This window comes from Xenopus laevis, chromosome 1L, assembly GCF_017654675.1.
Source record: "Xenopus laevis strain J_2021 chromosome 1L, Xenopus_laevis_v10.1, whole genome shotgun sequence".
Taxonomy (NCBI): domain Eukaryota; kingdom Metazoa; phylum Chordata; class Amphibia; order Anura; family Pipidae; genus Xenopus; species Xenopus laevis.
The window spans coordinates 13747196-13891374 of record NC_054371.1 but is presented as its reverse complement, the minus strand read 5'-3'; positions in this window follow the sequence as shown (position 1 = coordinate 13891374).

The window sequence follows — 144179 nt, the reverse complement described above, 5'->3', positions numbered from 1 at the left end:
AATATATTGGTCAATGCTTGCCATATTTACTTGTTCTTCCCAAAAGTCAATACCCCCCCAACTCTTTGATTCAAGAACTTTCAATCACCAGAATCAAGCTTGTTACCTAAATCTGGATATCACTCATTGATAAGGGGGGATGCAGAGGATCGCTTGGCTGCTTTGTTGTATCCCATAAAATTGAGGATAAATAAGGAAAAACATGTGTGGGTAATGTGCATAGTGTTTATTTATGTGAACACCAGTGTTTTCTCTCAGAGAAACGTAACATCTTATATTTCTGCTACTTCCCATTATCATCATGTGGAGCATTTCCCACAGTGAAAAAACATCATTTCAAGTTTTTGCAGAAGAAGCCAGAAGTCCCTTCCCCCGAGTTTATGGGATTAGAGCCAAGTCTACGTTTTACAGCCACATTATGATTTCAGGTTCAGCCGTTCATTTGTCAGAATTCTTTCATTTGTATGCAAGAATTTAATTGCTTTTCCTTCACTTTATGATCAGTCCTGCGCTTGTACTCCAATTTACTCAGTGAACTGTGGCTGCCGTTGACCGTGTTCCTTCTCGCGCCTCTAATGTTCTGTTTAATTTCTGTTACTCCGACAGTCCATGCAAGACTGAGCATGTGAATAAAGCTCTTCCCCAGTCACTTTGCCTGTTAGTGGAGCTTTGAGTCACAAGCAAACACCAAATGTCAGATAAAGAACCTATTGGAATATCCAGTATGTTCATTCCCTTAGTGTATGAAAGATCTCACAATCCATTAATATTTATCTTTCCCTAATTCAGAGAGGGACCGCGTGTTAGTTCTGTATAAGGCCTTATCTTAACTGCAAGGAGACAGCAAGCCAATAATGCAGCTAGAATTCTGTCTGCAGAAATCATACATTAAAGAGATGTAGCAGATACAATTTGCAGGGTAGAATTAAAACTACAAATAGCACTTTCTTCAGCAACTCCTTCCTGTAATGAGGAATATTGCCCCTTGGACGATTGATGAAAACTCCATTTGATCAGGAAGGTTGGCTGATATAGACCATACTGGACAGGTTCAATATGTACATCAGCTTGGTGCTCAGTTCCTGCAGTTCTGAGTGCTCAGGCTGTGAGCCATCAACGTGTATGACCAGTTGTATGATATGTATCCATTCAGTCCATGGACCACTTGTTTGGATGTTTGGTGTGCTCCCTAAATCTTACCCTAACTGACCTTCAAGCTGGGTCTTCAGGAGTATCAAGGAGAATTTTAAGAGTCATTTATGTCCACGCATAGGCGCAGAATCTAAAGAATCTTAAATTACTACTACAGAATTTATCCGCAGGTCACACAATATCAGATTTTAGCTGAGAATCCCACAGCCATTGCTTCAATCTCCCACTAGGGAAGGAAGCACCACAGTTGTGGAACCACTGCTCTAATATAAAAGGAAACAATGCAGCGTTACTATTTTACAGTTATAAGAGGTCATTTTGTGACATCTTTTTACATCTTGTAAGAATAGGGCACAGTATAAACAAGTAAATGGGTATTTGAGGCAAAGTGTTACAAAAGTATTAACAATTGGATAAATACATTTTAAGGAAAGAGCATGTCCAGGATATTTTATACCTTTTTTCGCTCCTCTGGGGGAAAATGTTCTCTCTCTCTCTCTCTCTCTCTCTCTCTCTCTCTCTCTCTTTCGCTACGGACGTAACTACGCAAATTCACTAACGCGCGCAGTGTACTGAACGCTTTTACGCTAGACTTCCTTCGCCACCTCAGACCAGGCGAAGCGCAATAGAGTAGATAGGGATTGCTTCAAAAAAAGTTCAAATTTTTTCTAAGCCCCAAAAAACGCTGGCGTTTTTTCTATATTATGGGTGATAGGCTGAAAAAGATCGAAACAATTTTTGGGGCTCCCCTCCTTCCCCCCTACATTTCCTAACTCATGGCAACTTAACTATACAGTGGGCACATGCGTAGGGCAAAAAAAAAAATGTATTTGATGTTTTGAAGGTTTCCCAGGCATTTGTAGTGATTCTACGTATTCCTCCATTGAAATTTGAATTTGGCGCCGTATGCAAATTAACCATCGCTAGTGTAACTTCGCTTCGCTTAGCGAATCAACGCTAGCGCAACTTCGCAACCTTACGCTACCCCTGTGCGCAACTTCGGATTTTAGTGAATTTGCGGAGCACTGGCGAAACTACGCCTGGCGAAGTGTGGCGAAGTGCGGCGAAGTGGGGCAACTACGAATCTTAGTGAATTTGCCCCTATCTCTCTATCGCTCTCTCTATCTCTCTATCTCTCTCTCTCTATATCTCTCTCTCTCTCTCTCTATATCTCTCTATCTCTCTCTATCTCTCTTTTTAAAATATCTTGTCCCTGTGTTACAGAGAGAGTTATTAGCAGCATCAGACAGGCAGCAAATACTTCTGCCAACTTTGGTCCTTTTTGGCCAACCATGGAATCAAGGGGATGAATCCTTGTTATCCTTGGCACTTCCCAGTGGCATAACCAGATGTTGCTGGGCCCCACAGCAAATTTATTTTAGGGCTCCCAAAATATCCAGAGTTTGTCCTGTTTTACCCATATATATTGAAATTGCTCATTAAGTAGGAACTCACGGTCCTCTCTTGCAGCCACAGGGTCTGCTTCCTCTGTTGTTACGCTCCTGGCACTTCTACTTTGTAAACTAGGCCTTCCCTCCAGAATAACCTATGAAAATATGTTTTACTTAACACTTGAAAACATTGCCTTTTTATACCTACCGTACCACCATCTTGGAATAAGCAGTCGGTATAAATATAGACAACATTTGTATTATAAATTCCTCTTTTCCCCTCTTTATTTCTGTGTCTTGGGCTTACAGATAAGGAAGAGTTCTGTGGTTTAACTGGGAACAACAATCTGATTAGATGCTGATTAAAGACACTGTCCATAACCTAAGGTTGACAAATATATACTGTGCACGTGTTATTTTTGTATTAAAGCAAGCAGTAGGCTAAAACCAATTCCAATTTATTGGGCTGATGAAAAAGAAAGACTTTGCCTCTCTATAGAGAACTGGAGCTGCACATTAAATTAATCTCAACTTGACAAGATAATACATGAACTATGTAGCCCACTTGAAACTCCATAGAATCAGTCCCTTAACCAAGTAGGCTGTAGGTAAGGGTAGACAAGACATGGGATGGGATGTAAGAAGTCAGTGCCATGTATTGTCGGTCAGGCACCATTGAATTGATAGCAATGTATTTAATATTTTTATTATGGTTTATTATGTACCACTTTTCTGTACACAAACACTCAACTGGTACAAGAAGTTATTCTTTATTCAAGTTCTTGCCTCGATATTCATATGCAAGAATATCATGGTGATCGTTGCCCTCTGGAGTAGTGCCTATTTATTTATTCAACTTAATTGGTAATTCTGAAAGCAATGGAGGAAAGAAGGGACAGATGAAGCACCCCAGGCTCCCCAATATCAGATACTGTATTTTCTGTTATTACATAACTTTGAAATGGGATATAAAAGCTTTTCTTTATACCCAAGCATGGCTTCAGAAGAAGCAACAGCTGCAAAACAACAACAATAAGCCCTGGTTGGGAAGGTTTACATATCAATAGTGATGGGCGAATTTATTCGCCAGGCGCGAATTCGCGCGATTCGCCGCCAGCGAATAAATTCGCGAAACGCCCGCGAAAATTTGCGGCAAAAAATTCGCCGGCGTCAAAATTTTTTTTCGAAAAACGGGCGCCGGGGTCAAAAAACGGGCGCCGGCGTCAAAAACGAGACGCAAATTCGCCCATCACTACATATCAATCACTTTCCTTGCAGACACCATCACACATTCTGAATGACAAATATTGCTCGGTATACATTATAGAGGTTTATTATCACGTTCAGACTTATATTTCATTACTGGAGCCACTGTTTCATCAGAAGTTGTACAGATAACAGTAAACTATACTGTGTTTGTTGCTGAATAGGTATTTAAGGGAGGATCTCTGTTAAGGAACGTAAGTTGAAGGCCCTTTTGGAGGTTTCATTTTTGTAACAAGCTTGATAATGGTGATTTCTAGTTCATAAAATAATCAAGCAACTCTTGAAGGAAAGAACTGGGAGAAACTGACTCTAGGGAAGGACTAGTAAAATATGGTGTAGAGGCTGCAAGCATTGATGGCCTTCAAGAGAGACAACATGAAGAGTTGATGACGCCAGTAATATCTTGGTCAAGGCTTGCCATATTTACTTGTTCTTCCCAAAAGTCAATGTCCCCCAACTCTTTCTTTCAAGAACTTCCAATCACCAGTATCAAGCTTGTTGAATATTTACATGTTTACTTATGGTTTACATATGAATCACTTTCCCTGCAGACACCATGCGAATTTCGCAAAACAGCAGAAATGCTCATTTTCATGGCCACGCCAATTCGCTGCAATTTTTATGCTTGTGTCAGTTTTAATGCCCGCATTAAAGTCAGAGGGCGTCCAAATAAACGACTATTCCAATGCGCATCCAAATGTTTTTCACTGCAGTTTCGTAAATTTATTCCTTGGCGGCAATATGCGGAAATTTGCCACAAATTCGTACCTGGTGAATTTATTCGGCCATCGGCAGATCACACTTTCTGAATGCCAAATATTGCTTGGTATACATTATATAGTGAATAAAGTACCCCCTCTTGTAAAATATAAGGATATTATAAGTTACTGAGGAGTTTCATGACCATATAAAAACACGAGGCCGAAGGCCGAGTGTTTTTTTACAGGTCATGGAACTCCGAGATAACTTCTAATATCCTCATATTTTACAACTGGGGTTACTTTATTTATTATAATACACAAGCTTCAGTGAGTCATGTGACAGAAATGACATCAGAACTCACCGTTTATAACTGATGACATCAGAACTCACCATTTATAAGGATATAATTTACAAGATATTCATAGCTTTTGTGTATTATAGAGGTTTATTATCACGTTCAGACTCATATTTCATTACTGGAGCCACTGTTTCATCAGAAGTTGTACAGATAACAGTGAACTATACTGTGTTTGTTGCTGAACGGGTAATGAAGGGGAGAATCTCTGTTAAGGAACATAAATTGAAGGACCACTTGAAGGTTTAATTTTTGTTCAGGGTCTCTCTTAGCTCATAATGAGGTTACAGTTATAACAAAACATGGATGAGTATGAGCCTTTCAGCCATAATTCCAAGAATATATAGAAGCGTAAATAAACATTTTCCCCAAGTCTTACCTTAAGTGACCTTTAAGCTTGGCTTTCAGGGGTATCATGGTCAGTAAACAAACACAAGTTTTCGGAGAAACATGGGAGGTTTTCTCTATAGTTTAACGTGTTTTAGAATACAACATATTTTCTTTTTAGAATACAACATATTTTCTCTATATCAATATGGATTTAGACAAGGGAAACATTTCTTCTAGTTGTCTTATGTGTTGCTATACAAAAGAATGGTTTAGTTACTTCATATAATATGAGGTCCCCCCAAGTTCAGTGTGTTACTTGACCCATCTATTTTAGAAAACTGAATAGCCCCCCCCTCCTAAAATAAGGGACCCATAGGGTTAATTTGCCCCTATGGCTTTAATTCCCTACACTTCCTGATCTTCCTAGTTGCTGGGCAGATGCCCATATAGCTAGATGTAATTTGCATATCCAAATTATTAGTCAAGAGGCTCTGTAACCACACCCTGTCACACTCTGGTATAGTGAGCAAGAAGGGGTGGATCTTCCTCTTTGGCTCCTGGTGTCTGACCCATCCATAATGTTCCGGGGAGCCTGAGTACAACAAGGCCCAGTAAAGCCATGTGCCCTAGAGGGACTAGTACCTCTAGAGATATAAGTAGGGGAGCAGGGACCCTGAGAATGAGGCCAGCTAGAGATAGATCACTATCTGTAATAGTACTCTCTAAGAGAGGAAGATAGGCAGGTTAAGTAGCCTTAAGTAGAAGCTTGGCTCCAACTAGGAGGAATAGCAGGGAGGTAGCTCTCCCCTCAGGCAAGACTGGCCTGTAGTATAGGGACACAGCCTAATAGAGATTAGGTCTAGTGATTTCCCTGATCAACCATGTGGGATCCAGGTCACGGTGCTGAGATCCTGAGGGTGAATCTGTCCAGGTGTTATGCTATCGCCTCAGGGAGTTCCAATGTGCTGTCTCTGAAGGGACATATTGTAGCCATGTCATGGTTGTCTAGTGAGGCCCCTGTGGCTTTGTAAGTACAACCCTGTGGATCATTTGTCTCTGACAAATAAAAGTTGTATTCTGTTTAATTGCAAGAACCTCCTGGCGCCCATTCTTTTCCGAAGGCCCTAGCCTGAAGTGTAAGAGTCACGTGTAACCCATGATCGAGTGCACTAGCTGGTGATTAACCCCGTTGGCCTGTATAGCCCAAAATAGTGTTACAATAACATAATAATAATAATAATAATAATAATGTCAATTCAGGTATACTTGGCCTGAGAAGGAGCTTGGTAACCAGGGACTGCATGATTTTAGTGTAGATGAGGAGAACTTTATTTGACCATATCAAACCTCAACATTGAACAGTCCCTTATGATTAAGGGTGGGACCACCCAAAACACGTCAGACACATGATCCTACTAGGACCAATGTGTGTTTATGTGAAAGTAAGATTATTTTTAATGATCCAAGAGTTGCCGTACCATCTGACCATACCGAGCCCAGGTGTTTTAACCTCTGCACTGACCAATTCCCTGGGTGCAATGTCTGTTCACCATTGTGCACTCTAATAAGAAGCAAGCATTTTGGGCTTGAAGCCTTTATTTGTCCTTATAATGGCTCCTATGCATTTTAAGTGCATTTCACAGTGGAAAATTACCAGATGGAATCAATAATAGGAGGTCAGGGCTCTCTGCAATATCCTTTCTATAGTTAAACTTAAAACTATAGACTGATTTCACCAGAGCTAATGGGAAACACTCTCAATTAAAAAATATAACTAGTTATAGAACAATGATGTTCTGGGCAACGAATGAATGAAAGCAAGGTCAGGACAGTGCACTTTAGCTGTGAGCAAAAGAAAGATGATGGGCCAAGAGAAGTCCAACAGGTTAGAGCAATGTTAGAAAATGACGTGAAAGCTCACAGAGCAAAGTGTCCATCAGAAGCCAAGCAAGGCATTAGAAATCCATTATGAATCTCAGCTGAAATTAAAATAACCTATTACTGAGGATAATTCACATTTGAATGCCATTCTATGTCACCCAGCTGATCATAATGGTAGAGGACTGCTGATGCCGCCATACGCACATCTAAACTTACTAACTTGACAGGATAAAATGAAGAAATGTCCCCATACATGTTAAAAAGGTCAAGAAACAATGATTTTATTGAGCACAAAATGAGCGATACAACCCCTGATTCTTTTGTACTGATGAACAACATTTTACTTAATGTGATAAGACAGCTTCTAGTCAACAGGGCACCCGCCATATTTACTGCTACTGTTTTTGTGTTTATTCCGTCATTGTGGAAGTGCCTAGAATCTTAGAGATCTATATGATCCGTGTGTCTGGCCACTGAATAGAAAATAAAAGTTTAGGAATCAAGAGAAGCAGCTAATGGGCATCTGTAATATAAATGGGTAAGGAACTGGAAGTAGTTACCTATAATTTCATTTTAACTTGATAAAATCCCCAACCAAATTGCTTGGGGCAAAGAAATTTGGGAACTGAAGTGGAAACTAAATTAGTCGAATTAGCAGAACGATTATAAACTAAAACGAGCCTAAAAATTGGTATTTTAACACAGGGATAGGACTTCAGAAGTTTATCAACACTTTAAATATGTGACCCAAGGTAAGAATGTTTCAGGGTCTATAGTTAATGTTTCCATTAAAGGAGAAATCTCATTTTATTCCTTGATTAGCTACAGCAATGTGCTGATTGCAGCATGCTAACCCTACTGCTGGTATACAGTATAAATCAGTATCAATCCTGCAGCAACGATTAAAGGACAAGGAAAGTCTGGTAATTGATTCATTGCCAGCAGATAGAGCAGATAGGGCTCCTAATTAGTAATGCATAGGATCTTACCATTGTATCCTATAGTGCATGTTTTCACCTATAGCTCATACTAATGCTCATATTTTTCAAATACTTGGGTAGCATTACTTTCACCAACCACTGGAACCCAATGACTTAGCGGTTTTTTAAAGTCCTAATGCCAAAAACTTGAAAAATTAAAAAAAATTAAAAAATGTAAAAAAAATTTAACTATAAAATATGAATTTTTAGTGGGAAAAAACCCTTGAATTTTTTGAGATTTACTATACCCAGAGGCTGCAAATCAGCCATATCAGACCTGTCGAGGTTGTATATAAGTCAGTGGGAGAGGTCCCTATCCTATTTGGAAGTTTTTGTGGTCTGCGCTGGAAGTAGCCTGAAAATCCAATTATTTCGGGATTTTCGGGCAAAAAAATTTAAAAAAATTGTGCTTTTTGTGAAAAAGCATGAACAACTTGAAAAAAGCCTGAAAAAATTGTACAATTTAGATTTTCGTTTGGTGTTATCGAGTTTTTCCCGAATCCAATAAAATCAAGCTGTTTTAATCATAAATAAGGTCAAATTGTGGATTCTAGTTTGGTCAGACTTTTTTTTTCAATAAAATAATCAGAAAAATTTGGATTTTGAAAAATAACCCCCTTAGAGTTGAATAAGAGGCCCATTTATTAAAGGTTGAGTTTTAGTTGTATTTGAGCTTTTTGAAACCATGATTAAACTCTATTCCTCTAAAATCATGAATGTCATGAAAGTTATTAAAAGGACTGAATATAAAAAGTACAAACGAAAAAAAGTGCTGAAGAATCCCACCTAAAAATTCATATCTGTAAAATCTCTAAAAATTCAAGTTTTTTGGACAAGCAAAAGAAAAATCTGAAAAACTCTAAAAGCCTGAATGGTTAGAAAAAAAGGTCCAATAGGATCAGTGTAGCTCCCATTGACTTCTATGGGACTTCAACTGTTTTTACTTGGAGAAGTTTTGTATTAGAGATTTTCGTGGTTTTTACACTTAATAAATCTTATATTTTATAGAGTTTTAGAGAAATTAAAAGAAACACTTTTTTTTTTCAGAAAAATCGTGATGCACGGTGGCAGTCATTAGGGCTTAAATGGTCATTACTTTCCAGCAGATGCAAGGTGGCAGTTGCTAAGGCTTAAATGGTCATTACTTTCCAAAAAGTTCTTACTGGCAAAATAAGGCATTTGCAGCAAAAAAAAACCCTAGCTATTCACAAGAGGGGAGGGATTGCAACAAATTGTCCAAATGAGGGGGGCATTACTTATCCTTTAACCAACTATTTCTCTAAAACAAAAACAAAAATCAAAAAAGGCAAAACAACCCTCCAAAATAAAAAAAAAAGGCAAAAACCAGCCTGCCCTACATATTAACATAATCTCTCCTTTATTAATAACTGGAAGAGAATAATGGACCAAAAGACTGCCATGTTCTTGTATGTTCTTGGCACTGCACGATGTGTAAGAGATGCACTATACAGTTACAATTCAGATTAAAGTACAGCACCGTGTTTGGGTGAACTAAACTTTTATCTTCGTCATTCAAGGCGATTGACATTCAACCAATCTGTTGGGAGATTGGGGTGTGTAAATTTCAAGATCACAATGTGACTTGTGTCTTCCTTTAATCTACTTGCCCCTTGAATGTTTAATTATTGACCAAGCCTTCATGGCACGGTTAAATGAGTATGGTAATATTTAATGCGCTGGGTTTCTGTCTGACAGACCTGCTAAAGTTCTTCTTAAGACCATATCTAGCTTTGCCTCTGCTTGGACTAGTAGAGGCAAAGCTAGATATGGTCTTAAGAAGAACTTTAGCAGTTCGGTCAGACAGAAACCCAGCGCATTCATTGATCCTTGGATTTTAATTCTTACAGCCTCCCTGATCTCGACCTGTTTACAGATTCCAAAGTGTGGAGCCATCTTTGACCTTCTGCCTGACATTGTCTAAGTTTTGTATTTGTCACTCATGTTTGCCTAAGGTAATTAGGATCCATGCTGGTATAGCTTCCCAATATCAAGGGCCCCAAAAAAGCCATTGATGAATACTGGCACAAGCAAAACTCTTGTTTCTGCTAGACATTGTTGGAGAACCAATACACACAGCCTCACACACTGGGTTATGTTGCCACTATGTTCCAGCACTGTAAACATTCCCATGAGCCCCATCAGTCCACGATAGCTAAGCCTACTGATTTTCAGGGGGTTATAAAAAAGGATATCAACAAACAAACTGGTACAGAAGATTATTTTTTTGCGCATTCAGTTTACCAGTTTATGGTTTACCAAACAAAATCAATACTGGAAGTCCTTCTCAACATTGATCTAACAGATGCTCTGTACTGATGAATATTTCAGGACCTAATTCTTAACCTTGAATGTGTTACACAGTAACATTTGAAAGTCAAAAGGGTCTTTGAATAAATCTGAATTTGAATTGTTGATTTTTTTGTCCATTGCTCAATTAAATCCCTGCGTCCTTGAGTATTACAGAATAACAAGGCAAAAAGCAAAAATAAATCAATGTAACATTGTTGTAACAGTTCCTAATGACTGTTCAGCCTAAAAAAGCAAAGTAATCCACAAGTTATTATTGACCCTTCACCCCTCAAGTTCCTTGAGAGCATCAGCCCGGTGAAATGTTTTTGTCTCTTTAAGCCTTTTTACCAATTGTAAATGCTTTATACAATAATCAGTCACCTAATGCCTACTAGTTTAGATACTGTATCTCAAACAACAGATTTATCTAAATATATTTTGATATGAAGCCAGGTCCTACAGATAAAACATAATTAACTATTGCCCACAATGGGGGGAACTGAGACCAGCTTTTGTGTTTATAGATTATATATCCATTGTATATGTCAATTAACTTTCCGTTTTGCATTGTAAGGGGTATATAGAACACCTGCCAAAAACTCATTAAAAGGAATAGCCTTTAGCAATGAGCACATTTTTTCGACAGCCATGGATATACGGCAAAATTCGGCATCTGCAAATTTTTCCGCAAAACTGCAGAAAAAATTTGCTGCTGAAAAATTTGCTGCGATAAAAAAAGTTACTGTGTCAAAAATGTTGCAGAGACATAAAGAAAACGCCCATTGACTTTAATGCATTTGGAGAGAGAAAAATTGTCAAAAAATGTTAAACCCATTGACTTTAATGTGTTTCATGAATTTTTAGCCGTTTCACAATTTTTTTTGCCATTTTGCTAATTTTTCAGGAAAGTGAAATGGACAGATTCACTCATCACTAATACTGTAACCTTGTTGTGTTGGAATCAACCACATAATCCCATCATTGTAAGGCAGCATTACTAACAATTGTACCCATTTGCTGCCTGTTTTCTTCCTTAGGTCCATTGATTGCTACCATTAAATAGGCTGTAGCTGACTCCTTCCAGCCCATACTTTTTCGATACAATAGATGATGTGCGTTTTGGATTCTCTCCGCCCCTTTTCAAGTCAGGCTGAACTTGGCTGAGTTTGAAAAGGGACTTGAAGCTGCCCACTCAGTTAATGAACTTGTGAGAGATGGTTCCAGGAACTCTATCCCACCAACGAAGGGGCCAGCTATAGGGAGCACAGTCACAGTATTCTATGGTTGGCAATAGAGACCTTCATCTGAAGTGGGCTCCACTGCCTGGAATAAAAAGTTGTTTGCAGTAATACTGCTGGAGTTCCTCTTCCTTCTCCTATACTTGGGCCCCGCAGTGAACTCTGGGATACTTTACCTAAAGACACATGGTATTATTCCATCTGTTTAATTGTCTGTTCCAAAGGAGCACAATTCTTCTGTCAATCATCTACAAAAAAGATTTTTGTTGCAGACAGATACTTTGTTGGGTTTTCACATACAGTACATCAATATCAAATGTTAAGCTCACCTTTATGAATATCATTGGAGATTAAGATGGTAAAAAAGTGCTGTGTTTCCAAACCTTTTAATAATGCAACAGTTATTTTCCAATATACTTTAAGGGAAAAAATTGCCACTGCCCCCATGTTTAATGATAAAAATGGATATCTACTTTGAAACCTTAGGCCAATCAGTAAGTCTAACTACAGTATTTTAACTTCGACTGAATTCGTAATCAACTTTCTGTAGGGAAGCTATGTACACTTGCCTCTCCTCTGTGTCTTTTGTGCAAGGAGTGGGAGGAGTAGGAGTCTCTGTCCCTGTGAGCTGACAGGAAGTGCTGGAAAAGGAAGTGCTGGAAAAGGAAGTGCTGCACAGGAAGTGCTGGAAGAGAGAAGCAGCAGAGTAAAAGCAAGGTGGTGCATGGTCCAGATTACAGGACATAGGGTATCACAGCCCAGTCTGTCCTGACCCTGAGTAGAGGCAGGTCAAATCATAGTGTACCTGCTCTCCCTGATACCAGAGACACAGGACTCCTGTAGCGACGCACTCAAGAAAATCTTGATCTCTCCCAGAAGCAGCAGAGGGCTACATTTCCATTAATAGTTAATTTCAATATGTTTCTCAATTTTCTACCTTGCTTCTTTACTACAATAGTTCTTTCTTCTCCTGTGCTCTCCTCTTACCCTTGTCTTTTTGACCGACCTTCCTCGTTAGTCCCAGTCTCTACATGTTATTCACTTTTTTCACCAACCTCTGACAGTCTTTATGACTTTACTTTTATCTTGTGAGTTTCTCAAACCTCAGAGGGACACTGGTTGATGGAAAAAATCTTTGGCAAAAGAACAAATTGCATATTTTTTTCTAGATATTTTTGATAATCCTGTCACATGTCAACCTTTTACTCCTCCAGCTGTTCTTTAGTTATCATTCACAGAATCCTGCTGTGGACATAGAGTAGACATCTGAAAGGCTTTTGGTGAGTTACTGGGAGATGTCATTGGGTAACATCCAGACTACAAAAGTTGGGCAGCCATTGCTTTGTATTTTTTCCTTTGTTTCTCTCATGTTCTTTCTGTTCCTATGTGCTTTCTCTCTTTCTCTGTTATCTTTTTTTATTCATTTGACTTTGTGCTGCTGAACATCATTAACATAATAAAATATATGACTGGCTACATTTAGTTTAATCTAGAATTGTAAGGCCTATGTATAAAGCTTTAAGAATAAAAATGGCAGAGCACTGTAGACACCCATAGGGTTAATTTATCCTTTGACTTGGAAATCCCCTACTAGTTAACTAATAGTTTTGAAATCAACCTGCTATGGCCAGCTAAGAGCTGGGCCTAATTTAGAGTTGGACGGGGGAGCTGTTTTCCATTCCAGATTTCCCATTGCACTGGCAGTTCTAGATTTCTAGATTTTCTAGTTCTAGGTGTTATCATTTTCTTACTCTTCATTAAGGGGCACTACATGTTCTTCCTCTTTGATTTGCACCAGCTGAGGAAGGTGGAGGTCTGCTGGATAAACTGAGAGTTAGGCCCCAGTTAAATAAAAGGCCGTAAAGGATTTAGTCCCTTGGAGAAGATGGGGAACAGGGCCTTGTGAATAAGGTTTGTAGATAGGTGAACTCCTGTCATGGTACATTCGAGAGTAAGTTAGATAGGTTGAGCTAGAAACAGCAGCTGGGCTTTAACATAGGAGGGTAGATTAGAGGTACCTCTCCTAGGTGATAATTCCTGTTAGTGTAGGGATCATAGTACATATGGAATCAAGTTCGAGAATGTCCCTGCGTTCACTAAAGGAAGTCACAGAGGTAAAGTGGGATTCCTGCCAAGTCTACTTCAAGGGAGTTTCAGTGTGTGATATACTCTAATATTGACTTTGCCTTAACCACTTACCTCATAGAATTCTGTACTGTGAGAACCTCATCACTGTTAATAAATTGTTATTTTGGATATGAAATCCTTGTGTCCAGCGATCCAGGTTTGAGCAGTTGAGAGGTACAGCATAGTTCTGCAACACCTCTCCCTTCCTTCAAACATTAATACAAGGGCTCAGCTAAGACTGAGGGTCTGAGGGTGCTCTACACTATTTCAGTGGAAGCTAGCCCTGGGTATGACATACGGTTTGCAGGATTAAAATGATTGTCTCATTACTTTCAACAGAAATTATTTTTTTTACTTTTCCCTATTCCTTAAGAACTTTTACAAATTGGAGGATGGCAAATGTTAGAAGGGCTCAGTGTAACAGGCTAACTCAACTCATAGGCCATATATAGTATATTAAACAGTCAAGGAAACTTAATAATTTTCAAGTCATTTTATACCACACAAAATACTGGTGCCATTTTAAAAACATAGGTTCAGCCCAGTTAGCATCAACAACTGGCAGGATATACCAAGACACAGATAGATTGCAATATAATACTCCTTGACTACAGGGTTACACAAATGGGACTGAGTGTTCCAACAGGGTCTACAGGGCATTCATGGAAGCAATATTGGTCTCAGGGAATCACAGTAGTGAAAGACGGCTCCCTTACCTTAAGTGCATTTGAAATTGCCTTGATGAGTTTTAGGTCCCATTGTGCTAGTTACTTGTCCTCTGCCCAAACACATCCAAACACATCTACTCCTTACTTTATCCAATGCCTACCATCCTCCTCCCCTCTAAAAATGCATGTTATTTTATCCCTATGTTCTGATCCCTACTTTTAGTTGTAGGGGGTATGGACAGGAATACTCATGGCAGGGGATGGAGCTTCCATATTGAAAGGTTCCAGTGCTCTAAAGAGCAAGATAACTAGGTAAAGGGATCCTGTCTTCAGAAAACAAGTTTTTTTCAAAACGCATCAGTTAATAGTGCTGCTCCAGCAGAATTCTGCACTGAAATCCATTTCTCAAAAGAGCAAACAGATTTTTTTATATTCAATTTTGAAATCTGACATGGGGCTAGACATTTTGTCAATTTCCCAGCTGCCCCATGTCATGTGACTTGTGCCTGCACTTTAGGAGAGAAATGCTTTCTAGCAGGCTGCTGTTTTTCCTTCTCAATGTAACTGAATGTGTCTCAGTGGGACATGGGTTTTTACTATTGAGTGTTGTTCTTAGATCTACCAGGCAGCTGTTATCTTGTGTTAGGGAGCTGCTATCTGGTTACCTACCCATTGTTCTTTTGTTTGGCTGCTGGGAGAGAAAAGGGAGGGGGTGATATCACTCCAACTTGCAGTACAGCAGTAAAGAGTGATTGAAGTTTATCAGAGCACAAGTCACATGACTTGGGGCAGCTGGGAAATTGACAATATGTCTAGCCCCATGTCGGATTTCAAAATTGAATATAAAAAAATCTGTTTGCTCTTTTGAGAAATGGATTTTAGTGCAGAATTCTGCTGGAGCAGCACTATTAACTGATTCATTTTGAAAAAAAAATGTTTTTCCCATGACAGTATCCCTTTAAACTGCAAACAAGTAGATATATAATACAAGATAAATGCAATAATAATAAAATGTTGCCTTATACTATGACAACAACTTCAACATCATTTCAACTTTTTGAATATTTCTAAGTCAATGTCAAACAGATAAACACTTTTCCTTTGATGCTTTATAAAATACCTTCCTATACTTTTGAGTCTACCAAGCAGTAAGTTGGTAATGTGTTGAAGGAACACGTAGCCTGGAGAGCAATCAAATTGTTCATCACTAGACGTAGCCAATGGGTTGGAACCCATTCAGTAATTCCGCAGAATTGGCTTTTCCTCTAAGATAGTAATTTCTCTTATTATCCCATTTAGAGTTTAGAAAAGTGACCAACCAAACACCATTTTATGAAGGTCATTCTCCAAGAACCTTTCGCATTCTAGGAAAACACAAACAATGCTTTCTTTTGTTCAATTTTCATAGAAGTACCCACAATTCTAAGGGCTGCTATCCTCTTGGTTTGAGTCAAACGTTAGGTTCTTATCAAGCTTTGAATGTACGTACAGTATACCAGTTTGTTTTAAAGAAGGTATTTTACTACAGAAAAAAAGATTGAACAACAGGAAACAAAGCGCACATCAGTCTTACTCATTCTCATTCGGCATCTGATGAAAAGAGACGTACAATTCAGTTTTTTCCCTCTAAGTGCTCGTTTTGTTCAATATTTTTTTTGTGTTGCTTTGCTACTTAATCTATTATGATTACAAAAACACTTGTCTTTTTGAAAACATACCTAGAGTTTGTCTATAGTCCTTTATCCTGAGATGTTTGAAACAGGGACACATGCAGTGTGCAGGTACAAGAGCGAAATTCGTTCCCAATTACCTTGTCAATAGTCTCCAGAGAGATGACTGAGTAAGTGCCTTTTCATGTAGCAATCTCGCTACCCTACCAGTCAATAAAGCATTTTCTCCCTGCTCATTATACTCTTTGGCAACATTAATTACATGCTGCTGTTTCTCTATCAGCCTATTGTGTTGTACAATCTTTAATTCCGTGCAAGAGGAAAGTGAGTTCACTGTAATTTGGCACTGGACAATATCAAGGAGATGTTACGTTAGAGGATATGAAAGTTCAGTTATGTATGGTGGCACCAACACTCACTTATTTCTAGTAAAGTTCTAGAAAAATATTTTATCTGACCTCCTAACATTGCAATGTAAAAAACCTGTTGGCAGCAGGCTCTAACACAGGAGACCTGTTGGATTCACAACATGGACTGAAAATGTCAACAAAGTCAGTGATATCTCTGAAAAGGTTTTGCTCTGGTCCTTCCAACAAATTATGGAAATGATTAAAATCAATAAAAATAATTGTCAAAAAAGAGTGTCCACTAGAGTCAGAGATGTGTTAAGTTGCCTACCATGAGCCACATTCAATTGTAAAAAGAGTTGGGGAACAACACAAAGATGTAAATAGTGACAGAGGGTGCCAAATAAGAGCTGTGATTGGCTATTTGGTAGCCCCTATGTGGCAGCCTACAGAAGGTTCTGTTTGACAGTACACCTGTTTCTTATGCAACTAAAACTTTTCTCCAAGCTAGGTATTCAAAAATAAGCACCTGCTTTGAGGCCACTGGAGCAACAGGGTTGGGGTTGGTGAGCAACATGTTGATTCCGAGCCAGCGGTTGGTAACATTGCTCTAAGATGTATTGTACCTACACCCTACTACTTACTTGAATGAAATAGGCAGTTGCCCCTATAGTCCCATTTGTCCCACCCACTCACTCAAATGCACAAAGGATTAGAACAAATACATAGTAAAATAGTAAGTTAGGTTCAAAAAAGGCACACGTCCATGAAGTTTTTAACTTTGAACTTTTTTAACTTTCCTAGCTACTAGTTGATCCAGAGGAAGGCAAAAGACCCCATCTGAAGCCTCTCCAAAAAATTCCTTCTTGACTCCAAAATGTCAATTGTACCAGTCCCTGGATCAACTTGTACTATGAGCTATTTCCCATAACCCTGTATTCCCTCACTTGCTAAAAAGCCATCCAACCCCTTCTTATACCTATCTAATGTATCAGCCTGTACCACTGATTCAGGTAGAGAATTACACTTCTTCACAGCTCTCACTGTAAAAAAAACCCCTGAACCTCCTTTATTCTAATCGGAATGGATGACACCTTGTCAGCTGGAAAGACCTACTTGTAAATAAAGCATTAGAGAGATTATTATATGATCCCCTTATATATTTATACACAGTTATCATATCACCCCTTAAGCGCCTCTTCTCCAGTGTGAACATCCCCAATTTGGCCAGTCTTTCCTCATAGCTAAGATTTTCCCTTTACCAGCTTAGTTGCCCTTCTCTGTCCCCTCTCTAATACAATAATGTCCTGTTTGAGTGATGGAGACCAAAACTGTACGGCATATTCTAGATGGGGCCTTACAAGTGCTCTATACAGTGGAAGAATGACCCCCTCCTCCCATGAATCAATGCTCCATTTAATACAACTCAAGACCGTATTTGCCCTTGATGCTGCTGACTGGCATTGCTTGCTACAGCCAAGTTTATCATCTACAAGGACTCCAAGGTCCTTTTCCATAATGGATTTGCCTAGTGCAGTCCCATTAAGGGTATAAGTGGATATTGTTACATCCCAGGTAGGGATGTAGCGAACCGCCGAGTATGTGTTCGCGAACGCCGTTCGCGAACACCGGCAAAAAATGCGAACAGTTCGCGAACAGTTCGCGAACTTCGAACATCCGAAAATCGTTCGAATCGAACGATTGAAGGATTTTTAATCGTTCGATCGAACGATTTTCGTTCGAATCGAACAAAAATCGTTCGATTTTAGCGACCGAATGGTCGAATGGTCGAACGATTTTGACGCGAACGCCTATTGGCGAACGTCGCGCGACGTTCGCGAACTTGCGGCGGACGCGAACAGCCGATGTTCGCGCGAACAAGTTCGCCGCAGAACAGTTCGCTACATCCCTAATCCCAGGTGCAGGACTTTACATTTATCAACATTGAATCTCATTTGCCACTTAGCTGCCCAGATTGCCAGTTTGTCAAGATCCTGTTGCAAGTGTCACATCCTGGATGGAATTAATTGGGCTGATAGTTTAGTGTCATCTGCAAACACTGATACATTACTTACAATACCCTCCCCTAAGTCATTAATGAACAAGTTAAATAAATGGGATTGGATCCATTATCCAGAAACTCATTATCCAGATAGCTCCAAATTACAAGATGGCCATCTCCCATAGACTCCATTTTACCTACGTAATCCAAATTTTAAAAAATGATTCCTTTTTTCTTTGTAATAATAAAACAGTCCCTTGTACTTGATCCCAACTAAGATCTAATTAATCCTTATTGGAAGCAAAACCAGCCTATTGGGTTTAATTAATAGTTACATGATTTTCTTGTAGATTTAGAATTATCAAATAATGCACAGATCAGTTATCTGGAAAACTGGATAACCAGTCCCATACATGTACTCATATCATAATTCTGTAATTCATGCATTCAACATTCATCATTCATCTAGGGCTGCTGTACTTTTTTGGAACTGAATCAATTAATAATAATGTTGAAGAAAAAATACTGATCTTTCCAAGCATAACCTCCCCTCTTTTACTTTTATAGGAACATACAACAGTGAAGAGTGGGACGCCTAGAGGAAACAAAATGACTTTGTACTGGATCAATTACTCTTCTGGACTGTTTTGACTTAATTAAAGGTATTATTCCTCGTGTAGATTGGACTTTGTTGTGGATTCTATAATGTTCTGAGCAAAAGCAACATCACTCCTAAGGGAATTCCATGACACTAAATCCACTTCAGCCCCCAAATAAATCACAATTAAAGTTAACAATGCTTCGAGGTTTAAAGATTAAACGTTTAGGTATTAAAATGAAAGGCTCCTGCAGGAAACTCCTGTCCAAGTTATTAACCTTCTTACCTGCCGACCATGATACCATGATACTGAGATAAGCGACTGTATGAAGAACATGGTCCATTTATTGATCCGAGCAAGCGGCTGGAGATATAGTATGAGGCACATCAGAGCGCTATTTCAGGCTCTCCCAGATAACAATGTATGAGGCTCTCTTCTAGGTGTAATTAAGGTAAAATGGTTCACGATCACAGCCATTCCTTTTGGGAATTCCACATCCGCATGGAGTGCAAGAAAGATGGATTATGTTTCAGGACTGCATAAAGTAGTGATTTTTTTTTTTTCTTTCCCGAGGCTGAACTTGAAATCCAGCGATTTACTGAATAATTGTCTCCATTTCTCGTTTGGTAATTCTTTCACTTGAAGGAACCGCTCTCTTAAATATCCTCGTGCTTTATAAATAATGAAACCCTGTTCAATGTTCAACACATCCAATATTCAAGGCTTAATTATCTTTCTTTTCTGCATTTCCTATTATGGTATATCACCCCTTTTTAATTATTCAGCCTTCTGTGTAAATCTGGTGGCTCTGCAGAAGTCTAATAAGCTCCGCACTACGGTTGTGCCCTCACCGCTATATACGGCAGTTGGGTTTTTTTGTTATAGAAGTAGATAAATCCTTCGACCTATAAAAATTACAGCTTCAAACATTCAATTCTGTAAAGCAAACAGCAGCTTTATGATATTGTGTGCATTAAGTCATGTGGATTACTACATCTACAGTGTATACAGTTTATAATTCTATTTACTTCTAGCCCATTGTCCTGCTGCATGAAGCAAGATTAGCATTGGCTCATAAATACAAGGACTGGTATCAAAACATTAACATTTCTCATACTGTAAGTGCGTGGATTGTGACTGTTGAGATTCATTTTTTTATTTCTCCTGAGATTCTTTCATCTCTAACCGTATCCGTCTTAGTAATTAGCCGTGCAGCACAGGGATTTTCTATGGATTTGTGGAATTCATTGACGACTCTATTTTTTTCTTAGATGTCAACACCCCCCTCTAACATATACATTGAGCCAATGTTGTTATGAATACTGAAAATATTCTCTGCAGAATGTAGTACAGGTATGGGACCTGGTATCCAGAATGCTCGGGACCTGGGGTCTTTTCATAATTTGGATCTTCATACTGGGCAGATTTATCAAAGGTCGAATTTTGAATTTATGTGAATTTGTTTTTTACTCAAAATATACTCACGACTCGAATGGGAGGTTATTTAACCCGACCCAAAATTCGAATTGATTTAGAATAAAAAACAAAAAACCTTGTATGTCAGGAAGGCAATTAACATATTCAAACGGACCTCTGTCCCTGACTTGTAAACCAACTCGGCGGGTTTTAGGTGGCGAGTATTCGAACTAGAACTGTTTCCAGGGTCGAGGGGTGATAAATCTCACATTCGAATTGGGGGATTAAAATTCAAATGTGTGACTTTTGATACCAAAAACAATTAGAAAATTTAAATTTGAATTTACTATTGGACCCTTAATAAATCTGCCCTGTCTACTAAAAATTCATTTAAACATTAAAGGGATACTGTCATTTCAAAATGAATCAGTTATTAGTGCTGCTCAAGCAGAATTCTGCACTGAAATCCATTTCTCAAAAGAGCAAACAGATTTTTTTATATTCAATTTTGAAATCTGACATGGGGCTAGACATATTGTCAATTTCCCAGCTGCCCCAAGTCATGTGACTTGTGCTCTGATAAACTTCAATCACTCTTTACTGCTGTACTACAAGTTGGAGTGATATCACCCCCTCCCTTCCCCCCCCAGCAGCCAAACAAAAGAACAATGGGAAGGTAACCAGATAGCAGCTCCCTAACACAAGATAACAGCTGCCTGGTAGATCTAAGAACAACACTCAATAGTAAAAACCCATGTCTCACTAAGACACATTCAGTTACATTGAGAAGGAAAAACAGCAGCCTGCCAGAAAGCATTTCTCTCCTAAAGTGCAGGCACAAGTCACATGACCAGGGGCAGCTGGGAAATTGACAAAATGTCTAGCCCCATGTCAGATTTCAAAATTAAATATAAAAAAATCTGTTTGCTCTTTTGAGAAATGGATTTCAGTGCAGAATTCTGCTGGAGTAGCTCTATTAACTGATGTGTTTTCCGATGACAGGATCCCTTTAAATAAACCCAATAGGCTGATCTTGCTTCCAATAAGGATTAATTATATCTTAGTTGGGATCAAGTACAAGCGACTGTTTTATTATTACACAGAAAAAGGAAATAATTTTTAAAAATAAGAATTATTATATTAAAATTAACTCTATGGGTGATGGCCTTCAAATAATCCAGAGCTTTCTGGATAACAGGTTTCTGGACCGAACCCATACCTGTACATTTCTTGAGTTTTAATGCAATTACTTTGAACTGGCTGACTTGTACAAGCAGCACTTCCTAATGGTAAGCACTAAAACCAGAGGATCTCACATTGTCACCCATTATCCAGAAAGATCCGAATTACAGGAAGACTATCTCTCATAGAATTCATTTTAACATCATCATTAATTTATTTTTAAATTATTTCCTTTTTCTCAGTAATAATAAAACAGTACCTTGTACTTGATCCCAACTAAGATATAATTAATCCTAATTGGAAGCAAAACCAGCCTATTGGGTTTATTTAATGTTTAATTGATTTTTTAGACGACTTAAAGTATGGAGATTCAAATTATAGAAAGATCCCTCATCTAAAAACCCCAGGTCCAGAGCATTCTTGATAACAGGTCCCATATCTGTAGATGAAGTTAATAGTTTTTTGGCTTATGGGTCAAAAATGATCCACGGCTCAATCAATATCTGATCTTGGTTGGTTCAGATATTGATCAAGCCAGGAATATAATCCTGTTGACCAAGACCTTGTGGCCCCTGGTGCTGGTTGCAGTAAATGACAGCAGATGTCTCATGATCTAACTGCTGATCCAGTTTCATGTACCACCCCCCTTGTAGGCAGCAATGGTAGGTGCTGTTAGTCCCGCATACCTATTTCTGTTTAATTATACAACTACTTCTTGTATAATTTTTTCCTCTTTCATCATCCAGGGCTACTTTAGAAAGATCTTCCTTTGAGCTGTGCGTGATCACCACTGAGAAATGAGGAGAAATCTGTCATCCAAAAGTAATTTATTGGCCTGTTTTCTAATTTATTTCTCTAACTAATGAACTATCCCACTGATAAATGGAAGTCAACTCTGAAACCTTTCCTAATTAATTGATTCCGAGGTCTGCTCAGTGCTGTGTCTCTTTTGCAAATCCACTCCAGGTGCCCAACATAATCTGAAGGCTTTAGAGCCCCGGGGATATTAAGCATCTTTGAATTTAATTAGGTTTGTTTTTCTGCCATAAAAATATAACCCTTTACAATTCATCGCTGTTGGTCAGACTTGGTGAGTCCAGAAACAATACAAGTGAGAAATGAACAGGTAGAACTGCTGCCTTCTACAAATAAGCAATGGCATTTTATCAAGGTTTGCAACTTCAGAAAATTTAGTAGGGTCATGGTTCCAACCTCAAGCAAACTTGAGGTTGCAAATTGGTATGCAGAAGTAAGTGCTGCAATCAAGACACTTCCCCTTTGCCCAAATTTCCTTGTCAAAATTACATTTTTTTCCCACTTTATTGCCCTTGTATATTTCATTGGGCTTTTTAGGTTGCAGCTCATTTCTCTTTCTCTTTTGGGCCACACTATTTCTGCATATTTTTTCTTTTGGGCCACACTATTTCTGCATATCAGTCCCTGTCCCATTGATCCTTCAACGGCTTCACTTGGCCTCAACCCTGACCTACCCAACCCTAGCCAAACTTAACCTCTGATCCACTCCATAACTGCCCGTGGAATTCTGGGCCATGAGAATACTTTTCCATCTAGAGATATGCAACCCCACTGTCCTGGTAAGTTGTTGGGCCTCCCTCTTACATGTGTTAGTGTTTCACAAAGCATGATGGGCATGACTAAAAAGGAGGCCTGTAATAGGCAAATAGAAGAGTGCAAATGAAATAGGCATGACAGTTTTAGTTAAAGGTAATATGATGTTAGTATAAAGTATTTAAGTCAATCTGCAAATTGTCTTGATTCTCATTCTTTAATATTTTTGTTTTCAAATTTAGTGATGGCGAATTTGTTCGCCAGATGCAAATTTGCCGCATTTTGCTGCCGGCGAATAAATTCATGAAAATTTTTAATTTCCGACACCGGAGACAATTAAAGGTGCCCATTAACTCAGGAGGAGCCCTCGGCTAATCGGATGCCGCCAGGTCTTATTAAGAGAGGTGCGAAGCGAGGGGTTCTGAACGAGCAAAGGGGCACGATGGTTAAACAAACCTTTTTGGGCAGACGGTCACGGTACAAGGCGTAGACAGATCAGGCCGGATCAGGGCAGGCAGAGTACAAACAGAGTCAGGCAGGCAAGGGTCAAACCAGGAGATCAATCAGAAGGAATAATCAGAGTCGGTTACCAGGTAAGGGTCAGGATACAGAAGCCAGAGTCATCCAAAAACAGGCAGGGGTCACAACAAGAATCAGATCACAGAAGCTATAAAGCACAGAGGCACCAGGAAACTCATGAGGAACAAATTCAATAACGGGCACTAAGAAATACAATCTGCCACTTTAAGTACCATTTGAACTTGGCGCCGTTGCACACTGGCGTCATCACGCCAGCACGCATTCGCCTATAAATATGGAGAATGCGCGCCATGCACGCCCTAAGTTGCCGGCAGAGAGGCAGAAGAGGAGCGGTGTGGCTGGTGTCCCCGCCGCACCACTAGACCACCAGGGTGAGTGCTGATTGTTACACTCTCCCTGAATCAGTGGTACAGGCTGATACATTAGATAGGTATAAGAAGGTGTTGGATGGTGTCTAGCAAGTGAAGGAATAGAGGGTTATGGATGATAGCTCACAGTACAAGTTGATCCACGGACTGGTCCCATTGCCATCCTGGAGCCAGGAATTGATTTTCCCCCCCTCTGAGGCAAATTGGAGAGGCTTCAGATGGTTTTTTTTTTATTTTTTTTTTGCCTTCCTCTGGATCAACTGGCAGTTAGGCAGGTAAAAAAAAGTTAAAAGGTTGAACTTGATGGACGTGTGTCTTTTTTCAACCTAACTTACTATATCCTGTATGCTGGATACCCATAAAAGTTGTAAAGTTCAATTTTTAAAGCGGGATTGCCTTCAGAAGTCCTAACTATTAAAGATTTTTGTGTTAAATTTTTTTCCGAACCATTTGAGGCAATGCCACATTTGTTTTAGGGTGGGCTCTTGTGTAGGGCATTGGAGGATCACTTTTGTCTTAATTTAGCTTCCTTGGACATTTGTAACAATAAGTGGCCACTTGAAGCAATTGCACCAACATCTCCAATAAAGCCGTTTATACGACCTATATGTATCCGCCCTATTCAAATTGACTTCAGCATAAGAGTACTAATGAAGTTTCACTAGGCAGAATTGAATGCTATCGAAAGATCGCTAAGAAATACTCGCACTGACGAATTAACACTAGTGAAACTTCGCCAGCGTTCGGATGCTGAGACACAACTTCGCATTTCAATGAATTTATATGTGACAAAGTGATGTGAAGCGTGGTGGAGCGATCACTGGCGAAAATTCACCCTTTAGTGAATTTGCCCCAATAACTGGAAGGAAAGTCCATGTAATTGGCTAGAGGTGAGACACAGATCCATTATCAGGCCAAAGGTCAGGGCAGGCAGCAAAGAATAAGTCCATAAAATAGGTCAGGTTCAAAACAAGACAATGAGTAGAAGCAGTAACCAGAAAGACAGGAGCTAAACTTGCTCATGGAAGTACAGGGTGTAAGGGAAGGGAACTCAGGAAGCAAGATCTCAGGAGGCAAGTCCTTAGAGGAAGGTTCAGTGATCAGTTATTCAGTGATGGCCTTGAGTTGGAGACCACGACAGTATCAAATACTTAGAACTTGGAATATTAGAAGCAGCAAGCTCCAGAGGCCTTCAGTGGCTTAACAGTGGTTCAAATCCTGACAAAATACTTACCAGATAGATGAAGAGGCGAGAAAAGCAGGTGATTTTCAGAATAGCTAGCATCTATTATGAGTAATTAAGAAGGTAAATGTCTGGAATATTTCAGGGAGTTAGAAAAAAATAAGCCAACCGGCAAAGGACTAGATTCAATTCAGTGAGAAAAAATGTTCTCCAGGTTTATCAAGTGAAAACTCATTCAATTTGAGGAGAAAAGAAAATTTTTTAATTCAGTTCTAGTTTTTTTCCCCATAGACTTCAATAGAGTATTCACATGATAAAGCTTGAGATACATTTTTTTGAATTTAATTGCATCTCAAATTGAATCTCATCTCGAGTTTTCACACGATAAAACGTTTTTTTTTCCCACTGAATTGAAATCTGGCCCAACTTTTCAAAATGGTCGATGGCAGAGCTTCTAGTAAATTATATGTAATGACTAGCGGATTTGCAAAATAGGTGGTGACCTTATCTGAACCTTGTTATAATCAACACTGTAATGATAGTTAATTAACAATTAACTGCATCAATATTTTCTATCGTAATCATTCAAAATCTTATAGGCTTTAATCACTGGAAAAATTCAATTCACTTTAGCCTCAGTCCCTCTCACAGTGCGTGATTACCCTGTCTCCGAGCACAGGCAGCGCAGCCATTCCCTCATCTGCAACCAACATCAGAGAAACCAGTTCTAAGCCTCGGAAAAGCATCTTCATTTGGATGTTTCTGAACCCAAGAAGATAAAGATCTTGTTTACTCTTTAGTAACCTGTGTTGATAACCCTATAAAGCTTAAGCACGAACACTCGAAGCCCTTATGTGCACTTTATGGGTGCTACATTATTTAGGATATTGTGAGTGGCTCTCGTTTTTCGAGTTTTCGCAGAGAAAATATAATTAAAAAGAAGTTTTTTTGGAGTGTCAATCCTACAATACGAATTAAAGCTCCATTTTGTCGCATCGTTTTATTGCTCCAATTTTTTTTGAGATAAATTAGTTCAATTTATGGAAGGGAGTTTGGTTGGCTTTGTTTTGGTAAAAAAATTTGATTAATTCTAGTTTTAGTAAATAAGTCCCCAGTTGTATCCCCCCCCCCAACATTTGCCTGGGAAACTTATAGGAAATATACTGTGCAGGACTGTGATGGAATCTCTGCTTCCCGCATTAGATGTATCCCCCATCAACATTCCCCAAATATAGGGACTTATGGGAAATGTACTGTGCAGGGCTGTGCTGGAATCTCTGCTCTGCTTTATTAAAAAAAAATAGATTTTTTTTAAAATCTAATTTCGACCTGCAAACTCGAATTGAATTAGAATCAAATTCAATTCAAGTTTTTTCACCAAAAAAAAATTTTGATTTTCAAAAGTCCACCTAATTACTCAAAATTTATTGTAGGAGGCCCCCCATAGGCTAAAACTGCATTTTGGCAGGTTTTAGATGGCGAATAGTCAAATTTGAATTATTAAAGAAACAGTACACGATAAATTTAAAAAATTCAAATTTCAAATTTTTTATAAATTAGAATCAAATTTGGACTATTTCCTAGTTACAAATTACACTAAAATAAACTTGTAATTCAAATTATAAATTTTTAATTTTCAATTCGACCCTTGATAAATCTGTCCCTCGGTGTATACCCCTATATAGGGACTTATGGGAAATGTACTGTGCAGGGCTGTGCTGTAATCTCTACTTCCCACATTAGGAGGTATTTATTAACAGGTAATTTTTTGTCAGTTTTCACGCCAAATACCCAAATAAGTTGATATTTTTTTTTTGCGATATATTATTAGTGATGGGCGAATTTTCACAAAAAAACTGCAAAAAAATTGCGAAATGTCATCCGTTTTCGACACCAGTGTCCATGTTTTTCCTATATTTTTTTGACGCCGGCCGAATTTTCGCGATTTTTTTCCGCTGGCAGCGAATCGCGCAAATTCGCCGCTAATTCGTGCCTGGCGAATAAATTCGCTCATCACTATATATTATGCCCCAAAGCTGTTCCAAGTCCGAATCCAAAACTACGCCATCTAAAACCTGCCAAATTCATGTAGAAGTCATTGGAAAATGTCCCCTTAACCATTTGAAGATGTTTTAACCCTCACGAAAGAGTTTTCTGGATTTGACGCTGGTTTTTCCGTGAAAACTCGAAATTTTTTGTGGTTTCTGGGTGTCAAATGAGAAGAATGAGGAGACAATGCGAAAAAGTTAGCGGTTTTCCTGATCCAGTTTTTTTTATTGATAGATAAGGGCAAATTGTGAATTTTAGTTTACAAAACATTTTACTCATCCCTACTCTGCACTAAATTGCTCCCAACATTCTTCTTTACAAAAGGGCATATACTGCTATACTGTGAAGGGCTGTGCAGGAATCTCTGTACCTTACATTTGGGGGGTTATTTATCAAAGTCGGAATTTATCTCAATATTTTCAGAAAAAAACTCCAAACTGATTTTTTAGGCTTATTTATTAATGCACTTTCCCGAAAATTTTGGAAAAATCTGGAAAAAAACAATTTTTTTTTTTAAAAAAAAATTTTGGTTTTGTGTCTGAAAACCCGAAAACTTTAGATTATTGCAAGAAACCCAGCGCAGATGAAAAAACCTTTGGGACTTCTCCCATTGACTTATATGCAACCTTGGCAGGTCTGAGATGCCTGATTTTCAGATTCAGAATTTTTCCATCCTCGGGGCATAATCAATTCCGAAAAATTTGTTGTTGTTTTTTTTGCCACAAAAAATTTGGATTATATGCTGAAAAAACATAATTTTTTTTGGATTTTTGGCATTCCGAGTTTAGTAAATAACCTCCCTGGTGTAACCCTCCCCCCTTTACATAGGGCCTTACAGAAAAGACAGTGTTCAGGGCTGTTCTGGAATCTTTGCAACCCACATTAAATATATTCCTCCTAATATTCCCCTTTAAATGGGTGTGCAAGCTGAATATATCTCTTGTTGATGATATTCATAGTCAAAATACATTGGATTCAAAATATTTAATTTTGAAAATGAAGTAGAAGGTTTGGACATACTTGTTCTCCAGAGGTTTTTTCATGGTTATTGGGCTGCCAAGAGACTGAATTAACTTGTCATACTAGTTAGTAAAGGTTCATAGCTCTATTACCGTATTTATCCTTGGGGTTCCACAAATAATCTACAAAACTTCTCTTTAGTGGAACTCGAGAGAATAATTCCAGGTGTAGCAAGCAGGAGATTAACTCTTCAGGGCTGTATATTTATCTGCTGTCTCTGGTATAGTGGAGAAGATTAGATCTGTCGCTCATTGCCCAAAGCTTCCAATAAATCCCCGAGGTTCATGTGAATAAGTTCCTCATTATTTACGATGCTGTTTTTATTATCTTTGCCGAGACATTATCCATGTTTGTTGTTCCTGTTAGATATACGGTTGAATCTGTATGCCAGCTGTCCATCTTCCCTCTCTATTGCTGGTTGTAAAGCCTGCTTTAAAGAGATGTTGCTTCCAGGGTGTCTTCTCCATGTTCCTCCTCCATACAACTGCCACAACTGGTTATGTTTAACCAATAACCAATTTGCACTCCTTTATGTCCCCACTTTGCACGTTGCTTCATTTGAGCCAATGGCATTCTTTAAGCAGTAGTATAAAGTGCTGTCAAGTATGATCTTGTGTTGGAGCTTTCAGATTATTTACACAAATGGTCTACTGTGTATGTTAAAATTTCAACTTGCCATTTTCATAATGGAAAATATTAGCAGGTTTTTACTATTAAATGGGTTTTTGGAACTGCAGTTCTTTTTGAGTGGCCCAGGGATAATTGAATATTCAGGAGGCATCTCCATAGAAACACCATTCTTCATATCACTGACCACCTTTTAGAGATGTTAGGTCTATACTGACAGTTGTAAAGAGGAGAGCTGCTTCCCTCTAGTCCAGAATCGCTTTTTCCCTTTTTTAGAGTTGTTGTATCGCTGACTAGAAGACAGTTATTATGGACTATTCTGGGCCTGAGGGGAGCAGCTCATTCCCTCTAGCTCTCATTGAGCAATACGCAGAGTGACATAAAATTAAGTCATGGTCCACCAACACAGAACTCCTCAAACAGATCCAATTTAGCAACATACTTTACATCAGGCGATATCTCTAAAAACACAAAAGAAAACAAAACTGAATTAAATTGTGGAAGTGTTCTGAAGAGCACGTTTTCTTGGATTTGCTGCTTTTGTTCTGCAAGAGAAAACGTTGCAGTTCATGGAAGTATGTTCAGAAGTTGGCATGACCTGATCATCTACAGTTCTAGTTTTCATTTGGCCATCTCTCAGAATTAATTAAATGTTGGACCTAAGTACGGCTTGGCTGCTCAGTTTAGGCCAGATCCCCGGTGCTGCTAAGATGTGGACATCCTGCAAATTGTCACTTGGGTGCCATCAAGCAACTCAGAGACTCTGATTATATCATTTCATGCTCAGAGCCCAGACATATTATTTTGGTTTCTCCTGGTTGGGCACAGTTTTCTTTGTGGCTTTATCATTCATTGGCTTTAGGCAAAGCTTTGCTAATTGCAATGTCTCATGATTTCCAGGATTTTTTGTTCCTGAGTTCTGCTAGGACTGGAAGTGAATAATAAATTGTATTTTATACATATATCCAGCATAATGTATTTCTACTGAATTCAATTAGAACCGGTGGAATTGCAATAGAAGTTTGACTGTAGTGGGAAAACATTTGAGAAAAAATGTCACAAGGAAAACAATGTTGTCTAATATTAGTCAATTTGAACCTAAACATGAATCTAAAAATTCTTGTGAGACTAAGGGGCCAATTCACTAACTTCGAGTGAAGTATTCGAAGTAAAAAAACCTTGAATTTCGAAGTTTTTTTTTGAGCTATTTCGACCATCGAATGGGCTACTTCGACCTTCGACTACGACTTCGAATTGAAGGATTCGTAGTAAAAATCGTTTGACTATTCGACCATTCGATAGTCGAAGTACTGTCTCTTTAAAAAAAACTTCGACCCCCTAGTTCGCCATCTAAAAGCTACCGAAGTCAATGTTAGCCTATGGGGAAGGTCCCCATAGGCTTGGCTAACTTTTTTTGATCGAAGGATATTCCTTCGATCGTTGGATTAAAATCCTTCGAATCGTTCGATTTGAAGGATTTTATCGTTCGATCGAAGGAATTATCCTTTGAGCGTTCGATCGAACTATCTGCACTAAATCCTTCGACTTCGATATATTAATTCCTAGTCAAATATCGAGGGTTAATTAACCCTCGATATTCGACCCTTAGTGAGTCGGCCCCTTAATCATTTGTTTGGTACTACACCCAGGTATTGGTAACTTTTTTGAAAAAATGTTTGGCAATGTTTAACGTTCTCAATTTTTTTTTCAAAATTTAAAACTTGTTGGGAAAAAAATTGATCACAAGAAGCAAATGTGATCATAAAAACACAGCTAATATAATCAAAATCCAAAATCTGCTCCTAAATAGCCTATTGTCTTATCAGCATTTCTTGTGGGGGTGCAAAAAGATCACTTATATTAAATAAAAAACATTTCAGATACACTTGAAGGAAATAGTTATCAATTAAACTGATTTTTTCTCTTTTGGTGTTACTGGACTTTTAACCCACAGCATTATCTAAGCACCTACATGTGAAATTCTGTTGTGAAGCGATTAATGCTGAGAAGCTGATTGAAGTAGATAACCTTCAGCCTGCTTGTTAGGAATATCTGTTAAACAAGGCTACATGTGTTACAATGATACATTACAATAGTTAGACAATATAAGATAAGATGGAGCTGACAATCCGCAGGCTCCACCACAAAATTCCTTTATTGATCACAACAGGGCAGATTTATCAAGGGTCGAAGTGAATTCGAGGGAATTTTTCGAAGAAAAATAATTAGAAATTCAAAGTAACTTTTTGGATACTTTGACCATCGTTTAGGATACTACGACTTTGAATTTACTTTGACTTCGATTCGAAGTAAAAATCTTTGAATATTCGACCATTCGATAATCGAAGTACTGTCTCTTTAAAAAAACTTTGACTTCAATACTTCGCCAAATTAATCCTGCCGAAGTGTTATGTTAGCCTATGGGGACCTTCTACAACCATTTTCTAAGTCTTTTTCCATCTAAGTAAAATCGTTCAATCGTATGCTAAAATCGTTCGAATCATTCGATTCGAATGATTTAATCGTTCTATCGAACGATTTTACTTCGATCGCAGGATGGCAAATTTTGCTGAAATATACTTCGACTTCGAAGTTGAAGTATTTCAATTCTATGGTCGAATTTCTTAGTATTTTCTACTTCGAACTTCAACCCTTGATAAATCTGCCCAACATGTTTCGTATCAGAATGGATCCTTTCTCTTGCAAAAAGATCCATGCTGATCCGAAACATGTTGTGATCAATAAAGGAATTTTTCAGCAGAGCCTGCGGATTGTCAGCTCCATCTTATCCTATATTGTCTAAGTATTACATTTGGTCTGGCTGGTGTGGCCCGGAAAGTGAGCAGCTACCGTTTGAACGGATACAGGACATTAATTCTATTGATAATGAATAGTGATGAGTGAATCTGTCCCATTTCTCTTCAGTGAAAAATTTGTGAAACTGCGAAAAAAAATTGCAAAACGGCAAAATTTCATTGAAGCCAATGGGCGTTTTTACACGTGATAATTTTACTATCTCCAAATGCATTAAAGTCAACAGGCGTTTTTTCTTATCGTGACTTTTTTGTCCTAATGCATTAAAGTCAACGGGTGTTTTTTTTCTCTCTGTGAATTTTCCCGCTGTGAATTTTAGCCACAGTTATGTGAAAAAATTCACACATTGTGAAATTCAACATTTTGCCGCAAATCCATGGCTGGCGAATAAATTTGCTCATCACTATTAATGAAAATTAAACCTCTTTAACAAAAATTGGGACCCTTGTAGCCCTGGGTAACATACCAAAATTCACAAGGAGCTGGCACAAGGATTTAATAAGGACTATTAGTGATGGGCAAATAAATTGTGGCGAAAATTCAATCACTGGCAAAAAGAAAAATCTAAATTGATGCGCACGTAAAAATTGGCACTCGTCAAAATTATTAGGCTATACATTGATTTTAATGCATTTGGACAAAATATTTTTCGATACAGATTCGACCATCACTAATCAGGACTTTCTAACGTGATTACCTGCCTCTCTGACGTATTTTCCATGTATTGTTGTTAATAAGATGTTTCCAAACCAACTAAGAAACAATCAATCAATGATTCATTTGATCTAAATTCTCTTTTGCTGCCCTGGATATACAGTAAATCTATGTATTTAGGTCTTAGTGGAACTAATCAAACTGTTTATAGGACTGTATAGAGGGCCTGGAAGAGTAAATATCTGGAAAAACTCTAAACTTCATGACATTACAGAGAGGTATTGCATACCATTCCCCAAATTTGGCAAGTGACTCCCTTGTGAATAAATGGTAGGGATGTCCCCATCTTTCTCTTGCAACACCCCCATTGACGAAGGGCCTGTGTAGTCAAGAAACTGGGGCTTAAGGGCCTACTGAAGAGGGTCTATGGTAAGATGAACCAGTAAAGAGTTTACCTTGTGTTAGGAAGCCTCTGTGAGAGTGAAATATGGGTGGGGGTCAAATGTTGGTTATATCTCATGTGCAGATTTTTTCTGTTGATATTCATCCGGATTATTAATCCTACTATGAGACCTGTATTTGCATTTAGCTGATTGATTAGGACCCAGCGGCCCCCTTCTGGCACCCTGAGCATGCACACAATACTTCTAAAATAAGCAAAGGCTTATCCTTGAGTTTGAGGGACCCAGCCTGCCTAGAGTGAGCCAGAAGGGCCTGGAAAGAGCATAACAGCTCTTATATACTTATACATTTACAGCCCCTTATATAATTATAATTAAAAAGATAAAACTGAAAAACAAATGGAAATCCAGATCCATCTCCTGAGACACAAGTAAAAAAAACGATGTCCCGTGCAAAATGTAACCTTTATTCTTAAGCTAATCAAAATTTCTTGTAAATAGTGGTATACAGGTCAGAAAGAACATCTCCTTAAAGGAAGGAAAATTCTATTTAACCACAGTTACCCTATTACTGGCAGCACAACACAGTTTGCAGCAGATGTTGAGATAAAATCGGACTTTAATAAGTAACCCCCTTTTATGTTTTTTGTACACTGGGCCTTTGCTCCTTTACTCTACTCTGCAGTAGATGTCCATTCTGACTCTCCTCCTTACTGACTGTCCCTCAAGTGGGAATTAAAGGAGAATCAAACCCTTTATTAAAAAAAACCCTACCCCCCTACCCTACATAGACCTCCCTCCCAGCTCCCCCAGGCTAGCTGTTACCTTCTGTAAATGCCCCTATCTCTTTACTTACCCCTCATTGCAGATTGAGCGCAGCGGAGCTTACGGGCACCATCTTCTTCTCTTCGGTTTTCTTCGGGAAGTGAGTGCCATATCGGTGCATGTGCAGTTGGAGCAGTCTTCAGGTTTTTGACACACGTGCCAATTGACGGAAATTGACGGACGCCAGGAGAAGACCGAAAGCTGCAAGATGGTGCCTGTGAACTCTGCTGCGCTGAATCTGCAAAGAAAGGTAAGTAAAGAGTTAGGGCCATTTGCCGAAGGTAACAGCTAGGCGGGGGGAGCAGGAAGGGATTCTATGTAGGATAGGGGGTAGGGTTTTTTATAATTAAGGGTTTGGTTCTCCTTTAAGCAGTTCTCTCTTTATAACATAGGGAAGTCCTTTTCCTACCTGGGTCTCCTCCCAAAAGCAAACCTGAGCTAGACGAGAAACGACATCCTCCCACCAGCACCCACTAGCTATGACTTCCCATCATGGGATAGAAATGACCTACCCTCTACAGTTAAGACATTCCTAAAAGGGCATTTGCTCGTACTTCGGGTGTTACAGATTATTGAAGACGAGACCGCTTCTAATAGCCCGAGATTACAGGCTACCCTACCAAGTACATTGCCAAAAAGTCCGTTGGCCACTTTATGGGAAAAGACAACGCCAAGGACGAACCGAAGACAGTACATGGAGGAAGACATAATCACATAGGTACGCTACATAAGATACATGGGAGCTTCAAGGAACTACAATAATTCTTCAAGAGGCAACCCCTTGGACGGGAGGATGTCTCTCCTTCACAGCTTACACCACACCATTGGTGATGCCGATACTAGGGAAGATTTTCCACAAAATGGCGGTATGCAACTTTGTCGCCTATACTTTATGGCCAAGTTTTGGATCTACACTGGATTCCAGTTTGGATTTGTTTGCTAGTACAGTTAAGTTTTTTGTTTTTTTTTGTCTTTTGCTATGGCTTCTTAGCCTTTCTACTTTTTCCCTCTCTTGTTTTTAATTTTTTTGACTTGACCACTGTCCTGAACGATTTTAATTTAGCCTGGAACGACATATCCTATTGCACTTGGAAACTGCATAAAATTTTTGAGATTCACCCCTCAACTTTAAGATGGCTGTATTTCTCACTCATAACGTGAAGGGCTTTAATAGCCCTCACAAACGTTCAATGGCATTTCGCTATTATAGGTCCATGGGAATACAGGTACTGTTCCTCCAGGAGGAGAAGTTTCGCAGGCTACGTATTTTCACGCTCAATTTTCACATGGTTTTCTAGCTAATGCAGAGAAAAAGCAGAAAGGAGTCTGAATTTTTATCAACAAAAATTTGCCTTTCAAGTTATTGAAATGTATACCAGACCCACAAGGTCATTTTGTTATATTTATCTGCACTATAGGGGAGGTGCTCTATACCTTGGCATCGGTATACAGTCCCAATAGCAAACAGAGTAAATTTTATAATAGGTTCTTTACATCATTGTCTAAGCATAATCAAGGGCAAATTATAATTGGGGGTGATCTTAAACATCAAGGGGCAAATTCACTAAGATTTGAAGTTGCGCCAGGCGCAACTTCGCCGCACTTCGCTGCACTTCGCGCACTTCGCCAGGCGTAGTTTCGCCAGCGCTCCGCAAATTCACTAAAATCTCAAGTTGCGCACAGGGGTAGCGTAAGGTTGCGAAGTTGTGCTAGCGTTGTTTTGCTATGTAAAGTGAAGTTGCCCACTGTCTAGGTAAGTTGCCATGAGTCAGGAAATGTAGGGGGGAAGGAGGGGAGCCCCAAAAAAAATTTCGATCCTTTTCAGCCTATCACCCATAATGTAGAAAACACGCCAGCGTTTTTTGGGACTTAGAAAAAATTTTGACTTTTTTTGAAACAATCCCTATCTACTCTATTGCGCTTCGCCAGGTCTGAGGTGGCGAAGAAAGTCTAGCGTAAAAGGTAGCGTTCAGTACACTGTGCAAGTTAGTGAATTTGCGTAGTTACGTCGCTAGCGAAACTTCGCCAGGCGTAAGGGTGCGAAGTAACACTAGCGAAACTACGCCAGCGTTCGTTAGTGAATTTGCGCAGTAACGAAAATGACAAACGCTAGTGAAGTAATGCTAGCGTTCGGCGCTTCGGCGCTTAGTGAATTTGCCCCCAAATGTTAGAAGAGATAGATTTGATCCTTTAAATCCCAATAAAAAATATGTTGAACCTATATCTAACATAAACTAAAGGCTATGGGACTGGTTGATGCCTGGAGAGCAACCCCTTTAAAAATGACTATACTTTCTATTCTAACCCTAATGAAACATACTCTAGAATAGATTATGTGTTGCTTAGTGTCTCTTTAACCACAAATGTTGTTTCTGCAAAAATTCCGATGTGTTCTTGGTCAGATCATAACCCTGTGAGGGTAACGTTATGAAATTTACAATTCCCCACAAGTACGTACACAACTTGAAGGGGAGATAATGTCTTATTTTCAGATTAACGATACCCCAGACTTTAGGCAGTCAGTAATTTGGGAAGCACACAAAACCTACATTAGGGGCATTCTTATTAAAATATGTTCCAGAAAGAAAAAAGAAAAAAAGGAACAAGTCCACCAATTGACACGCCAACTGGAACAGGCGGAACAGATGTTTCGAACAAACCCTAGTAATAGAGGTTCCTCCCACATCAGACAACTTAAAACGGAATTGAATCTGTACCTTATGGAAGATACAGAGAAACAACTTAGATGGATGAAACAAAGATTTTAAACAAAAGCCAATAAAATTGACATGATGTTAGCGAATAAATTACGGAATATAAATAAAGTACCCCCTACACATAGTAACAAACTAAAACAGGGGCCATTACAGCCAATCCCCAGAAAATAGCAGAGACATTTCAGGAATTTTATTCACAATTAGATAAGCACCACACAAACTTTGATAAACATAAAGCAGATTCGCTATTCCGAGATTTAGGGCTCCCTACGTTAACTCTAGAGCAGGGGTCCCCAACCTTTTTTACCCGTGAGCCACATTCAAATGTAAAAAGAGTTGGGGAGCAACACAAGCATGAAAAGGTCCCTGGAGATGCCAAATTAGGGCTGTGATTGGCTATTGGTAGTCCCTATGTGGACTGGCAGCCTACATGAGGCTCTACTTAGCACTATACTTCGTTTTCATGCAATTAAAACTCCACCCAAGCCTGTAATTCAAAAATAAGCCCCTGCTTTGAGGACACTGGGAGCAACATCCAAGAGGTTGGAGAGCAACATGTTGCTCACGAGCTACTGGTTGGGGATCACTGCTCTAGAGCACAAGGCTCTTATGGATCAGGAGGAAGTACAATGGGCTATTAAATCATTGAAGGCACAAAAGGCCCCGGGACCTGACGGGTTCACAGAACCATATTACAAGGCCTTTACTAAAGAATTGACTCCACATATTGTGAATTTATTTAATTCAATAGGTGCAGGAGAACGGTTTGTCAACTTTATTGAATCATGATATGAAGTTAATTGGGAAAATATTAGCCAAACAAATTAACACATTTTTGTCTGATCTCCTTGATAGTGATCAGGCTGGCTTTGTCCCTAACAGACAACCTTCTGATAACGTCCGCACTTCAATTGATTTAGTCTCATGGGCCAGTGAGAGGGGCACTCCTGCAGTGCTCCTCTCACTGGATATAGAGAAAGCCTTTGATTCACTGTCCTGGTACTTTCTTAAATATGTCCTGCTTCGACATGGGTTCCCGGAGACCTTTTTGTCTTACATTCAGGCTCTATACGATTACCCCACGGCTCAAATAAAACATCATGGATTTCTCACTACCCCCACTATAATTGAAAGGGGCACAAGACAGGGGTGCCCAATGTCACCAATTTTATTTGTACTGGCAATGGAATATTTGGCAGCATTGATAAGACAAAATCAGGATGTCAGTGGAATAATTGTGGGGAACCAAGGATATAAATGCTGTTTCTATGCTGATGATTTGCTACTAACTTTGTCGAAACCTATGATCTCTTTGCCAAACTTGTTTAATGTTTTAGATAAGTTTTACTGGATTTCAGGTCTAAAGATAAATGTGTCAAAATCTGAGGCCTTACCACTCAATATGTCCTCTAGTATGATAAAATTGTTGAAACTTAATTTCGATTTTGAATGGACGAATACATCTATTAAGTATCTGGGGATTCGCTTAACAGATTCTTATAGTAAGTTATGTGAAACTAACTATAAAAATTTCATTAAGCACCCGATAGATGATTTGAAGTCTTGGGAAAGTTTTCCAGTCTCGTGGTTTGGCAGGATTAATATCATAAAAATGAGTATATTGCCTCGAATTCTTTATTTGTTTCGCACCCTTCCTTTAGCACCCCTAAGTAGACTGGTTATCTCGGTTGCAAAATGCATGTTTCCAGTTCATTTGGAACAATAAAAGGCCTAAAGAACTATGGGGGGGCTGGGTGTCCAAAAGCTTCGTGAATACTATATGGCAGCCCAAGTGGCTCAAATGTTATACTGGTTTGTTCTACTTCAACCTCCCAAATGGGTCATACTAGAACAAGCTATCTGTCAATGTAAATTTCTGGGAGATTTTCTTTGGACGCATAAGCTCTTACATAGATCTGAGACTTTTCCAACAATAAAACACACACTATCTATATGGCATAAGATCAAAGATAATCCCAATTGGATATCTAAGCACCAACCAGAAGCACATTTATTTAATAATTTCTTGCCCGGGCTGCAACCAAAACAATTTGGTTGGTGGAGTAACAATAACCTCACACAAGTGTGACATTTCATACTACATGGAAACATAATAAGTTGGTCGATTTTAAAAGATAGATATAATATCCCAGATTGGGAAATGTATAGATATAATCAAATACGACACTTTTTAACTTCACTACAGAAGAAATTTTCCTTTGGCTCTAATACTTTTTTCGAATCATTATGTCTACTTCGACCACATATGAAAGGCTCTCTCAGTTATATCTATTACCAAAGTACCAACACACAACCTATAGCCTCTTTAAAATATGTGCAAAGGTGGAATATGGAATTAGCATTAACATTGCAAGATCAAGACCGGCAGGAAATTTTTTTAAGTGCCAAAAGTGTTTCCACCAATGTTTTAGCACAGGAAACAGTATATAAAGTCATCAGTAGGTGGTATTTAGTTCCAAATCGTATAGCTAAATGGAACCCCCATACAAACCCCAATTGTTTTAGAGGCTGCTCCGTGGCTGGAACAATGGCACATATATTTTGGCACTGTAACAGAGCATAACGCCTATGGATCCGGGTTTACCACTTAATATATTCAGTACTGCAAGTAAATTTACCCAAACGGCCAGAGGAAGCTCTTCTACACAAAAAAAATCGACGCTATCTCTAGGGCACAAGACTCCTTCATTTTTTTTCACGGCTACAAAACAGGTAATTGCAAAAGCCTGGTTGACTCCGAAATTGGTCTTCTCTGATATAAAAACCAGGATAGATAGAGTGTTTATTATGTAAAAGTTGACAAGTATAGCGTTAGACAAACAGGACCAATTCACAAAGGTGTGGGACCTTTGGATTACCTACCGTTACCCAAGCGAATTTAACTGGTCAGCATTAGAATATTGAGGAATAGTCACCATTGTTGCTGATTTAAGGAAGAAAGACAGAGGAGTGCTAGTTCCTGACTAAAAAGGTCATAGATTAATAAGGCAGTGGAATTTTATTTTATTTTAATTAAATTTTCTTTTTTCTTTTTGTTGTCTCCTTTCCTTTTCTTTTTTTCTACTATGTCATTTCTAGTTCTCCTTTCTCTTATTGAATTATATGTATAAAAGGGAAACGTGCAACGACTATCCCCCGCACTGTAAAGGCCTGATACATGCTCAACTGTAATGACATTTGATATGTATACTGGTAAGTTTGGACTCAGCAAATGCAATGTTAGATAAAGAGATGCTCTGAATACTGTATGTATCTGCAAGATAATGGTAATAATAATTATTGATAAGTTGTAATGCACGATTTCTTCAATAAAAAATATTGAAACAAAAATAAAAGGGCATTTGCTCAGAGATTGGATTAGGATGGTAAAAATCGTGTGTTATGTGGGCTTATCATTCTCTTTTTAGACTTTTTCCCAACTGAAAAGTAATTGCTCAGAAGAGATTCCAGAAAGTACTAATTAAAAGCCACTAGCAATCTGTAAAACCCATTTATTAAAATGTCTAAACATTCTCTTTTATTGAACATCTTTTTCCGAGTCTTACACTTTGCCAATTTTAAGTCCGGCACAATTCTACAGTCATTTGGGTTGTAACCATTCAAGGGCTTTAATTGAAAATATGTGTCACTAATACTTAGCTTGGTAAGATAACAAAGGGAGGATAACTGAAATATATGATTATACATTATATTCTGTTCCTTCATTCTTTTTATCTGTCTGGCACACACACACTTCCCATGAGTTAGCCAACTTGTAACAACAAGTCTGACAACCAGAATGATGGTTAAGGGAATTAAGGTTCAAACATGACCTTGTTATCTCTCCGGAATACACTTGTGACAATCAAGCAGATTTATTGGATCCAGGGAAGAGGATTTTTATCTTTTCTTTTTTTCATAGTTATTTTGGGTGTGTTAAAAAGAGAAAATCTGAAGCAGAAAGATTTTATATTTTTTTCAATTTCCTGCTTGGATCTTTCTTTGTACCGGCCATGAAACCTGCAAAAACCGATGCAGTTAAAGGATGTGCTAAAATAGATTAGGGGGGAGGGCAGTGTGCAAATCTTTGTGCTTATTTTTTTGCACTCTCTACATAAACCTGAAACTTCATAAATGAGCCCCAACATGTGCTTTTTAATTTGAAATATAGGTAGATTTTGGGTACACATATATCATCTGTAATAATCCCTTCCATAACTACAGCAAAGCACAGACAATATCCTTCTTTAGTTTAATTGTAATAATATGCAATGGTTGCCAACTTATTTACAATACAGGTATGAGATCTGCGATCCAGAATGCTCAGGATTGAGTTTTTTCCGGACAATGGATCTTTCCGTAATTTGGATCTTCATATCGTAAATCTACTAGAAAATAATGTAAACATTAAATAAACCGAATAGGCTGGTTTTGCTTCCAATAAGGATTAATTATATCTTAGTTGGGATCAAGTACAAGGTACTGTTTTATTATTACACAGAAAAAGGAAATAGTTTTTAAAAATCTGGATTATTTGGATAAAATATATTGGGGCAAATTCACTAACCGGTGAAAATTCACCAGCGCTGGCTTTGCGCACATCGCAATACTTTGCCAGGCGTAAATTCACCTGGACAACTCTAATTCACAAAGATCCGAAGTTGCGCACAGGATACCGAACGCTGGTGAAATTACACCATCGAAATTACGAACAGCAGTTCGAAGTTACGCTAGGGTTGGCTAATTAGCATATGGCGTGCAGTTAAAGTACAATGGACGTATATGCTGCAGCAAATACATTACACTACACAAGGCCAGGGAACCTTAAACAAAAAGTTGTTATAATGCCCTACACATGTGCCCACAGTATAGTTTAGGTGCCATATGTTAGCAAATGTAGGGGGGAAAGAGAGTACCCCAAAAAAAATTTAAGATCTTTTTCAGTCCATCACCCTTTAAATAGGAAAAAACGCCAGCGTTTTTTGGGACTTCGAAAAAATTTCAACTTTTTTTTGAGGAACTCCTACTCCTACTCTATTGCACTTTCCTGGTCTGAAGTGGTGAAGGCAAGTCTAGCGACAGAGGTAACGTTCAGTAAAATCAAAAACATAGTGAATTTGCGTAGTAACGCTCTTTCGCCAGACTGAAAATTCACCTGCCGTTAGAGTGCAAAGTTGCGCCAGAGTCTATCTCCTTGGCGAAATTACGCAAGCTACCGTTAGTAAATCGGCTAAGTGCCAAAATGACGAAGCGCTGGCGAATTTACGCTAGCGTTAGCCACTTCACCCTTTAGTAAATTTCAGGGAGACAACTTTCCTGTAATTCTGAGATTTCTTGATAGCAGGGTTCCCATACCTGTATAATCTTGGTGGAACTAGCGTGCCACACTTGTACCTATTGTACTTGAAAATCCCATGGAAGTTGCAGTTTGAGGCCAATTTATAATTTTCTGAGTTTGTGTTTGTAAAAAACACATTTTATTCTCCTTGATCGTTAGTTTGAATGCACCAGATAGCCCTCCCCACATTGACTTCTATAGCATCTCAACAGCTTTCAGATTGCAAATGTTTTTCATTAGAATTTTTTTCAATTTTTTTTTTGCATTCCTGAATATTTGTAACTTTGCCCTTGTGTGTCATGGGGTGGGTATTGGATATACTGTATATTGACATGGCCCTCAATTGCATATGATTTCCCAAATACAAATAAATAGCGCACATGGTCTTCATGCAGAATGGTAGGTCTGTTCTTTGCACCTAGTCGCTAACATTGGTTCAGTTTTGTGCCTTCCGGAACTCCTTCTTCCCTTACTGAGATCCAAGTGGGACCGAAGAGGCAGGAAAAACTTTCCTCTAAGAATTTCCTACTTTCCTATGTAAGACCCTATTTCTCTATAGACAAACATTTGAAAATGTTGGAATAAGAATATTCTTATTAAATACAGTAAACAAAGACCAGAAACAACAAAGGCTTAAATCAAGGCTGGCCAACGGAGTCCTAAAGATTCTAAAACACCTGGCACTCCCCTGGCAACATGTTATGATCCACCAGTTCCTACTCTCACACTAGAATATTTAGATCATTTTGTTTTGAATGATTTCATCATAAGGGTCCTTTGATATTCTTTTCTCGTATTTGCTTCTGTGTGGCCATGACTAAAAACTCTATAAAATATCTGGATCTCAGCATGAAATTGTCCACATATCTCAGACCTATCCAAAAGGTCTCCAACCCCAAGACTTTCCTCTGTTCTTCTGACAGTTCTCCTTTTAAATTGTTAATGAGCGCTACATTCTTTTTCAGGATCTACCATGGCCTCATGTTAGTCACAAATGCCACTTTGGTCTCCTACATTAATCCTTCATGATAATCCTGTTTCGCTGTAATATACTCATTAATTCCATATGAGATAAGAGTCCATCAAGTTAAGGCTTTCACTTAACAGTGGATTATTATAATACTTAAATGTTATTCATTAGTAAACAAAAGAAAGAAGCCTAGAACATTTAGACTCTTCAGATAGTCTACTTCTGATGCTTATTAAAGTGAAACTCCTTTTAATTCTGTGTTAGAATGCAAGCTTTAGCGAAAAAAATAACGTCTCTTTATAGGTATTTTCATGATGTTCTTGTATAATAATAATCAGTTTTGACTGAAGGAGAGGTGGCTTTTGCTACCAACAATGCAATGTACTTATATTAAGAATTCAAGAATGAAAGTGTGTCGGTGTCCTTTTTCGGGTTGATAAAAAGGACTATTTCAAGTGTGAAACACTTTGAGGTCACAGATAAATATGGTAATTAGATAAGAGAACATAAGTACTTTATGGGGTAGAGAAGAGACGCCGGGTGCTTAGCATTTGAGAACAGGAACATGGCCGGTTTCCTGTAAGTAGCAATAAAGACATAATAACACCTACAGTATGTGCCAAGTAAATGTCCCTAATGCGTTTATACACAATAAACACTTGAGTCAGAAAATGTTGCTTCAGTTCGAGCTTAAAATGAATAATACAGCTGTAACCAGAGATATCCCAAAGAGATAGACTTGGCTATCCTATAAAAACATCAATTGGCTTCCATGCTAGTAAGAAAAAAAGAGCTATACCCCCTGGGTGCAAAAATCCCCTGTGTTGCCCCCTCCCTCCTCCCCCCTGGCCTACCTGTCCTGCTGGGCAAATAACTTGTTACTCACCCCTCTGCACAGGTCCAGTCCACGGAGTTCACAGGCGCCATCTTCTCCCAAGCGGTCTTCTTCCTGCTTTGACCAGCGTTTTTGGCGCATGCGCAATAGGAGCATTTCACCGGTACGGATCTACTGCACATGCGCCAAAAGTCACAAAGTTTTCCGATTTCACTTCATGACTTTTGGCGCATGCGCAGTAGATTCGTACCGGCGAAATGCTGCTACGCTTCTGAATAACCAATACTCCAGTCTGCTGGTGTTCCTCTTGTCTGCCCCTTTGTTCACCCAGTACCCTCGTCCTGCTCCTGGTGTCTTCTAAGTAGCTTAGGGCTCCTCCCAAAGCCAAAGTCGGCTACTGTAGGCAGAAGAGTAAGCCATGACTGGGAGCTTGACATAAGTTTTGGGTAAAGGATTCCGATCGTGACAACATCCATTAATCAAAATATAAAAAACAAAAAAAAAACATGTACCTTCAACCCTCCTAGATGTCAGTAATCACCTGGTTAGTGAGTTGTTCTTTCTCGCAACTTCTCCTCTGTAGCAGTTACTCTTGGTTTGCAGCACCCACCCACCACTGGTCCTTAAAGCAAAAGATAGCACCAATAGTGTGTTACTAACAACATTAGCCAAACTCTGCTTTCAGATTATACTTACAAGTGCATCACAAATCTGTGCCTAAACAGTTGTTCCTGTCTCCTCTGTCTACACTCCCAAGTTCAGACCAGCTCTGCCTCCTGTTCTGTGGTCCTGTAGGATACTTGCTGTTTGTTACCTCCTCTCTCACTTTGCCTCTATGGGTCTACTCACTAGACACACCCAAAGGCAATCATTGTAGGCTTGTTCCTACTCCATACACCATGGAATGGGACCAGGCAGAACAATTATGGGAATGTTTTAGAGTTTTTATTACATCAATTACCCTGAACAGACCAAAAGTGGGAGGACATCTAGGAGAGTTGTAGGAATGCGGTTTTTGTTTTTGATATTTTGAGCCAACTACTCACTTCCTTATATGGACATCCTACAGCAAGCCCCTCCATTCTGATTGACATTAAGGGGTTTATTTATTAAAATCCGAATTTATCTCATATTATATTTAAAAAAACCATGACCAAACTCCAATGCTCGATTTTACCTTATTTATTAATAAAATAACTTGAATTAATCAGATTACGTAAAAATGAAATAAAATCGGTCAAAACCCCAAATTGCTCAAAATTTTTCTGCCTTTTTTCCCCAAATTACCTGCTTTTTTTTAACTTTTTGCCTGAAAACCCTGAAAAAGTCATATTTTAAGGCTAAACCCAAAGCAGACCATGACTTATACAGGACCTCGACAGGTCTGAGATGGCAGATTTTCTGATTCAGGCTTTTTGGAGCCTCCGAGAATAATAAATCTCAAAGAATTCTAGTTTTTTTTTCCACAATAAATTCATGGTTTTGCCCCAAAAAGCTTGACCAGATAAATTCGAGATTTAGTAAATAACCCCATAAGAGACACCTCCTTACAGAACCTTCTCCAACAGGAATTCCTTTTAGGCTTCAGAAAATTCTTTTTCAATATGCCTACAACAGATGTAGCCAGGGTTAGCCCACATATACTGTAGATGCCTATAATTATTGTGCACGTGCCACTAGGTGCCAGGGATGTGTATCGATTAGGTGCAAAGAGTAGATGAGGGACAGGAGATCTATTAGAGGATATATTTAAGTGAGTAAAACATTTTGGAGAAATTCTATGAAGCTTGTTTTTATGAAGCAAATTCCAACTCTCCTGATCTGCATGCAACACTAGTCCAACGTGGCACCTGCACAGGCTGCACACAACACTCACCATGTTTAGAAGTAGGTTTTCTTTCTAATCACAGCCCTTCAGCAAGATCAGGAAAACCTTACGCCTTCCTGTCATGAATGCGGCTACAAATTAGTTCAGAGACTGAGTGGTTTTCATCTGGGAAGGTGTTATTAGTGAGATAGGAGCAGAGGGGAGTAGGAACTAGCAATGACAAGACATGCTTGTTAAGATAAGAAGATTGAACATAGCAATAATATAATTAATTGTCCAGTCTTTTTGCATTTAGGTATCCGGTGATTTACAGCAATGACTATACAAAGCATAATTGCAGATTCTTAAGAGGTTGGAGTCCCAAACTGACCTTTATGATAGTTTCCAGGCTATGATCCTTTCAGAGGTCGTACAATGCCTAGAATCCCACCAGCTAAACAGCTAAAGTCTTTGTTGGGCAGATTGTCAAGCCCTGCTGTATCTCATATCGCTATAAAACCCCCTAAATAATGTGATAATAATTTTCTGTTCCAGGAACCAGGTAGCATTAAAAGACATCTGTCTTCATAATTTTTATTTCTAGCTCAGTTTTGTACCTGTCATCGGCTCCTTGCTGAAAAGTCCGGACTAAGGTGGAAGCTTAGGGGTTAAAGTCTACGTTTGCGTTATCCAAAGGGGTCAGGCGTAAGCAAAGTCAAGGCAAGGAGCCGGCACCGGCTAACGTGGGTCATTGGCGCCAACTGACGCTCCTGACAGTACCCTAATGTTGCATTTATTTGTAATTAATAAGCTGTATTCAGATAATGGGTAGATAATAGAAGCTAAAAAAAATCTTGTTTTGTTGACTGCTTCAGAGAACCTAAGGCTAGGAGTACTGTATGGTGGGATGTCATGATAGTCTTTGGCTCTACACCTGGAAGGATAGAGAGTAGAAATAAGGGCAAATTTTGTATCTCATTCTACTTTGGCCAAACTCTGAACAACTACTAGTGCTCATTTACAACCCTACTGAACAAATGTGGACACCATCTATGGATGAATTAAAGGTGCTTGCATCCAAAGGCGACTTTTGCTCATCCCTATAGTCATACTTGATGCCAATGTATCCATTAGTAACCCTATGGGGCAAATTCACTAACCGTCAAAAATTTGCCAGTGATGTCTTCACGCTCATCACAACACTTCGCCAGGCGTAAGTTCGCCTGGACATCGCTAATTCACGAAGATCCGAAGTTGCGCCCAGGATACCAAATGCTTGCGAAATTACACCAGCGAAATTATGCTCAGCAGTTCAAAGTTACGCTAGCTTTGGCTAATTAGCATACCGTATGCAGTTAAAGTACAATGGACGTATATGTTGCAGCAAATACATTACACTACACAAGTCCAGGGAACCTTAATAAAATTATATAAAGTTGTTATATTCCCTACGCATGTGCCCAAGAGTATAGTTTAGGTGCCATATGTTAGGAAATGTAGGGGGGAAGGAGGGTACCCCAAAAAAAATTTTTTTTGATCTTTTTCAGTCCATCACCCTTTAAATAGGAAAAAACGCCAGCGTTTTTTGGGACTTAGAAAAATGTTCAACTTTTTTTTGAGGAAGTCCTATCTACTCTATTGCACTTCGCCTGGTCTGAGGTGGTGAAGAGGTAACGTTCAGTAAAATCCGCATCTTAGTGAATTTGCATAGTAACGCTCTTTCGCCAGACCTGGTGCTAGAGTGCGAAGTTGCGCCAGAGTCTATCTCCCTGGCGAAATTACGCCAGCAAAATTACGCCAGCTACCGTTAGTAAATCAGTGAAGTGCCAAAATGACATCATGCCCTTTAGTAAAATTTCCCCCAAAATTTCTTAAAAAAAAATCCAATCCCTTCTCGAAGCTATGCATCAGTCAATAGAAACTAATTCAGAGAAAAAAAAAACCCTTTCCGAATATTAAGATGAAACCTCCTTCTTTTAATTAGAATAGATGCCCCTGTGTCTGCAATATGTGCCGTATACTGACTCAGAATATGCTACTACAGTGTCCTGTCACTTTTAATCCAAAACACTGTGAGATATGTTATTCTATATATGTTTTTTTTTTTTGCTTGCATTAAATACGTTTAACTGAAATAGTCCTGCCTGTATATGACAAACATCAAGAGCAGTGCTGTATTTGTGCCCTCATTAGATTTCATTTCTCTAATCCAAACTATTTGGAGGAAAAGGAGAAGTAAAACTTTTCTTCCCGCTAATCTCTTCCTTTCCTTTAACAACAAATGTCATTAAAGCATCTGTTTCCATGGGAGAATGTGCAGCTCTGTATCTCTTCCAAGGCGCCTCTTGCTTTCTGGCATCAGAGTCTCAGACACTCACTGTAGGTTTTTGTTTGATGGAAATGCCGGCTTTTCTTTTTTTTCCCCTTGGCTTCTCTGTGAAGCAGAGGCTCTCTCCGATGTGTGTCTTAGCAGGAGATAAGGACTTAAAGACGAGAAGAGAGAGATATTAAAGCCTCACGTGGAATCAAATGGTTTTCTTATTGCCGTGGTTATAACAAGTCTGGCCTGTGATACAACAGCATCGAAGAAAGTGCTTATAATTCTGTCTTCACATTTTCTTTAAACCTATTAGGCTTGACCGCATGGCACCTAATATATGTCTGGAGCCTGAAAGAATGATATATATTTGAATATATTTAGAAAACTTACATTTATAAATATATCTCACTAAAGCCAAAGAGACTGCATGCTCACGTTTGGAGGAAGGGACCCCTGACTGGCTTTACATTGCACAGTTGGGTGCAAATTGCTGCGGGAATTCATCACTCCCAGTTCACGGATAACAACACCAATAACAGTGTTAGAACCCCATTGACTTGCTGTTAGTGGGTTGTTTGCATGGGCCCAACCTACAAAAGGAACCCTGTGATTGCGACCATTTTCAGGATATTGGTAGTTCCAGGGTTTCCTGGAGTCCATGCATGTATATCCATCAAAGCAGGCTGGACTGGTGGATTGGCACTCAAAGCAAGTAGCCGCAAAGTCTTAGCCATGGAATTGGAAGTGCTACATGTCATCTTATCTGGTTCAACCTCTTTGTTCTGACTGTGTGATCCTACAAGGCTTCTAAGATATTCTATGCAATTTTCCACCTCCATTTAATCCTTCTTGGTGTGCATATAAGTGATGCACTAAAATAGTAATGGCAAATCATTGGATTAATGCAAAGTGAGCTAAAGGAACTCTCATAACCAGCTGGGAATATGTGTTTAGCTTAGGAGGAGGGTGTGGCTGGAAGGTAAAGCTGCCTGGAAGGTGACTTTCATTCCTATACCCTGTATTTATGTATAGGGTATAGTGATGGGCGAATTTGCGCCGTTTTGCTTCGCCGAAAAATTCGCGAATTTCGCACGAAATTCGCGAAACGGCGAAAAATTCGCGAAACGTTTTTTTACCGAGAATTCGCGCCTGGCGAATAAATTCGCCCATCACTAATAGGGTAGAGTATGTTGAATAAATGTAACAGCTTACCGTGGTGGTCTAGTGGGGGGACAGCAGGGACGCCTGCCGCCCCCTCGACGGGGACGCCCGCCACGTGGCCGTCTTGGTCCTGCGCCGGCTATCTAAGGGCGCGCGCGACGCACCTCAGCTGTATTATAGGCGCATGCGCACAGGCATGTTGATGCCAGTGCGCAAGGGCACGGATTTCAAATGTACTTAAAGGGGTATTGTGTAGTTTTTCACTGCCCGTTATAGGATTTGTTCCTGACGCTGTTAGCTTTTGCTATTCTGTTCTTGATCCTGATTCTGACTACCTGTTGTGACCCCTGCCTGTTCCTGATGATTCTGACCTCTGTATCCTGATCCTTGTCTGAAATCCGACTATCTCTTCTGCCTTATCCATCTATTTGATCTCCCGGTTTTGACCCATACCTGCCTGACCAGGCTTTGAACTCTGCCTGCCCAGACCCAGCCTGATTTGTTTATGCTCACTTTCTGCCTGACTTGACCCGGCGTGTTCTATGCTGTCTAAACACCATGCACAGTGACCTTCTGTCCAAAGACTTTGCTTACAGTTGTGCCCCTTCGCCTGTTTAGAACCTTTCGCCTTTCGCACCTCTCATTTTAAGACCTGGCGGCATCTGAGTGGCCGAGGGCTCCTCCCGAGTCCAAAGGCGGCTGCTACAGGCAGAAGCATGAGCCGAGACCAGGGTGCTTGGCATTGGTTCTAAATTCTGGTGCCAACCATTACAATAAATTTCTGCTTAAATTTGATGATACTCATATTATGGGGCAAATTCCCTAACCGGCGAAAATTTGCCAGCGACGGCTTCGCAGTGAATGAGGTAACATTCAGTAAAATCCACATCTTAGTGATTCACTGAGTTACTGAGCGAAAATTCGGCTGCCGTTAGAGTGCAAAGCAACGCTAGCGTCTATCTCCTTCACTAGTGACGTGATGCCTGCGCTTATTAGGGAATCAGCGAAGTTCCGAAATGACGTCACACTGGTGAAGCAAAGTGAAATAGTAATGCATAGACCGGCAGATCATCGAAAGCTTATATGTTTTTATTTCACCGATTAGTAAGTAGCAGATCTATGATTGGCTTTGTGACACTGGCAGCTGGGCAAGGCGAATAGAACAGTCATTAGTCATTTTTTTGTAAAGGATTTATCTCTGAAAAACCATATGCTGTATCCCATTACCAGTGAGGGCGTCTGGGATCAGAGGGTTGAACACAGAAATCTCTGAAGTCAAATTGATGGGATTTTACCATTCAGTAGGTCTGCTATCTTGATTAAGGTTAAAGCAAGCCAACCCCAATGTGCAATTTCAGTTTTGTTTTTCAGTTTCTTCCACTTGATTTCAATTGTAAAAATGAGGATCGAATCCATCCATCCATATTATATTAAAGGGGACCCGTCACCCAAAAAAATTATTCAAAATCCTATTTTATCCCATTAGTCAAGCAAAATGAACTTTAATTACACTGTATAAATTATTTGAATCTTGTTTCCTTCAGTCTGGGAATTCATAATTATAGGAAGCAGGCAGCAGCCATTTTGTGGACACTGTTTTTAAGGAAAGCCTTGCATCATCTCAGATTCTTGTTTGTGCACCAGAATGGGGGACCTGATGTCCATCCCCATGTCCTGGTTACACAATTAAATGGTGAAGAGAACTGGGGGAATGTGGGGAGAGCAGTGACATGTAGGAAGTGCTGAATGGAAAGTGAAAGTAATTATCTGCCCCGCCTCTATGCCAATGGCATAGAGGAGGGGCAGACAATATTTGATTGACATCTGAGATTTTAAAATGAGCTTACAACAGCTATGAATGCTTTAATAAACATAGAAATTGGATTTCATGTTTAATTTGAAAAGGACTTTTATTATACAGATTTTTGTGTCTGGGTGACAGGTCCACTTTAAGTATTATCTTATCCTCTCGTATTTTAACATTAGCAACATGCAGTCCTCTTAATGTATGCACCTTTTTGCTAAAGTGGTTATTTATTCTATTGTGTTTGGGAAAAACTGGCCATGCAACTGCTTTGGTAAGTGCTGTAATACATGGTAACTATAGAGTTACATCCTCATCAACAATATATGGGTTCCAGACAATTCTTGGTTCATTCTTAACAACTACTGACCCACTAGTTATGTTTATGGGCTGCCATCAGTGTATACCGTCGTTTGACTGTACATAACACTATTGATGGAACTAGATGGAAGCTGGAGTTGGGGTTGAGCAAGAGTTATATATTACTGTACTCTCAAATACTCAGTCACACTCTTAATAATCATTACAGGGGGCTACCATGAAATTGGGGTGTTTGTTGGAGGCTCAACTTTCCGGTTTATGTGTTAAAAAAAGCTGGTGAGCCTGAGAACCTGAATGGGGACACTATTTGAATAACAAGACTTTGCCACTGTACCACAAAACTCTCTCAAGTGAGTCTTTCAGGACATACTGTAGCATCAAGAAGAACTATGTAAACTAGACAGTCTCAGAGCCAAAATACATTGTAGCATGTGTTAATACGAGGAGATGTTTTGCAGCTACATGCTTGAAGGAATCTTGACTATGCTTCATATGTAGTAAATGACAGTAAAATTACTGCTTTGTGCTTATTCACATTTGTGTTTTCTTCCTTAATCATAGAGATCCATAACTGCTGTCACCTCAGGATCCTCAGTACTGTATTTGGGCTCCTTACGTGACCTTCCTAGATTCATTTAGATTAGTTTAATCTCACCTGTTGCTCAATGTGCTATTAACCTACTGTAATATGCTTGTGCCTGTCACATTTTTACTTTGTGAAGCCACTATCTATCTTATAATAGGGACTTTGGCTCTGCCTGGTAGAACCTTTAAATAGAAACACATCCCTTTTTTGAAGTGCAAAGATTTAGAAACCCCGAGGGAATCTTCTTCTAACACGTTTGAAGCCTCTGACAGCTGAATAAAACCCCAGGAGGTTTGAAAGGTCTTTACTTTCAACGGACATAAAATTGGTTTGCTAAAATACATTATCCTATGCTCTCATTGCACTTGTCAAATATAATGTTAAGCAAGTTTACAAAATGGTCTATGTGTTTAAGTCTTTAGAGGTGTAATTGAGGCTTTCATATTTTTTAGTCATCTACTTTGTGGTGGCTCAGTACAGCCCTATGCACGGTTGGATCTCTGTCCTTAATTATCTCTTTCTTAGCACTAAGACTGCCTTAAAGGAGAACTAAACCCCCCATGATGTAAAGTCCCTACTGGTCCCCCTCCATTGGCCCCCCCTCTCTGCCTCCCTGTCTTCTTTCTCCCCTTCGGCAATTTCCGTCTCTTTCGGGACATGCGGAGTTGTTGCTTCACTTTATGAAAATTACAAAAGAAAAGAAAATGTCGCTGTGCTCACTATTTCAAGAGGGGACAGAATTCTGGGGTAAGATTGTGTATGGGGGAGGCAGGCAGGGGGGCCAACGGAGGGGGGGGGTCAGTGGGGACTTAACATCGCGTGATGTTTAGTCCTCCTTTAACAACTGTCCAGGCTTAATATGTCAGATGTTGAAAGTGAATGAAGAGATGACATTGGACAATGCAGGAAGTCAAGATTTTCCATTTTTCATATTTCATTTTTCATGTATTTTTTTAGGAACTGCTTGTTTAATTCTTTGCTGGCATCATATTTAGATATATCTATCTGTAATATTATATTAATTGGTGAATGATCTATATTGTGTAACTTAATTATTTATTGGACTTATAGTATACTATTTATTAATTGATTCATTATACTATATATTACATATTTACGCTATAGTGACTGTTAGATTGATTTAATCACCTGTGTGCGTTTTAACTTTTGTATAAGTATTTTGCCAGCAGGGGGCGCTTTTGGCTTCTGATGAAGTGACCATGCAGTCACGAAACGCGTAGCGCCATGCACTCCCCTGCTCTAAACATCCACTCCAAATAACAATAATTTTTTTAACGTATATTTATTAAAATTGGATTTTTTACCAGTACAAGTTGTACTAGAGTACCCCATCCTATTCTGGATCCAGCTACGCTTTGAGTGCGTCTATCCATTATTTTTTCATGGAAGTCAAGAGTTCTCACTTTTAAGTAGCGCCCAGCCCCCCATGTTTCTGTTGGGCACAACTGATAAATGTCCTCTCTGCCCTACCATAAGTATATTCATTTATTTATTTGTTATGATTATAGAATGTTTCATGTGTGGAGTTATCATACTGAGATATTCTTTTATTCTGAGATAAGATCAATTCTTAGTCATACAATGCAGTGAAACGTAATATAAAAATTGTGGAATGATGCATTTGCTTCTTTTTACAAAGCAGTAAAATACAATAGTCATAGTCAACAAAAAAGCTACACATAACTGTTATAGTTTCAGAATATATTACTAGTACCCATAATACCTGTTAAAAGCAGATATTTGATATGTTTTGGGCTCAAGCCCCCTACTGTTGCTCAACATATAGTCAAACAAAGGCACTCACCTCAAGTCTCACCCTAACTGGCCTTCAGGCTGGGCCCCCTTAGCTCATAACAAGGTTACAGATATATAGAAACATTGGGGTAACAGTCATCCTGCTATAGTTCCAGGGGTACCCAGGGCACAAATAAGCACTCACCTCAAATCTCCCCCTAACTGACCTTCAGACTGGGCCCCCTTAGCTCATAACAAGGTTACAGATATATACGTAGAAGCATTGGGGTAACAGCCACCCTGCTATATTTCCAGGGGTACCCAGGGCACAAATAAGAGCTTGTCCCAAATTTCACCCTAACTGGCCTTCAGGCTGTTCGACCTTAGTTATAATAAAGTCAATGAAGGGTTTTTTTTTTGGCTCCCAGGTGAGACTCACATAGATTTACATTTTGTACCTTTCTAATGTATATTGTGTAGACAAGACTAAAAATGTAGTTATCATCACCCCCATTACTTTCATTTGCAATCTTACCATTATTAAAAAAAAAATAGAAAAAGACAAACAAATCAATATATAGGAGCTCTTTGATTAATAAAGGATACGTTGAAAAAGATGCAATAATAAGAGGTGACTGTGTCCCTTCAAGCCATAATGCTAGTCAGAGATAGTCTCAGCGATAAGATTTATCAGTGTCATGAGTAATTATAATTAAAACATGTGGCAAATACTGCATGCATAGAATTGTGATTCATTTATTCTTTCTTATAATGGTATACGGTTATGTGTAGGTGTGTAATTAGAGAACTAATTCTTGGCTACCTGACCTTATAGTAAACTGTTCATTTCCCATGCATGAAATTTCCTTCCTTTATGTTCATTCTCAGAACACTTGGAAGTCTGATACTGAGGCAAATTTAATTAGAACTGTGTTGCTTACGGAATGGTCTTAAAAAAATCCTCGTGGATGGTCCTCCAGATTCCTTGAGCTACTTCATATATATCCTTGTAATGGAGAAAGACCACCAAGCACCATTGTGTCAATCCAGCCTCTTCTGCTGAATCACAGGCAAGTGTATCTATAGATACTAAGGAACTTTGGAGCGGCTGCGACCATGGAAGCAATTCCAAGGTTCCCACCCAGTTAGTATCAATAGGGGCAGAAGACTTGTGCCAAAGGAATTACATACTAAAGAAATGTTAATGCATATGAATTGAAATTGGACATGGATATGATTAGTATGTGCAATTGTGTTCTTTATGCCACATCAGGTGCAATAACAGGGGCCATTTGATCTCTTTCTTTTCTGTTGTTCAGTAGTGGAGACCAATGCTGGATATATAGGTCTGCTTTGGTCTATTCCTTTAGCCCTAGCCTATCAGTTTTAAGGATGAAACCTTGTAATATATGCATTGTTGTGCCTTGGAACCCCCAGACCACAAACATCTGTGACTTATTCCCACTTCAAATGATGATAACGCTTAGTATTTTCTTTTCAAATCTGCAAACAGATGGTTGCAAACCACTGTAAGGATATAGATAAAAGGAGTGTTACCCTACTATAGAATTTACAGTCATTTCTATGTGACTCAACCCACGGGTGCAGACCCTCGCGTATATTGGGGTAGGGTGTTCCTAAACTACACCTCTGAAGAAAAGCTTAATATAAAGGTGCCAGTGGTTCCTAAAACCACTGGCAGAAACACATCGAGAGCACTGATAAATTGAGATAAATATAGTGCAAAATATACTTACCCTTCAGAAGTGGATGATCATCAGGGGCCAACGATAAGCCTATGGATAGTCAATTTAAAAGTCTTGCTTCTTCTGGAACCTAGCATCTACCGCTAGGTCTGCTCTTAGTTAGTACACCAAGGACCATGGTGGAGCTCACGCTGATCACTAGCTACCTTACTCCTATCTAACATGTCTAGAGTGATCTATAATAGAAAATATCCTAACACAAACTAAGCCTACCTTTGCCTAGGCTCCAATCTTGTCTCTTCTGCTTCCCCAGGCAGAATCCAGGAAGAAAGAGAGTAGGACCTTATCAGGTGTCCCCTTTCCCACCCTCCACCTGTCCCATAACTTATATGTCATTCAGATGTGCAAGTTGGTTGCACCAGTGGGTATGGGCCACTATGGAGCCCTGAGTCTTCAGGGAGTGCTTTTGCTACCCTTAGGCCTCTTGCACTTGCATCTGGGGTCTCAGTATTTGATCCCCTATAAATGATACATGAAATTGTAACTAGCATTATACTAAGCAGTATAACACAGAATGCCCTGCAGTAGCACACACACATCTATAAATATACAAGTAGGGAAGATTAGCTCAGCTCGAAGGGGATATATAATTATAATAACATGTAAATGCAGGTCGTGTTTTGGTGCCGGACAAAGTGCTCTCCTGCTGGCCTTACTTGCATGAGGCACCTGTGAGTTATTTACTCGAGGATGAACACAGTATGGGCTTTTTAATAATTTCAGGAATGTGCATATTCAATAAACAACAAATCTGAAATGTGCTGATAATATGAATAACAAGACCCCGCCGCTGCCATGCGCCTTATTGTTCAGTGGGCAGAGTGTCAGCTCAAAATATGTTTTTTTTTGTCATTTATTTAAATTGCACAGAATCAAGGACGAGGGCCGTGCTTATCGGCAAATTAGTATTTATGAATGTGCATCTTTGAGCTTCATTTGCCAAGGCGAAATTAAAAAAGGCCCTAATTAACATAATTCCCCCTATTATAATAATACGATTTGCTGGACTGTTAATGAATTTATTTTAGTATTTACCAGGGCTGATTTTTTGGGATATTTATTTGACACATTAATGACTTGGAAATCTTGTTTGTCTAACGTTTACCAGACTCCTCAAGACGAAATGATGATTAGTTGCTATTGGTAACTGCCCTTATCCAATTAAACACCTAGAATATTAACAGCTGCACAACACAACAGTGGGAGCCCTGTATTTTACACCTAATTAATGACCGTCAAGTGCACATGGAATTAAATGAGACACATTGCTTTTTATTTCCTCCAATTCTGCTTCACATGTCCCCATCTTTGCAAATGTATCTATCAATTCATCCTCCTGTTTATGGTTCATGGGATGATATTATTCTCCAGGCCCTCATGAACTGACTCTTGGGGAGTCCCCTCATCATCCCCACTGGATGAAAGTGGTCTTTCCTTAGCATATTATTTCTATCAGTTGGGATTTTTTGCACAGATCAGTGATGTATTGACCATTATGGTAGGTAACTTGCACAGCAAGATAATTGACGCTAACATTTAAAGTGAATGTGCTCATTATTAAGGTATACTAGAAATATAATTCAAGGGAACCTGCCTAAATAGGAAACATATAATTGACATAGTGTTCCCATAATGCTATATGCTGCCTGTTAACCAGGTGTTTTAAGATATTTATGCTGGTGCCACACTGTTACCTTGGATTTGAAGGTAAAGTACTAACATAAAACTAACATCTTCCAAAAATAGGAACCTTTACTTGCCACAATGGTGGCCATTGGTCTGGCATAATTAAAGTAGAGGTGCCTATTTACCCCAGGAAAGTTTTTTTCTATTAAGTTACATTATGTTACTTCTTGCAACACTGAAGGGATTATCTACCTACTGAATTGCCCGTGCATTTGCATTAATGCAAAACTAAAGTCTAAAATAGAATAATGCTAGAAATGCTGTATTTTGTATACTTAAAGTGGACCTGTCATCCAGACACAAAAATCTGTATAATAAAAGTCCTTTTCAAATTAAACATGAAATCCAATTTCTATTTTTTATTAAAGCATTCATAGCTGTTTTAAGCTCATTTAAAAATCTCAGCTGTCAATCAAATATTATCTGCCCCTCCTCTATGCCAGTGGCATAGAGGCGGGGCAGACAATTACTTTCACTTTCCATTCAGCACTTCCTAGATGTCACTGCTCTCCACACATTCCCCCTGTTCTCTTTACTGTTTAATTGTGTAGCCAGGACATGGGAATGAACATCAGGTCCCCCATTCTGGTGCACAAACAAGATTCTGAGATGATACAGGACTTGTCTTAATAACAGTGTCCACAAAATGGCTCCTGCCTGCTTGCTATAATTATGAATTCCCAGACTGAAGGAAAAAAGATTCAAATAATTTATATAGTGTAATTTAAGTTCATTTTGCTTGATTAATGTGATAAAATAGGATTTGGAATGTTTTTTTTGGGTGACGGGTCCTTACTGTACCAGAAGCCTAATTAAGCAAATGATTTTTGCTTTCAAAGTTGGCTGTAGGGGGTCATCATCGTGTAACTGTTAAAGCATCTTTGCAAGACAAAGACTGTGCACATGCTCAGTGTGGTCTGGGCTGCTGATGGGAGGGCTAAGCTTAAGGATCATCATAAAATACTAAAACAGCACAAGACAACTAATATTTGCCAGAAACCAATACAGCAAGACTGATCAATAATCAGAATATACAGACTGCACTGAGTCCGGTGTTGTCATGTAATCTAATGTGGATTTTATCGTTTTTTTACTATTTAATACAAACTTTCTCCAACTCTGCAGAACCAGTGGCTGCAGCAAAAAAATCCTCCAAATAGAATCCCAGTTTATCTGTTTAAATTGTGGCCATGATATTTGTCCCTGCAGCTGAGTTGGAAACATTCAATGTAAAAATAAAAAATAAAATCCAATTTTTACTTTATAAACTGAAAAATAAACCTATCCCCAATATACTGCAATTAAAAAATGTCTACCTTTTTATAAGAAACCTGACTGTATGCAGTGAAATTCTCCCTTCATTTACTTGCTCTGACTGCTGCAGATTTTAATCTCTACATAGTCCCTGGCTGTTCTACAGGGAAACAAACAAAGCTGCTTGAGTTCTAGGAAGTCGTTCCTCCTTGCCGTTTGAAAGTATGATTGTTTCCTTGCGGAGCAGTTAGGAAACGTCTGAAGTTTTCTATCTGCATCAGTCAGAGCACGTAAATGAAGGGAGAATTTCACTGCATCGTAACGGTAGACATTTTTTAATTAAATTATATTTGAGATAGGGTTCTTTTTCTATAAAGAAAGTAAAAATGGAATATTATTTTTTTACTTTACATCCCCTTTAAGTGAGTCAAACCACTAGAATAAGACTGTAGAGCAGGGGTCCCCAAGAGCCACATTCAAATGTAAACAGAGTTGGGGAGCAGCACAAGCATGATTATGTTCCTAGGGGGGAGAACTAATAGGACTGTGATGGACTATTTGGTAGCCTCTATGTTAACTGGCAACTTACTGGATGTTCTATTTGGCAGTACATGTGTTTTTTATGCAACCAAAATTTTCCTTCAAGTCTGGAATTTAAAAGTAAGCCCCAGCTTTGAGGCCACTGAGAGCAACATCCAAGGGGTTAGAGAGCAAAATGTTACTCTTGAGCCACTGGTTGGGGATCACTGCTCTAGATAAAAGTGTCGTTGGTAACTTTACACCATAAACCAATAAGGAAAAAGCGAAAGAAAACACTTGTGGCTACACAATTTTATGAGCATGACACATATGATGGCAAATACTGAAGTGAAAGTGAAAGTGGCAGCAGATACAGACATAAAATAGGCTTTGCTTTGCAGGGAAACATATTGGTTTGGAGATTAATATACATCCTAAAAATTAAAATTGAGTTTGGGATGTTATACAGTATGTCAGGTTTTTACCAAGTTTATTAAGCTTTATAGATAATTCTTGCTGGAAAAGCTAAAAGCCCCACTAGCAGTCACCTTGGTTTTGCATTGGTATTAGGGTAGGACTACATGGATGTTTTCAGCGTGACCCGACACGCTGCAGCAAAACGAAAAAAGGTAAGAGATAGAAATGTCGGATGAAGTTGCAGCATTGATCCGACGTAATGGGACTGTCGGATGCAGACGCAGCATCTGTATCCGACAGTCGTATTGCGTCGGATCAACGCTGATCAATTCTGTGGCATGTGACTTGTCGCAGGCGTTATGTCACAGCACATCGGATCGCGCAAAAAACGTCCATGTAGTCCTACACTTGGTGTCATTTAAATCTGATTGCGTTTGAATGTATATGATTGTTGGTGTCAAAAAGCAATGGATTATAATGTTTAAACACTATAGACTATCTTTCCTATTAACAGTAGTATGGCAAGCCTCACTTTGGACACCATGTTGGTCGCCTACTGAAACTCAAGGTCTTATCATATTGTTTCTTAATTCTACACGCAGCAGGTTTTACTCAGCACTAAACTTTCTCTCATTTGCCATGTCTATGGAGTATGCAGCTTAATATGGGAGTGTTGTCCATCTCTTTAAATGTTTACCCAAGTGCAAAGTGAAAAGCAACGTCTTTGAGCCTTCCATTACTTTTAATTTGGCAGGGACACACAGATTACAGCTGAGCACAACAGATTTTTCAATGACAAATTTGTCAGCTGGATTTATTGATATCCTGTTTAAATGATGAGCCTGAAGAGGATACGTGCGTTCTGGCATCTGCATACCGCAGTCGTCTTACACTCGGTAAAGGGCAGCTCATTCCATTTATTACAGCTGCGCAAGATGAAAGCTGTTCATTATTTATTACACATTTGAGATGAATGGAGTAATTACACTCTCTTGTTATGTTCTGGCTAATTAGAAGTCGTGTTCCTATTCCTGAAAAGTCATGGTTCGCTGATGTCTATGCAAAGTGTCCGGTTGGGAAGATCTACTGAATATTTATGGATATACCATCGGCAGGTTTGTCAGCAAAACATTTATTTTCGGTATAATTTCTCAGGCTCAATATGACTTTAATTTCATTCTGCCCAATCGGTGGAGACAAAGCCTTGTGATTAAACCCTGAAGTAGGAACGATACTGTCCGCTAATTGCTTATTGAAATGAACAGATGAGATGAGTGAATGTTTTCCACATGTTGACAATATGCCCAAAGGAACCCCATTATAAAACTCTCTATAGAAAATAAGCAGCAAAAGCATTCACGTATTGGTTCCAGTATGCACACTCAATGCCACCTACAGCACTCACAGCTCTATAGTAAAGCCTGGATAAACTGTATATGCAGAAATATCTGAAGAACAGTCATAACTGAAGAACTGGAGAACAGTCATAACCGGTGGCTGGTAGTGGGGAGTACAATTTACAATATAAAGTGCCGCCAGTCAAGAAAAAAGTGTATACATTGAACATACAGAAAAACATACAAAACAACCAATAACCGATACATGAAGTAAAAAAGGCCCTGCCCAAAAAAACCTACAATCTAAAATGAGTAAGCGACATTGGGTGTGGGACTGAAAATTTGGAGACATTTGAAGGCGGCAAAGTGAATATCTGTAGAGCAAATTTTTAAAGCAGAATTTCAAGTAAAAATACGGGAATACCCATAACTGGTACATCTTCAGCTAGAACCCCCCCCCGCAGGCACGGAGAAGGCACAAACTTAATTATGGTGAGCTTAGGCATCAGAAGATGGTTCTGGCTGAGGGGGGGGGCAGGATGATGGTCCCTTTAGACTCCACCCACTTTCCCATGTGCTTTCATTGAATTTTCAGAAAAATTAAAACATAGCAGTGGGGGCAACATTTGCTTAAAGTCTTGCACGGCAGGAAGGGGGTATTAACATCACATATACAATTTTAACTGAAAGCTGTGGATGCTGCACTACAAGCACATTATGGGGAAAAGATTCCGGCACCTAAACTACATTACAGAGTTAGTGATAGGGGAGCACTGCCCATCAAACACAGAGGATGGTGTGCAGGGTCAAATAGTAATTATAATTGAAGAAAAAAAAAGAACTGACCCACATAACTGCACCTTCCCATCCGTAAATCCAAAACTCCTATGAAGCAAATTAAATAAAACGTAACCTTAAGGCGCATTTTTAGTTTCTGGTTAGGCAGTCATCTGTACAAATTCACCGAATCCCACTGCATCAGCAAAATAATTATATATAAACATAGAAATGAGGTTGAAAAAAGACACAAGTCTAGCCTTTTGGCCTAAGTAAAACCTGTCTAGCTTCTAACTTCTAGCTGATACAAAGAAAGGAGAACAACCCCTTCTAAAGCTTTTCCAATTTACTTCAAAGAATTTCTTCCTGACTCCAAGATTGTACCATTTTTTGGATTAACTTTGTACTAAGATCTTTAACCCTGTATTTTCTGTATGCACCCCTCCCTCAGAAAGCAGGATGGTACAGTAGAAATTCCATGTACAAATAGCCCTAGAACTCCTGGCAGAATGGTAATTTAATTTATAAATCCTCCAGAATTCACAGTATAATGGCAACTTTATTTATAAATACCCCCAGAAATCATAGCATAATGGCCCAATGGCAATTCCATGTATAACTACCCCCAGAATTCATATGGCACAATATCAATTGCATGTATACATACCCCGAGACTAATTGCTGAATGTCACAGAGGACATTTCATGTATAAATACCCCCAGACTATTAGCAGAATGCCACGGAAGCAATAGCTACGCAATATGTTGGCACTATATAAATACATGTTAATAATATTAATATTAACTCTTTGTTGCTCAACGTAGGAGCTTGACGCGACGAGGTCAAATGGGAAAAAAAGCCTTTGCGCATGCAGTATGCAAAAATAAAATTTTTTTAGAAAATGACGGGAAAAAAATTTGCCTGCAGCCTACAAAACCGAGGGTCAAAATTCTGGGGGGCAATGCTCCCCTGGCCCCCCGGTTTCGACGCCTATGGCGGTGAGTCAAATCAAGTTTTATTGAGCAGCTTCTTATAAGTTCACAGGGGCAGACTGGAGTCACAACTGACAAGCATACAGCACCCAAGGCTGCCACCTACCTAGTCCCTACACTCTCACTTCCCTATCTAGTGCACAATCGCCCTGGGACTCTACCCAGAATTCTCACTCCTTGTTGGGACTCAAGCTGTCCTTGCTAGCTACCATATCTAACTCTTACTCGTAAAGTGAGCTACTCACACTCCACTACCTCTCTGTCTACCCTAGCAAGGATCAGGTACCCACCTGATCTGACTCAGTAGCGTCTGTCTCTCCTGTGTTTGATGTTAGGCCAAAGAGGAAGTGCACAGCTCCTGCACTTCCTTATATAGGCTCCTGCAGGTGGGATTCCCCTACAGGCCAACATTAGAACTACATTTTTGCCCAACTATTACCATATTAAAAATAAAAGTTAATTTTCACCTCTTTACATATTGGTGTTTTTTTTTTGGTATAAATATAGCAACAACAGTTATTTTGAACTTTAATTACAGAAAATGATCTGCCACATAGCTTTGTATAGCAGCAGGGCTCATTTTACTAATGCAAAGGCAAAGATAAAAGTCTAAATAAAAAGGAGTTTATCCAAATACTATTCACAAAGCTGACAGCATGGTGAGTAGCCCATTATGATTTTCAGCAATCATTCCAAAAATTTGAATGTATTATTTAATATTTTTCATTTGATTTTTATTATTCAGGTTTTTATTTTAACCAAAGACACTAATGTCTTACCATATAACCTGTATTTGTGAAGCCTAGAAATCTGACTTGCCTTTTCTGAAGGCACCAACCCATGTCAAAAACCCAAGTGCTAACATTCTGATTTTTAATTTTTTCACAAATTGTATTTTTGTCTCTAAACAATTTCTCAAAAACACTAAAAATTTGAAATGTATAAGTGTAAAAACCATGAAAAACTCTAATACAAAACTGACTAAAAGTAGTCAAGGTCCCAGTAAAGTCAATGGGAGCTGCATTGATCCTGCTAGAACTTTTTTCAGCCATTTAAACCTTTAGATGTTTTTGGATCTTTTTGCACCAGTCATTGTCCGAATAATTAGAATTCTTAGAGGTTTTAGGATAGATATTCGGATCGTTCAGTGTTTCTTTTCTTTCCTGCTTTTTATATTTAGATCCTGCTGGAACCTTTTTTTAGCCATTTAGACTTTTAGATGTTTTTTTAGAGGCTTTTTTTTCTAATCGTCCAGGTTTTTTTTTCATTCATGCTTTTATATTTGGATAATTTTTGAACCTTTAGACATTTACACCTTTAGATGTTTTTGGATTTTGTTTTACTAGCAAATTTTATTCTGATTGCCCAGCATTTTTTTATTTGGGTTTTTTCTTATTTGGATCCTACTGGAACCATTTTTAGCCTTTTAGACCTTTAGATGTTTTTGGATTTTTTTTCACTACTAATTGCATCACATTTTTAGAGGTTTCAGATTTTTTATTCTGATTGTCCAGTGTTTTCTTTCATTCATAGAGGCTTTTTTTTCTAATCGTCCAGGTTTTTTTTCATTCATGCTTTTATATTTGGATAATTTTTGAACCTTTAGACATTTACACCTTTAAATGTTTTTGGATTTTGTTTTACTAGCAAATTTTATTCTGATTGCCCAGCATTTTTTTATTTGGGTTTTTTCTTATTTGGATCCTACTGGAACCATTTTTAGCCTTTTAGACCTTTAGATGTTTTTGGATTTTTTTTCACTACTAATTGCATCACATTTTTAGAGGTTTCAGATTTTTTATTCTGATTGTCCAGTGTTTTCTTTCATTCTTTCATGTTTTTGGATCTTTTTGCACCAGTCATTGTCCGAATAATTAGAATTCTTAGAGGTTTTAGGATAGATATTCGGATCGTTCAGCATTTCTTTTCTTTCCTGCTTTTTATATTTAGATCCTGCTGGAACCTTTTTTTAGCCATTTAGACTTTTAGATGTTTTTTTTAGAGGCTTTTTTTTCTAATCGTCCAGGTTTTTTTTTCATTCATGCTTTTATATTTGGATAATTTTTGAACCTTTAGACATTTACACCTTTAGATGTTTTTGGATTTTGTTTTACTAGCAAATTTTATTCTGATTGCCCAGCATTTTTTTATTTGGGTTTTTCTTATTTGGATCCTACTGGAACCATTTTTAGCCTTATAGACCTTTAGATGTTTTTGGATTTTTTTTCACTACTAATTGCATCACATTTTTAGAGGTTTCAGATTTTTTATTCTGATTGTCCAGTGTTTTCTTTCATTCATAGAGGCTTTTTTTTCTAATCGTCCAGGTTTTTTTTCATTCATGCTTTTATATTTGGATAATTTTTGAACCTTTAGACATTTACACCTTTAAATGTTTTTGGATTTTGTTTTACTAGCAAATTTTATTCTGATTGCCCAGCATTTTTTTATTTGGGTTTTTTCTTATTTGGATCCTACTGGAACCATTTTTAGCCTTTTAGACCTTTAGATGTTTTTGGATTTTTTTTCACTACTAATTGCATCACATTTTTAGAGGTTTCAGATTTTTTATTCTGATTGTCCAGTGTTTTCTTTCATTCTTTCATGTTTTTGGATCTTTTTGCACCAGTCATTGTCCGAATAATTAGAATTCTTAGAGGTTTTAGGATAGATATTCGGATCGTTCAGCATTTCTTTTCTTTCCTGCTTTTTATATTTAGATCCTGCTGGAACCTTTTTTTAGCCATTTAGACTTTTAGATGTTTTTTTTAGAGGCTTTTTTTTCTAATCGTCCAGGTTTTTTTTTCATTCATGCTTTTATATTTGGATAATTTTTGAACCTTTAGACATTTACACCTTTAGATGTTTTTGGATTTTGTTTTACTAGCAAATTTTATTCTGATTGCCCAGCATTTTTTTATTTGGGTTTTTTCTTATTTGGATCCTACTGGAACCATTTTTAGCCTTTTAGACCTTTAGATGTTTTTGGATTTTTTTTCACTACTAATTGCATCACATTTTTAGAGGTTTCAGATTTTTTATTCTGATTGTCCAGTGTTTTCTTTCATTCGTGCTTTTTATATTTGGATCCTACTGGAACCTTTTTTTTACCCATTTAGACCTTTAGATATTTTGGGATTTTTTTTTCACTAGTAATTGTCGGAGAATTTTGAAGTTTTGTAGATTTTATGATTTTTATTCTGATCATTCAGCGTTTCTTTTCCTTCATGCTTTTTATCTTGTAATAAGTTACATGGCATGTGTAATTTGTATCTATCTATCTATCTATCTATCTATCTATTATCTATCTATCATCTATCTATCTATCTATCTATCTATCTATCTATCTATCTATCTATCAATAGTTGAAAGTTGAAATCTACACACACACACATATATATATATATATATATATATATATATATATATAGATAGATATATATATAGATATATATAGATATATATATATATACTATATATATATTTATATATATATATATATATATATATATATATATATATATATATATATATATAGGTGCAGAGAGGAGCACAACCCTGCAAAAATATAGTTAACTGCCTTAGTGCTGGTCAAATAAGAGAAATTAAAAAAAACACAGTATCGCACTCACTGGGACTTAATACAAATTATATATATATTTTTATGTACATGTTGGAGGATTTTATTTCCAATTTCAATAAATATAGCCTGGCATATAAAGTGCCCCACATCCCTATATTATTATGCAGTTGCTGTATCATTAGGATATATTTGTCCAAAACACGCTCTTTAATCCATGAAACAGATTTCAACTTTCTGATCATTGCACATCTAAGCTTTCCTTTCCCTAATACATTTTGCTAGGCAGAGTAGAACTTCTTCATTATTTCATTGGAAACAGAACTGCAGAAAATGATGACAAGGCTTCTGGACTTGCTTAATTCTCCTTTAAACTGGTATGATCAAAGGTCTGTTCAACTTTTTGTTGGAGTTTGCCTTGGCTCCACAACCAAATGTCCGAATGCTAACCTAGGCAGGGCATGTTACAATGACGACATTATTATTATTATTATTGAACAGTAACGTAACTAGTGATGGTGAATCACCAGGCACGGCCGATGAATACATTTGCAAAACTGGTGTGAAAATTTGCTGGCGTTAAAAATTTTTGGACGTATGTTGGAAAAGTCACTTGCTTCAAATTCGTCGTGCGTCAACATTATTCGGACGCCCATTGACTTTAATGCCGTTGTCAAAATTTACGCGATTGTCAGAAGGAGGACAATGACAACATTATTATTATTGAACAGTTATGTAACTAGTGATGGGTGAATAAATTCGCCAGGTACGAATTTGCGGCGCGTTTCACCACCGATGAATAAATTCACGAAGCAGCCATGAAAAATTTGCGGGGGCGAAAAAAATTTGGATTTGTGTCGGAAAAGTCGCACGAGTCAAAATCGCTGCATGACAACATTATTCTGACGCCCATTGACTTTAATGCTGGTGCCAAAATTGACACAGGTGTCAAAATTCATGCTTCGCAAATTTTTCGCAAATTTTTCGCCATCTCGCGGCAAGTTTTCTGGCAAAGCAAAATGGGACAAATTCACCCGTCACTAAATGTAAGTAATGTGGGTCGGGCCCGGGTGCAGCGGGGCCTCCCCACCCCCTAAGGCAGTGTGGGCACCCCCTGCACCCCCAGTAGTTACGCCCCTGTTATTGAATTTATAGACAGATATTACCCAGGGAACAATGTGAGTAGGAAACATTGGGCGAGCCTGTCCTCTTGCCTTCCTCAAGGAAAATGTGAAATGATCATAAGACATATGGCAATTCATACAGGGGAAGAAAATGTAAGTCAATAAGATCACACTGTACTAGGAGGAGATGGAATTGCACGAACACAGATGCTCTTTAATCCTTTCAGTTTGTTCTTTAATTTTTATTACAAGTCATTACTATAACAGTTCTAATGTAAATGGGGGGAAAAAAGAGATAATATGGCTGCTAAACTCAATGAGCCATTAAATAGGTGACGATCATCGCAATAGAATTTTAGAATATTAGATTAGCAGAAAATGGGCCGATGCCGAGATGAGGCTATTTCAAGATGTCTGATGATGATAAAACCTGCGTTTCTTAAAATGGGGAAATTATCTTGGGACTACACCTTTCTACATTTAAGCCTTTTACATAAATTGAGGGAGGCAGCACTGGCGGTATTTTTGGCTGAACACATTGAATTTGATGCTGAGGCAGAAATAGAAAGTCCTGGTGAGTCATTAAACATAATCATCTCTCTGGATCTACACGTCGTCCTGTTTTATACGTGAGACAAAATACTGTTCTTAAGCCCCTCGTTCTGCTGTTTGTGTTAGATGATCACCCCAATTCATTTATTTGTCGACTTCTCACTTTTTCAGATTTACTTAAAGAGGTTGTTCACCTTTGAGTTATTTTTTAGTATGATGTAGAGAGGGATATTCTGAGACAATTTGCAGTTGTTTTTTATTTTTAACTATTTGGGGTTTTTGACTTATTTTTCTTTTTATTCAGCAGCTCTCCAGTTTACAATTTTAGCAATCTGGTTGCTAGGATCCAAATTTCCCTGGTTTGGATAAGAGACTGGAATATGAATAGGAAAGGCCTGAATAGAAAGATGAGCAATAAAAAGTAACAATAACAAAAAGGGGGTTATTTATCAAAGTCTTAATTTATCTCAACATGTTCTGCCAAAAACTCTTATAGCATCCGCACAGGATTTTACTGCTTTTTATTAGAATTATTAAAAAATTTACCACTTTTTTATTAGATTTTCCCGAAAAATGTGGTTAGCGGGAAAAAAATCTGAATTTCACAATTTTTTCGATTTTCCAACCGAAAACTCAGCTTTTTCCTGAAAACTCAGAAATCTTTGGGGTATTTCACGAAACCAGGCGCACATCAAAAAATCATTGGAACTTCTCCCATTGACTTATATGCAACTTCAACAGGTCTGTGATGCCGGATTTTCTGATTCAGACTTTTTCCATCCTCGGGGTATAATAAATTCTGAAAAATTCATGATTTTTTAAAAGTCCAATTTTATACAAAAAAAAAATCATGATTTTTGCAATCGGAGTTTAGTAAATAACTTTCTTAATTTGTAGCCTTGCAGAGCATTTGGTTTTTATATGGAGCCAGTGACCCCCATTTAAAAACTGGAAAGAGTCATAAGAAAAATGCAAATAATTAAAAAACTATATATATATATATATATATATATATATATATATATATATATATATATATATATATATATGAAAATAACGAAGACCAATTTAAAAGTTGCTTAGAATTGTATAACATACCAAAAGTTAACTTTAAGGTGAACCAACCCTTATTTTTAGGATCATCTCTCCCTTCATTGTTTATTATGATATTCTTGAGGTTGCTTTTTTGAACTGTTCTTCATATAATTCGTTTCACTCGCTCCCTTGCAGAGCAGCAGATGTAGAGATTCCTATAAAAAAGCAGTTCTTATTCTCTAAGTGACCATATTTACTCCAGGTAACTTGCTACTGCCTGTAGGTAAAATATCAAAGAAGTGCACCACCAATGAATAGATTCTGAGCGGAACTATTTATTGGGGTGTGATAGGTCACGTAATGGGAAAATTGAAAAAACTCATCTAACATCACTAATTCATATATAAAATGTAAATATATGGTAATACATCTGATGCATTTTCCTCCTGTAACACTGAGCTTTGTCAAATTGTCACCTACTGTTGGTGGCCATTTTTAAAGCTGACACTTGCCACTTTTTTCTACTTGACAACAGGGCATCAGTTTTTTTTGGGGGGGAGGGGAAGAGTTATGCATCTTAAATGCAATACTAATTCTTGGCCAGAAAGTCTTTTAGCACAAAGGTTCATAATTAGGGATGGGCGAATTTTTTTGCCTTGTACGCCATGGAAATGATGCCCATAGACATTTATGGCGTCAAGTGTCAAAAAAAATGACGCTTATCAAAAAAAAATTGCCACTCGTCAAAAAATGTTTTGACGCCCATAGACTTTCATGGGCATCAGTGACATATCGCCCGCAGCAAATTTTTGGCGAAACGATATGGGTCAAATTCACCCAAGCATATACTGGAAAAAGTGGCTTTACAGGCACCTATTATACATACAACTAGTTTCAGTATGTATTTTAGTATATATTATACATTTCTGACTTGGTGGGGCACATTTACCTAGGGCCGAATATCGAGGGTTAATTAAACCTCGATATTCGACCATAGAAGTAAAATCCTTCAACTTCGAATATCGAAGTCAAAGGATTTACCGATATTCCTACGATCGAACGATCAAAGGAATAATCGTTCGATCGAACGATTAAATTCTTCGAATCGAACGATTCAAAGTATTTTTAATCCATCGATCGAACGATATTCCTTCGATCAGGAAATTGTTAGGAAGCCTATTGGGACCTTCCCCATAGGCTAACATTGGCCTCGGTAGGGTTAAGGTGGCGAACTAGGGGCCGAATACATTTTTAAAGAGACAGTGCTTCGAACGGTTGAATAGTTGAGCGATTTTTAGTTCGAATCGTTCGATTCGAAGTCGAAGGTCGTAGTCGAAGGTCGAAGTAGCCCATTCGATGGTCGAAGTAGCCATATTCGACCATTCGAAATTTGAACTTTTTTTCCTCTATTCCTTCACTCGAACTAAGTAAATGGGCCCCGGTGTGTCATAGTATATTATCAAATAAGGGGCTGATTTATTAAAGGTCAAATATTAGAGTTTTGAATAAATTTTACTGACCCAAAAACTCAAATTCAATTTGAATGCAATTCGAATAGAGCTTTTCTCTCGAAAAACTCGAATGTCAGGAAGGCTATTAACTTCTTTACATAGGTCAGCAGATCTCTGCCATTGACTTCTCCATGAAATGGGCAGGTTTTAGCTGGCGACCTATTGAATTTTAGTTACTTACAGGGTAGGGGGATGATAAGTCTCGGATTCAAGTTTGTGGTTTTGAACTCAAAATTGTGAGCTTTGACACAAAAAAATAACTAGAAAATTCTAATTCTAATTAACCATTCCAACCTTAGTAAATCTGCCCCTAAGAGAGTTATTTACTAAACTCCAAATGCAAAAATCATGAAAAATTTGTGATTTTTTTTAATAAAATCAGACTTTTAAAAAATCACAAATTTTTTGGAATTTATTAAACCCCGAGGATGGGAAAGTCAGAATCTGAAAATCCAGCGTCTCATACCTGTCGAGGTTGCATATAAGTCAATGGGAAAGGTCCCAATGCTTTTTTGATGTTTGCTGGGTTTCGTGCAATACCCAGAAGTTTTCGCTGAGTTTTTGTGTGAAAATTCAGAAAAAATCGTGACAATCGTGAAAACTGGATGAAAAAATTTTGAAAATCTGATTTATTTTTTTTACCGCAAATCAGATTTTTGTGAAAATGTAATAATAAATAAGTGTAAAAAACTCGTTACTCTCATAGTTTTTGTTTCTTGAAATTGTCTTTCTATTTTTGTGTGTATCATATGGAACTTGTGATTGCAGCTGAGCCAACATTGAGCACCCCACATCGGTAAATATAAACTATTTTTATAGAATATAGAGGCAGAAGAAAGATTAGGATTGTGTTCATATATTTTAAATCGGATTGTGATTGTGTATATATATTTGAAAGCAGAACCATGTAGTAAGCACATACAAAGGCTCCAGTCGTGAGGGTAGCCTCCTCCAATATGGCTGCAATGTCACCTTCTTGCAACTTTGCTGCCCAGGTGATGGTGTGATGACGTGGCTGGATCCATACCACATATGATGCCATCATGGCCCCCGGTTTGGTGCAAAATTTAAAATAAAAGACACTTTCAGACTTGAGTTTAATGGGTCTTGCTTAGTTAGTTCCTAGTTGTGCTACAACTGCTAGTTCTGTTTGCAGTGGTTTCTGATCCTCTTGTCTGTACTTGACCATTCCTATTGCTGCCAGCCCTGACTATAGGCTAAATATAGACTACATTTTTAGGTAACACACTGGGGCCGATTCATGAAGCTCGAGTGAAGGATTCGAAGTAGAAAAACTTCGAATTTCGAAGTGTTTTTTGGGCTACTTCGACCATCGAATGGGCTACTTCGACCTTCGACTACGACTACAAATCGAACGATTCGAACTAAAAATCGTTCGACTATTCGACCATTCGATAGTCGAAGTACTGCCTCTTTAAAAAAAACTTCGACCCCCTACTTCGGCAGCTAAAAGCTACCGAAGTCAATGTTAGCCTATGGGGAAGGTCCCCATAGGCTTGCCTAAGTTTTTTTGATCAAAGGATATTCCTTCGATCGTTGTATTAAAATCCTTCGAATCGTTCGATTTGAAGGATTTTATCGTTCGATCGAAGGAATAATCCTTCGATCGTTCGATCGCAGCATTTGCGCTAAATCCTTCGACTTCGATATTCGAAGTCGAAGGATTTAGTTCCTAGTCAAATATCGAGGGTTAATTAACCCTCGATATTCGACCCTTAATAAATCTGCCCCTTTGTATACTGTGCTATTGAACTTTTGCCTGTTCTTCGGTGTCAATCTTCTTCCTGTGTCCTAATTGCTGCTCAGGAGCTGCTGTACTGATGATATGGATGGTTTGTGGGTGCACCATTAAGTACCTTTAGGTATGAGACACGATGTTCTGTACTTGCCACCTGTGCCTTGTGTCTGGTGTACCAAATGTGGTGCAAATGACAAACTGGCACATAGGGGTTTATTTACTAAACCTTGAATTTATCTAGTGGGCCTTTTTGGGGCAAAAACTCAAATTTTTTCGATGCTGCAAAAAGCCAGAAATCCGAAAATCCGCCATCTCAGACCTGTCAAGGTCCTGTATAAGTCAATGGGAGAGGCAACTATATCAATTTGAAGTTATTGTGATCTGTGATGGGTTTAGCCTGAAAATCCTACATTTTCTGGGTTTTCGGGCAAAAACTCAAAAAAAACGATCAATTTGGGAAAAAGCCATAAAAATTTGAGCGAATTACTGTATGTTTTCTCTTGATTTCATCAAATTTTTCTGTGGTCCGATTAATTTGGGTTTATTTATCAATAAATAAGGTCAAATTGAGCATGGGGGGTTGTTTTTTTTTAATAAAATATGAGATAAATTTGTATTTTAGTAAATAACCCCCAACGTGTATGCAAGCAGATACTTTATTGGGCATCTAATACAATCTTGCATCCATTATAGCACCTAGAAATCACAAATTTGCCAATTTTCTTCCCCTTGAGTTTAATATTTTTCCTACGTTTTGTTCCTAAATCCAGTCCAGTCAAGTATCATCAGTCCTACAGCTTTACACAAAGAACTGTTTTACTGTAAAGATGTAAAGCAATTCAGAGCATTCCATACAAGAGAGAGACATCTCATTTGATGACTATGTCAAATGTACCTAAGCACACCAGAAAAGCATTTCAAAATAAGTCATTCAAAATTCACGCCTGAGCTAAGCTGTCTTCATGGAGATGCTCATGTCTGGGATATTTCACGTGAATTTACACATAGGAATAGAACAGTTGATATGTTCTGGCATGTTTCCCTGTCTAATGTGCAATGTGTAATAGAAGCTGATTAACCACAAACAATTAAAAGAAATAAAATCTGTATTTATTTTTAAAATTGGGGAAAAGAATACAATATTTTTGTAACTATAATGAATAATATTGCTGTGGCAGGAAAAGGCTTAGGGGGTTATTTATCAAAGTCTGATTTTATCTCAACATTTTCTGCTGCAAACACTGATCAAATCCATTCGGTTTTTTACGTTTTACTTATTATTACATTTTCCCAGAAATTTACTTTGCATGAACATTTTTGATTTTCACGTTTCTTTTTGGAGTTTTCACCCGAAAACTCAGATTTCTTATGCTTTTTTCTCAACTTTGGGATACTGCACGAAACCCAGTGCACATCACAAAACTCTTTGGGACTTCTCCCATTGACTTTTATGCAACCTCGACAGGTCTGAGATGCCGGCTTTTTTATTTCAAACTTTTCCATCCTGGGGGTTTATTAAATTCCAAAAGATTCGTGATTTTTTTAAAAGTCCAATTTTATTTAAAAAATTTTTTTTCGGGATTTTGCATTTGGAGTTTAGTAAATAACCGCATTAGTGTCTGTTTTTCCCAACAATTTATCTTATTTTCTACAGTATTTTAATGTCTTGAGCTGTATTAAAGGGGCAGTGATTCACGGGAGGAGAGGGTTATTCTTCCACTGTATAGAGCACTGGTAAGGCCCCATCTAGAATATGCCGTACAGTTTTGGTCTCCATCTCTCAAACAGGACATTATTGTATTAGAGAGGGTACAGAGAAGGGCAACTAAGCTGGTAAAGGGAAAATCTTAGCTATGAGGAAAGACTGGCCAAATTGGGGATGTTCACGCTGGAGAAGAGGCGCTTAAGGGGTGATATGATAACTATGTATAAATATATAAGGGGATCATATAATAATCTCTCTAATGCTTTATTTACCAGTAGGTCTTTCCAGCTGACACAAGGTCACCCATTCCGATTAGAAGAAAAGAGGTTCCAGCTAAATATTGGGAAGGGGTTTGTTACAGTGAGAGCTGTGAAGATGTGGAATTGTCTCCCTGAATCAGTGGTACAGGCTGATACATTAGATAGGTATAAGAAGGGGTTGGATGGTGTTTAGCAAGTGAGGGAATACAGGGTTATGGGAAATAGCTCATAGTACAAGTTGATCCAGGGACTGGTCCCATTGCCATTTTGGAGTCAGGAAGGAATTTTTTCCCCCTCTGAGGCAAATCGTAGAGACTTCAGATGGGTTTTTTTTTTTGCCTTCCTCTGGATCAACTACCAGTTAGACAAGTTAGATATAGACTGAAAAGGTTGAACTTGATGGACTTGTTTTTTTTTTTTTTTCAACCTAACTTAATATGTTACTATGTAATGTCCCAAAGAAGACAGGTAAAGCCAAACATGGATTTTCTCCACCCTGTTTATTTAAAGTTAACGTCATATTTGATTCCTCTTCGTTGGATCCATCTGCAGGGTTAGTGTTGTCAAAGCAGCACTCGTCTCAGGCCAACAGACCACAGTCTTCTTTCATTATTTCTAGAGCCCTTCTTGTGAGTTATATGCCTTTAAAAAAATGGCAGATGGGGGTATGGTCTGATGTCAACAGTAATGGACAGTAATGGAAGGACAAACCTCCACATTTGCTCATGGGTTGCTCGGGTTAAATGCGGTGTTCACATCCCAAATATCATCAGCATCTACTTATGGACGGCATAAACTTACATTTTATATGGTTTATTACACTACTACTCTACTTTATACTTTATTAGTGGGCGCACATGCATGCCTCCATGGTGTAATGAAAACTCAGAGAGGGAGATTTCTCTGCACAATCACAGTATATATTGTTGCACTCAGGTGGGAAGAACTTGACTCCAGTGCAAAGTGGACTCCCACTCCTCTGCTTGTGGTGGGCCAGTTGGTGGCATACTATACACACGCTGCTAAGCACCCCAAATAACAAAGATTGTCAGTTTTGAACCTTTTTATACATCTTTCCCTAGTGTATTTCTATATATGTATGTGTTATGTTGTTATATCTTTATTTCACACATCACATTAGAAGCCAGTTGGTAGACAGGTGGACAGTAGCCTTCAGCAGTCATTACTTCCATGGCAACCTCAACCTGAATAGTCCCATTGGTTTGTTGCCATCCTGAACCCCAATTAAAATAACCTTTAGCTTGAGGGGATCACAGTAGACCATAAAATATATCAGTTCTACAGTTTAGTTTCCTTGGAAACATAAAAATATGAATTTAGTTATACTAAATATATACTTTATTTGATTCATTTTAGTGACTAATTGCCCCAAGCTACTGGTTCAATATTACAGTCAAAGAGACTACAGGTATGAAATTAGTTATCTGGAAAACCCGTTATCCTGAAATCTCCGAATTATGGGAAGGCCGTCTGCCATAGACTCCATATTAATCAAATAATTCACATTTTTAAAAATGATTTCCTTTTTCTTTGTAATAATAAAACAGTAGCTTGTACTTGATTCCAACTAAGATATATTAATCCTTATTGGAGGCAAAACCAGCCTATTGGGTTTATTTCATGTTTACATGATTTTCTAGTAGACTTAGGTTATGGAGATCTAAATTACGTAAAGATCCCTTACCCAGAAATCCCCAGGTCCAGAGCCCATACCTGTATAATGTTATTTGCACAGTAGTATCCCAATCTAGAAATAAGAAGATTAACTTTGACATTAACTTTAACATTTATTTCATGTTACCGCCATTAAATGTTCATTGAAATCAACATTCAGGGGGTTATTTATTAAAGTCTGAATGCCAAAAACTCGAAACAAAATGCAAAAAAAAATTATTTTACTATAAAATGTGAATTTTTTGTGGGAAAAAAAAACCCTTGAATTTTTAGGAATTTGTTTAACTCTGATGGTGTTAAAAGTCTGAATAAAAACAGTACTCAGACTTGCGGAGTTCATGTAGAAGTCAATGGGGGTCATTTATCAACTCCCGGGCAAATTTGCACATGGGCAGTAACCCATGGCAACCAATCAAATTGCTGCATTTATTGTTCTACTTGCAGCTGGCTTCAAAAAGCTAATCACTGATTGGTTGCTATAGGTAACTGCCCATGGGCAAATTTGGCCAGTGTTGATAAATAAGCCTCAATGGTAGAAGTCCCAAAGATATCCTGATCTGCGCTGGGTTTTGTCCAGTAATCTGAAGATTTTGTGGTTTTTGGGAAAAAATCTGAGTTTTTGGGCATCAGATCCGAAAAATGAATCCGATTTAAATTTTTTCACAATTTTTTCAATTTTTTTTCAGCACAGGAAACATTTTGAAAAAATGTATTAATAAATAAGGGGAAAAACCTATGCCGATTTGGTTGGAGTTTTCAGAAAATAATGAGATTTTTGGTTTTGATAAATAACCCCCTAAATCTGGATACAAATCTATTTTTCTCATTGAATAAAATGCCATATTTAATTGAACTGCACATAGATCAACATACAGTATGTGATTGTACTTTGAATAACTGGTTTCATTGGATGGTCAACATTCACTGTAGACAGAGCTCTAGCTGAGTGTTGTTCTTTAAATTGGCTGTCTTAAAATCTATAACTTTTCATTCATTATTTTATTATGCTGAATGTATCTTTTAAAAAACTCCAGATTTTCATTAAGTTCAGTTTTTAAGTCCAAATCCAAATTTTGTAAAACAAAATAAAAGAAAAACCTAGGTAGAAGAGCAATTAAGGACTGGGGAAAAGTTACTGTTTTTACATTCCAACACCAGTGGAAAAAAATCAGGTTATCAGGAAACATCCCCTAACTTATGATTATTCCCTACTATTATTCCAAAAAGACATATTTATAGGGGAAAAGATATTTCTTTAATATTTTATTTTCAAAAAATATTGAAAAAAAATGAACCTAATTTTACACTGGGTCAGGAATTTCCCACAATGTGAACAACTTTCATAGCATGAAATGCGTAGCATAAAATGTTTTTCGATTGCACAAAGCTGGAGAGCACTTAAAAATTGGGAAATGATAAACGACCCAGACTGGTATAATTATTTTAGATTCTACAGAAAAATAATTAAATGTTTTCAAAACATTAGGAAAACTTTCATAAACTTGAAACACATTTTAAATAAAAAATGTAAGTGTTACCAGGAAGAACAATTTGAAGTTTGAAAACTCTTCCATTCTCAGACTCAGACATTTATACATTTAAAACATTTAAAATAAAGAAACCTCAATTTTACCAGAATTTTTTTTTTCCCCTTCTGGAAAATTTGCATCTCACATTTTTTTTTCACGTATTTTCATATAGGAAAAAATACTAAGAATGGATTATTGTGGATAATGTACCCCATATGGTAATTTATAAAGCCACCCAAGGATTTATGTGACCATATCAAGCCAAAGGTCGAGTGCTTTTTATACAGGTTGTGTACCCCTTTTTTTAATTTAATTGTTTTTTTGTAACCCTTTCTTGTCTGTCATTGGTGATGTCATTATCTGCCGCTTAAGCAGAGAGCAGAGAAGGGGGAAAGGCCAGGGAAGGAGGGATACCTAAACTGGGACCAGAGAGTTAAGGTGGGAGAGGGAGTGAGATTTGAGAGGGAGGTTGTGTGGAATTTGAGGTGATGGGTGGAACCTTGGGTGAGCGTGAATGGAGAAAGACCATGCAAGGGAGGGAGACCAGAGAGGCATCATGGTGGGGGACCCAGCCAGAGTGGACATGGAGTCCTGGACAGAACCAATTTATGAGGCCCAGCCCCAACCCAAACTCACAACCCACAGCCGGTGACCCAAACCACAACCCACATATTTATCCACTACCCGACCCTGGCCTGCAACTGCCTACTCCACAACTCGATGACCACCATTAAACAGGAAGTGCTGCTACTGCAAACCAGAAGTGAAATCATCAAAAGTGGGCGGGGACAGGAAAAAAATTTTGTAAAATGTTAAAAGGCGTAAAATATAGACATTATAACATAACAATAAGAAATATCAGAACCTTGACCACCATCATCCCCTTGGGTACCCGTTTTTTTGGTGGGTAACCTGTAGGTACCCGACCCGCTGCTGAACTCTACATGGAGAGGCAGGGAGCCAAATTTGAGATGGCGGGTGGGGGTAAGCAAGATCAGAGGGAGAAGGGAGAAAGTAATGTATCATGGGAGGAGGGAATGAAACGGAGCAGACACAGATGGCATGGGGAGCAAGATCTGAAAGAGAAGTAAAGAGTGACTATTGCTGGGAGGGAGTAAGACAGGAGGAGCACCCCATGCAAAGTAAGAGAGGAGCCTGGCAGTTTGAAGGGAGGGGGACAAGAGTGGAGGAAAAACTGAAGGGAGAGAGCAGCAACGCAAGAGCTTATAAATGGCATTTACTGATGTAGCCACGCTCCATTTATAAGGATTTAATTTACAGTTTGGTCCCATAGGGAAATAAAGGAATACATTGAATTTCCAGACAATTCATTTGTTTCTCTGTTTGATGCATTTGTATCCCTGTTTTCTGAGTTTAACATTTGCGCTTCTCTCATTTATCTCCTGGTTTCATGATAAGACACGAGCATTAGTTCTGTGCTTTCATTATTGGAACAGTTTCTTGGATCCAATGGATAGGGTCTGAATGAAGATGTTGCAACAGGATCAACAGGATCATTGCAACAGGATCATAATCAGTTACGATCAACCTATGCCTTGTTGATTTCTCCTACACAACTGGAAGGACCAACCCAATAATTGGCTGCTCAGTACCAATGCAAGGGGTTTTATGAGATTGTGAATTAAAGTTGTATGACTTTATGCTGCCCTTATCTTAGAGGTCATATCACAGCTTTCCACGTCACATGCTTGTATGTTGTATAAGGAGTGTTTTATACATTATTACGCCCACACTTGGGGTCACAATGCCCTTTATTGTCTATTGCTGATATTCTCTCCACTGCCTGCATCACTTATTTGCAAATTATACCACACGTATAGCAAAGAAGGTTAATATGGGTAACTTCAGCCAGTGGTATAATATATTACTATATGATGTATTTATTTGTACATTTTCTATATAAAAATTAGAAAAATAAGGAAAATAGCATGTTCTTTCCTAATTGCATCTCTGCATTTATGATTCCCTACAACATTGTGCTGTGTAAGTGGACCTTCTAGGTCTTCAATTAATTTGTAAGTAATATAGCCATGCATAGTATCACATTACATAGCAGAAAAGACAAAAAATGCCTCCTTGTGTGTTCGACATACGTAAGTTTTGCACAATGTGTGATCGTTTCCTGCTGCCTTAGCTTGAGCACTGTGCACCCTGAATGGTCGTGTAGATTTTACATGTATATTGTGTACTTCTGGTTTTAAGTTATTTTTGTGTAATTGCAAAAATACGTCTTGATTACAAAACAATTTTGTTAGCAGGAAACTGTTTCTGGGAAGGGAGTGTGACTGTGGGATAGCAGGTATAGTAGGGAGAGATGGTGCCTATAGTAACAGTGGATAATAGTCTCTGGGAAGGGAGTGTGACTGTGGGATAGCAGGTATAGTAGGGAGAGATGGTGTCTATAGTAACAGTGGATAATAGTCTCTGGGAAGGGAGTGTGACTGTGGGATAGCAGGTATAGTAGGGAGAGATGGTGTCTATAGTAACAGTGGATAATAGTCTCTGGGAAGGGACTGTGACTGTGGGATAGCAGGTATAGTAGGGAGAGATGGTGCCTATAGTAACAGTGGATAATAGTCTCTGGGAAGGGAGTGTGACTGTGGGATAGCAGGTATAGTAGGGAGAGATGGTGTCTATAGTAACAGTGGATAATAGTCTCTGGGAAGGGAGTGTGACTGTGGGATAGCAGGTATAGTAGGGAGAGATGGTGCCTATAGTAACAGTGGATAATAGTCTCTGGGAAGGGAGTGTGACTGTGGGATAGCAGGTATAGTAGGGAGAGATGGTGTCTATAGTAACAGTGGGATAATAGTCTCTGGGAAGGGAGTGTGACTGTGGGATAGCAGGTATAGTAGGGAGAGATGGTGTCTATAGTAACAGTGGATAATAGTCTCTGGGAGGGGAGTGTGACTGTGGGATAGCAGGTATAGTAGGGAGAGATGGTGTCTATAGTAACAGTGGGATAATAGTCTCTGGGAAGGGAGTGTGACTGTGGGATAGCAGGTATAGTAGGGAGAGATGGTGCCTATAGTAACAGTGGATAATAGTCTCTGGGAAGGGAGTGTTACTGTGGGATAGCAGGTATAGTAGGGAGAGATGGTGCCTATAGTAACAGTGGATAATAGTCTCTGGGAAGGGAGTGTGACTGTGGGATAGCAGGTATAGTAGGGAGAGATGGTGTCTATAGTAACAGTGGATAATAGTCTCTGGGAAGGGAGTGTGACTGTGGGATAACAGGTATAGTAGGGAGAGATGGTGTCTATAGTAACAGTGGATAATAGTCTCTGGGAAGGGACTGTGACTGTGGGATAGCAGGTATAGTAGGGAGAGATGGTGCCTATAGTAACAGTGGATAATAGTCTCTGGGAAGGGAGTGTGACTGTGGGATAGCAGGTATAGTAGGGAGAGATGGTGTCTATAGTAACAGTGGATAATAGTCTCTGGGAAGGGAGTGTGACTGTGGGATAGCAGGTATAGTAGGGAGAGATGGTGCCTATAGTAACAGTGGATAATAGTCTCTGGGAAGGGAGTGTGACTGTGGGATAGCAGGTATAGTAGGGAGAGATGGTGCCTATAGTAACAGTGGATAATAGTCTCTGGGAAGGGAGTGTGACTGTGGGATAGCAGGTATAGTAGGGAGAGATGGTGCCTATAGTAACAGTGGATAATAGTCTCTGGGAAGGGAGTGTGACTGTGGGATAGCAGGTATAGTAGGGAGAGATGGTGTCTATAGTAACAGTGGATAATAGTCTCTGGGAAGGGAGTGTTACTGTGGGCAAAAGTTAATATAAGGATTTGTTCCAAACACAGTAGAAATACAGTAGCTTGGGCTTTATCTAATAGCTTCCAATGATTTAATAGTTATACACTAAATGGCAGTGTGTTGGGAGTTTCCTTAAATGAGAAGTTGTCTAATTCTGGGCAGTGTCATTCTGTGGCTACTAAAGCAAATAAAGTTCTGTCTTGTATAAAAAAGGGCATTAACTCAAGGGATGAAAACATAATTCTGCCTCTTTATAGGTCCCTGGTGAGGCCTCATCTGGAGTATGGGGGCAGTTTTGGACTCCAGTCCTTAAGAGGGATATAAATGAGCTGGAGAGAGTGCAGAGACTAAGTGCAACTAAACTGGTTAGAGGGAGGGAAGAGTTAAATTATGAGGGGAGACTGACAAGGTTGGGGTTGTTTTCTCTGGAAAAAAGTCTCTTGCGAGGGGACATGATTAGTCTTTACAAGTACATTAGAGGACATTATAGACAAATAGCAGGGGACCTTTTTACCCATAAAGTGGATCACGTACCAGAAGCCTCTCCTTTAGAATAGAAGAAAAGAAGTTTCATTTAAAGGAACAGAGTAGGGGGTTCTTCACAGTGAGGACAGTGAGGTTGGGGAATGCACTGCCGGGTGATGTTGTGATGCTGATTCAGTTAATGACTATAAGAGGGACTTGGATGATTTTTTGGACAGACATAATATCAAAGGCTATTGTGATACTAAACTCTATAGTTAGTATAGATATGGGGATATAGAATTTAATTAAAAGTAGGGAGGGGTGTGTGTATGGGGCTGGGTTTTCATTTGGAGGGGTTGAACTTGATGGACTTTGTCTTTTTTCAACCCAATTTAACTATGTAACTATGTTACTATGTAATATATTTAGTATATAGTAGCTTCTTTTGAACACTCAAATTAAAGGAACAGTAACACCAAAAACTGAAAGTGTTTTAAAGTAAGAAAATGTCATGTAGTGTTGCCCTGCAGTGGTAAAACTGATCTGTTTGCTTCAGAAACACTAATATACATCATATAAACAAGCTGCTGAGTAGCAATGGCGGAAATTGAAAAACGGCTCTATGGCACAGGATGAATAGTGGATAACAGATAACATTATGTTCTACAGAGCTTATCTGCTGTGTAACTTAAGCCTTTTCTCCTTTAAATAGCTGCCCCGATGGCTACACAGCAGCTTATTTATATTAACTATAGTAGTGTTTCTGAAGCCAACACAACAGTTTTACTAGTGCAGGGCAACACTGCATTATATTTTTATTACTTTAAAACAATTACATTTTTTGATGTTACTGGTCCTTTAAATTCACAGACGACACAAATGGTTCCTGACAGTGATGATCAGTGCTTGGAATCTAACAGAAAACAAATGTAAACCTTTGCTAGCAACGTGAAGAAAAAAGATCAGCAAAATACATAAATTCCCTGGAATCGAAATCTTTTTCATCATCTCTGGTGCCTACAAACCTGCCAGGGATCCGCCTGCTTCTTTCTTCCTTTTCAATCTTCGAACAACTTTTATCCTCCTTTTATGTCCCATTGTTTCACAGGGAATGAAAGATCTCAGGGAGTTAAGCCGAGCCTTTCCCTTATTTATGTGCAGATCAAGGCGTCACAGTTCATGGATCACAGAAGCACTTTCCTTTCAAACATCTTTAGATTCAGAATAACTCAAGTTCTGTCAAATTTGTTTCTTGAATCTTTAGAAGTTAACTTACAATGCATACGGCTCAATCTCAATTTTTCCAGAATATACACATATACAAAGGTATGGGACCTGTTATCCAGAATGCTCAGGACCTGGGGTTTTCCAGATAATGGATCTTTCTGTAATTTTGGATCTTCATACAAGAAAACCACTTAAACATTAAATAAAGCCAATAGGCTGGCTTTGCCTCCAATAAGGATTAATTATATCTTAGTTGGGATCAAGTACAAGCGCCTGTTTTATTATAACACAGAAAAAGGAAATCATTTTTAAAAATTTGGATTATTTGGATAAAATGGAGAGACGATCTTTCTGTAATTCAGGGTTTTTTGGATAACAGTTTTCCAGATAATGGATTCCATACCTATAATGTAAAAATAAATGGGATCATGTGATTTTTGTTGCTATCGAGTTCTTTTACTAGGCCCAATGCTATTATTAAATTTCAGAGCTTTCTGGATATGGGGTTTCCAGATAACGGATATATATATATATATATATATATATATATATATATATATATATATATATAAAAAGTACTGGATCAAGCACTCCCACGCTGTAATTCATCAATTCACCCAGGTGCTATCCATTTGTCGGGTATTTAGAAGTATTCATCAATTCCGGATGCACACAAGGATTTTAGAAAAATAAAAACTTAACTTTTATTTAATGTATCATTAAAAGAAAACAGGCCAACGTTTCGGTCCCCATCTTGGATCGTCTTGATAAAGGTCCAAGATGGGGACCGAAACGTTGGCCTGTTTTCTTTTAATGATACATTAAATAAAAGTTAAGTTTTTATTTTTCTAAAATCCTTGTGTGCATCCGGAATTGATGAATACATATATATATATATATATATATATATCTCTATATATATATATATATATATATCTCTATATATATATATATATATATATATATATATATATATATATATATATATATATATATATATATATATATTATATATATATATACATATATATATATATATATATATATATATATATATATATATATATATATACTGAACTAAACAAATTAACCCAGCACTATCATTATACAACTTTAAGGAACAATTGGATTAAAGAGAACTTATCTGAATTTGGCAAAAAGAGACACTTTTGGTTACATGGTTTGTACAAAGCAGGGGTCCCCAACCTTTTTTTACCCGTGAGCCACATTCAAATGTAAAAAGAGATGGAGAGCAACACAAGAATAAAATAGTCCCATGGGGTGCCAAATAAGGGCTGTGATTGGCCATTTGGTTGCCCCTATGTGGACTGGAAGCCTACAAGAGGCTCTACTTGGCACTATACTTATTTCTATGCAATTAAAACTTGCTTCCAAGCCTGGAATTCAAAAATAAGCATCTGCTCTGAGGACACAGAGAGCAACATTCAAGGGGTTGGAGAGCAACATGTTGCTCGCGAGCTACTGGTTGGGGATCACTGGTACAAAGTATGCATAAGCTGATGCGCCCCGCCAAGGCAGTGTCCATGCATCAGTCCTACCTAAGTGAAAAAGGGTATTTTCTTTGGGAGGAGAAAGACCATACCTGCTTCTCTCTTTATTTGGCATGACCTCTTCCAAAGAAACATTCAGCATTATGGGCTTTTAAGTAATCTGTAGGACTGTGTTTAGAGGGGCGGGGGTTGGGAGAGCAAGCATTAAAGGGAAAGCCACTTTCCTTTATAGAATATACAAAAACAAAAAATGCAGCTCATCCATGTGTTGCAATTAAAATCAGTCTGGTGCATGGGTGTGTGGCTTATATCATATACTGAACTAAACAAATTAACCCAGCACTATCATTATACAACTTTAAGGAACACAGTCCTACAGACTGTAGCAATGTAGCAATTATGGCAACAAGTGGGAAGTGATATATAATGTTACTGAATATTTGGTTTTAATTGTTTTTAACATTGTATTAGTGTGTGGGTTGTGTTATACTGTATTTTATTTTTGTGTAATGTTTTTTTATTATTTATGTTGACTGGGATATGTATATTTGTCGTGCTTTAATGATGAGGTGGACACGTCATCTTTAATTGGCCAAGTACCGGTTTTTCCCGCCAATCTAGGTATTTAAAGCATTTGTGTGTTAGTATTTGTTACTTTGAAAAAGACCTCGGATGAGGTCGAAACGTTAGACTCTTGCAATAAATTTTCTATAATTTTCATAAGTCCTGTGAGTGCGGATCTTATTTGTGCATGTGGAGTTCGAAATTGTCGATGCTGCACCCAGGCGTTCAAAAGCTATTTTTCGAGAGTGCTGGCTTCTTGGAGGACTATATATATATATATATATATATATATATATATATATATATATATATATATTTGCCACAAAGAATGAGGCTTATATCTGTTTCTAGGAAAATTTGTATTAACATTTTATTTTAAAACATAATTTAACAGAATGTGTTAGTTTCACACAACCACAACTCCCCTAGATCCCAGTACAAGAGAAATGCCATAAAACTATGGCAGCATAGGTATTCCTCTGTACTAAGCACAATTCAGCAGGAACAGTCCCTAAGTTTGCTCATAGTCTGTACAGAGAGATCCCATAAAACTATGGCAGCATAGGTATTCCTCTGTACTAAGCACAATTCAGCAGGAACAGCCTCCTAAGTTTGCTCATAGTCTGTACAGAGAGATCTCATAAAACTATGACAGCATAGGTATTCCTCTGTACTAAGCACAATTCAGCAGGAACAGTCCCCTAAGTTTGCTCATAGTCTGTACAGAGAGATACAATAAAACTATGGCAGTATAGGTATTCCCCTGTACTAAGGACAGTTTTACATTACAGCAGCTTTTAAAAACATCCCCAGAAATATAAAATGCTGCATGTTGAGGCTCATTTGTTTTCCCTTGTTTCTAATTGACATATTGTTAATTCACAGCTCTGACTGTTCCTTCCTTCATTACAACAGAAAACACGACTGCGTCTCTCTGATATATACTTTTGTTTATGTGCATCTGTTGAATTATATTTTCATTTCAGCATTTAGTATGATGGAAATTAGCAGCTCGGCAGTTCTGGGTTGGATGCCAAGTAGGTACAGATGAGGAATTCCAACAAGCAGTGCGGCACCTTCTGATTCACCTTCATTCTACAGAAACGTTGTTCGGCATCAAAAACGTTTTTTAAAAATGGTATTTAGAAGAGAAAATTGAAGAGAACAGCTGCTTGTTGCATGTAAATATACCAATTAAAAACCTAATATCAAATTAGTCCAATTATACTTCTCTACATTTTTCCCTTGTGTCATAAAGACATAACAATAGATGAAGCCAGCTGCAGAGTTGTCAGCCACAAACAGTCACTGGAATGTGCCAAACACAAGCTTTCCAGGCATAAAAAAACTCTAACAACATTGGGTAGTGTTACCCATGTTTTTCTGGTTTCAATTTAATAATGTATTACATTTTCCAAATACTTTTTGCCCTTTTGTGCAACAAGGATTCCAACAGAACACTGACTATTAACACCCATGGGGTGAAACAGATGCAGAAGAATTGACACAAAACTGGTTTTTTAAGTGTGTCAGTTACAATTTATATTGTATTCTCTTTTTGTTTTTTGTTTTGATTAAAGTCTTTTTTTTGCAGTAGGCTTTGAAAGGGCGCCCGTCACCTGAAATAATTTCCTCCACTAGAGGTGCGGGATAATAGAGCCGACTCCATTTAGGGCGATAGGGCGCCATGTCGGGGCAAACACTTGTGCAGAATGAGTAAATGCCGCAACTTGCTCATTATGCAAATGCGTGTAACATCAGATTGTGAGGTGCCTTCATTACGCACATGCACACAACACAACATGGCCACTCACACTGCGACAGAGCTCCTGATTTGTGCAGCCATATTGTGTATCATGCATAATAAGCGAGCACTATGCCACCCATACCGCCAGAGAGCTCCCGGTGGGAGAGGCCTAGTGCTAGCAAGGGCAATTTTTATTACCCCCAACTGGAATACAGGCTCTATTACCCACACCTCTGGGTCACCTTAGGGTAACAGGTGTCCTTTAAGGGTTGATATTCTTATGGGTGCTAAAGTAAAGCACTGTAGAGATAATGACAAAAAACTTTCTAAGCTGAGATGCCAACTTGCCCCCCAGTGGTGCTTGTGTCTCTACTGCTGCGGATGACAATTCTATGCATTTCAATAAAATGGGTAAATTAGGTTTTGGGTGCAAATTACTGACAATAGACCAGTTACTATAGGTGATCAGTTGAGAGTAGTGATGGGTGAATAAATTTGCCCATCAAATTTTCTGCATTTCGCTGGGGGTGAGTAAATTTGCTCTGTTAAAGAATGGGCTATGAAAGTCAATGAAATTGCAAAATTTGAGGAGCTATCTACCTTCTCTAGCAAGCAACACTCTAAATATAGAGACGTATGGTTGAGATGGTTGCTATTTAGAGATACAGAAGATTATAAACAACTTCTGACGCCCTAAGACGGACATGTTCGACACGCATCTAGGCCCGATAGATTCTATAAGGTTTAGGCCCTCCTGGGAACCCTGATATCCCGAATGCTTTGGTACACAGGAAAACTTTTTTGTGGTGATCTGTTATGCATTTTCAATTGCTCGCTTTTGGCGACATACCCTGCTGGAGACCACTGTTGTACTTAATCATATGATGCATTGTATTAACTTATAAGTGTACTGTGAGACCTGGATATTTTGTACTTTGGCTTAGACCTCCCCCCTCCTCTCCCCCCCTTTTTTTTCATTTCTGTACCCTCCCCTGTTTTGCTTTACCTCAGAAACCAATAAAAAAAAAATTATTTAAAAAAAAAAAAAAAGTTGATTGTGTCAAAACCATTATTCGGATGCACATTGACTTTAGCGCCAGGGTCAAAACAAATTTAGAGTTTCACGGGAGAAATTCGCCCATCACTAGTTGAAAGCAGTGGTGTAACTAGCTATATAACTAGCTATAGAGCAGACCCCTTTGGACTCTATGGGGCCTGAGCAAGAAGGAGGCCCTGGACCACAGGGTCTGTTGTATTGTAGTTTCCTCTTCCCAGCTGCTTCCCAGACCTTTAATTTAGTGGCGTGGCTCAATGTTGTGTAGCCCAGTAGGTGCAGAGGGAGCTGGAGGGACAGTTCGTGCCGGGCAGGAGGGACAAAGTTACGCTGATGGTTAAAAGGATCTTAGATCAGAGTGTCTCCTAAAAAAATGGGCGAGTTGACATATCTGCTTAAGAAACTATTCCCAGAGGAATGTGCAAACTGTACCCCATGCCTTGTATTAGACTAAACGGAAAATCCAGTGCAAGGTGCACAGCATTTAGGTGCTTTAAGCCCCAAGTGGGCATTAAATACAAAGCTCTCTCCTTTCACTTGTTCAGTGAGGTATGGAAAGTAAGGACGGAGCTGCTGACCTTCATGTATGCAGCAATAGTAATGCAATCCATTGTCACCTATTTCATTGGAGCAAAGAGTTTGGGGAGGTGTTAGTGCTGAACACTTTCTGACAAACAGACACCTTTAAAATTGTAAAGTTTGAAACCATAAACTTTCATTAATAGCAGCAAAGGATTGACATGGGGAATATAAAGGGTAGGTAGGGTTTCAGCCAGAAGCTAGTAGCAAGGAATATCACTTTCCTGTCCAAATGTTCTTAATAAACATAAAAAAAGATAAAACTGCTGGAAATCCTTCTGGGTTCCCAGTTCCATCTTTCTTAAATCCACCCCTAAGGCTTTGGTCTCTCCCAGAGAGATGTAGGAATAATGTCATCTCACTTGCCTACCAATGCGTATATATAGTCATGAAAAAGAGTGAAAATGGGAGTCACATTGCTAAATACATAAGTGCACTGAGTATTGTCGCCCTTACTGTTAATTTATATAAAGAATTTTCTGGAGTATTGTGGAACCAAAGAAACACAACCCGGAGTATTTGCCTATGGCAGAAGAAGAATGGCTTCAATTTGTTGAAGTTTAATCTTGTCCCCCAATGGATAGGAACAGCAACTATGATCAAGAAACATCTTGTTGGTGGGTACAGAGGAATTACACCATTGACACAAGTTGAACACTGTTCAGGTGAATGATTTCCCTGCTGAGATGCATGCAAATGAAAATTGGACCTTTACAAAGGCTGCGCATGAAAAAAAAAATCAATGCTTTTCAATTGTGGCGGTGAAGGAATTTGCTGAGAGTTCCTCGGACTGCAAGGAACATAAATAAGTCAATAATTGATTGAATAAATAAAGACTGCTCACTGAGAGGACAAATAATGAAGCTGAAAGTGAAATACTTAAGCATAAGCATAGGCGTAAGCAGGACTCATTAGGAAAGATTGAAGCCTACTGGAGCAGTCATCTGCTGTCAACAAAGTCACGAAGTTTAAGTTGGAGAAGCTGGGAAAGGCAGTTGCAGATCTGTAAAGCCAAGGCCCAGATGAGGTTAGATGAGGTTGACATTTAGTCCATCCTTAGCAGAACTTTATAAAATATTAAGGGAAGCTGTAAATGTTTGGGTCCTACCTATAGCCTCCAGCTTTTCTGGCTTCTAAGTTGTCCTTACTGCATTTTCTGTTGTAGAGTTTACAGCAGTTCTCTGTTGGCTGACAGTCTACTGTGCTTTACCCCTCCATTTAATGGTCAGTCCTTGCTTTCTGCTAGGTAGTCCCCTATGGGTAGCTCTAGGTAAAGAGAAAGAGAGGGTCTATATTATTCATGTTTTCGTCTCTTGCCTTCCTCCCGACTTCTGGCTTTTCCTGGATCAACTGGACCACGGCGTGACTTCATCCCAATGTCTCACTATGCTTGAGAACTACAGCTACTTCCCACTGCAGCCCTATTTCACCCCCAACAACTATGTCTGGCAATGGTGAGGTGCAAGAGACACTTCATAAAGCTCCACTCAATTTTGACACTCTTATACATGTGATAAGTACAGGTATGTGATCCGTTATCCAGAAACCCATTATCCAGAAAGCTCTGAATTACGGAATGGCCAACTCCCATTGACTCAATTTTATCCAAATAATCCAAATTATTAAAAATGACTTCCCTTTTCTGTGTAATAATAAAACAGTAGCTTGTACTTGATCCCAACTAAGATATAATTAATCCTTATTGGAAACAAACCCAGCCTATTGGGTTTATTTCATGTTTACATGATTTTCTAGTAGACTTACGGTATAAAGATCCAAATTATGGAATGATCCATTATCTGGAAAACCCCAGGTCCTGAGCATTCTGGATAACAGGTCCCATAACTGTAGTTGCCTGAGTTATATTCACATTAGGGTTTTCCACAAAATGTTTATTCTTCTAAAACCCAAACAGAATTGTCCATTGGAAGTATATACTTTATATGAAAACTGTTCTTGGATAATGTATCAGTTACTATTACAGCAAATAAAAACAAGAAAATTATAGATAAATTAATCATATTCTTTAAACTTTTCTCCTCAGCTCTCTCACCTGCACCACCTCATGTCCTGGTTCTTCCTTCCTGAATAGAGACCTCACTCATAGACTCACAAACAGCTGTTATTAGTTATAATATAATGAGGCAGTACAATTCTTAATTAATCTGATGAAAGTGAGTGTAGGACTGGCCAGACCAGGGATGGCATAATTGGTCAGCTTGGATATTTTGTAATGTATTGACAACCAATCCCTGTTTTGTTTAAAGGAGAAGGAAAGCTACCGAGTCAGTTTATCGCAATAGTGCAAGCTACAGTTTAAGACTATATTTATTCTTCAGAATGCTTTACCATACCTGAGTAAACAGCTCTGGTACTCTCTCTGCTTATCTAAGATAGCAGCTGCCATTTTAGCTTGGTGTGACATCACTTCCTGCCTGAGTTTCTCCCTGCTCACTTTTAGCTCTGGGCTCAGATTACAGTAGGGAGGGGGAGAGGAGCAAACTGAGCATGCTCAAGCCCAAGCCCTGGAGGTTTAAGCTGAAAACAGGAAGTCTGATAAAGAAGCCCATAAGAACACAATAGAAGGAAAGAAATGCAGTGTTTCTGATAAACTTTGCTTAATTTTAGCATTTCCTTCTCCTTTAAAGGGGAAGGCATTTTTTAGTTGCTTGATGCATAATATATCTTACTATCATGTACATATTGACATGGGTAAGTGCAGAGGACTTCTTTTATTCATCAGTATGAATTTTGTGATCACAGCCTCATTGCACCCCTTAATGGTTTAAAATTTATTGAGCACAGCTTTCCCTTTTTCTGATATATATATATATATATATATATATATGTGTGTGTGTATGTAAATGCTTAGTGATAACTAATATCTGTAGAGGAGTCTTTCTCCGCTGTAAAGTCATTTATTACTACTTAATATTGTCTTCATATTTAAATCTGTAAATCACAGGCGATGAGAAAGACTCACCGAGTAACACTGGCAATATATTTTGTTTATTTCGAAGATGAATTACTTGGACTTTGTCGACATAATTTCCATTTTATTTAACAATACTTCATTTAATGCTGTTCTCGTCTGCAATAATGCAAATCTGGAGAGAGATGAAAGCAGTTTATGCCTTTTGCATGCCTTAAGCACTTGTACAAATCAGCAATGTTTACTGTCCTAAGACAGTAATCTGTGAGAGCGGCACGATTCACGTCAGGTTTGCCCAAATGAATTCCTGCTCTTCAAAAAGAAAAAAAAGAAAAATTTGTGAAGCAGGAAAAGGCAGTTTTTAATATTTTGTAAGGTGTTTGCAACATGCATATTTTTGCTTCATAGAGTATGTGTAATGCTGGTGTCAATTTATGCACTGATAATAGTCAGCACGCCTTGTACTCACAAGTTAGCAACTAACATAGAACAGGGTTTTTATGGTTTATAGGCATAGGTTGAAACAAGACAAAAGTGAGGTTGGAGTCAGAGACAGAGATAAAAGGAAAACAATGGATGGGTTACTTCCTGCTCTGTTTTCATTTCCCCTACAGAAATAGGGATTGGTTCTCTCTAGTGATCTGTTTCTCTATTCTCTACATATATGGGATCTTATACTGCAGAGCTTTTTCCTTACCTTTTTCGTTTTCATGTTGCCCTTCTGTCTCCATCATGCCCTTACCTTACTGTCTTGTCATGTCTTTCCATCTCCATCTTGTCCAGTTTCTCCATTTTACCCTACTGTTTTTTTTATGTCCTAATGTTTCTGGCTTTTCTATCTGTCCCTTTAAAGTCCTTCTGTCTCCATCCTAACCTATTGTTTCTTTTAATCACATTCTATTGTTTCTTTTATGCACTACTGTCTCCACCTTGCCCTCCCATTTTCACCATGACCTGCTTTTTCTATAATGTCCTTCTGTCTCCATCTTGCTTTATTGTCTCTATAAAGATGTTCCATCTCCATCTTGCCCTACTTTCTCCATCATGTCCTACTGTCTCCACCTTGTCATGGTGTTTCCATCTTGCTCTTCTCTTTCTACTATGTTCTACAGTCTCCAACTTGCATTACTGTTTTTTTCATGCCCTGCGGTATCCATCTTTTTTTACTACTTTTGCTTTAATGCCCTTCTGTCTCCATATTGCCCTACTTTTTCCATCTTACACTATGGTCTCCATCATACGCTACTGTCTTTAGCATATCCTACCGTACTGTCTACATCTTATGCTACTGTCTTTATCATACCCTACTGTCTTAATTTTGTCCTATTGTCTCTATCATGTACTACAGTATCCATCTTGCTCTACTGTCTCCATTTTGCCTTATTGTTTCTATCATGCCCTCCATGCACCATCTTACAGTATTCCCGTCATCATGCCTTACTGTTCCTGTCTGTCATACTGTCTCCTTCTTGCTCTACTGTTTCTATTATGCCCTACTGTTTCTAACTTGCCCTACTTTCTTTTCAGTGCTCTACTGTATCCATCTTGTCCTACTGTTTATTTAATGCCCTGCTGTCACTGTTTTGCCCTACTTTCTCTATCTTATTCTACTATCTCTATCATAGTCTACTCTACTGTATCCATTTTGCCCTACTGTTTCTATTATGCCTTCCTGGCTCAATCTTTACCCTCCTGGCACCACATTACAGTATTCCTACCTTCATGACTTACTGTTGCTACAATGCATCTTTCTTCCACAAATTTAAGTTGTAGCGCATTTCATATTTGTTGTAAATGTACATTTACTGTTGTCCTAAATTAGTTCTGAACTTCATTCTAAACAGAATTTACAAGTGTCAAAATTTGTATAGGATTCTAGGCAAATATAAAATCCCCTGGTTTTCTGGGATCTGGTTCACTTGTCCCTAGATATATGGCAGCTTGTCCTGTAGGGCTTTTTCCCTAACCTTTTTCTTCTTCATGATTATAGTTATTGTTTTGCTATGGCTTCTTTTTGTCACACAGTTCATATCTACAGTTTTTCCTTCAACTTTCATTTTTTCCACACATTTTTTTTGTGCAATTAACTTTTATATTCATATTATGTTATTTTTGGAAGTGAAATGTTTTGACATTTGATATTACCTTTGTTGAGGATCTAGCGTGCTTCCATTCCTCATTCACTGCAATATTCATCTCTTTCAGCTTAGTTATGACAAGTCTAATCAATAACAATGCAATCTGCACACAATGCTATCAGATTAGATGCTCTTTGTATTCATATCGGATCCTCTCTCATAACCACTCTGGATTCTTTATTTATACTTCAGATGAAGAACTGGAGTATCGGGGACAACTGGACGCAATTACCCTGACAAAAACAAGCACAATCTATTAACAGACAAAATGTCTCTGACTCAAATAAACAAACAGATCTCATTATGGATCTTAGATAAAGGTTATCATGTTGTCAAAGAAAGGAGCAAGTATGAAATTGTCCTATTTTCAGTTTCAGGTCAAAGAAACTTTGCTGGGGCCCCTGAATAAGCCTTATGAGCAGCAAAAATGTCTCATTTATGAATGCAAGGAACCATTTACACCTATATTCCAGGGTTCCTTGTGTATATTGTCCCTACACATACAATTGACTAGAGCCTAGTGAATCACATGCTTTTGCCATTTCTTTCTCCACATGCATTGGTATGAGGGAAGTAGTGCCATTCAAGCACAATCATTATGAGAATAGGCCACTGCAACTTGTGCTTGCTCTACCAACATGATTTTGATTGTGTGCACGGATGCACCAAGATTCAGGATCAAACACCCTAAGAATTCTACCCAGACATCCAATTGCCAATACAAATATAATCAACAAGGTGGGCATCCAAAATATTTCTAAAACTCTAATTCATCAACTTTATCTATATTAAAGGATTAATGTTAATAGATCTGGTCACATTTTGGAGAGTAGCATAGTAAGTAAGGTTGAAAAAAGACACACGTCCATCAAGTTCAATCTTTTTTTTTAACCTGCCTAACTGCCAGTTGATCAAGAGGAAGGCAAAAAAACCCATCTAAAGCCTTTCCAATTTGCCTCAGAGGGACTAGTCCCTGGATCAACTTGTACTATGAGCTATCTTCCATATCCCTGTATTCCCTCACTTGCTAAACACCATCCAACCCCTTCTTATACCTATCTAATGTATCAGCCTGTACCCCTGATTCAGGGAGAGAATTCCACATCTTCACAGCTCTCACTGTAAAAAACCCCTTCTGAATATTTAGCTGGAACCTCTTTTCTTCTAATCGGAATGGGTGACCTTGTGTCAGCTGGAAAGACCTACTGGTAAATAAATCATTAGAGAAATTATTATATGATCCCCTTATATATTTATACATAGTTATGATATTACCCCTTAAGCGCCTCTTCTCCAGCGTGAACATCCCCAATTTGGCCAGTCTTTCCTCATAGCTAAGATTTTCCCTTTACCAGCTTAGTTGCCCTTCTCTGTACCCTCTCTAATACAATAATGTCCTGTTTGAGTGATGGAGACCAAAACTGTACGAGATATTCTAGATGGGGCCTTACAAGTGCTCTATACAGTGGAAGAATGACCCCCTCCTCCCGTGACTCTATGCCCCTTTTAATACAGCTCAAGACCTTATTTGCCCTTGATGCTGCTCATAAGTTTATCATCTACAAGGACTCCAATGTCCTTTTCTATAATGGATTTGCCTAGTGCAGTCCAATTAAGGGTATAAGTGGCTTGGATATTTTTGCATCCCAGGTGCATGACTTTACATTTATCAACATTGAATCTCATTTCACAAAAAAATGGTTCTATTGGACCCAATACGTACATTCTGACCAGTACCTGCAGCTTATCCAAACCTGAAGACAGGATAGGCAAAGGTGACTTTCCCGTGCCGTCAAAAATTTTCTTTTTGTTTCTACGTGATCTCTCACTAGTAGTGATGGGCGAATTTGCGTCTCGTTTTTGACGCCGGCGCCCGTTTTCTCGACGCCGGCGCCCGTTTTTCGGAAAAAAAATTTTGACGCCGGCGAATTTTTGCAGCGAATTTTCGCGGGCGTTTCGCGAATTTATTCGCTGGCGGCAAAACGCGCAAATTCGCCGCGAATTCGTGCCTGGCGAATAAATTTGCCCATCACTACTCACTAGCTTTCTCCCCCGGACTTCGGCTACGCTGACTCAGGTAAAGGTCACGTTTTTGTTAAGGGATGTTTATTGATTATTCTGTGAATAATCCTGGATAGTTCCTCTCCTCCTTTCCCACTCTCCACTCTCTCCCTTCTGATCTTTTTCTCTTTTCACAACTTCCACTATCTTTTCCGTTATATTTGTTTTTCTATTGACAATAGCTATTGATATGCAACGATATTCATTGGTTTCCACACCACTAACTTATGTCAACACAGTCATCTTTGTGCCTATTTGAAATTGACCAGAAGTTTTTTGTTTGAAGGGCCGATAGTGGAACTTAGAACTGTCTTAGACATAACTGTGTCGGTAACTTGGAGCACATCTCCCTTCCGCTCCAGCTGGTGTCATGTCTTAGTAAGAGCTCGGAGAATGGTAAGAATGTAGACACGCTACTATGTCATCTTATGTACTGATGTGATCTGCTGCTTTTATTATGCCTTTCGTTCTGTACTGTGGATTGTGTGAAACCAATAAAAAAAATTTATTTTGAAAAAAAAACAGTTTGTCAAGATCGTGTTGCAGGGATGCCACAACTTGGATGGAATTAATTGGGCTGGATAGTTTTGTGTTGTCTGCAAACACTGATACATTACTTACAATACCCTCCCCTAAGTCATTAATAAACAAGTTAAATAAAAGTGGCCCCAATACCGAGCCCTGAGGGACCCCACTAGAAACCTTACTCCAAGTAGAGAATGTACCATTAACAACCACCCTCTGTACCCGATCCTGTAGCCAGTTTCCTATCAATGTGCAAACGACTTCATTAAGCCCAACAGACCTTAGTTTAGAAAGTAGTCATTTGTGGGGCACAGTATCAAACGCTTTGGCAAAATCCAAATAGATCACATCTACTGCCCCCCCCCTACTGTCCAGAATCTTACTTACCTCATCATAAAATGCAATCAAATTCGTCTGACAGACCTATCCTTCATAAAGCCATGCTGATTGCTGCTCATAATGCCATTCATTAGGACAAAATTTTGAATGTGATCCCTTAACAAGCCTTCAAATAATTTGCCCACAACAGATGTCAAACTTACTGGCCTATAATTGCCAGGCTGAGATCGTAATTTAAATATTTTAATAACATCAGCTTTTCTCCAATCCATAGGCACCATACCAGATGAAAGTGAATCTGAGAAAATCAGAAAAAGGGTCTGGTCTAAAACTGAACTAAGCTCTCTTAGAACCCGGGGGTGTATGCCATCAGGCCCTGGAGCCTTGTTTACATTAATTTTTATTAAAGCTTTATGAATCATATCCTGAGTCAGCCACTGACTAGATTGAGCTGAGCCATTAGTACAGCTATGAAGTGAGCCTGGGAACCCAGACTCCTCTATTGTATACACTGATGAAAAGAACTGATTTAGCACATTTGCCTTTTACCATTATTTAATGGTACCATTATTTAATGGAGCAACACTCTCAACCTGCATCTTTTTACTATTAATATATTAAAAAAACTTTTTAGGGTTAGTTTTCACCTCCACCGCAATTAAGTCTTCATTTCTTTTCTTTGCCTTCCGAATTGCTGATTTACAACATTTATTACAGTGTTTAGATTCATTAAATGCAGCTTCTGTCCCAACAGATTTGTAGTTTTTAAATGTCTTTCTCTTCTTTCCTATTAACTTCTTTACTTCTGTACTAAGCCATATAGGATGATTCTTAAGCTGGCCATAGACGCAAAGATCCGATCGTACGAATCAACGTACGATCGGACTTTCCCATCTCCCGACCCTCCACTAACCATTCAGATCAAAGTCTTTACCATTCCGATCAAATAAGAACAGATCACCCAATGTTCTGCTCCTGACATCGTACGATACTTATGTCTGACAACACTAGTGACAGTCTCCCACTGAAAATCGTACGATCGGCAATACACGCAGAGATAGTATCGGCAGGCGACAGAAATTTTCTAACCTGTCCGATCGACCAAACGACCGATCTCCGACGGACGAAAAATGTCGGGACTCTCCACACATGGTCCGAAAATCGTACGAATCCACGATTCGTACGATCGGATCTTTGCGTCTATGGCCAGCTTTAGAGCTCCTACATGTACCCCTTAAGGGAATAAATTGAGAACAGTAATGAATTAATATCATTTTAAATGAAAACCATTTCTGTTCTGTGTTTTTAGATGAAAATGTAACGCCCCAATCAATACTCTGTAGGGCAGCCCTCAAGGCACTTTTCCAAAATTCATGGTTTTTGTTGCCCCAGTATATTTTTGTTTTTTGCACCAGACATTAAAAGATATAACATTATGGTCACTATTACCCAGGGGTTCAATGACTTGCACATTTGCTATAAGTTCTGGGTCATTTGAGATCACTAGATCCAGAATAGCATTTTTTCTGGTTGGCTCCTCAACAACCTGTGCCATAAAATTGTCATACAACAAGTTTATAAACTTGTTTCCATTAACTGATCTGGCAGTACTGTTGCTCCGGTCAATATCTGGATAATTAAAACCCCCCATTATTATTACTTTACCCAAACTAGCAGCCTTTTCTATTTGCATCAGGAGCTTCGCCTCCTCCTTAATTACATTAGGGGGTCTATAACATACACCTACAATTAATTTGCTGGATTCTTTACAATTAGTGAAGAACTCCACCCATAAGACTTCTGCCCCCTCATTTTCTAACATAACCTCCTCCTTTAGATACGCTTTTAAATCCAGACATACCCCTCCTCCTTTTCTATTGCCTCTGTCCCTCCGAAACAAAGTATAGCCACTGATATTAACTGCCCAGTCATGCGACTCATTCAGCCATGTTTCGGCCACACCAATCACATCATATTTTCCCTCCAGCACCAGCAGCTCCAGCTCTCCCGAGTACTAGTATAAAGGACATATAGGCAAAACATAGGCAAAAAACAAGGAATTACTATGGGTCTCATATAATACTGTACTTGCTACAAATGTAGGAGAAATAAGGTGTGCAAAAGCTTGAACCTTAGCACTTGTTCAAAAACCATTTGATGTTCGGGGTATGGCTGTGCTTTCACCTAGTGTAGTTCTAGTAGGCACAAGGGTGCCCTGTCCTTACCACTTCCCATAACATACCATAGGTTGCTTTTTGTGTTTGTTTGAGACACAGAAACAAGAACAAATGGTTGAGTGAAGAGTCCATATACTGGGGGATGCTGGTACATGGTTCTGTAAATAGTTTGCTGAAGTGGCAAGATAACGGCATAATAAACTGAATACACAAGTCCAATAGTGGGCCATGGTCAGGGCAGGTGGCAGACAAAGCAGAGTCAAATAACAGACCATGGTCAGGGCAGGTGGCAGACAAAGCAGAGTCAAATAACAGACCATGGTCAGGGCAGTATAGACAAAGCAGAGTCAAATAACAGACCATGGTCAGGACAGGGTATAGACAAAGCAGAGTCAAATAACAGGCCATGGTCAGGGCAGGTGGCAGACAAAGCAGAGTCAAATAACAGACCATGGTCAGGGCAGGGTATAGACAAAGCAGAGTCAAATAACAGACCATGGTCAGGGCAGGTGGAAGACAAAGCAGAGTCAAATAACAGGCCATGGTCAGGACAGGCTGTAGACTAAGAAGAGTCAAATAACAGTCCATGGTCAGGGAAGGCTGTAGACAAAGCAGAGTCAAATAACAGGCCATGGTCAGGGCAGGTGGAAGACAAAGCAGAGTAAGATAACAGCCTATGGTCAGGGCAGGCGTCAGGCAAAGCAGAGTCACATAACAGGCCATGGTCTCAGCAGGCAGCAGACAAGCAAGGTCCAAACAAGGAGCAAGAGGTCCATAGAAGACAAGAAATTGGCACGGACTCAGGAACACAGTAGCTTCAACTAACCTAGCAGCAATGGTAGCTAGAGCTAGCTAGAGACTTATATAGGCCCTTGATTACTACACCTGGAATTAATTCCATAAAACTGTAAAACCAAATTAGGAAATGAATGCTTACTATTGCTACTTGTAAGGCTGGACTCCAAAAGCCTCCAATTCAATTTCATACAGTCCAGGGGCCTTAACACACACAAAGCTAAGAGCTCCTAAATGCATGGGATACTGTAAATGATATGCTTTAGACACACATTAAGACTGTATTAAAATAAAGAAATGGGTGTCAAAAAATGCTTTAGAAAACCACATATAAATACAATATATATTTCAACAGAAACATACTCAAACACCCATGGGTATGGACCCTTTTAGATGTGTTTTTACCATAACAGAAAAACCTTATGATTGATTGCACCCCATGAGCTAAAAAATGTCTGTACTTGTTTTAATTACTCAGTCCTCAGAATTTCCACACCTGCTGGTGTTGCACAGTGTTTATTTATGTACAGTGGAGAGTTAGCCATGGCTGCACATAATCTTTTAATTGACGTTGGAAATTCGTTCCAGCCGAATAACAAGAGTGGAGCAGATGTGAGAGTGGAGAGAAGGGTGAAAAAGTCCAGCTAGAATGTTTATGATGAATCGCTGTTCCAATCCCAATGCGAAACATATCGTAGTTATAGAGCCAAAGGATTCATGGAAAGAGACCAAGTTTTGGTCATACTGATAAGAAGAGAAACTCTTGAATTCTGGCAAAGAAAAAATTGCCCAGGTTCAGGGGAGGGGAGTGTAATGAATAGAAGGTGTTCAGTCTTAAAGGAGAAGGAAAGCTACCAAAGAAGTTTATTGCCAATAGATTAGCCACAATAGTGCAAGCTATAACACTATATTTATTCTGCAGAATGAATTACCATACCTGAGTAAACAACTCTACAAGCTCTCTCTGTTTGTTGAGGATAGCAGCTGCCATATTAGCTTGCTGTGACATCACTTCCTGCCTGAGTCTTTCCCTGCTTATCAGGGCCGGGCCAGCCCCAACAGGCGCCCTAGGCAGCTTTTCTGGGCTAGCGCTGACTGAGCGCGAGCATGCGCGAACCGGTACTTTTGTGTGCATGCGCAAATTGACACTTGCGCGCATGCGCCGAAGCATGAATTGCTGTGCGCGCATGCGCAAAAGTGCAAATACAAGGGGAGACATGCGACTGGACATGGGGTAGGCGACAGAGCAGGTACGTGCCTGGCACCCCCCAGCTTTGCGCCCTAGGCACGTGCCTACTCTGCCTACCCCTAGTTCCGGCCCTGCTGCTCAGTCATAGCTCTGGGCTCAGATTACAGCAGGGAGGGGAGGAGGGAGGGGGACAGAGGAGAAAACTGAGCATGCTCAAACCCTAGCCCTGGAGGTTTAAGCTGAAAACAGGAAGTCTGATGCAGAAGCCCATGAGTACACAATAGAAGGAAAGAAATGTGGTGTTTCTTTTTAGGGATGTAGCGAACTGCCGATTTGGTGTTCGCGAACGCCGTTCGTGAACACCGGCAAAAAATGCGAACGTTCGCGAACAGTTCGCGAACTTCGAACACCCGCTAAAATCGTTCGATTCGAACGTTCGAAGGATTTTTCATTCGAATCGAAGGTTCGAAGGATTTTAATCGTTCGATCGAAGGATTTTCATTCGAATCGAACGTTCGAAGGATTTTAATCGTTCGAACGAATGGAAATCGTTCGAACGAATGGAAATCGTTCGAACGAATGGAAATCGTTCGATTTTAGCGGTCGAATGGTCGAATGGTCGAACGATTTGTATTCGAATCGAACGCGAACTCAAACTGCGAACGTTCCCAAACGTTCGTGAACAATCGGCGGACGCGAACGGTCGAAGTTCGCGCGAACAAGTTCGCCGGCGAACAGTTCGCTACATCCCTATTTCTTTTGACAGAGGACTCAGAGCAGCATTACTTTGAGGGTTTACTGGTGTATTTATATAGACCTTTCTGATAAAGCTGTGATATTTTGTGATGGTGCCACCAGCTTCTTTGTCCAGCACAAGGAAGAGTAATGTCTACTTGAGGAAGCATCTTAAGGAGAGTCAAAGCAACTTGGCTTCAAAAAGTAACCAATGACAGGACAACCTGTTGGTGTAAGTCTGGCTATTAATAGTCTAGTGCTGTGAAACTGTCTGAAAATTAGAAACAATATCTGGTGTAAACAAAGAACAATTTATTAAAAATTCTAAATGTGGCCACAATGGAAATACTATTTAAATGAGCAAGCAGAGAGGCAGAAGGCAACACATTTGTAAGACTAGCAAAAGGTCTGTACAGGCAGCAGGCAAAAATGTCCACATAAAACTCGAGAGATCTTACCCGGAGATAAGAATCTGGAGAATAAGAGCATTGCAGGAACACACCCAGTAGCAGGACTCAAGACTATACCTTGGAAGGAAGCTCCATGGATGAGCTTTGAGCAGGAAGCATCAGCCTTAAATAACTTGTTAATAGGAGAATAACCTGCAGCTGGACCTACATTGTCTGTATGTACAGTATCATCAAACAGAAGCAAAGGCAAAAAGAAATGCATGTCTGAACCTGTTCTGCCTCCTTAACCAGGTGAAGGACTAGACAGCACATGCTGAACCCCTGGTTCTAGACCAGGCAGGGCTAAATACAGGGATACCTACATTTTTTATGCAATCTGCGTCTTTAGAACCATTATATTTTGTATTATTATATTTGGATTAGAACAAGAAGCACAGTGGAAATGTCTTCTTTGTCACTATATATATCATTTAAACCATTTCACTTAGTGGCCCACCCATGATTATCACAGACTGTTAGAAATGGACAACTTGGCAGATAAACTTTACAGCACTAGTGGGACATTTGAAGTACAGGTATGGGACCTGTTATCCAGAATGCTCGGGACCTGGGGTTTTCTGTATAACAGATCTTTCCATAATTTGGATCTTCATACCTTACGTCTACTAGAAAATCATGTAAACAATAAACCCAATAAGCTGATTTTGCTTCCAATAAGGATTAATTATATCTTAGTTGGGATCAAGTACAAGCTACTGTTTTATTATTACACAGAAAAAGGAAATCATTTAAATAAATTTTGATTATTTCATTATAATGGAGTCTATGGGAGGCGGCTTTTCCATAATTCGGAGCTTTCTGGATAAGGGGTTTCCAGATAACAGATTCCATACCTGTAACAGCTATTTAATGTATTCTGTGGATTTTTTTTTTCATTGTTAACCTAGAAACAAAATGAAATAATGGTTGTATTTATTTCACATACCATTTGCCTACAGTTTGAGTAGTGACGAGAAGCCAAACTCGGCAACAGTGGATTTTGTTTGCACACATTATTAAATACCTCTGCACCATTAATGTTCCAATTCTATTTATTTGTCAGCACACGGCAGGCTTATTCGTTCAGCAGGCAGACGTTATTAAGTGTTTCTTATGTTTAAGTTCTCCCTATGAAGCAAAATATCTGAAAGGTCGCCTGACAAAATAATTTATTAAGATATTTTATAGCACAATGCGATACAGAGATGGAAAGAAAGAGTTTTAATAGCATTTCTGTAGTTTCCTAATACAAAATGGCATATTTTAGACATGACATTCAGGGGGTTATTTATCAAAATCGGAATTTTACTGATTTCTTAAAATAAAAAAGTCTGACCAAACTAGAACCACGATTTGACCTTATTTATCATTAAAAAAGCACAATTTAATCTGATAAAAACTCGATAAAATCAAGCAAAACCCTAATCCTTTTATTTTCTCAGGCTTTTTCTGAATCGCTAGATTTATCAGATTTTTGCCCGAAAAGGCCGAAATAGTTGTATTTTCAAGCGAATTCACGCAGATAACAGAAACTTCCCAACAGGATAGTGACCTCATCCATTGACTTATATAGAACGCCGGCAGGTCTGAGATAGCAAAATTTCAGATTCTGACTTTTTGCATCCTTGTGGTATAATAAATCTTGAAAAATTTTAGGGTTTTTCCAAATAAAAATGTGGATCTTATAGTAAAAAAACCTTGCATTTTTTGTGTTTTTGGCATTCAGACTTCAATAAATTTATCATTTTTTTCTGAGGTTTTTCCTGAATCGCTGGATTTTAGTTTTTCGCTGGATTTTCATGCTACTTCTAGCGCAGACCACAGAAACTTCCCAATAGGATAGTGACTTCTCCCATTGACTTATATTCAATGTCGGCAGGTCTGAGATAGCAAATTTTCAGATTCGGACTTTTGCATCATTGGGGTAGGGTCAGACTGGGATTCTTGTGGGACCCGCCGGCCAAGATCTGAACCCTGCGCTGGTTCATCTACTCATGCTGTGACCTCCCTTATACGGGCTGCTTGCGGCAAAACCACATTGCTCCAGGCCCGGATTTGTGCACCAAGGATTTGAGGCCACCAAGGCCCGGGCCTAGGGTGGCAGGATTTTAGGGGGCGGCATGCTGCCGAACTACACTCACATTGGTTCAGAAACACTGGGGATGCGCAGGTGATATGATTTTTAGGTTTTTTACATTTCCTGTGTGCCAAACCCCATTGCTGTGGTCCTGATGATGAAAATTTGAGGGGAAAAAAGGGAGTACGGCAATGAACAACGGTGGGCCTAGGGGCGCCCTCTATGTAAATCCAGCCCTGCATTGCGCGCACGCTCGCACTGGAGCACACACTCCAATGCGCATCAGATCGGGGTGGGGAGGTCCAGGAGGGGGGCCCTGCAACTGCAGCCCTGGTGTGGCCCCCCAGTCCGTCCCTACCTTGGGGTATAATAAATTCAAGTTTTTTTCCCACTAAATTTGGATTTTATAGTAAAAAAAAAGCTAGAATTTTTCATGCTTTTGGCAGACTTCAATAAATAACCGCCTCACTATTATATATATATATATATATATATATATTTTTTTTTTTTTTTTTTTTTTTTCAGTTCACACAAATAAATCCTGTTTCTTCTTACAGAGGGATAAGAGTCGTCAATACAGATATTAATTATGCCCTTAGATGTGCGACCTGGGAAGATGCACGGACAGGCAAGATACTCATTCACAGCACGGATACTCCGGAATGATTTTATCCCTTCTGGTACTCATTAGAGAGACACAATTTAAGTCTTTGTCCCTCAGGAACCTTTCCCCGGCGTTTTTCATGCAGTGCAAACCTATATGTTACTGTTGGGCTGCATCAATATAAAATATGTTCCAGCTGCACCTTTCAACCTCAGCATCATACTACAGGAACTAATGGGGTTCTTAAAGGAATTTAAAGGCACTTCAGCGTAAAGGAGTGCAGCAATGAGACATTATACATTTACTGCCTTTCATATAGGAATTTCTGCTTTGCAAGACGACATATCTATAGCCATAAGACACAGGACTAATGAGCACATACTGAGGAGAAGAGGGAATAGGGGATTACAGAGGATTCAGTGAGTAGAGGAGAAGAAGGGGCTTGTTACAGCTCAGTTATGTCAGGTTTCTTTAATACCAGATCAGCAGAGCCTAATGCAAAGTATATACTAAATAGGCAAAGCTTGTCTAACGGGATTTGGTCAGACATATATGCTTGACTTTTTCTTCCATTTAAAAATAACGCTGAAGCAATTCTCTGACCATCCGTGAGTTCCACAGCTCAGCGATCCTCATCAATACACAGTTTGCTTTCTCTTTAATAACAGCCCATAGCGATGCTAAAGCTATTATATCTTCGATTTATGCTAAATAATAAGTAGCAAGAAAAATTCACTAATTGAATGGGGCAGAGAATGTTTTTTTTCCAAAGTGTTATAAGGTTATTTAATTTTATTTTATTTTTATTTTCTACGCATTTTGTTTTTCTTCCCTAGTAAATGTGTGGCCCCTGTGGCTTTAGAATGACTGTGAGTTCTGGAAGCTGATTAATGGGGAAGAATTCAGGGGGTTATTTATCAAAGTCTGAATTTATCTCAATATTTTCTACTACAAACTCCAATCAAATCTCCCTCTTTTACGCTTAGTTATAATTACATTTCCCTGAAAATTTACTTTTCGGGAATAAATCAGATTTTCACAATTTTTCTGATTTTTAATCCGATTTTCAATATTTTTTTCCATTTTTCACACGAAAACTCAAATTTTTTCCCAAAGATTCAGAAAACTCAGGAAACCCATCGCACATCAAAAAATGATTGGGTCTTCTCTCATTGACTTATATGCAACTTTGAGATGCCAGATTTTATGATTTGGCCTTTTCCATCCTCGGGGTTTAATAAATTCCGAAAAATTCACGGTTTTTAAAAAGTCCAATTTTATTTAAAAAAAATCAAGTTTTTTTTGTAATTTTTGCATTCAGAGTTTAGTAAATAACCCCCTCAGTGTCTGTACCATGTACAGTAGCTCTACAAAGCAGAAACTCCAAGCTTAATTACACATGCAAATAGATTCTCCAATCATATCGATCCCTACTGTCACTGCCAGAATCTGTCTCGTTTTGATGCAGTGAAAAATTTGCGAAATACATTGAAGTCGATGGGAGTCAAAATAATTCTGACGCATGACTATTTTGACGCGATCGTCAATTTTCATAAACACGACTAGTTTGTCCAAAAGCATTAAAGCCTATGAGTAACTTTGACGCGCGCTACAACTCTGACACGCGTCAATTTTTTTTTGTTGCGACAAATTTTCCGCCGGTGAATTTTCACCACAGTTTGGCGAAGACATTTCTGTTTGGCGAAATGTGGAAATTCGTCATGAATCCATGCCTGCCGAATAAATTCAGCCATCACTACTCATTAGTATTTATCATAATGGGGCAGATTTACTAAAGGACAAAGTGGCCGTCACTAGCGAAAATTCACCAGAAATTCAATTTGCAGGGACATCGCCAATTCACTAACAGGTGCAGACGACAATTCTCTAGCGAAGGAGACCATTGCTAGCTTTTGTTTGCACTCTATCAACAGGCATCTTTTCACTCAGGCGAATGGTCATTGTTCTGCAAATTTACTAAAGTGCAGATTTTACTGAACGGTACCTCTTTTGGTAACTTCTTCACCTCAGACAAGGTGAACTGCTAAAAAGAAGCTAGATCTTCCTCAATCCTATGTCACTTACATCATATCCTGTGAGCCGAAAATGCATTAAAGTTGAAAAAACGCTGGCGACTTTTCCTTTCTTTAAGCGGGATTGCCTGCAAAAGTCCTGACAAACTTTTTTTGGGGAACCGGTTTTCTCCAGACATTTCATAACATATGGAACATTAATTTTACAATTAATTTGGTGAAACGGGCACGAAAATTCACCGGCATAAAAAAAATGGACGCCAGCGTCAAAAACGGATGCCGGCATCAAAAACAAGATGCCGGCGCCGTTTTGCAAATTTTTCACTGTTTCGCGCAAATTCGCCCATCACTAGTTAATTATTGTTATTATGATCTACCCATGAAACCCTGTGGAATGAAATGTTAACGAGACTAGACTGGATTAAACTGAAGTTTCTATGGCTACTCCGAACAAAACAGTTTGCTATTACAAACAAATTAATTTCCATGCAAGGAAGTCTAATTAAGTCTCTTGGGAGGTGTCTATTTACCTTTAGGAACATGGCTTACAAGTGCTTAATAATAATCAAGCTGAAAATAAAAACCTTCTCCTCCATTTAATGTAACATGTCCCTCATGTTATGGAACAGAAATGAGGTTAACAACAATAAATAAATGTAATATATCAACGTGGCTAATTGACCTGAACTTTACATGGGCAAAAGCAGTTACTAATAGCAGAATATGGATCATATTAACTCTACCTCTGTTCCAGCGCTGCATAAATTTAATTTTTAAAAGGCAATTTTACATAAAATGACTTGAAACTCAACACGGAACCCAGAAAATATTTACCTTAACTTAGTCATTTTACTAAAATTCCCTTTTCTCTATTTCTTATTTGCATCCATTTTCCTTAAGATTATGCATAAATGTAATAAGATTTATAAACGTCTCGATTCCCATCTCGTAGATGAATATAGATTGTGTTTTCTAAATAATTGACTGAAAGTTGTAATTAGTCAATTTTGTTTTCAAATTTCCCTGGGTTTGATTTACACGCTCCCCCCACCTCCACACATGCAACACCTAGTAAATCGGACGCAAAAGTTAAAAGAAATAAATTGCTGTTATTAAAATCAAATTAGAATAACATTAAATTTGTTAAATTAGGGAATTGTGCAGACATCATTAAATTGAACTCTCCATTTCTCTCATTACTCAGTACCCAGAAATTGTTTAAACAGTAGAAATGAAACTATTAACAGAGCATTCAAAAAAAAAAAGACAATATGGATTACTGAAACGTTGCCAAAATGTTCAAATTTAAGATCCGGGGTGTTTCAGCGATTTAAAAAAAATAGCGGGGAAAAACATGATCCCTGAACGTTTCCAAATTTGAATGATTAAAAAAAAAAAATTTAAATGGAAAAATTTTGTACAGGTATTGGATCCGTTATCTGGAAACCCATTATCCAGAAAGTTCTGAATTACAGAAAAGCCAATAGATGTCATTTTATACAAATAATCCACATTTTTAAAAAATATTATAAATATAATAAAACAGTAGCTTGTACTTGATCCCAACTAAGATATAATTAATCCTTATTGGAAGCAAAGCCAACCTATTGGGTTTATTTAGGGGCAGATTTATGAAGGGTTGAATTTCGAGGTTAAAAATACTTTGAAATTTGACCATCAAATTAAAATACTTTGAATTCGAATATCAAATTCGAACTTTTTTTCATCGAATTTGGCTATTCTGTGGTTAAAGTAAAATCGAATGATCGAACAATTAAATCCTTCGAATCGAACGATTCGAACGATTTTATCGTACGATCGAACGATTTTTACTTAGACTTCAAAAACGTAGAAAAATGCTGTAAAAGGTCCCCATAGGCTAACATAGCACTTCGGCAGGTTTAATTTGGCGAAGTATTGAAGTCGAAGTTTTTTTAAAGAGACAGTACTTTGATTATCGAATAGTAGAATAGTCAAACGATTTTTACTTAGAATCAAAGTCAAAGTAAATTCAAAGTTATAGTATCCTATTCGATGGTCGAAGTATCCAAAAAATTACTTCAAATTTTTTTACTTCGAAAATTCCCTCAAATTCACTTCGACCGTTGATAAATCTGCCCCTTAATGTTTACAGGATTTTCTAGTGGATTTTAGCTATGGAGATCCAAATTATTACCCATTATACAAAAAAACCCAGGCTCCCGAGCATTCTGGATAACAGGTCCCATACCTGTATTTGTGAAGAGCAAATTTTACGAGATTTTTGTGAATGATGACATTTTTGTGAATCTGCACTGGAATTTCATCATACATTTTGTTTTGGCCAAACAAAAGGGAATAGAATGCAAGAAAAAGTAGGGATGCACCGAATCCAGGATTCTGCCTTTTTCAGCAGGATTCGGCCGAATCCTTCTGCTCGGCCGAACCGAATCCAAATCCTAATTTGCATATGCAAATTAGGGAGGGCAGGGAAATCACATGACTTTTTGTCACAATGTTTTCCACTTCCCACCCTTAATTTGCATATGCAAATTAGGATTTGGATTCGGTTCGGTATTCAGCCGAATCTTTAGTGAAGGATTCGGGGGTTTGGCCGAATCCAAAAAAGTGGATTCGGTGCATCCCTAACAAAAAAAGCCAAGAAAAACTTATTTGGTGCAAAAAAAAACTGCAAAGTAAAACTCCCATTAACTTAAATGCAGTTGATGCAAAAAAAAAAAAAAAGTCCATTGGATAAAATACATTTGTCATTTTTTTTCTATGATTCTGCAATGGGATCATTTTTGGTAGCTTTTAGCTAATATTGGTATCTAAAACTTGGGGCGCTTCTATAAAGTCAATGGGTGTTTTCAACATCCATGCTATTTTATTTTTGCCCTTTTTTGTTTTTTTGAATAGTCAGATTTGTAAAAAAATAAATGGGATAATGCAATAATAGTGTTTTTTCCCCAAAAATGAATATGATTTGTTTTTACTGAATTTTTTCGTAAAAGTGTAAGCAGTTGAGAAAAAAAACATTGCTCAAGTGAGTTTAATAGCAATTTAAAAAAACAATTGAAAATTGACAAATCAGCTTCCACCATGCTGACAGAAAAAATAATTCCGAGAATTATATGATTATTAATATATATTTTTTAAAGAACAATCAATGAATAATTAGGCAATTTTTTTTCTCTCTTTTTATCTCTGTTACCAATTACTGTTTCTGCGTTTTTTTTAGAAAAGTGTTAAAGTCTACTACACTGCCATCTTATGCAGAACAAAACTGGAATGAAACAAAAAATGTTAATACGGTTGAAGAAAAGCATATATTGTTCTATAACTTAAAGCAGAATTTTTTAAAAATGTTAATAGTTTAAATCAATGTTACTCTTATAAATACCCAGAAGTTCAATCTTATTTCCGCTTACAAAAGCAGTTTATCTCTACCACCATCCCTAATGCTTGTGGGTATTTGGTCAATACCGTGAAATGAGATACCTGCTCTTTCCCGTTCATGCATCACACGTGTGATTATGTTTAACATGATGTCAAATTGCAATTTCATGTATTTTTGCTGATATTTGTAAATTCCTTTGCAAAACTGTCATTCCAACTAATTGCAGCAACAAAACTCATAAATAATTATAACGTGTGTTACGCAACTATTTCTGTAGCTTCTCTGTTTGATCTGTGTGTATTTACTGTAGCTGGGTTCAAAACTTCTGCAAATATAAAATTAAGGATACTTATATAGCCAATAAAGAACCAATATTATCATAATGTTATTCTTTCCTATAACCAAATCATATCATATACTGTATGCACCCGGGATTTCTTATTGTAAATTAAAACAAATTCTGAGTTATTTTTTTCTTTCTTGCTTTTGCAAGATTAAATATTATTAATAAATGTACTTTTTCAAGTTATAATATTTGTTTGTAAGTGCCATCTTAGGTTTCATGTGCTTTCAGAAAGAGCCAACACTTCACAATGGAAATGCTTTCAGAAAGGCTTTTGTTTCTCCTACTCAAAGTAACTGTGGAGTCACAACTTGGTTTAGCTGGACTTAGATTTTTATTATTGAGTGCTGTTCTTATATCTATCACTAGGTGGGGTGCATTTTTAGCAATGCAGGAGTAAGGGAACTGTTATCTGGCCACTGTCTCATTGTTCTGTTGATAGGCTGCTGGGGGAAAGAGAGGAGGTTGATATCACTCCAACTTGCAGTGCAGCAGTAAAGCAGTATCAGAGCACATAACTGAGGGCACCTGCGAAACTAAGAATATGTTTAGCCCCATGTTATATTTAAAATTTTGGAAAATGGATTTCAATGCAGGATTCTGTTGGAGAAGCATTATAAATGCTATTACATCACTTTAAGTGTATGAAATATGGAATGGGAAGGTTTTTTTACCAATGGCCTTATTTATCAAAGTCCGAATTTTTCTGACTTTTGTAATGAAAAAAGTCTGACCAAACTAGAATCCATGATTGGACCTCATTTATTATTTTAAAAAAAAACTGATTTTGTCGGATCATGGACAAACATAAAATTGTGCGAAAATCTGAGTTGTAGGTTTTTTTTTTAATTTTTTTCCCTGAATCTCACGATTTTTCCGGACTTTTTCCTGACAAATCTGAAAATATTCAGATAGCCTGACATAGTCAGATTTTCAGACTACAGTGCAGGTGAGCACCTTGCCTCAGGCGGCAGCTGCCCAGAAGTTACCAGGGGTGGCAAAAAGCCACTCCTGTTAACTTTAAGAGCCGAATTTCCAGATTTAAACCGGTCATCATGGTCCTAACCGCGGTCACACACTCGACTAGAGAGGGAAGATCAGCATGTATTTTTAAGAAACAGAAGTCACATTAAACAGATGAGAACACTTGCTTTTAATAGCTGCCCCATTTTATCATTCCAGAGTTTTTAGATTTTTTGGTAAAAAAATTGATCTGGAATTTTAATAAATAGGCCCGTAATCTCATTTGCTTAAACAAGAAATGGCCATAATGAAGGAAGTCATTAACTGGCTCTAAACCATAGGTAGTCTAAGGTTATATCCTTGGATAATACATGGAGCAGTCAGTCGGAGGCCACTTGGGCGGGAATTGGGGATGAATGTAAAATATTCCCATAATTAGGGCATAATTAACGAATGTGGGACCTGGCAAAGCATTTGCTTATATTTTAATCTGCCCATATGGAGGGAACTAAAGTAAAGTTTAAGTAAAAAAAAAATACATTCATTTAATTTGTTTTATTTTTGCACTCAAAACCCAAGGTTTGCAAACATTTTTGTTACGAGCCTCACCTTTGAAGCCTCTGATTTGTTCCAAAATGATCTTGGCCAAAAAGTGTATAACCCAAATACCACCCTACTTCAATGAGTAAGAAGGACAACAATTATTTCTACAGATATCACCCAAATTGCCAAATTATGGTGGGCAACCACCAGTCCCCAGACCCCTAAAGGATTCCACTGCGCTAAACTGAGCTGATGTTCTCCACTTTTCTTTTCGTTTGAAAATTGCTGCTGCTCTATGAATTCAGTAAAGGCTAAGGCTGGTTTCAAAACAGATATTTATCACTAAGCGAAGGAACGTTATGTTACACAGCCTATGATCATTCACAGATTTTTGAGAGTGCAGTCAAGGATAGAGAATGTGTCTAGTGTATTAAGCAGAGAAAAGCTGAAGCTCTACAAGATTCCCTGAGGCCATCAACAAATGTAATTATGATATCTATAGATAAAAGCAATGTGCTACACTACAAACTATTGTACTAATAGGATCGTTGCATTTTGTTATCTAATATATGATTCAATTACTTCTGATCAGAATTAATGTTTTGAGCCCCCAACATCACATAATGACAAGCTACAAACACAGGCCATTCAGTGGTTTTGTTCACAGTATACGTTCAGGAGTATCAGACAGAGACATTAGTAACTCCAGGAAGTAAACTTTGTAGGGTCTACCTTTCTAGTGCTCTAATGGCAACTCATCAGGAGAAACACTGGTAGGCACACGGAGATTGAAAATAAAAATACATGGGATTCAGTCAAGTAACTTGTTGTTGAACTGCATTGACTGGCTTATTTATCAAGAATTTGTGAGGTTTTCTACTTTAAATGAACTCACAATTGAAAAAATTAACTTTTGCTTATTTATGAAAGCATCCAAATAAAAAAAAAACTCTGTTGAACACAATCGGGTAAAAAAAAAATCAAAAAACTCGAACGTGTGCGTTTACAAACTCAAAAGATCTAGCAAAAATAAAAAAAACCATGAATTAAAAAATTGGCTTGAATATTGCCTACGACAACTCCTATTGATTTTACATCAACTCGCATACATTTGAATTTTTCAAAACTTTTGTGCTAAATAAATCCAAACATTCAAGTTTTTGGGGCACATTTACTTAGCTCGAGTGAAGGATTAGAATAAAAAATACTTTGAATTTCGAAGTATTTTTTTGGCTACTTCGACCATTGAATTGGCTACTTCAACTACGACTTTGACATCTAATCGAAAAATTCTAACTAAAAATCGCTTGACTATTCGACCATTCGATAGTCGAAGTACCGTCTCTTTAAAAAAAACTTTGAACACCTACTTCGCCACCTAAAACCTACCGAGCACCAACGTTAGCCTTTGGGATCGAAGAAAAATCGTTTGATCAATGGATTAAAATCCTTCGAATTGTTCAATTCGAAGGATTTAATCATTTGTTTGAACGATTTTTCCTTCGATTTTTCGATCCAAGGATTTGCACTAAATCTTTCAACTTAGATGTTTGCCTGGCCATGCTCAAATAATGGATACAGTTAATTGTCAAATCTGTGTTATTTCTGCAGGAGCAAGAAAAGCATGAAAAGCAAAAACTAGATTGAAAAAAACCTTTTTTTTTTTAAATTTAAAATTAGGACAATTTCTAGCAAATGTAAAGCATTGCTCAATATACAATAGTAACACTTTTTAGGAAGGAAATTGGACTGCTTTTTTGGAATCAGGATGGTATTTTTTTCCTCCTTAGAGGGTGTAGGTTTGTACAGAGTATATTGGAAGGTTAAACTTTAATAGTCGGTGTCTTAGATTTCAACCTAACTTGTTCTGTGGTTATATTATATATATATATTACATTCTGAATAGTATAATTTAGGGGCAGATTTATCAAAGGTTGAATTTCAAATTCATGTGAATTTTTTTAATGCTAATAAATGCAAATATACTCACAACTCAAATGGAAGGTGATTTAAGAAAAAACTCAAATGTCTAATATTCGATCGAATAGGAATGATCCGAAAATTTGTGTTCAATTCATATTTGAATCAAGTTTTTTCTCAAAAAAAAACTTGAATGTCAGAAAGGCTATTAACATCTTCAAATGGGTCACTGGAACTCTACCATTGACTTCTACATGAAATCAGAACATTTTAGGGGGGAAATAATCGATTTTGAGTTGTTCCCAGGGTCCAGGTATGATAAATCTCCAATTCGAGTTTGGATTATTCCCAACTCCCATAACTTCGAAATTCGAATTAAAAAACACCAATCAAAATTTATCAAAAAATGTAAGCGTTTTTTTTGGCCGAATAGGTCTCTTTTCGAATTTGAATCGTACGAATCGAAGTAACAGCGTATGTGATCGAATTTTATTTGAAGTTTTTCCAAAAAAATCTAATTTTTCAAAGTCCACCAAATGACACCAAATAGGTTCTAGGAGGTCCCCCCATAGGCTAAAACAGCAATTTGGCAAGTTTTAGATGGCGAATGGTCAAAGTCAAATTTTTAAAGAGACAGCACATGATAAATTTCGTTATTCAAATTTTTTAATTTTTTTCAAATACAAATTGAATTTAGACTATTCCCTAGTACACAAAAATTAGCTCGAAGTTCGAATTTTTTTAGTTTGAATTTTCACTTCGACCTCGAAATCTGCCCCTTAGTGTACAAACTCATCTACGTATATCATCCACAACACCAAATTTCATTCCATTGGATAGCAGAAATGGCCAAAGAGACCGATGTTCTACATTGTAAAATGAGTCATTATGTAACTCGCAATCTTAATTTACATTGTTCGCTGAGCTGACTGCGACTCCAGCCGACTGACACATTTGCTGTGAAACCAGACAAGCAGAGAAAAATACGGAACCAATTCTTTTCTTCCAAATTTACTACATTAAGCTGTAATGAAAACATTGATCATCTGCCTCAGATAAGAAGGATTTAATTAAACAGTGCACAGCATGCTAAGAGTCCTTTAATCATAGCCTACGATATTTTATTAACTTCCTTGGAATGATTATTTTCTAACAGAGGATTATGAGTAAGTAAGCCAGTTGCAAGGTCATCGGTGAAGTTTTTCAGACACTTATACAAAGCTAGAATTTTCCATTAAGTACTGTCCTGCTGTGTGGTTTGCTTTCAGATCAGCTAAAGCATTCATAATTCCTACAAGAGGGTGACAAATAACCGGCGCTCTATCTAAATTTGTCATCTGAACTGATAGATGGCCGCGCTTCAGAACATTGAAGTACATGAAGATGCGGCCTTATATCACCTTATAGCACTGGACTTCAGGCCCATTTCACTTTGAAGTATCCAAAAAGTTTGCACCTTGAAATTAGTAGGGGGAATGCAGAAAATGAAAACAGTTTATTTACATCCAGTTATGTAGATCGTTGCTTTGATATGGGAAAAGGAAATATAGGGGCAAATTCGCTAAAGGGCGAATTTTCGCCAGCCAAAGATCTGCCACACTTCGTGCCAATTCGTAAGGCGTAAATTTGCTACCACTTTGCTAATTCACTAAATTGTAAAGTTGCGTCTCATCAGCCGAATGCTGGCGAAGTTTCACTAGTGATAATTCGTCAGCGCGAGCATTTCATAGCAATCTTTCGCTGGCATTCATTTCTGCCTGTCGAAACTTCATTCGTACTCTAACGCTTAGGTCAATTTGAATAGGGCGGATACATATAGGTCATATATATGTCTTTATTAGAGATGTTGGTGCAAATGGGGCCCTTTATTATTACACATGTCCAAGGAAGCAACATAAAGACAAAAGAGATCCTCTAATGTCCCAGACACGAGCCCACCCTAAAAAAAATGTGGAACCTCCCTCAAATGGTTAAAAATAAAATTAAGAAAGAAAAAAAAAAAGAAAGAAAAAAAAAATATATATATATATATATATATATATATATTATATATATATATATAATACAGTTACAACTTTTAAACATTATCCCACATTAAAATATGACAAAAACACCAGTGTATTTTAGAACCTTTATGACTTTTCGGCATACAGGATATGATGTCACTGACATAAGATTGAGGAGGAAGGAGCTTCATCTTATCAGTTCGTCAGGTCTAAGGTGGTGAAGGAAACTCTGGCAAAAGAGGAAACGTTCTGTAAAATTCGCACTTTAGTGAATTTGCAGAGTAACGATCGTTCTCCAGAGCAAAAATTCACCTGCCGATAGGGCACGAAACTACACTAGAGATGTTCTTTTTCACTAGCGAATTGTCCTGTTAGTAAATGTGCCTGTGGATGGGATTTCTGGCAAGTTTTCGCTAATGAAGGCCACTTCGCCCTTTATTAAATCCCCCGCATTATGTTCTTCTCAAGCAAGAGTAATTTAGACATAGAGTTAATATATGGTTGCACATATAAAATTGCTATCATGGCTTGGGTTATTCGATTATTTCCCGTTTCTCAGTATAAATCCATATTTGGTGGGGGGTAATACAATCCTATTGGGTTTATTGAAAGACTGAATGTTTTTCTAGTAGCCTTATGGTACAGTGATCCAGATGACTGAAACATAAACCCTTACCTGGAGTCCCAAGCTTTAGCGTACACGTGATTGTTGTTTGTCCAATATTTGTCCAGGCACTACTTCAGCTTACTGTATATCAAAATTAATACTGACTTTTAGTCTGTACCTACCTGCTAGAGGGCAACCAACACAGTTTGAAACCTATTATTCATTCATTTAAGATCAAGCCAACATGCATATGTGAGGTCTGCAAAACTTTCATGTATCTTTAGGGGACTCAAACAGTTTATTTCCACTACTTGTTTAGTAAGTCCCGGTTTCTGTTACCAATACCCTGTAGGAAGGGGGGGGGGGCGGATTCCCTTAACTGAACAAGTGACATTGTCAATATTTCCTGCCTTTAGTCTGTATATCAGAAGGCATTTCCCTTCTTGCTGGACACTAGGTGGACAGAGGTTGATCTTCCAAAGGGCCTGGGGTGGAGGCAAGCCTTATTAAAGAAGTCCAGTTCCACCTAACGCAATCTAAACCCTCCATTGACAAAGTCTAGACAGAGATAGTAGATTTTTGTCAAAGTATATAGTAGATTTTGTCTCAGGGTCAAACTGAGGTGTGCAAGTCCCTCCAGGGCTGCTACACCAGGGGCCCCATACCCCATCTTGGGTCCCTGCAATCCACCCATTCACCCACTGCCATCACCTCCCCTCACACACCTTATTCTTACCTTTTCCGCAATCTTGCAAGGAAGGGCAGAGTGAAGTGAGGGCAGAGGGCAGATGGGTTTTGGGTCTTGGCTGGCAGGGCTCAAGGGTTTTTCTTGGTATCCCACCAGCCCAGTCAGATCCTGAGGTTACCCTTAGGAGATGTCAGTTAGCAAGAACAGCTCTTGGGTCCACTGAGGAGAAGTAGTTTGGAGATATCACTCCCAGACAATACCTTTCCTAAAGTGTGGGAACTGGGATTCAGGCCAGTTCTACTCACTGGGAGGTTTCCACTGGGGGGTATCTGGACCACTAAGTGGTATTGTATCTCTCTATAGCTGAATGTGAGTTTAAATGCACCCAGGCTACAGTTAAAAACAAGAACTAGAAAGTGTTCTCAGCTCTATGCTTGGCATGTACATAAAACTTGAGATATGAGCACAACGTACAAGCTCATTAATTGTTTTATAAAACCCATTACATTGATGGACGCCATCAATGAGTGCTAGCTCTGTAGTCCTGTAGTTCCAAGAGTTCATGTATATGCCAAATGTACACTTAGTGGGCTTCTAAATATCTCTAACTGGTCAGGATGGCATTAAATGTAAATGCATATTTTGTTGTTGTATATTGTTATATGTTGTGTTTTTACCCAATTAGACTGTAAGCTCTGCAGGGAGGCGTTACGCTTTTATTTCTCTCAGGTTACCAGATCATCTAACGAATCAACGCGCACTTCTAAACAATTCAATTAGCAGCAACTGGAAGTTACATTGAATTGCAGTCAATTTGCCATCTGTGCAGTCCTGTTTACAAACGCTGGCACTTGGCAGGGCTACGAAGGTGTGTGTCTGGGGGGCCATGTCTATAAACTATGGCACAGACGCACACACCACAATCGGCTACCAAGGTGTGAAAAATAAATCTGATACGTGCAGTTACTGATTGTGTTGGGAAATTAAAGGGAATGAGAATTTCTTATTTATTATATGGTGGAGTGAATGGAGGTACCAATGGCGGCATCTATCCTGCTACAATATCCCTGAAATGAGCTCAGTCCGTCTGCCTTTTCGCCCATCTTCTGCGCTTCTTTTCTCTTGCTTTTGTTCAACATATTTACACATGTGAACTGTATAATAATCTGGGCATTGTATTTTGTTTCTGTCTGGAATTTAGAATAGCAGAAATAAAATACTTACGTTGGGGGCCTTATTTATGAAAATCAGACTTTTTCAGATTATTTAAATTAAAAAAAGTCAGACAAGAATCCATGATTTGACCTTATTTATTATTAAAAAAAAAGCTTGGTTCTGGTAAAAATTTGCTAAAATCGAGCTAAAACCTGAATTGCATGATGTTTGCCAAATTGCTTGATTTTTTTTTTTTTTTTTAAAAAAAAGGTCGATATTTTAGGCTAATTCCAGTGCAGACCACAGAAATGTCAAAATAAGATAGGGGCCTCTGCCATTGACTTATATACAACCTTAGCAGGTCTGAGATGGAGGATTTTAGGATTCTGACTTTTTGCTGCATCAGGCTTTAATAAATATCGAAAAATTTGAGAGTTTTTTTGTAAAAAATCTGAAAAAATTGAGTTTTGGATCAAAAGCTCAACCGGAGCTTATAAATAACCCCCAAAGTCTATCAGGTTTATATTTCCTATATGGACATCTGTGCAGACTCACTTTTCTGTATGATGATAACATGACAGTTTGAGGGAGCAGTCAGTGGTTCTATGTCTTGTGTGAAGGTTGCAGGACATCACTGGAATAAATTCTCTCAAACTAAAGGGCCAGTAACACCATTAAATTACCCTAGAAGAATTAGGACATAAATTCCCATTTCTGTATTGCACAATGCAAAAAGCAGACCCACCTGCTCCGCAGTCAGCACCTGTGTGCTTCAAAATGGAGGTCAAGGAACTGTGTTCCCTCAATGAATAGATTTTGCAGCTATGTGCTCATAAGTGGTGAGCAAGGGGATGTATGTTGGGGGTATTGGTGGGTGCAGGGGTCTTATAGCAATGGAACAGGATCTGCACCTAGCACCACATTTTTGCCCATTGGTAGTTGGTAAGTACAAGGCCCCTCAACCCCTGCAATTCTGCCACTGAATTTATGCAGAAAGTGTCCAATGTCCAGGGCCCGATTTAAGGGATGCACCGAATCCACATTTTGGATTCGCCCGAACCCCCGAATCCTTCTTGAAAGATTCGGCTGAATACTAAACTAAATCTGAATCCTAATTTGCATATGCAAATTAGGGGTGGGGAAGGGGAACATTTTTTACTTCCTTGTTTTGTGACAAAAATTCACACAATTTCCCTCCCCCCAAATTTGCATATGCAAATTAGAATTCGGTTCAGCCGGGCAGAAGGTTTCAGCCGAATCCAAATCCTGCTGGAAAAGGCCGAATGCTGGCCGAATCCCGAAGCGAATCTTGGATCAGTGCATCCCTACTTGATCTACACAGGGGCACCCCTAGGCCCGCTGCTGTCCATCGCCCCCTCCCTTTTATTCACACAAATCTTCATCAGGACTGAAAGAATGGGGATTGCGCACAGTAAATGTATAAAACTATTGTATCTCCTGCTCATCCTCAGTGTTTTTGAACCAATGCGGCAGTGATTGGGCAGCACCTCCTCCTAAAATACTGCAGCCCTAGGCCCAAGCCTTGATGGCCTTTCCACAAATAAAGGCTGGCCAATGGCAGCTGAGGGGGATTATGTATTTTTCTTTAAATAATGTATTCATTTATATAGGTACCCAAGGGCATCTCCCCATAAGCTGCTGCCCAAAACACTAGCCCTATGGTGCCTATATATAAATAAAGCCCTGTTCTGAACCTTACGGCAGATTAAAAATCTGGTGCCAGGTTCAGATCATAGTGGTGCCCGGTGCAAGGAAGCTCTGCCCTTACCAACTGTCATTGGGCAGGTTGTAGATAAATGACCCCTCTGCACCCAGCACCATATATATGTTTATAAGCCTGGGTGATCTAACACTTGCTTCTGGGGTCATCAGAAATGACAACTGTTATGTTCATTTAGTAGATTGTGACCATTTCTAGAAAGCTTGATATCAGTATTTGCAAATACAGGTATGGGATCCGTTATCCAGAAAGCTCTGAATTAATGAAAGGCCTTCTCCCATAGACTCCTTTTTATTGAAATAATCCAAATTTTTATAAAAGATTTCCTTTTTCTGTGTAATAATAAAACAGTCGCTTATACTTGATCCCAACTAAGATATAATTAATCCTTATTGGAAGCAAAATCAGCTTTTTGGGTTTATCTAATGTTTATGTATATGATTTTCTAGTAGACTTAAAGTATGAAGATCCAAATTACGGAAAGATCCCTTATCTGTAAAACCCCAGGTCCTGAGCATTCTGGATAACAGGTCCCAGACCTGTACCTGTGAGTTTTGTGGGGGCAATTACTTAATTTGAATCCTCTTAGAATCTATAGATCACATATAGACATTTTCAGTCCATATATTTTCTCCTGGGAAAGTAGAAGTATCTAAAAGCAATTCCTCTAATTTTCTTTCTACTTAAAGCTGGAACTTAAAGGAGTGGTTCACCTTTACAGTAACTTTTAGTATGATATATAATGGCTAATTCTAAGCAACTTTTCAATTGATCTTCCTTTTTTTTTAGTTTTTTTTACCATTTCAAAAATGTGTCTCTCTTCTTCTGACTCACTGACCCCATCTAAAAAAAAACAAATGTTCTGTAAGGCTACAGATTTATTGTTATTGTTACTTTGTATTACTCATCTTTCTATTCAGGCCTCTCCTGTTCATTTTCCAGTCTCTTATTCAAATCAGTGCATTGTTTCTAGGGGAATTTGGATCCTAACAACCAGATTTCTGAAATTGCAAACTGGAGAGCTGCTGAATAAAAAGCTAAAAAACTCACAAAACACAAATAATAAACCAATTACAAATTGCCTCAGAATATGCCTCTCTAGTTCATACAAAGGGTGTTATTTACTAAAATCGAAAATTATTACATTATTTAGATTAGATTAGAGAAACCAAAATCCCATAACTGATTTTACCTTATTCATTATTAAAAAAGCTCGAATTTAATTGGATCAGGTAAAAACTTGATATAATCGAAGTGAAAACCTGAATTGTATGATTTTCTTGGGCTTTTTCCCTGAAAAGCCCAAATTTTTTTTTTTTTTATGGAAAAAGCCCAAAATGGTCAGATTTTCGGGCTAAACCCAGTGCAGACCACAGAAACTTGAAATTAGGATAGGGACCGCTGCCATTGACTTATACACAACCTCGGCAGGTCTGAGACGGCGGATTTTCAGATTCAGGGTTTTTTGCAGCATCGGGCTTTAATAAACCTAAAAAAATTGAGTTTTTTTTTTTAAAAACTAAAAATTTGAGTTTTGCCCCAAAAAGCCAAACCTTTGTTTAGTAAATGACCCCCAAAAGTTAAATTAAAGGTGAACCACTACTTTAACTTAATGGCTTGAACCAGTGAGACGCCACATAAAATGTGACCAATGAAAGCACGTTTCGCACAGGCTGAAGTCTAAATCAAGGTGCTCAACTAGCTGGATAGAGAGTATAGCACTAATATGGCTAATGTATGACTTTGAAGTATTTTAACTAAGTTATATAGCAGCCTCATTGTATGAAATGAAACTAGCGGGAGTTGGAGGTGCCTTGCTGAAAGCCCCAGGGAGTTACAGAGGTTACTAATGGACCTTATGAAGTCTCAATGGGAGGCATGTGCTTTAGATAACTCACATACTGATCGTTTCGATCTCGTCGGGTCAGACAGCAAGTCTTGAAAGGGATACGACACTTTTCATGCGTATAGAAAACAGGTGAAGCCGGGAATGTGGCCGACTTAATCTAGCGGGAGCATTTAGGATGAGCTGAAAACATCACACGAGAGGTCACACGAGCAACGAGGCTCTGCATTTTTGTAGTATGAATTCCATAAGGAATGAGGATTTGTTCACTGTTGGAAGTCAGGTTATTATAGTTGTTTATATATCTTGTGCATCTATGGATTTTGTATTGCTTTCCATGTAGTACAGCAGGTATGGGTTCCGTTATCCTGAAACCCAAGAATGACCATCTCCCCTAGATCCCAAATAATCCAAATCCAAGTGATTTCCTTTTTCTCTGTAATAATAAAACAATCGCTTGTACTTGATCCCAACTAAGATAATTAATGGAAGCAAAACCAGCCTATTGGGTTTATTTAATGTTTAAGTGATTTTCTTAAGGTAGGAAGATCTAAATGACGGAAAGATCCATTATCTGGAAAACCCCATGTCCCGAGTATTCTGGATAACAGGTCCCCATACCTGTACAACTATCCTGTAGTGACATGGTCACATTTTCCCCCCACCTGGCCCGGTGGCATCTTCTGCCCATAACATCCTTGCCGATCACTTTTTGGGAGTCACAACACAGTATATCTAAATAGACTGGGATGGAAATATTTTTATTGAAAACATCTGCTTCTTATTAATGTAACAACTAATTTTCACCAGCACAACTGAGCATTTTGGGGAGGATTTGAGTGGTTTGTCCCACTCCAACAGGGACAGTTGCTTTGAAATGACCTAAAGCGTATGTTATTCTCAGATAACGGCTGACTGGCTTGCTCTGTTCTAGACCCAGGGCAAACTTTCTACATAAGCGTAGTATTTACTATTTACTTAGTATCTACTAAAACTCAACTTTTTCACACTCTAATGAAAAAAAAAATCAGCCAAACTCCCAAATCCGAATCCCACTAATTTTACCAATAATTTTTCTCGAAAAAGTCGGCATGAAAAAACGTTGCAACAAAATCGCTCATCAATTTAACGAATTGCTGCCCCCAAAAACTTTTATCGAACAAAAATCAGTGCGGATGTCGAGACATCCACCATTGACTTCTACATGAGCTCAACAGGTTTGAGATGGCGTATTTTTGGATTTGGATTTTTGGCAGCTTTGGGGTATAATAAATCTCTAAAAAAAAATGTAAAAAGTTTTTTTTTCCTTCTAAAAATTTGAGTTTTCCCCTTTAAAAACTCAACCACAAAATATTGAGGTTTAAACAAATGGGCTCCTTAGTGTTCAGGTGATCAAAGTCGCAATCAGTTAAATGGACATGGATACAGACTGGATTCAACCCTCCACCATATTCACACCAGTTTCTCAAGGTTCTGACCATGAATACAGAAGATCTGACACTTACCGCCAGTTCTAGGCAGTTGATAATTAAATATATGGGATTGAGTATCTGGAATGCTTGGGAACTGGGGTTTTCTAGATAAGGGATTTCCCCATTATGTTGATCAACATATCATAAATCTTCAAAAAAATAACTAAACATTTGTCTTTTTCAAACCCACAGAAAGATATTAATTAACCCCCCCCCCCCAGACATTGCACAATACATACTTAGGGGGCTAAATAGTAAAATACACTAGTAAATACATTAGTAAAATAACACCCATCTTATTGGGTGTTATAACACCTGGGCAAACTAAGAAGTGAATTTTATTAAAATTTGGATTTCCTTTTTTTCACAAATCATATTTTTCTCTAAAACTTTGTGTTCTTTTATAATTAAATGGTTAGATTTATTAAGGGGCACATTTACCTAGGGTCGAATATCGAGGGTTAATTAACCCTCGATATTCAACCATCAAAGTAAAATCCTTCGACTTCGAATATCGAAGTCGAAGGATTTTGCGCTATTGCTACGATTGAACGATCAAAGGAATAATCGTTCCCCATAGGCTAAAATTGGCCTCGGTAGATTTTAGGTGGCGAACTAGGGGGTCGAAGAAATTTTAAAAGAGACAGCACTTCGACTATCGAATGGTCGAATAGTCGAGCGATTTTTAGTTCGTAATGTTCGATTCGAAGTCGAAGGTCGAAGTAGCCCATTCGATGGTCGAAGAAGCCATATTCGACCATTCGAAATGCGAACTATTTTTCCTCTATTCCTTCACTCGAACTAAGTAAATGGGCCCCTAAGTGTATAAACCACAAAAATAAACTCTAATACCAAACTGCTCCAAATAAAAGTAGTCAAGTCCCCGTACCAGTCGATTTTTAAAGATTTTCAGATTTTTATTCGGATCATTACGTATTTTTTTTCCATTCTTACTTTTTATATTCAAATATATGAATAACTTTCATGGCATTCAAGCTTTTAGAGAAAATGAGTTTAATCGTGGTTTCAAAAAGCTCTAATGCCACTAAAATTCAACATTTAATAAATGGGCCTATAATATCACTTTTGGAGGCCTATTCATCAACAGTCTCATTTTAGAGGACCTCAAAAACTTCACCTGGTGACATTTTGTATTTTTGAGTTTTTTTGTGGTTTTTATACTTAATAATTCTCAAATGTTTAGAGTTTTAAGGAAATATAGAAAAAACACGAATTTTTAGAGATTCCTAAAAAAATAAAAGAAATTTGAATGTCAGTTAACAGACCCCTTGTTCTTCTCATTGCTTCTATATTTCTCTTGAGAAAGTTTCCACAAGAGGTTGGAACATTGTTCCTGGGAATTACTTTGATACATGCATAATAGAATGGGCAGTGATCTTGGGGACCAGCCCTAGCTCACAATCAGGGTGTCACTTCATTTCACAAGGGTTCAGTTGGGTTGAGGTGAGAGTTTTATGCAGGCCACTCAATTCTTCCACTACCATCTCAGCAAACCCATTTTGTATGAACCTTACCATTCTAGGTCATTCTAGGATTCAATGGAACCTTTTCCAGAAATGAGGGCTGTGGCTTAAATTATCAATTTTATTAAATAGAAGGGGTGTCAACACACTTTTGACCATATAGTGTATTCAGTGTTATTTTAAAAGAGTTTAGAGATTGTGGCTATGACTCACCCACCTTTCTATCTTCTCTCCTGTTTATTCTCCACATATTGCCTCTAATAATAAATCAATGTTATGCATATACACACCAGTAAAAAATAGATTTTTTATATTCGCTCGTCTTCTTCTTAAATAAATGGTTCAGACAGCAATTTACTCAACAGTGCACTTATTTTGTAAGCAATCATAAAAATAAATGAGTCCCAGAAACATAGCATCTCATAGATTCCCCTCTCCGCATCCTACACTATTCAGATTTCTTCTCCAGATTTCATCACCTTAAAATGTTGTGCTGTCAAAGCGTAACTATATATTCCACTCGATTTTTATGTTGAGTCACAAAGGCTTTGGAATTAAGCGACTCGAATCCTCAGGATTTTCCAGTGATTCTTATCTGCTGCTCAACGGCAAGAATCAATAAAGCCTTTGTATGATTTTCTACACATCATCAACTATTTGCTTCCCTATCTTTCTCAGCAGTATCTTTTACATGAGCAGATAAGGAAATTTACTCCTTTTATATCATTTCTTATTGGGCCCCCTTGTCTATTAAAACTTCATGTCTTCAAAGTACGACCTTACTATGGAAAGACGTAGACTAGCAATGGGATTTATTGGGTTTCGCCTCTTAATAATTGAATAGGTACTAATTAAACTTAAAAGAATAAATGAGGCTCTTTCTTCCTCCATGATAATTAACGTTGGGCTAATTAACATTTTCACTGCTGGAGGAAATTGTTTATTAAATGAGGGTACGATTTACGCAGGGGGAAATACCAAGTTAAACCTGATGGCAGAAAATTAGCTCAACTGAAACAAAGTAGAGTCAATTCAGTTAACTCCTGCTGTTTTTTTCTTTTTCCTTCATTTTCTGCCATTTCAATTACATTGCACAGCCTTCAGGGAAATTATATTCATGTTCTGCTTTCAAGGTGATTTTCCCTCCAACCAGATAAATGCTACTGTGCGACAATTTTCTACTCACTAGAAATGTTTACCTTTAAAAATTTCAGCCTGGAACTAGTTTCCAAGCAGTATTTATCAACATGAGTCATATCCTACAATATATAAAATAATGAGTAAATGTGTAATATTAATACTTTCAGCGCACTTATTATATCCTTGAGGACTACAGACAGCTGTAAACAATTCTAGAATGTTCCATAAGCTTCTAGTGTATCAAACAGGCAATCATAAAGGAAGAAGTAGGATGTTGAGCTTAGAGCCATTAAAAACGTGTGTCTGGGTTCAAAGGGAGGATTGGTAAGACATTATCATGGACATTATCATTATCATAGTCTGCAGTACCCCCCAACACCAACACTACTCCCACAAACACACTGAGGGGATTATTTATTAAAATCAGAATCAAAATCAGTATCAGAGAATCAGAGCAAACTAGAATTCATGCTTTGACATTATTTATTAATAAAAAAACACGATTTAATCACATCTGTGAAAAACTTGATAAAATTGAGCGAAAATAAAAAATTTCAGGATATTTTTCCGAATCATTCAATTTTTTCGGGCTTGTTCATGAAAAGTCTAAATTTTCCAGATTTTGCCTGAAAAGCCCAAGATACTCAGCTTTTCAGGCTAATTCCAGCACAGACCCCAGAAACTCCCAAATAGGATAGGGACCTCTCCCATTGACTTATATACAAGGTCTGAGATAGAGTATTTTTGGATTCTGACTTTTTTCATCTATTAAATATAATAAGATTTTAAAGTAAACAAAGCTAATATATAATAAGATTTTAAAGTAAACAAAACTTGAATTTGAGTTTTTTAGATTCGGACTTGAATATAATATTTCACAAAGTAACAGTTTACATAACAATCTAAATCTAAAATATGTTTATGGGTGCCTACTCATTTAAAAATGGCAGAGGGTTTAAGAGAAAAGGGTAAACTAAGGTAACTACAAACATTTAGTGAGTTTTCCTTGGTGGAGCTAATGCTGCTCAATATAGGTAGCCCTAATCTGTCTGGCTCTCCTAGAGAGACTATTACAGACTATTTCTGGGTATAGCTATTCCTCACTAGTCCTGACTAATGATGACTCCACGGAAAGGCTCATATTCACTTAGGAGAGCAGCAGGCAAAAACCTTTGCAGAATCCCACCTGAGCCCGCAGCATTTATATTATAGCACAACACCTAGCGTCCGAGCTAGGGGTCATAATGTTACCCAGGAAATGGGGAATAACTCCCTTTATTAGACTAAGGGTCCTCTTTGGGCACAATCTTTGGGGAAATACAAAGTAAACAGGGATACATTTACCAGTCTCCTACACAACCAAAAAAATCTGAAAAACCTCAAAATCTGAATGGCTAAAAAAGGTCCAATAGGATCAGTACAGCTGCCATTGACTTCTAAAGGACTTTGACTGTTATTATTGCTGAAGAGTTTTTCCATGGTTTTTCCATTTAATAAAAAATAAAAAAAACACAAATGTTTAAAGGAAAAATGTGACTCGTAGAAAAAAAAGAAATCTGAATGTTATACACAGAGAGATCCACTTGTTTGGTGATGTCACCAAATGAGCAGATCTCTACCCAATATGCCCACATTGAGGTGGGTGATATCGGGCTGATCCGATTGTGGGCCCTAGGGCCCAACAAACGAATCACAATGCAGTCCATACGGGTGGTTGGATTGCGGGACTGCATTAACGGACACATGCAGTCGCGACCCAACGGGATTTTTTACCCTGACAGATGGAGATTTGCCTGACTTTCAGGCAGATATCGATCTGGGAAGCCTGTCAGAGGGCCCCACACATAGGCCAATAAACTGCCGACTCGGTCTGTCGGAAGCTTTTATCGGCGTATGTATGGATGCGGATCTTAAAGGAGGAGGAAGGCTACGGAGGCATTTTATTGCCAATAGATTAGCTGCAATAGTGCAAGCTAGAATGCTATATTTATTCTGTAGAATGTTTTACCATTCCTGAGTAAACAGCTCTAGAAGCCCTCTGTTTGTTTAGGATAGAAGCTGCAGTATTAACTTGGTGTGACATCACTTCCTGCCTGAGTCTCTCCCTGCTCACTTATAGCTCTGGGCTCAGATTACAGCAGAGAAGGGAGGGGGAGGGGAAGAGGAGCAAACTGAGCATGCTCACGCCTGGGGCAAAGAGGGTTAAGCTGAAGGCAGGAAGTCTGATACAGAAGCCCATGAGTACACAATAGAAGGAAAGAAATGTGGTGTTTCTTTTGACAGAGGACTCAGAGCAGCATTACTTTGAGGGTTTACTGGTTTATTTAGGTGGATCTTTCTGATAAGGCTTACTTAGTTTTAACCTTTCCTTCTCCTTTAATAGGCTTGCAGTTAATAATCTCTATTATCATTAAAGGAGAAGGAAAGCCCCAGGGCGCAAAACCCCTCCCCCCTCCCCTGTGTTGCCCCCCCTCCCTCCTCCCCCCTGGCCTACCTGTCCCCCTGGGCAAATGCCCCTAACTTGTTACTCACCCCTCTGCGCAGGTTCTGTCCACAGAGTTCACAGTCGCCATCTTCTCCCACGCGCGTCTTCTTCCTGCTCTGACCGGCGTCTTCTGGCGCATGCGCAGTAGGAACAGGTACCGGTACAGCTCTATTGCGCATGCGCCGAATGTCACGAAGTGAAATCGGAAAACTTCGTGACATTCGGCGCATGCGCAGTAGAGCTGTACCGGTACCTGTTCCTACTGCGCATGCGCCAGAAGACGCCGGTCAGAGCAGGAAGAAGACGCGCGTGGGAGAAGATGGCGACTGTGAACTCCGTGGACAGAACCTGCTCAGAGGGGTGAGTAACAAGTTAGGGGCATTTGCCCAGCGGGACAGGTAGGCCAGGGGGGAGGAGGGAGGGGGGGCAACACAGGGAAGGGGGGGAGGGGATTTGCGCCCTGGGGCTTTCCTTCTCCTTTAAAGGGTATGTAAAGTCTAAAATGAAATAAGGCTATCCTAAATGTAAACATGAACTTACTGCTCCACAAGCCTAATCAAACAAATAATTTATGCTTTCAAAGTTGGCTACAGGGGGTCACCATCTTGTAGCTTTGTTATACATCTTTGCAAGACTAAGACTGTGCACATGCTCAGTGTGGTCTGGGCAAAGCTGCTTGAGTTCTGCATGGCTGGGAAGTAAGGCGGGGGCTCCCCCTGCTGTTCATAAGTATGATTGTTTCAGTTAGGGACCAGCTGACAATTCCTATTCACAGCAGTAAATGAAGGGAGAATGTCACTGCATACAGTCAGGTTTCTTATAAAAACGGTACACATTTTTTAATTAAAGTATATTGGAGATAGGTTTCTTTTTCATTACAGAAAGTAAAATTTTTTTTGCCTTTACATGCCCTTTAATGATAAACCATTGATAATCTATTCTACTGATTGTAAGTTTAAAAGAAGACATCAAGGAACTGTGTGCCACTGGTTGCATGTTTCCATCCTTAGTAGACTTGTGGTCACCGAATAGTCTATCAGTTAACTGCCAATAGAACTATAGACTGGACTATAGTTAAAAGGTAAAGTATCACTACAACATTTGAGAATTCAAACATTAATTCCAAGGGTTTCTATGACAGATATTTGAAAACTATGGTGATAAAACAATTCATTTAATAACCCTTGCAGGGCACTCAATGGGATTGTTTCAGTGTGTTGTTAGATGAGACAAACAAACGTTGAATTAATTTACCCACATTGAACGAAGGCAAAGTAGCATTTATTACCCTCAGCTGTTATTATTTTATCTTCCTTTACTCTTGAAACACCAATATTTTCCATGTTTGTATCTGTTTAGAAGACCAGCTGAGCAGTAGATGGATAAAAAACGTAATTTAACAGTTATTTTATTCCATTATGGAAGCAGCACTCGGGAAATATCACTAATAATGACTAATGCTTGTTCAGCCTCGCACCTTAAGGGTCATATAATGCAGAGAACTGGTGCACCAAATTTGTCTGACGTTTTTAGTTTCAAGCACACATCCATGTTCTGGAGAATCACGATAAAGGACATGTTTTTTTTGGCGCTGGCGGTGACACCTAGCAGCCCTGGACTCTTGCATTGGTAGGAAGGTGTCACATCCTATTAAACAGCCTTATACTTCAGGCGAATATTCATCTGCAAATGCCTCAGTGAATCCATCATCCTCTGCTTCATCAAATCCATTTTTTAAGGAAAATAATATATTTATATATCACTAAATAGTCCCAGTGCATTAGAGAAACATTAAATGAAGTGGAAAAGAAACTTGAGGAATTAATACTTGTACGGCTGAAAATAGTTTTTGATTGCAGGGAACATTTATGTTAAAATAAACTGAGACTATTATGAATTGAAGGTGCTTAAAGGTCCTTAAGAGCCTAACCTTTGCTGGCATTTACTCTATTAATGTGTTGCTTTGATGGTAGGTTCTTATTCTCTATTGCAACACGTTGTTGATCTTTTTTAAGATGCATATATTTTCAAACAGATTTAATATTGTATGAAATATTCCTGTTTCAAATCTAAAACAGTTCAGTGTAATTATGTTTCGGAGGAAATTTTCCTTAGATTGTTTAGGGGGCTGTGTTTTTCCCAAAGATCAAGTTGGGTTTTTCCTGGAAAAGTCAAGTTTTTGGACGGTAAGTTCAGTAAAAACTAGTGATGGGGAGAATTTGGGGCCTTTTGCTTTGCCGAAAAATTAGCGAAACGGCGCTGGCGTCTCATTTTTGACGCCAGTGTCTGTTTTTCGCCAGCGAAAATACGATGGCGTCCATTTTTTTAAAATTTTTGAAGCAGTTTCGCTAATTTATTTGCCGGCGACGAATGGCGAGAATCTGCCCCAAATTCGCACCTGCCGAATAAATTCGCCCATCACTAGTAAAAACTCAAATTTTTCGGGATAAAAAAAGAACACAAATTTTTCAAGATTTATTATACCCCAAAGCTGCAAAAAGCTTGAATCTGAAAATACTCCAACTATAACCTGTCAATGTCATGTAGAAGTCAATGGCAGAGGTCCTTTGAACCATTTGAAGATGGTTTCAGTCTTCATGATATTTGGGGGTTTTTTCAGTGGTTTGCGCTCGAATACTCGATCAATTTGAGTATTCGAGTTTTTCCTCCCGATTGCATTCAAGTTTTTTCATAAATAAACAAACATTCAGGTTGTGAGTTTAGATGAGGTAGAAAAAATCTCACAAACTCAACCTTTGATAAATAACTCCCTTAAAGTACATTAGGGGAGTTATTTATGAAAACTCACATCTATGTCATCATTTTTATTCAACCAAGTTCAGCCAAACTCCCGTCCACAATTTTATCTTATTTATCAATAAAAAAACTCAAAAAAGGCGGGTCGGAAAAAACTCGATAAAGTCAAGAAAAAACCCCAGTCATACTTATTTTTTGATTTGATGTCCAAATAGCTGATTTTTTTCGAGTTATCGTCCAATAACCCAGATTTTTTTTTGATTATCGGACAAAACCCAGAACAGACCACTGTATCTTCAAAATGTAAAAGGAACATCTCCCATTGACATCTATATGACCTTTGCAGATTTGAGATTTTTGGATTCAGAATGTTTGCAGGTTCTGTGTAAAATAAATCTAGAAAAATTCTATTTTTTTCCCAACAAACCAAGACCAGAAAAAATTGTGGTGTAGCAAATAACTCCCTATATAGCTCTCCCTACATAAATCTTTAAATAAAATATTTGAAACAAGAGAATCAACTGGTGATTTGCCCGTTTTATTAATAGGTGCTGTTGTGTTGGAAATTCTGGTGTGGTGTAACAATGTTGGAGCTGTACAACTTTCTTTGATGTTGAGTTGACATCACACTGATGTGATGACATCACAGACTTCCCTTCTACAAGTAGAGGCACTGATTTATTTGACTCTGTAACTCGGTTATGCCTTTACATATATATTGTGGTGAAGCACAACAAACATCAGTAGTGGCAATAGTACTAATAGTACCTTTCCTTCTGTCAGATTGATTTATGAGGGAGTAGAGAAGCAGCCGATCAAAACACACTGGTAAAATAAGGTCGGAAAATAGAAGAAAATATGATATACTACAAAAAAATGGAGCAATGAGACATAAGAGGGTCATTAACAGCAAGGAAGGCATTGTGCAAAGTGTAGAAATGATGGGCACAGTCCATCGATGATTTTTGCACATTGCCTTCCTTGCTGCCGGCATTCAGTAATATATTCATGAGGGGTGGGTGGAGTCATCCAGTGAAAATGGCAACAACCACAATGCGGCCCTTTAATCACTGGCTGCCCTCTTGTACCTTGGGGAATAGAAAATGGTCCCTACTGTGTACCTTAACATCAGTCTATAGCTTTTGTGGAACTATAGTTTCCAGAACCTTCCAGACAATTTTCAATCTTGAGAGCTCCCATATTCCAGTTTAAACATTAAAATGCCTCCATGATATCAAACCTTGAGACTTTTGAAGCTCTTCGTCTGAAACACACACGATGATCCAATCCTGGCCTGAAGGGATTCATCAGCTGTTGGAGGAAATGTTGTAGACTTTTTTTAGCCTTGCAGTCAGGGAACAAAAAGATACAGGTATATTTGAGGCATTCTTCATTTACCTGTCCCACCCGCCACCTTAATACTCTAGCACAGAAAAAAAAATAATGTTTTAAGGTTATTTAGTGGGACCTGGAATGCTCAGGGCCTGGGGTTTTCCAGATAAGGGATCTGTGTGTAATTTGGATCTTCATACCTTAACTCTACTAAAAAAAATCAATTCACCATTAAGGTTATGAAAGATAGTGTTGTGTTTTCCATGAAATAATTGTGTTTTAGAGGGTATTTTTCTGGTCAAAAATAGATTTTTTGAGTAAAAGAATTTTTTTGAATTTATTATTCCCTGACCCTGGAAATAGCTTAAATCAGAAAATACGCCATCGAAAGCTGGTTGAAGTGTGGTCAATGGTAGAGGTCCCTTGAACCATATGAAGATGTTAATAGCCTTCATGATGTTTGAGTTTTTTTCTGTGGGCTTTGCTCAAAAACTTGATCAATTCAAGCAATTTAAGGGTTTTTTTCACTGAAAATGCGATCATCGGGTATTCGAGTTGTGATCCCCAACTACACTGATTAAAGTTTTTTCTTAAATTAGAAACCATTCCACCATTCAACCATTGGGATCAAGTACAGTGTGCTATTTTATTATTCCAGAAAAGAAGGAAATGAATTTTTAAAAATTAGAATTATTTGTTTAAAACAGAGTCTATGGGACATGGCCTTCCTGTCGGAGCTTTCTGGATAACAGTTTTCCAGATAACTTGTTTAACTGGACAGCATTGTGGCTCGGTAGTTTGCATTTCTGCCTTGCCTCCAAGTTTCCTCCAGATATTTTGGTTTCCATCAACAGGTTCGTTTGCTCCTGATCACAGTGTATGACTGCGATAGGGACAACTGGGCCAGGGACTGATGTGAATAATCAACAGTTTTTGTAAAGTGCTGAGTAGATGTGTCTGTACTACATTAATAGCCGGGCATCATGGAGTCCATTTCTAACCATTCTTTTTTGCTGAAACCACTTCCCTCAGCTCTTAAAACAAGTTGTATTCTAAATGTTACACCATAAAACATAATATTTCGACATTTATTCTATCCCGTCTGCTTGTTCTGTATTTCAGATATTTTGTCAAAAACTCAACCTTTTTTATTTTCATGTAACCGTTTCCTCTAAACACATGTTAACAATAAATTGCAAGAAATGGAGAACTAGCCTCTTAGAATATAAAGACCGAACCAGCCAGAAGCTGACATACAGTATATCTCCTAATTCATCAAAGTTATGCCTCGGCCAGGACATTACAGTTGCTGCATAATTCATTTGTGAAATGTTTCTGTCAAAATCAATAATTCAGGTTCCAAACTGTAGCTTGTGTGTCCCTAAGGGTCAATCCTCTATCCTACCCAACATGTTTCTTTCTCTTTATATTAATGATTTGCCATCTGTTGGTGCTCAAACACTAGTTAAAATGTAGATCATCTATAGTATTCCCCATGCAAATGCAGAAGTCTTCAAGGTAACGAGGAGAAGAGGTACATTTCCCCCGGGAGCGTTTGATGGTGACATACAACCCATATGCCATAAGATCTCATGCCAGGGATATTATACAATGTTCTTCAAGAATCTACAAGCCAGCAGTGTATCTACTGTGTATCCTGTGCTTGAATGGCTGCCCCATGGCTACACAGCAGCTTGTTTATATAAACTATAGTATTACTTATCTGTTATCTACTGTGTATCCTGTGCTTGAATGGCTGCCCCATGGCTACACAGCAGCTTGTTTATATAAACTATAGTAGTACTTACCTGTTATCTACTGTGTATCCTGTGCTTGAATGGCTGCCCCCATGGCTACACAGCAGCTTGTTTATATAAACTATAGTAGTACTTATCTGTTATCTACTGTGTATCCTGTGCTTGAATGGCTGCCTCCATGGCTACACAGCAGCTTGTTTATATAAACTATAGTAGTGTTTCTGAAGCAAACACAGCAGTTCTTCCAGTGCAGGGCAACACTGCATTATATTTAAATTACTTTAAAACACTTTCATTTTTTCATGTTTTTGTGTTACTGTTCCATTAAAGAAGTATAGGAACTGTATAGGACTAAAGCTATTGAAATATCCTTTTTGAGCAATCCAAAAAATTTTTTTTTTGGAATTAGAACAAAATATGAACAATTAGCTTTATTATCCTTTATTATACAGTGATGAAATTGAAACAAATGATAAAAACCTGTGTCTAAATACTTGTCTTGTGACTTAGTAATTAAAATGTTTTACTAAAGCCACAGTGGCAGTTACGGACGACACTTGCTTAATTTGGTACTGTGCATTTTGTGAACTAGTGCCCTTGCCTCTCACCAAATCTCCACGTTCCACACATGACAAAACACCAATATCATACAGTATAGATCTAACTTGCCCTTTTACAGGCACCTTTTTCCCATGACACAATAAAAAGAATGTTCTCATGAATTTAGAACAAATTAATGCTTTTTTTTGCCAACCCCATTAATATTGATGTTGAATTTAATGTGCAATGTAGCTGCTAAGCAATAATGCAGATTTCTTACTTAATGCCGTCTTGTAAGCAATTAGTCAACAATGTCTTCTACAAGGTCCTTTATGCACAAATTGAAATGAATATATACAATGAAATGACTTCAGGGTTTCATACTTATTGCTGCATTCCACCTCAATTAAATGATAATGATTGCCTTCACACTCTGCAGTACAGGTATGGGATCTGTTATCCAGAATGCTCAGGACCTGGGGTTTTCCAGATAACTGATCTGTAATTTGGATCTTCATACCTCAAGTCTACTAGAAAATTGTGTAACATTAAATAAACCCAATAGGCTGGTTTTGCTTCCAATAAGGATTATGGGGAAGATTTACTTGAGGGCAAATTGTGTTTTTTTAAATTTTTTTATTCCTTTATGTTTGAAGGTTCTCCCATGCTCCAGCAGAGTTCTGCTCCGCTCCCCACTTCCCTCTTACTTTCCCTTTGCCCTGGGTCTGATTGCGCCTCTCTGGCTCTCTCCCTTCAGTTCGTAAAGACAGTTCTCCAACTAAGCGGTCCAGATGCACATTTGCATGCGCTGTATGAAGTGGCGCATGGTGACGTCACTTTGCATAAAGAGCTGTACTGGCCTGGCGCATTGGTGTGCGGCGTGCGCATTGAAGAGAGCCAGCTCAGCCAGGCGGTGACGGTGCAATTCTTTGTTCTGAAACTGGCTGCCTGGTGTTGTTGGAGAATAGTGAGCACTGAGCAGAGAGGTACAGTCAGATCTGGGGCAATATTTTTGGTGCTGCTGCTAAGACTTAGGGGCAATGCATTGTTGGCACAAGAAGTACAGACTTGGGGAGGGGCAATATGCTGGTGGTACAACAGGTACAGATTTGGGGGGCAATATTTTGGGTATTGCTAGCACCTGTATAGATTTGGGGGCAATATTTTGGCTGTTATCTGGCACAAGTACAGATTTGGGGTAATATTTTAACTGTTGGCTGACACAGGTACAGATTGGGGGCAATATTTTGACTGGAAATGGTCCTACAGAACCGGGGGGTGCTGATTGAAGCCCTTTCCTAGGGTGCCAAACTACCTTGGCCCGGCTCTGCACCCTCATACGAGTACCCGGCGTGATGACATCATCGCCCCAACCCCATCACATACACCCCGTACAAATACAGGTGTATGTGACAGGGTTGGCGCCATAATGTACTTATGCGGACCAGTCACACACGTGTAGAGAGCAGCTACTGCAAAATTACAGTTATGAAGTAGCAACGAAAATAATTTTATGGTTGGGGGTCACCACAACATGAGGAACTGTATTAAAGGGTCGCAGCATTAGGAAGGTTGAGAACCACTGATCTAACGCTAGTATCAATTTGTTAGTGTTACCGCCCGCAGGGACATCACCAATTTACTAACGGGTGCAGGTGTCACTTCACTAGATGCTAGCGGTCATTCGTACTCTATCGCCAGGCGACAATTCGCTCTGGCGAATGGACATTACTCCGCAATCTTCCATTATTGACATCATATCTTTTAGTGGAAAAAGTCCAAAAAACGCTGGCATGTTTCCTCTTTTCAGAGTGATAACCGGCAAAAGTCCTTAAAATTTTTTTTGGGTAACCGGGTTCCCCCATACATTTTCATATGGAACACATACTATACAGTGGGCTTATGTGTAGGGCATTATAACAACTCGATTTTCTCTGGCGAATGGACGTTACTCTGTTGAGGTTGGGGAATGCCCTGTCTGCCAAGGTGATGACAGATTCTATTAATGCCTTTAAGGGTGGCTTGGGTGACTGCTTGGACAATCAAACTATCAAAGGGTAAACTGAACTCAAGATAAGTTATTTTAATATATATGGATATAAACATATATAAGTGTATGCACTGGATCCATGCAATGGATTGTTTGGAGAGATTGAACTTGATGGACTATTGGCTTTTATTTTATCGATCCAAATCAATGTACTATTACTCATTCTTTCCTCCAGTATAACTCTACTACAGATTGCTTGGGAGAAAGATATTAATCCATCTCTAAAGCCCAAACAATTGTTTGACAATTGGCAGATTACTAAACAAAGATCTGTAAATACAATTCTGTTAAAAGCCTCAGATAAAGTTACATTGGCATTTAACAACTGAATAGTGATGAGAGAATCTGTTCCATTTCCCTTCTCTGAAAAATCTGCGAAAGAATTCACAAAACGCTGAAAAATTTGCGAAACGCATTGAAGTCAATGGCCATGAAAATAATTTTGACGTGCGACAATTTTGACGGGCCACAAATTTTTCCACGGCGAATTTTCACAGCAGTTTCTGGAAAACTTTATTTTTTTCTTATTCTTTCTATTTTTCGTATTCCTTTGTAATGCAATCATTTCTTGTAAAACTGAAGAAAACGTCAATAAAAATGTATTAATGGAAAAAAAAACATCTATTACAGACTAACACATTTCTTGCTATGACTATTGCCTACAAGGTGCCGAGACATAAACGAGGGATCAACAAAAAACAATTTGACCCATTGTCCTGAAAAAATAAGGTCAATAAATTGCAATATATATATATATATATATACACATACATACAGTATATGGTAAAAAAAACTTTGCCCCTTTCTATATCTACTGCAACTGAAGTGTTAAAGAAAGAATGGGGCAAAGCTGAAGACAAAAGATATTACATGGATCTGAGCTCATTTGACAATTTTCTGGTACTCATGACTTGAATACCAATAATGTTATCTCTGAATTTTTCTGAGACAGATGAGTGTCACTAAAGGAGCACATTGAGGCAAACACTCCAAGAGAACACCTCAGCTGAAGATAAAACTTTATTTCACATCCTTAAAAACAGCCAGACCTGACGCGTTTTGTACTCACGTACACAGGATACGAAAAGTGTCAGGCTTGGCTGTTTTTAATAATGTGAAATAAAGATGTTCCCTTGAAGTGCTTGCCTTACCGTGTTCCTTTTGAGATTTTCACTCACCCCAAAGCTGTGGGTCCGGGACAAGGCCCCCAGTGACCTTCATTATATGGCCTACTATGAAATAATTTATTGCTGATTGTCTTAGTGACAGCCTGGGGTATATAAACATGGGCTTATTTTTTTTGGTTCAGTTATTATTCTTATTTATTGTAGGCTGAGCAGCATAACCTTTCTGTGTTGATAAGTGTCACTGCACGGTTGGCTTTTTGACTCACAAGTAAGTGTAAGAGGGGTTTCACTGTTCTTTATGGTTCCATAACTATCCATATAGGGTAGACTGTCAAGGTTGGGGTTGTTTTCTCTGGAAAAAAGGCGCTTGCGAGGGGACATGATTACACTTTACAAGTACATTAGAGGACATTATAGACAAATAGCAGGGGACCTTTTTACCCATAAAGTGGATCACCGTACCAGAGGCCTCCCCTTCAGACTAGAAGAAAAGAACTTTCATTTGAAGCAACGTAGGGGGTTCTTCACAGTCAGGACAGTGAGGTTGGGGAATGCACTGCCGGGTGATGTTGTGATGCTGATTCAGTTAATGACTATAAGAGGGACTTGGATGATTTTTTGGACAGACATAATACAAAGGCTATTGTGATACTAAACTCTATAGTTAGTATAGATATGGGTATATAGAATTTATGTGATAGTATGGAAGGGTGTGTGTATGGGGCTGGGTTTCATTTGGAGCAGTTGAAATTGATGGACTTTGGTCTTTTTTCAACCAGATCTAACTATGTAACTATATATATCTTCCATCTTTCACTAGCCTTGGAGACAATATCAACCATGGACATCTATGAGATCACACTTGGAAACAAATATGATGGGATAACATGTCAACTTGTTGTAATGTGTGTATTATCTATCATCACTGAAGGTCGTCGGAATTTTATTAAAATTTCTTACCACTTTTTCTTTCCATATAAAATCTGTCATTTTGTACAGCATTGCAAAACAGAATAAATTCAGAAGACTACATATATGCTACCAGCGGAACTGTATTTTCCAACTTGCTGTTTGCTGAGATTTGGTTTGGGAAGATCAAATACTGATAATGTCTATGTTTGCTCCTATGAATAAATGTCTGAGCCAGTTTCATAAAGTAGCAGATAAAAACTTGAAGGGTGATAGTAAAGGGGCCGGTGTCAGTCCCATGAGTAGGGTCTTCATCAGGCACAGAACACATTCTTCCAAACATGTTTGTCCTTTATTCTATGTGTGAATGTTTCGTGCCATAGGAGAAATGAAAATTTCTTTCAAGGGAAACCGAGGTGACCTGTACAATGGAGCACAGACAGAAAGATAAAAGCCTTTGAAAGAACTGTTGCTTGCTCTGATGGCACATTTGCATTGTCATCCAAAATGAAAGTGCCTTTTATTCAGAGCCTGACGTTACAGAGAAAGGGATATCGACTTGTTTGTTTTCTATATCAATGGGTAGACTTCCTACTCATATATAAAGTGCAACTGATGATGAGAGAACGAGCAGTATAAGTGAACTCGTGAGCTGATATTGCCTGCCACAAAGAATGGAGACAAAACAAAACAATTCTTCCCTGTTCTTCTAGTTCTTACTTTATTACACCTGCTGGAAACTGCTTCAAATATTGCATGCTCTACAGAACAATTACAAGTAATGCAGAGTCTCCAGACCCTTTAATCTTATAAAGTTGCAATTGCAGCACTTTGTTGATATATACTGTATTTACATTATGGTGGTGCACTACCCTGTTGGGCCCCTGGAGGCATCTGAGCTCCAACCTTACAAATATTACTAATAAGTTTTCTTTTTTTCCTCTATGTTTGCAGTCCTCTCCTCCAATCTCATTAAGACCAGTGGTCAGGGGCGTAACTATAGAGGAAGCAGACCCTGCGGCTGCAGGGGGGCCCAGGAGGTATAGGGGCCCCACGAGGCCCTAATTCATATACAATTTCAATAAATATTGGAGAAACAAGTCAACCTCTAAACATTTTGGGGGCCTGAAAAATAATTTGCTGTGGGGCCCAGTAATATCTAGTTACGCCACTGCCAGTGGTTGTAATGCAGTAATAATGGGCCTGTATTATGATGGCCATAGATGCTGCAATTACAATCTTTTCTGGAAAAGATGTTTCCAAGAAAGATTGTTTGTTTCAATACACACGTGTAGAGCTGAATCATTAGATATACATAAAGAAACAATAGAATTCTACCTGTATCTGACGATTCTAATAAAATTTTCTGACCAGCTCGATTGATGAGCTGACCGATATCCAAGTCTTCTGCAAATATCAGTTGTCTCATCTCCCACCATACACGCTCCGAATATCGTATCAAAAAATAGTTTCATACGATTATATCTGTGCATCTTTGGTCACCTTTAGACTCTAGATACCACACGTGCTTGGTCAATAACTCAACAGCTGAGAAGAACTAGCATGTTATTTAAGTTCTGATATTCCTGTGTTCCTGAGCCCCTGCCCTGGTTCCTGAGTCCCTATCTGGTCCTGGGCTTCTGATGTGATTTTCCAGTTCTGAATTCTGGTCTGTGTACTGGACTCAACTCAGCTTCATCCATTTACCATGCGTTATTACACCAAGACATTTCAGCTAATTGTTTATGGTACCATCTACCGGAACGGTTTCAGTCATAGCTTATTTTGATTTGTTTTGTTTGATAAACAGAGTGGGATGACAATAGACATCCTGAATGTACAACAAACCAAATATGTTTAAAAAACTTCACCAATAGAAGTCACTCACCAAATTGAATGGTTGGCCCAGGTGCTCCCACCCAAGGCCCTCAGCCCAAGGGAGCGTACAATCCGTATGTAGATAAACAAATGTTGAAGCAAGGCACTCTAGAATGTCACGCATAGATCAGACTGGTAGATAGGTAAAAGTAGAAATTTTTATCTATATAAATATCTCATGCCTAATGCGTTTCATGTCACTCGGACACTTAGTGATAGGCTGGAGGTACAAAACGGTACTGAGATATGTTCTTCTCATGGAGCCACCTGTAAGAATTACAGCGAAGTCAGTGGGATGAAAAGACTCAATGGGAAATTGAACACCTTCAAAATAAGGTTTTGTCTTTCATGAACAGGGGCGCTCCGCCAATGAGGCTAGTTGAGGCTGTCGCCTCAGGCGGCAGCACCCCACTAGGTGCTAGGGACGGCAAAAATGCTGCTCCTTGTACTTTAAGAGCCAAATTTCCAGTTTTCAAACCGGAAATTCGGCTCTTCTAGGGCAGAGAGAGCAGTTATGCTAGCGCTAGCGTACTGGCTCTCTCTGCCGCCCTCATGGACCCCCCTGGACCCCCTCAGGCGCAAAAAGGTAAGCGCACAGGGGAGGAGGGGCAGCAGCAACTGCTGCTGTCTCAGGCGGCGAAGGGGCCAGGATCACCCATGTTCATGAAGTAGTAACGATGTCAATCTTATGTCATACCTCATTAGCATTTCTGAACACTTTGTATGTATGTCTTGTTTTATTCCTTTCTTTATATATACCACAAATGTTCACGGTGCTTTACAAGGTGTAAACAAAAACGCTGATATGAGGTTTGAAACATACAGGTACAGTGCTGTACAGGTATGGGGCCTGTTATCCAGAATGCTTGGGAAGTGGGGTTTTCTGGATAAGGGATTTTTACGTAATTGGGATCTCCATACATGTGGAGGCTTATTTATCAACAATCTAATTTTAGTGGTTTCAGAGGTTATAGAAATCCATTAAATTAAGGGAACATGTCCAGGGCCGCGCCGCACAGGCGCCCAAGGCAAGCAGGCAGACGCAGAGCCGGCTTAGTCTAAGTGCACATGCGCAAGGTGTCGCTCACACGCACATGCGCAAGAAATGCAGTGGTGGTTACTTCTTTTGGAGTTGGGCATTGGACTGGGGGTAGGCAACAAAGGAGGTACGTGCCTGGCGTCCCCGAGTTTTGTGCCCTAGGCACGTGCCTACTCTGACTACCCACAAAGTATAAATTTCACAAGGATCCACCCAAACTGCAAGATTAACTGCTCAAACTTCAGTGTTTATTGCTTAACACAACATGTTTAGAGTCTCGTGAGACTCTTTGTCAAGTGAGTCTCTTTGACAAAGAGTCTCACGAGACTCGAAACATGTTGTGTTAAGCAATAAACACTGAAGTTTGAGCAGTTAATCTTGCAGTTTGGGTCGATCCTTGTGAACTTTATACTTTGTGGATATATTCAGCATCACATGGTTTTCGACTAACAAGTTTTTATGCAGTTTGTTTGAGGTAACAGCACCATTTCTTTTTGAATTACTCTGCCTACCCCTTGGCCCGGCCCTGGACATGTCAAACAGGACTGAATGAATGAAAAAAATTGGCAATTTCATAGTTCTATAAATTTAAGTTTTGGAGCTTCTCTTTTGGTCAGTGTGGAACCAAGTTATATTTTTTCCCAATTTGGAACAATGGCTAAAATAAGTTACACCAATTACTTAGAACTTCCAGTCTTGGCCACCAACAACATAGCTTTGGAAAGTGAGAAGCCTCCTTATCAATAGGTCTCATCGATTTCTTTTTTGTGATAAATAGTGAGTGTTCTCATCTGCACTCTAATTTAATCCAATTCATTAAGAATGCGTTTGTCAAATCTGAGGCCAATCGCATTTTTCAGGTTCACTTCCAATGGTGGTGAGGCCCAAGTGAACTCTTTTTTGAACACTTTCCTCTTCTATTGGGCTGAAAGGACATCTCACCAAACAATATAAAACAGAATAGGGAATAGGAATATATCTCAGTACCTGTTAACTTAATTTATAGAATTTATATTTTGGGAGATAGGCTTGAAAGTGGGTGTTTTGCTTTGCTCTTCACAAAAGGTGTCTGTCATGTAGACAATAAAAAAAGATAATAAGACAGTAATATAAGCTTGCATATATTATTTCAGTTATAAAAAAGCCGTAGCCCCCATCAAACATTAAATCTATATATATACATATGTATGAGAAGGCAGCAAACATAAATCTGCCCTCCGTTCTTGTAACCACCGGGGCCTCTCCTCCCTTTTATTATCACCGTTTGTAACTGGATGTAATTACAAAACACTGTTTTACTGCAGCAGCTCCGGCAAAACCGAGGTGTAATCTCGTCCGACTCGCAGTTAAGAAATAAATACAGGGAAGTAAATTATAATAAACAATGCGGAGCCCCGTGGGATGGGAACAATCATATTCGCATTCCAAACAGGCGATTCAGATGAGGCAGTTGGAAATGGCTGCCAGGGCTTCTAGAGGCTTTCAAAGAAATGACTGAAAAACAGAGAGAAAAAATAGCACAACACCTGCTGTATCTCCCTGTTCCTTTATGCTTGCTTTTTAAAATCTTTTTGTTTTGTTTTGTTTTTTTGGGGCTTGAATTTGAGCTTCTTTTTACAAGTTAATGATACCTCTGGAGTGCTTTCCATTTGGGGTTTCAGTCCATGGCTGCACACCTGTTCACTTTAGATTTGTCATTTTACTGCTAGGGTCACTCAGTGCTTTTTCCGCTCTGAATCTTGAATTGGCTCAGTTCTACTACAAGAGAAAAATAAACTCATGATACTCAGAGTTCCCTGCATAACTCAGCCTGCAGCCTTGTGCCTTTATATGGTCACAGAACAACCCCTCAGTGACTTCTAATATCCTTATCATTTACAGTAGGGGGTACATTATCCCTTATAATACATGAGTGATACTCAGAGTTCCCTGTATAACTCAGCCTGCAGCCTTGTGCCTTTATATGGTCACAGAACAACCCCTCAGTGACTTCTAATATCCTTATCATTTACAGTAGGGGGTACATTATTCCTTATAATACATGAGTGATACTCAGAGTTCCCTGTATAACTCAGCCTGCAGCCTTGTGCCTTTATATGGTAACAGAACCCCTCAATGACTTCTAATATCCTTATCATTTACAGTAGGGGGTACATTATCTCTTATAATACATGAGTGATACTCAGAGTTCCCTGTATAACTCAGCCTGCAGCCTTGTGTCTTTATATGGTCACAGAACAACCCCTCAGTGACTTCTAATATCCTTATCATTTACAGTAGGGGGTACATTATCCCTTATAATACATGAGTGATACTCAGAGTTCCCTGTATAACTCAGCCTGCAGCCTTGTGCCTTTATATGGTCACAGAACAACCCCTCAGTGACTTCTAATATCCTTATCATTTATAGTAGGGGGGTACATTATCCATTATCCTTTATAATACGAGTGATACTCAGTGAGTGAGTTCACCCAAAAGTACAAAAAGTGCAAACACGCAAAGTGCCAAAAAAGGCAGAATTCCAAAACCAACGTCACCTGGTCATCAAAAGTCTATGGTGGGTCCCTTTATCTTTGAACAACCAGGCCAGAAGTTCTGCAGAGGGTGGAGGTTTTAAGACCCACTTCACCGTCAGGTTAGGGGGTTCCTTTATCCACCACCCTGTAGCCAGAAGCCCTCAAGACCTGTATCAGCTAGGGTACCCGGGTCCACCCTCAGAATACCAGCAAAGTGTCTGGATTTTGGGTGGAAAGTCGCTGATTCCCTGACCAGGCTGGCAGTCAGTGAGTACCCTGCCTGGGACCCAGTTAAAAGAGCGACTTCTAATATCCTTATAATATATTCCTCATACAAAAGTGCAGGTAAATGTTAGGGCTATTTGTATATATGATTACTATGCCATTAAGAGAATCCAAGCTTGGAGGCCACAGCTGTAGGTCAGTAACATTCCCAAACTAATACCACTGGATAATCTCATTCACACTGTGTAAATAAGCAGAATATTATTATACAAGATTATCTCGAACCTTCCAGGAAACCCAAGCCTGTTGCTTTAGGAATGAATAGATATGAATGCATCTCACATTGTTGTGAGCTTTGATGGAGAGAGAAAATAAACACACGTTTGCTGTCGCTAATGCTTTTGTGCAGATGCCGCAGGTTTAATCGGTTTGAAACACGAGAATTATGAGCACTAACCGGCCGTAGCCAGAACCGATTGGCAGGCCTCTGCACAATCTCAATAAACTGATTTAT